The sequence below is a fragment of the Coptis chinensis genome, chromosome 7 (assembly GCF_015680905.1).
Source record: "Coptis chinensis isolate HL-2020 chromosome 7, ASM1568090v1, whole genome shotgun sequence".
Taxonomy (NCBI): Eukaryota; Viridiplantae; Streptophyta; class Magnoliopsida; order Ranunculales; family Ranunculaceae; genus Coptis; species Coptis chinensis.
In genome coordinates, this window is record NC_141462.1 from 28,393,945 (window position 1) to 28,538,123 (window position 144,179).

General features: G+C 39.2%; 2 protein-coding genes, 3 long non-coding RNA genes, 1 other non-coding gene and 1 pseudogene across 10 annotated transcripts; 4 read left to right on the plus strand and 3 right to left on the minus strand.

Moving 5' to 3' along the window:
* Nucleotides 1-17,114: 17,114 nt before the first annotated feature.
* On the minus strand, nt 17,115-17,516 carry LOC147486955 (uncharacterized). The gene has a single exon (XM_086573895.1). The coding sequence runs from the start codon at nt 17,514-17,516 to the stop codon at nt 17,115-17,117; it is 402 nt and encodes a 133-aa protein (XP_086430021.1).
* A 16,822-nt stretch (nt 17,517-34,338) lies between these two features.
* Nucleotides 34,339-34,412, plus strand: TRNAV-AAC (transfer RNA valine (anticodon AAC)). Its single transcript has one exon. It is a non-coding gene; the product is annotated as a tRNA-Val (tRNA).
* An 8,412-nt stretch (nt 34,413-42,824) lies between these two features.
* On the minus strand, nt 42,825-70,794 carry FK (Ergosterol biosynthesis ERG4/ERG24 family). The gene is made up of 13 exons (XM_086575116.1): nt 70,650-70,794; nt 70,463-70,580; nt 70,312-70,382; nt 70,193-70,249; nt 52,146-52,237; nt 51,055-51,102; nt 50,602-50,722; nt 50,464-50,510; nt 47,563-47,644; nt 45,803-45,879; nt 45,599-45,718; nt 44,365-44,439; nt 42,825-43,289 (listed from the first exon to the last, which is right to left on the minus strand). The coding sequence occupies exons 1-13, from the start codon at nt 70,695-70,697 to the stop codon at nt 43,136-43,138; spliced, it is 1,110 nt and encodes a 369-aa protein (XP_086431242.1). The 5' UTR covers nt 70,698-70,794; the 3' UTR covers nt 42,825-43,135.
* Nucleotides 67,744-69,386, plus strand: LOC147486958 (uncharacterized). The gene is made up of 2 exons (XR_015203230.1): nt 67,744-68,897; nt 69,297-69,386. It is a non-coding gene; the product is annotated as an uncharacterized LOC147486958 (long non-coding RNA).
* A 6,646-nt stretch (nt 70,795-77,440) lies between the features above and the next one.
* On the minus strand, nt 77,441-103,070 carry LOC147486959 (uncharacterized). Of its 2 annotated transcripts, XR_015202179.1 has the most exons (5): nt 102,868-103,070; nt 81,807-82,185; nt 81,642-81,716; nt 81,279-81,515; nt 77,441-77,793 (listed from the first exon to the last, which is right to left on the minus strand). It is a non-coding gene; the product is annotated as an uncharacterized LOC147486959 (long non-coding RNA). The 2 variants fall into 2 exon arrangements; XR_015202178.1 differs by lacking the exon at nt 102,868-103,070 and having other exon boundaries at nt 77,445-77,793; nt 81,807-82,313.
* Nucleotides 103,071-134,653: 31,583 nt separating this feature from the next.
* LOC147486960 (uncharacterized) lies at nt 134,654-138,500 on the plus strand. 4 transcript variants are annotated; one of them, XR_015202399.1, is made up of 3 exons: nt 134,654-134,851; nt 134,931-136,446; nt 136,531-138,500. It is a non-coding gene; the product is annotated as an uncharacterized LOC147486960 (long non-coding RNA). The 4 variants fall into 4 exon arrangements; XR_015202400.1 differs by having other exon boundaries at nt 134,931-135,374; nt 136,310-138,500; XR_015202401.1 differs by having other exon boundaries at nt 134,931-135,345; nt 136,310-138,500.
* A 4,763-nt stretch (nt 138,501-143,263) lies between these two features.
* LOC147486961 (uncharacterized) overlaps nt 143,264-144,179 on the plus strand; it is a 987-nt pseudogene continuing 71 nt past the window's right edge.

Here is a 144,179-nt window from a genome sequence, read left to right on the forward strand (position 1 = left end):
TACATGATTGTTTGAAATTTAATTTATGTACTGCAATTTACATTCACGCATAAGGCTGAACCCGAGCTTCATAACAACCATTAGAAAGTCATTCCCCAATGTAGATAAATTGGACGTTATTTGATTCTTGAAACCCTATAAAAAAAAATAAGTTAAAATCAATTAACTAGAGCCCAAAGTAGTCACGCTCCTCCAGAAAAGGACAAAAATATAGCCACGAAGATTTAGAGTAATCAGTTACCAGATTCCAGTGGACCAACTATCTTTCTCACTCCCCTCCCCCAGATTCATCGTGAGTGATATTCTTAGTATCTCACCACTTGGTGAAGTGACTGCCTACTCTTTTGAGACGTGTAGTAGAGCCATCCTAGTCTCGCGCCCAATTGTTCCCTTGAACAGGGCATAGTAAATTATAACCCAAGCAAATATTTTCAAAAATCCAAAAAAATGAATTTCTACTGTTTGTGCATCATCATTGATTGAACATTCATGTCCTATCAATATGCATCGCAACCATCATGGAATTACAATGCAAACCCAGAACCTTGTTCTTTTTGCGGTAGTCTTTTTCACTGGTTATCCCATTGTCCATCATATACCGAATTCGAGTCTACTATGAGAAATCTTTACGATTACAAACTTCAAGTTTCAAACTTTCCTAGTACCTCATACACTCAAGAGTTTTCTAGTCATGTCGACAATCCATGGAGTTCCACCACAAATAATCAACCACCATTCATATGTCCACCTGGTCAGTCAGAGTACGGTTTCACCCAAAATCCATTACCATTCACATCACTATCCATATCAAATTCATATCCCACTCTACCATCCATCACAGACCAACTCTACCAGGAAATGTCCAAGCAAACAATAATAACTTAGCAAATAGCAACTACCATATATTTTCTCCAATCCGATTCAAAAGATGCCACATATAAGACTAATCTTCTTCCCATCAGTCTAGAACCCAGCCGAAAAGAGAAACAAGGTGTTACTATAACTAAGCCCATTGCTAAAGCCCATCCTGATACTCATGACCAATCAAATCACCATCAACCTCCGCCTGACTATCGTGAGAATTCTAGCTATCATGACAATGACTATATGCCCGAAGTCACATTTTCTCTCACATGCCTTAATGTATCATCATCCATAAATGAGAAAACTCCGACAGAAGAAACTCAAGAGTATGTATTGGACTCGACACACTTGGAAAATGGCATTGAGAAAATTTATGAATATTTAGGTAGAGAGGGTAAAGAAAATGAAATGCTTGGAGAAGAGGGAATAAAATCTATGGTGGAAAGTGGATCCCTATTTAGTTTGGTCGTTAAAGACTTATCAATGGAACAAATTTGTCACATCCTTACTATTACAGATATGAACCACAATCTTGTGGAAACACCAAAACTAGATGAAAAATTCTCTAAGCCCTCGAGATCATATGAAGAACCACCACCCAACCATCCCCATCCCAAATTAACACCTTTTGAAATCCAACCTCCATTCATAAAAAATCAACCAATTTCTGAGGACTGCACCACAAAACCAATTCAAAGAAACCTCAAATTCGCACTTAAGCCAATTGCCTTTGAGATCATTCATAATATTCTAAACCTTCTCAGTAAATAGGCTTTGCCCAATATACAAACACAAGAGTCTATCATTTCAGTAGTTGAGAAACTTGATATGTCCTATTCCCCATCATTTGAGCCTCATGAAGGATATCTACTACCAACCTCTCACTCTTTTGGACAATTCAAATATGATGGGTTATTACATAAGTTCCATGATGGGTTACACAAACATCTTTTTATTATTCTGCATCGTACACTCCAAATGCATCATTTCATTATGTTTGGGGGTGTATGCTTTCATATGTTTTTCTATAAAGATCCCCAACTGTTTAGATTATTAGTATATAGTTAACAGCATATCATCCATCTTATGCATATTCTTGGGGAATCTGACTTAAAACAACCCCACATATAGTCTCGAATATCTGACTATAAAATATTCATGTTATGTTTTCTCAATGCATTCCATGGGAGTGCATCTTTAAGGTAACCGGACCCTTCTCTTGGAGAGTGTGGTTGTAAGTGCTAAAGCCTTAGTCCACGTATATCTCACATATTCTTTGTAAAATATTTTTTACTCGTCGTTTGAGTAAGTGTGAACCTGTGGAGCGAGTATACAATTTTTATTTTCTTTATTTTACATCTCTTTTTCAAAATGGTTGTTTTTCTTCGTTCTCATTATGAAAGGTTCCGATAAATCAATAGTTATGTGATTTTTCCAAAAAAAAATGAAACGGGCAATGGATTCCACATAGACCAACCCTTAGAAGTACACAATCTCCATTATTCTAAGGTCGGTTTGAGGATTAGTTATGTGTTACTAAGGGTTGCCCCTATTACCATGCATTTTCTGTCTCAGCTTAAACCATATAGATATCAATTGTCCCTTACTCAACAACATACCATCACTTCAACCAAAAGAAGTTTGTGCTTTCAATGTACCAAATGCACTATGGAGGCAACACCCAAATCCGTAAACCCAACCACCTCTAGGGTTCGTTCACCAATCACGTCAAACCACCAAATATATTCAGACAAGGACAATGTACCTACAACAATCAGAACAGAGCATTGGTTCCATCCCATTTTAACCAAAAATACCAAAATCCACTAAAGAGACCTAGTTCCACCATCCACTAGTGTCCAATCAGATAAATCCTTCCATTACATCTTGTGCAGTAAACCCGCCAACACATATAATTGAAGCCACAATCTGATTGGATTAGGTTCAATGAAGAGCCGATACGAAAATTGCCCAAGATCACCTATTATGGTTTGTTTTAAAAATTTAGAGTTAAGAATCACGGCTTTTGAGTATGAGTATCTTAAAACATCTCTCCATAATTTTCAAAACTAGAGGATATAAAAATTAAAATTATACATACACACACACACACACACACACACACACACACACATTTCATATAGATAGTTGTGTACATACTTACATTTCCTATCTTTTTATTTCTTAACTTCTAGTGTAATTTTGCATGCATGTTTCGTAGTTCATATTAGAATAATAATCCCTAGTACAATAAACCATGTATTTCTAGTTCTATATCAAACAACCCATGCCCCAAACTTATTTTGGGGTGGCGTATTTTCATCATGAAGAACATAATACAGGTGTATCGCCGTTTTTGCTTATGTTTCTATAGTAATCTATTTTCTTATCTCTTTATACTTTGAGAACAAAACATGGTTCTATTTGAGGGTGGTATAGTAACATTTTACAAAAACTAGGCATTTGTCTATAGTAGATATAATAATATATTTATTCCTTTCTAATTTTTTTTTGAAAAAGACCAAAAATAATTTTATGTTTAGTATTCAAAAATCTTGTTTCTTTTTTATATGATGAATAAAAAGTTTAGAAGTCTCATTATAGTAATAGAGTAAAGTCTCGTTCTTCGTACTTAGACTAATATATGTACAATAGTTTCTATATATTTTCATGAATGACATACAACAACATTTGTTTGTATATAACAGTGAGTTTCCGAAGCCAAGGTCAGAACAATTAAGTTCTATATCCTGTGAGAATCTAGCCAAAAGTCTCATCTAAATGATTACTGAGTGATGACACAAAGGATGTCTGGATGGAAAGACCACACGTCAACTTACTTGATCACCACGCCATATTCTATGAGAGAATTTAGGCCCTTTTTGGATCGATATAGCCAAATAAACGTTAAAACCCCAAAAAGATTGTTTTTCCTCTAGTTAACCCTCTTGAGCCTTCAACCCTTTTCTAAAAAGCCTTTTTATTCTTCACCAAAAATTCATAACCCGTTACAACACACAATAAAAAGTTTACCCATCTGACAAGTTAAAAACTGGATGGATATCAGAAAAAAGAAAGAGAATACCTTTTACAAAAACAGAATAGTTAGTTGCTTCTAAAAGAGAAGAAAATAAAGACTCATAAAAAACCAAAACTCCAAAAAAATCAAAGGAGTCAAAAATCAAAATCAAAGGGAGACAATATCATAAAAAAAACAAAAACAAACAAAAACAAAGTTAGAACTCCCAAAAATTCAAAATCATATGGAGTCATAACGCCAAAGGGCTAAAAAAATGTATCATAATTTGGAAGCAAAAGAACAAAACGAGGTTCTTCTCTGGTTACACGTATCTTGAAGACCCAGTTTCTCAACTTATCATATTTTGTTTTTCTTTATTTTTTCTTTCTAAACCATCACCCTAGCCCTGTAACTCATAATAATAGACCTCTAGCTCCATTAGGAATATGATGGTGTGATAGTAAGTGGCAAGTGTGCTCAATCAACCCCGATTTCTTTGGACGTCATTTGAGTATGGGAGGAATATAAGTGCCCGCTGCACTTGAGAAAATGAACCTTGAGTGAATCTATCAAAGAGTGTGATTGCAACACACCCCTGTGAGAACCCACCTTAAAGACGCTCTCCAAAATCTCGGAAATAACTCTGCTTTTGCATTTCATTGCTTATGTTTTGCATATTTATCCTTAGATGATTAAATTACTGTACATATGATATTCTAAGTTCAAAGGAGCTTGTCCGTATTCTCCGCTAATGAGATATATAAACTTCTGAGAATAAATAAGAAAACAAGACTGATTGTTACTTACTTCATAAGCTAATCACAAAGCAAGTCGATGCAAGCCTGACTTCTGTGAAACTAACATGATAAGCTTTGGAGTTGATGGATGACGAAATTGTAGAAATAGTGGAGCACTATAGGGAAGCCCCCACTATGCAAACACATTAGAAAGTTTCATCACTCACATATGGATTAGAATCACGGATCGCTCAACATGCTCAAATGGAATAATTAATATTAACACTCATAATTAACAAATAAGAATAGCGAATCTTGAGATGCGAGTATCTTAAAACCTCGTAGACACTTCAAATTCTTATGTTATGTTGGGTAAAAAACCATTACGTAGAGACTTATGTTATTAGTATTCCTTTTTTACTGATTTATGATTAAAAAGGGCATTTTTTCTCCTAAATTGTAGTGAGTAAAAAATTGACGTGGACACCTTTTAACGATAAATCAGGAAATAAAATAGGAATACTACTTAATTATCAATTTTTAGTTTTGGAAAGTCTTACTTTAGCCATCCTATTTTTCCGTAACTTGCAATAGTGTTTTGAAAACTTTGGAGACTGTTAGCAATATTTTGTTTTTCCTCCTAAATTGTAGTGAGTAAAACAAATGACGTGGACACTCTTAGAGAGCTCCAAAAGGAATTGCTATATATATTAAAAGAAAAATAAATAAATTGTAATTGTATTTTATATTCTTATAAAAGGCAACAGATACATACTTAAAAGGCAAAGGGATAAAAGGCTCTAAATGCTACTTGGGATGTGCCAGAGAAGAAGACTTGCAACATGTTATTTGGGAATGCAGTTTTTCAAGGCAACTTTGGGACTCGTTAGTTGAGATGTTTAACTTCAGTAAGGTGTTCTCTAACTTTAAAGAGACTCTGCTGATGAGCAAGAATCAAAGTTCGATCATCAAGCACTTATGGAATGCGGTAGTGGTGGCTGGCATGGTTACAATGTGGGTGCACAGAAATGGAATTATTTTCAAGGAAAAAAAAAATGTCCGGATGCAAAGCAGATATTAGGAAGCAAATTTATTACTCTTATGCTCTATCAAAAGGACACAGTTGGCACTCAGATATGGAAGTGCTTCAAAGATGGAATTTGGCGCCAAAGTTCCCAAAAGTACCTAGAATCAAAGACTGTAAATAGAATTCCTCAGATAACGACATCATAAAGGTAAACACCGATGGGGCCTCACATGGCAATCCAAGTCCAGCTGGATATGGATCAGTTTATCGGAATAGTAATAGTTAAGTGTTGTTGGCGGTTTGCAAGAACATAGAGACGGCGACAAGTTATGTGGCAAAGGTTATGAGAATTATAGAAAGTATAGAAGTGGCTATTGACAAGGGTTGGCACAAGATATGGATAGAGTTATACTCAAAGGCGGCAGTCGTCGCTTTTGGTACTTAGTGAGACCTCGTTGGGAGACTTGTAAACAGAAGTTGAGCTATGTGTTGATCTCAGGGCCCGAAATTAACTTCTCAGCTGATCAAACTGTAACACATAGCCTGACCCTCAACCTACAAGAACAGTTTCTTTATAGTTTCTTTATCCAGGTAAACCAATATGGATTTTCAAGTGGGAACTCCAGATATTGTGTACTTCAAATTTGATTAAGGTTAATTAGGAACCATTTCCTAATTAAGCCAACCTTTTGTAATTTTATTTTATGGTAATATAATTTGCTAACTTAGAATATATATATATATATATAGACACACACTAGATGATATATAGGTTGTGAAAAAGGCAGAACTTCAACCGCTACCAAAATACCTAAAGACGTCAATAACTCAAGGGTTAACTAGTATTACACCCCCCCAACACACACTAGATGAGTCAATTAGGATTTCTCTCTTACTAGATGGGGAAATTAGGGTCTCCCTTTTAAGTACACATAAAAAAAAGTCAACTTGGGTTGATCGTATTTTTTTTTTGTGCATTTGGGGGGAGAGACCTTAATTTCCCATCTAGTGGGAGGAGAAATCTTAATTGGCTCATCTAGTGGGGGTAATATTCGTTAATCTATAACTCAATATTCTGACCATATATGACAATTTGAAAACTTGTGAAATTTTATCAAATTGAAAACCTGAAATTTGCATTGAGCTCTGGGAGACTGGGACTATTCATACATTTAGCCTTTTCGGTAAAATTTTTGAGTTTTTGCACGATATTCATTCATCTATGATTGGCAGCGAGATGAATCGACCTCTACACTTTATGATGACAAAAAAAGGCCTGAAGGTACCGTCCCAAAGTACTGAATTGCAGGGACGGATCTATAAGTTGGCTGACCCGGGCTGTAGCCCCCCCTAACTTTGCTCAAAACCCAAAAGTACAGTAGTAACTGTTCATACAAAAAAAAAATAAAAAATAAAAAATAATAGTGAGAATTAGTGTTAGTAGCCCTCCTATTGTTGAATCCTGCATCCGCCCCTGAGTGAATTGGAATGTTACTTTACTACCACATGGCACATTAATTCTAAACATAAAAGAATGAAAGGTGGACGTTGTGTTTAACTATGAGGAAATGTGACATTGCATTGAATTGCGTGGTAACGTGGTATGTATATTTTCGCCAAGGCACTCTTTCACCAACTTTCAGCCACCGTTTTGGTGGACCCTATATATATTCATTTAAAATGTGAAATTTTGTAAATGATTGGTTAATTGGACCTACTATTTTGTACTCTCCTAGTTTTCTGCAGCCGAAGGCCACATCTCCTCACAACTGGGAATGTTTCTATATTGGAGACAGTTCCCAATTGAAAGGGGACATGAGCATAGGTTTTGACTAAAAGTCGAGTTAAGTTTTAAGGGGGTATTCGTTTTAGTACTCTAACCTCTCTGCTAGACTAATGTTTTTTGGGCGTTTGTTTTTCAACTACTTATAAGTTATAAATGATATACATTTTTTTTGGGTATATTTTGCTATTTATAAGTAAAAAAAGTATTAGAAAATTTAACTTATACAAACTTATAAATAGCAAAAAACAAACACCTCTAGAAATAAGGAAACTTTTACTATTATAAGTAGCCATGCAAACCAACTTTTGTTAACTTAAAATCATAGTGATTGCGTGTAACCAAACAAATTGAACAAATGAGCATTATGGGAAGAACTGGAGGCCCGAGCACTCGCTAGCGTAATTAGAGCAACTCCAATAGGGACATGCTATATGGGCACGCTAAAAAAGTGTCACATAAGATATTTAGCCATTTTAGCATGCAAGTCAAATTTGGGAGGCCAAAAGCTTAAAAATCATTCCAATGGGGGTTTTATATTTCGAAGTACTAAATCGATACGAACGGCACAATTTATGTCATTTGTCTATTAGTTAATTTAGTTTGTACGCGTAAGTGGAAATTTGTGGCACAAACGACCCAATTTATGCCATCCGTCACAATATAAATTGTGTCATATTAATTATGATAGCTCCTAGACAATGCCACAAATTTAACTGAGTTTATTATACTAGCTAAATTTAAAACCCTTCTAGCAGCCCCATTAGAATAGTCATTTGGTGCTAAAGGCCATATAACACCCCCATTGGATTTGCTCTTAGGGTGACCATTTACAAGAACTTGCTAAAATAGACACAATACACGCAAGCCTCTGTTATCGGTTTCAATTGGATTTCTAATATATCTGAAACATGATTTAGCTAAGGTTTACTACATAAAATTTTATGTATATTTTGGAGATGTTAGCTAGGAATTTCGTAATTGGTTGATTTTTTAGTAGGATGATCTCCATTGCCATCATAATTTTTCTTACCAAAAATGAATGCCTAATTTCACATGCACAAATTCGTTGAACACTTTTATATGCAACAAACTTGGAACGACAAGGACATAGAATTGAATTTCTTATCAGCAACTTCATTTTTCTTTCTTTCAAATTTAGTTTTCCCTATAATTTTTGTTTTTCTATGTCATTGATGATGCATGGAATTGGAGAGTGACTTCGTAAGTTCTAAATGCAGTAAATTTTATATGTGGGCAGAAGTTGTATGTGGGCATGTGGGTCAAATTAGAAATTGACATGTGTCAATAGTTCAATTCTTAGTCGTTTTTAACCAGGGTTAACAAAGGAAATCAGGTTTTATTGGTAACTAACTATTGTAAAATCCAGTAAGATTTAAATGCTACAATTTAGGAAACAAAAAAGTGAATCAATATATATATATATATATATATATATATATATATATATATATATATATATATATATATATATATATATATATATATATATAGGGATATATAGGCACATTCTTATAGAGGCACATTCTTATGCGCACATTATAGCCACATTATAAATTAATTCAAGCAAAATTATGGGCTTAAAAGTTGAATTAATGGTTGATTTTTTGTAGATATGATCTCTCCACCATGGAGAACATGCTCACAAAAATTTAGCTCATTCAAAGAAGTCTAACATTAGAACATGCTCACAAAACTTTTAGACCATTAGATGAAAATTTCAAAAATGAACACTAATTTTTACATGGTTAGACATATCCAAATATTATGATTTTTTGTGAGAATGATCTTTATGGTGGGGAGATCATCTCCACAAAAAACTAGGCCGTAATTCATTTGTATGTCGAAAATGTGGCTATAATGTGCGCATAATGAATGTGCCTATATCCCTATATATATATATATATATATATATACATGCCCGATCTTAGAAATACATACTTCTTTTAAAGTTAAAATAAGTACGTAAGTAAAACATCACATAGAAAATGAATTCAACTCTAATTTTTTGTGGGTTTTACCTACATACTATAAAGATCATCTCCACAAAATTTGAGCTCATTTGAAAACCTCTAACTTAGCTAAAAATTGTTGTTATCTTTAAAAAGAAATCTAACGGTCTAGAAAATAATATTTTTGCAATCATCTTTTGCCTAAGTTAGAGATTTCCAAATGAGTTGAAATTTTGTAAAGATGATGTTTATGGTGAGTCGTTAATATCCACAAAAAATTAGGTTTGAATTCATTTTCTAGATGAAATTTTACTTACATACTTATTTTAAATATGTACTTCTAAGATCGACCTGCATATATATATGCAGGTCCGGGATGGGGATGAGAAAATCAACATGAAATGGGAAGCCACATACAACGCGTCACTGCTATCGTCAAGCTTGGGGTTAAGTCATGAAACTTAGTCATTTTTATCAACATATATATATATATATATATATATATATATATATATATATATATATATATATATATATATATATATATATATAGAAAAAATTAGAAAATTGTTATTCTCGTGATGAAAGGCTTGAAAGCTTAGGGGTTATTTGTTTTTTGGGGTTAAGTTATAAGAGAGTCTTACATGTCTTATAAGCGGGTCTTATAAAGTGGGTTGTTTTTCATTTTAAGTTTCTCTTATAAGCACTTGTAAAAATAGAAAAAACAAACACACAACATCTTATAGATAGTTATTTGACAAATATAATCATGTTTTAATTTGCATCACATTTAACTTGAATAGATTAATTTGAAACAAGCGTATAATTTTATTTTTAGTTTCAAATCAATTTTGATAATTAGAATATCGATTTTAGAAAATTATCTTAATAGCAAGGTGCTGGCGGTGATGGTAGTGGCAGTGGTGGTAGTGGTGGTAGTGGTCTTAATAGTATGGTGATAGTGATGGTGGTGGTAGTGGAGGTGATGGTATTGGTCTTAATAACATGGTGATAGTGATGATGGTGGTAGTGGAGGTGATGATATTGGTCTTAATAGCACGTTGGTGGTAATGGTGGCTAGGGCAATGGAGTTATTTGGAGAAGAAAATAGTGAAAATGGAAGAAAAGAGAAATGGGGCTAGGGGTATATAGACGAGGGTGTTTGAGTTATTTTTCAAGTTATAAGACTTATAGAATTGAAGTAGATCCAACTTTGGTACTTATAAAATTTGAGCTTCTTATAAGACATTTATAGTAGAATGCCTCTTATAAGAGGCAAAAACAAAACAAAATAAATGTCCAAAATCACTAGTCCACATCTTATAAGAGGTTGAGGTTTTATAAGAGACAAAAACAAATGGCCCTTAGTTGAACATGGGGAAGATAGTGTATATCCCTACGGCCTATGTCAATTAGGGAGGTTGATTCGATTTTATCATGGAGTCGTGAACTATTTTATTGTAGATTGCAATGCATGGTTCCTCTCCGGCCTTTTATGTTGTATTGGTTGTGGAAGAGCGGCAGTAAATGAATGAAGAGCTAGCTTCCCACCATACAACTTGCGAGGTACTTGATTAACTTGACCAGTTTTCTTAATTGAGGTTTGCCTTTGCCTTCGTAAGATATGCATTCAAAGCCTCGTTAGGGGATGAATCAAATAGGATTAATTTAGCCTAGAGCTTCTCCTGGTTTTGTGTGGCAGTATTTCATTTCGTACATCATTTAGTCATTGTAAAGGTTATGTTTCGTCTAACCTTACAGGTGTAGGTAATTCGAAGGAGATAGGTTGGATGATTAGGATTGACCAAGTTTGTATGGACGAACTGCCTACGTATCAAGCTCTCTCTCTCTAGGGGGAACTTGAATTAGGTCAGACATAGTTTCTCATCCTCTTTATATAGGCAAGGAGCCCACGCCTCGTGCCTTCTTGCTTTAGGTCAGATCTAGGTCTTCAGGTCACTTATGAGCCATAATGGTGAGTTATGAAGAATCAATGAGCTACGGGCCTAAAGCTTCGGTCTTGATGGTTGTAATAAAGACATACTTGACCAGCCGTTATGGAGTGAGAGGAGCGAGCGCTATGGAGGTCTCTTCGGGGTGAGATCGTCTACTTAACTTGAGTCACTTTGAAGTGAGCTCACAGGTTGAGTACGTGAGATCAGTTGGTGGTGATACCGCTCTGGGTGCGAGTTGAATAAGTTACTTGCCTGAGTGGAGTCACTATGAAGGGAGCTCTAAAGACGAGGATACTAAGTTGGTTGGTAGTTCTGTATATATTGGACACGTGTATGATATTCATTGGATGTGAATATTACTCTCTCACACTGCCCCATCTCAGTAGGTCGCTCTTTGCGAAGGAGCGATCTGCTGAGAGAGAACGATATCACGTGTTAAACATATATGAGGATGCGAATGGTCTCATGCATAAATAGCCACCGACCTATCTCATCATATCATTGAAGCAGTGACCGGCGACATGACGTGAGTTTTAAGTGGCACGTGGAGGGCACGTGGTATGGCTGATTTGAAACGTTTTAGCTGAACCGCCTCATTTTGTGGGGAGACATGGCACGCTAGAGCTAATTGAAATGATTACGTTTCTTTGGGAAACGAACTAGTGGCTTGCATTATATGCCTGGAGAACTGGATGGTTGGTCACTTTGCACCCTACTGAAAAACGAGAGCATAAAGTTAGTTTCTCTTCTCTGCCATTTTTGCTTTGCGATTTTTTCTTTGTTGGTTTTTCTGTTGGTTTGTGAGGTCGTTGGTGGTTGTCATTTGTTGGTGTTAACTTGTGAAAGGAGAGGAAGTATGTCTGACTTCGATGATACTCGATCTGATGAGATTCGAGAGGTTTTGTTGAGTGAGGAAGTTGAAGAGGTTGATTCTGAGTCTGTGGTCGCAGTGGAGAGTAGTTCTGGATGTTATGAAGGTTCCTCTTCTAGTGGGAGAAATGTAGATAAGCGTACTTTGGAAAGTTTTGGTGAAAAGTTTTGGTGAATTGAGGGACGCTTGTGGTATAGATGTTAGTGACCTGGAGATACATGAAGTAGGGGATGACGCTGACGCGTTAAGTAATGCGTACATCCCACGGGGATATGGGGTGGTAGTTTGTGAGGGGCAATTGCAAGCTGGTATGAGAATACCATTCTCACCACTTGTTTGTAATTTTTTGAGCTTCTGTATGAAGTCGCCTTGCCAGTTCGTTGGCAACACTTGGCATTTGCTGAGGGTATTTGACCTGTTGAATGAGAGGTTGGGGTATCGTGTTGGGGTTGTTGATATTATTGAGCACTTCACTGTGAAGCGGTCTACAGCCCATAATTTTAGTTTGCCGATGCTGACGGGAAAGTCGAGCGTTCTGGACGGTGTGAGCAACGAACCTTGGGATAGAAGGCCGTTGTTGTTAATTGGAATTTACTGTGCTAGTGGGTTTGCAATTCATACTTGGGTTTGAAATTTTTCTGGTATGCTTTTGTGTCCTTTGTTGTATACTGAGCAGTACTTGTTTGTTTTGAACTGACCTTGGGACTGTTTGTTTTGTAGAGGTCGCTGTTGCCGGTCGTACTGAACGTGGTGTGATCGAGAGATTCGCTAAGCTTAGCCGAGCTAAGAAGCAAGAGACACTTCCTGAGGTAGCTGCTTTCTTTGTGGAAAGGGGAGGTCGTGGGATAAGGCTCAAGCAGAGGAGTCAAAAGAAAAGGGCTCGTGGTCAGGTCGATAGTGAATCTTATAGCGAGTTCATCATGCATAGGGTAGATAGTGGCGTTTTAACCAGAGAGCAAAGGAATAAGAGCCGGAGTGGGCCGCTGAGGCCTGTGGGAGGTGCTGGGTCTTCTGGGGGTGATCAGTGGGATGCCCAGGCTTAGTGGTGGGAAGGGTTACTATTCTGGTTCTGATCCTACTCCCCGGGAGCAAACTAGGAGGCAGGCGGCTGCTCTGGTGGATGTAGATAAACTGAGAGTTGTAGCTCGTGAACCTGGAAGTTTGTTAAAAAGAAAGGTTGTTGCTGATAACAATAGGGCGTCTAAGGTAGTTCGTCTCGAGGGCATAATTGGGGTGGAGTCTGGTCACCGTTCTGCCGAAAAGAAAGCTGGGCGTTCTGAGGGAGGTTCGAGCTCCCGGATGAGGTCGTTCCAGAGGGTCGATCTGAACCCGCTTTAGAAGGAGAAGGGTACTGCTGCTGTGACTATTATTCCTCCTGGAAGAAGAGATAAGTTTTCTGGTAAGGGTAATGCCAAGGATGGTCTTGGCAAGGGGAAGGGTGGCGCGCTTGAGACTGGTGTCACTTATGTTTTACTGGAGAAACCCAGTACGTGATGAGGTCAGACTGTAGCTTTTAGTCAGCTCCAATTGCGAGTAGCTTGTTGGATAGCATCATTCTCGATGAAGATCGGTGAAATTTGGATGCTATGGGCGACCTTGCTGCGAATGTGAGGGCCATGGATCTGGGATATTGCTTGGTATGTACTTGTATAACTTGGCCTTTTGATGTGTGTTGCGTAGGATGATTTATTGATTTGAGGACGTACTGCTATTTTGTAGGTACTGTCCGATTATCAAAAGTTGAAAGAGCTGGCCGTGATTGTTGATGCTGAAAAGGGCGAGCGAGAGAAGATGAAAGATGAACTAGAGAACGTGCATTCTGTTCAAGTCTTTCTCTAAACGAGTTATGACGAACTGAAGAAGCAGCACGATCAGATCGCTCTGGAGAAAATGGCCATGGCAACGGCGCTGGAGGAGGGAATGATGAGGTGGCAATGTACACTGGGTACATGGAGAAGGCAACAGCTGCAGCCAGGGTGGCGAAGGACACTTATGAAGCTCTGTTCGGAGAGCTAAACGAGCTGGCCAAGGACTACAACAATCTGGAACAGAAATACCTTGCTTTACAGGCGGAACCAGAATGTGGGGCTTGAGGTGCAGCAGTGTTAGACGCACCTGGAGATGCTAGTACTGTTCTTCATGTATGTGAAGGTCCTGCTCCTGTGAAAGAGGTTGCCTCAGATCCCGTCCTGGACAGTGCTGCTTTAGAGGATGCGCTAGAGCCCTAGCCACTGAGAACTTGCCAAATATTTCTTAAATCTTGTCAGCTGTGAGAGAATGTTTCCTTGTTTTACTTGTCTTATCTGTGATTGGTTATTCTGATACAATAGAACTGGTTTCATGGGCTTGCCTGGGCAGTTCACCTTTATTTATTGTTGTATGGCCTATGGCCCTATACATTAAGAGCTGATAACCTAGGATTGCCTGGGCAGTTCACCGTTATTATCTTTTTTATTTCGAAACGAACTAGTTTCTACCTTAGTGGCAGTTCAGAAATTATAGAGAACTGGTTTCCTGAGTTTGTTCAGGCAGTGCGCTCTTTAATATTTATGAAATGCATATTTATTTTCCATGCTCTTCTTCTTGATGCTTTGCATGTATTGTGCCTTATGTTGTTGCATGTGTATAGCATTGTGTGTTCCAACTGGTAATAAGTGTCCAGGCTATGCAGCCTTTGAGCTCGAGTGGTGATGTTGCTCTTTGTAGAGTGTTCTTCTCTAGGTCACGTCTTAACGTTGTAGGTTTCGCCTAGTGAGAAGTGGTGAAGCTATGTAGCCAGTCAACTCGAGAGAGCGTCCTGCTCGTAGAAAGTGTGCTGCATGTTGTCACATTATATTGAGAGAGGATTTTTGAAAGTGCTTGGCACGTGTGAGGAGGGGAAACTTTGTAACCAGGAATAGTAACTGCCTAGTGTAGTGGAATTTGAAAAGATGGCGGGTCGTGTGGCACGTTGGTTAGGGTTTCGGTGTATTTACGGTATGTCTTGGGAAGTGAAATGATTTACCTTTAAATACCTTTTGTGTGAGGTTGTAGGGGTAGTGTTCGTCACTTTCTTCAAGCTAGTTGCCAAAGTTCTTGCCAAAGCTCTCGTCGAAGCTCTTGCCCAAGTTCTCTATAGTTTCAGGTTTGCTCCGACTTCTTTTCATTTCTCTTCTTTGTGATATGTAGGCTTAGTACGCTTCTTTTTCAAAAAGACCAAGATTTGGATAAGACTATGGAGACCATGGATATAGCTTGCTATTTGGTAAGTTTTTACTGTTCTCTGGTCCTTTTTTCTTTTATTGGCGAGAGTAACACGTATGTTTTTATTGTAGTTTCTTACTGGGTATCATAAGTTGAAGCATACAGCCCGAGTTATGGAAACTGTGGAAAATGATGTGGGAAAGATGAAGCAGGACCTATTGAGCTTGCAGCTCGCTTCGAGAGGCTAAGAGGAAGGAACTGATTGAACGGAGGAAGCTGCATCAAGACCCTGTGTCCGAGAGGTCGTTGCTGGTCAGTTCAATGGTTGACGTGCAAGAAAGACTGGGAGCAGTAACTAAGTACACCAAGCAATGCAAGTTAGTTGCTCGTCATGCTCAGTAGGCATATGACAGAGTGTGCCAAGATTATGCGTTGCTGGAGGAGACGTACTTTGAATTGAAAGGAGAGCGTGAACGTGGGGCTTTAGGTACGAGTAACGCTCCGTCTACCATTACTGCTCCTGCTGATCGAGCTACCGTGCATGCTAAAGATAAGCATGTTACTCCCGATACTTGACCATCGCTTCCGCATTTCTTCTTCCTTGGTGTGATTTCTTTAAATGTTTCTCTAATTTTAGAGTTTGTGAGTGGTTGTAAAACAATAGAATTGGTTTCCTGGGACTGCCTGGGTAGTTCACTTCTTTAAATGGTTGGGGCTTGGCCCAGATATATTAAGAGCTGATAACCTGGGGAAACCTGGGCAGTTCACTTTATCTATTACTTTAGTTTTGAGATTGGGATGAACTGGTTTCCACATAAGTGGCAGTTCGGTAGCTTTAAGGAAATGGTTTCCTGAGTGTGTTTAGGAAGTTCGTATTTGCCTTTATGGAATGCATGTGTACTTTGAAGTGTGATCTTACTTTTGTCTGAATGCTTGTTGCATATACTTTTGTAGGAATTTGACCTGGAAATGTATATCCCATTGTCTAGGGAGACATAGGATACTATGAAGTGTTGTAGCTTAAATAAGCGTGTTGCTCGTAAAGGGTGTTTTGCACTTAGTTGATCCTAGAAGTATAGGTCTCCAACTACCGAGAAGCATTATGGTTGAGTAGCCTGTGGGCTATGTAGCCCTGAGCTCGAGTGAGCGTCTAATCATTCAGAACGTTTGAGCTTTGGAGAGCATTTGAGTTCGTTTAAATGCTTTGCTCTTAGAGAGAGCGTTCTGCACTTAGTTAACCCTAGAAATATAGGTCTCCAACTAGCGAGAAGTGTTAAGCCTGTGGGCAATGTAGCCCTGAGCTCAAGTGAGCGTTTAATCATTCAGAACGTTTGAGCTTTGGAGAGCATTTAAGTTCGTTTGAATGTTTTGCTCTTAGAGAGCGTTCTGCACTTAGTTGGCCCTAAAAATATAGGTCTCCAACTAGCTAGAAATGTGAAAGCTAAGTAGCATGTCAGCTATGTAGCCCTGAGCTCGAGTGAGCATTTTAATGAGGAGAGCGTTTTAGTTCGAGTGTGCGTTCTGCCCTTAGAGAGCGAGCTATACGTTGACTTGATAACATTAAGAGATTGTAATGTATTAATGCAAAAATAAAACTATGTGTAAAAATACTAAGAGTAAGAAATCATGGAAATTGAATTCTTTATTGATAAAATCTCTTTCATAAGAAGGTATTCCAAGGTCGTGGAAGTGCCTGTCCATCTTAGATTTTTATCCAATATGCTCTATTGCCAACGACTTGCTCCACTATATAAGGGTTTTCCCAAGTTGGTGCCAATTTCGAGTCATCTTTAGTCTTTTTCAAGACTAGGTCGCCAGGTTGGAAACTTCTAGGGTTAACCCACTTGTTGTATGTCTTCCTCAAGGTTTCCTGGTAGGATGCTACTCGAATGGCTGCTAGGTCGCGTTGTTCTTCAAGTAAATCGACCTCTTGAACGAGAATGGAATCGTTCTGACCAGATTTGACGATCTCTGATCGAGTCGTTGTAATTTTCAGCTCAGTAGGGATGACGACATCAGTACCGTAGCATAATGAGAATGGTGACTCGCCTGTACTAGAACGAGCTGTTGTTCTATGATCCCATAGAATGTTTTCTAGTTGCATTGGCCATTGGCTTTTGTTATTCTCGATCTTCTTTTTCAAGTTCTCCAGGATTGCTTTGTTACTAGCTTCCGCTTGACCATTGCTCTGGGCGTACTGGGGAGTGGAGAATACGTGAACGATCTTCCACTAAGCCAAGAATTCTTTAACTATTTTTTCTTTGAACTGAAAGCCGTTGTCCATCACCAATGTGTGGGGGAGGCCAATTCTGGTAATGATGTTGGTCCAAATGAAGTTCCTGACATTAGCCTCTTTGACGTGTGCTAAGGGAATCGCTTCCATCCATTTGGTGAAATAGTCAAATGGGGTCCTCCGGCCGATTTTCTAAAAAGTTTGTCGTTGACGAGGCAGTAGCGATTTGACTGATACTGAACCTGTCTGGCTTTTGTGCGATCTTCTGGTGATTTGCCAAGCTGGATGTAATCTATAAGAGGTTGCAACCATGTTTGACTCATCTGAGTTTCAGAGAGTGGGCACAGGTCGGTAACTTCTAGGATGCGCTCATTTTGGTAAGCAGGTCGGTCGACTACCTCGATAAGTAGTTTCCTTGGGTCATAGTTTGGTGTTTGGGTTACGAGATACGCCAAGCTGTCAGCGTGGCGATTCTCGTCCCGTAGGAAATGTTGTACGGTGACTCTTTTGAAAGATGGTAATAACTGATCTACAACTTGAAGGTACTTAAAAAGGTTACCTTCATTGGTGGTATACTCATGAGCGACCTGGCAAACGACCAGTTGTGAATCGCTAAAGACCTTGAGCTCCTGAACATCGAGCTTTAACGCCATACGGAGTCTCATGATCAGGGCTTCGTACTCCGCTTCATTGGTGGAGGTTGCAAAATCGATGCGAACTAACTTTACTAACATAGAGCCATCTAGTGATACTAGGACTATGCCGACTCCACTACCCCCTGGATTGCTAACTCCATCCACGAACATTGACCATACCGATGGGTTTAGTTGTTTAGAAGTTGATAAGAGCCCAAAACTGTAGTTTTAACCCCTTAATAATCATACTGTTAGACCAATTATGTGAATAATAAGTAAGAGTTAATACTGATTACGTGTTTTTATGCATTTCGGGCTTCAAAGTCCATTATGTGCGAAATGTGTCACTTTAGCGAGATAAAGGAGCAAAAGTCGTGAGAACTTCGAATTCCATATCTTTGGACTCGGACCACCGGAATTGGGCCTACCTTATGTCAAAACGACCGGCTCGGAAATAGCTTTGCAATGGTCCAAGCCTTGACCCAATCAGAGGAGCAGAAGTGGACGAAAATTCTGTTGAAGCCGAATCTAGCTGAAGAGGCCTTTTGGATTCGAAAAATTGGGTTTTGGGCGATTCTCGCCCAAAACATGGCTCCAAGCCCATGCACGATTTTTGGATCTGAAAGTATAAAAAACAAAAGCTTAGCTCTTTGTTAGGGGGATTGTGAATGGTAGATGGATGATGGTAGATAGTGAGACCTAGATTAGTTAGCCTCCATTAATTGTTTTAGATCTAGTTTTTTTTTTAATTCAATTAGTTTTATTTAATTAGTTTCAAATCCTTGTTTAGATTAAACCTTTGAATCCTTGTTCTTCATTTCATTAGATAAATAAATAGTTATTATTATTCAATTTCGTTTTTGTCATTTACAATTTATTAGATCTAATTTCAATTCTTGTTATCATTCAATTCTTAGTTATTAATTAGATTCCATTATTGTTTAATTAAGTAAATTTCAATGCTTTATATTATGTTTAGTTTTAATCTAAATGGAAATGATTGCGGAATGATTCAAGGCTAAACCTCCATTAGAGGGGGGGTTGAGAAACCTTGATGAAAGCTTGATTCCAATTATCGGAGATTGTCGTAATTTCCTTTCCACTCTAGAAACGTTTAGTTCACCATGAGAATGGGTTTAATCGTTCACATGCTAATTATTAATTGGTAGAAATGCCATGTGTAATTAGGGATTAGGAAGAACCGCATTGTTGTTGGCGTGAAGATTCAATTCGGATTACGACGACTCGTCGCTAGTGGATTAAGTTGAGTTAAGGTGGAATCAATCCCCCTCTAACTCCTTATAATCGAATCAACGTAGCATTCCCTTAGTTATCCTTATAGTCTACTAAGTTGCATCGTAGTCTAGTTGCTTTTTTCGTAAATCTCTTATTAGACTTTAAGAAGAATACTTACACGTGAGAACACAGCATGCGGAAGGACTAGGAGTGGAACGAATCACTCTACTCCACTATATCTCATAGGATTGAGAGTAGAATCTTTGATAAACATAGGCTCATAAGATAAGTTTTAGTTTACTTACGTTTTGAATTCATCGCTCATTTCGTAGGTAAACTACTCATTTTATGTTTTATCAGAAGTCGGGGCGTTCTCTTCTGGTTCCTAGTTCAAGTCGTCAATTGGGAAATCTGCTAAGAAATCAGCAACGAGCTGACCCTTCTGGGAGATTCTTGGAGTGAATTCAATGTGGTGTTCACTGAGTTCTTCTGCCCATACTGCCATGCGAGTCGTCTTGTTGGCTTTGAGAAGCATCTTCTTTAGTGGTAGGTCGGTGAGCACCTTGATTGGGTGTGCTTAGAAGTAAGGCCTGAACTTTCTTGCTAAATAAAGAAGTGCAAGTACTGTTTTTTCAATGTGCGAGTAGTTCTTCTCGGCTGGCAATAACATTTTACTAGTGAAGTGGATCGGTTTCTCTGCGTTTTGTTCCTCTTTAAAGAGAACTGAACTGATAGCAAAGTCAGAAATAGCTAGGTACAGCCCTATCGTTTCACCATCATTCAGTTTTGCCATCACAAGTGGTGTTGTGAGGTAGTCTTTGAGGGTGGAGAATGCCTGGTGGCATTGTTCGTTCCATGAGAACTGTTCGCCCTTATTGAGAATTTATAGGAAGGGTTGGCATTTGTCTGATGTTCTCGATATGAATCAGTTTAGAGCTACCACCATTCCTGACAGTTTCTGTATCTGCTTCTTTGTTTTTGGATCTGGCATATCCAAGGGTGCTCGAATCTGGTCTAGGTTCGCTTCTATCCCTCGTTGAGATACATGATACCCCAGAAATTTCCCGGAGGAGACCCCGAAGAGGCATTTCTCTGGGTTGAGCTTCATCTGAGTTCACCTGAGTCTGGAGAATGCTTGTTCGAGATAATCTAAGTGATCTACAGATTTCTTGCTTTTTACAACCATGTCGTCTATGTAGACTTCCATGGTGTCTCCTAACATGTCCTGGAACATTTCGATGACCAATCGTTGGTAAGTCGTTTCAGCATTCTTTAGGCCGAACGGGAGGATATTGTAACAGTAGATGCCCTGTTATGTTACAAACGATGTTTTCTCTTCGTCTTCTTCGGCTAGTGGGATCTAGTTGTAGCCATTATAGGCGTCCATGAATGACATGATTTCGTGGCCAGTTGTTTGGTTTACGAGTTGGTAGATTCTTGGTAAGGGGAAGCCGTCTTTAAGGGTTTCTCGGTTGACATTGGTAAAGTCGACACATAGGCGAACTGTGTTGTTCTTTTTTGGTACTGCTACTATGTTAGCAATCCATTCAAGGTATTCTACCTCTCTAATGAAGCCTACTTTTTTGAGATTGTCGATCTCGTCGTTTATTGCTTTTCTGAACTTAAGAGATAGCTTCCTAGGTCGTTGGCGAACTGACCTAGCATTAGGGTTAACATTTAACTTATGGCATGCAATATTAAGATCAATTCCAGGCACATCGATATACGACCAAGAAAAAACATCTTTATTTAATGATAAAAAACTTACAAGTTGTGCCTTGAGAGTATGATCAAGGTTAGCTCCTACATAAACGAACTTGGGGTCATCCTCAGTTCCTAGGTTGACCTTTTCCTTTACCTCGGTCTGAGTAGCCGCCTCAGTAGGGTTAGCGACCTCTAGGGTCTTGGTCTCTTGCAGTGTCTCTTTCGCTTGAAGGGGTGGGGCGACCTCTGGGGCCTGGACTTTTGGAGGGACATTTTTTACCGAACCCCCAGTGTTCTCTTTAGCGAGCTCACTGCAGGGGGTATCGGTCAAGGTCTTGACCTCAAAGATGAAGTCTTCTGCCAGCTTGGTTTTGGCGATCTCTTCTTTATTTTTGTATGAAGCCCCAGCAGGCTTGCTAACTGAGTGGATCTGATTACAGTTGTGAGCGTCGAGCTGGTTGCTTCGGAGCTCCATCAAATCTCTGGGGTCGGGGAAACGCAACACTTGATGAAGTTTTGATGGGACTGCTTGCATCTTGTGGGTCCAACGGCGTTCTAGTATAGTAGTGTAGGACGAGTTGACATCCAGCACGCTGAAGCGTGTGTGATGTTGACCTTGTCTTCATGTGATCCCACTGAGACAAGTAGAATGATGTCACCTATTGGGTTGGCTCGTGAGCCGTTAAAGCCATAGAGGGGGGTTATTAGATCGACCATAACTGATTTGGGCAAGTTCATCTCCTTCAGAGTACGATAGAATAGGATATCACACGAACTGCCTAGATCGATCAGGACGCATTTGACAGTCCAGTCGCTGATTTTGACGTGGACTACCAAGGCATCATTATGTGGGAGGCATACCTTGTTGAGGTTGACTTCAGTGAAGGTGATGTCTCCTGAGCTGCGGCCATTTGTACGTGGGATGGGGGTCGCTTGTGAGGTGAACTGGTAGACTTCGTGGAGGGCGCCCACTCGTCTCCTTTTCTCTCTGGAGGACGTGACCGAGTCGTCTTGGAAGGTAATCATGTTGATGGTTCTGTTGGTGTCTTTGTCAGAGGAGTGCTGGCAACGCTCGTGACGCGATCGCTAATTTGAACGTCCTCTTGCATGAGAACGAGCTCGGCTGCTTGGGCGTGGTGGAGTTCGGCTTCGCTCTCTGCGAGTCATGAGTTTGTGGCACAGGTCGCCATCGGGTATATCGGTATAATGTTTGAGATGTCCTGCCTCGATGAGGTCTTGAAGGTAGTACTTGAGCCCCCAGCATTCGTTGGTCTCATTGCACTTTGCTTTATGGAAAGCGCAGTACGGCTTCCCTGGTGTGTCCTCTGGCCGTTTTACCTCAGGTCGGTAATAGGTCGTGTTTTTTATTTTCTCCAGTATGTAACTTGGAGATCTTGTAAGCACAGCGAACTCTCTTTTGGTTTGGTTTTAGTTGATGGTCTGCTGACCTTGTTACCTGGGTCGCTTGTTGGAGGACAGGGCGTTATCTGAGATCGCAACGACCTCGCCTTTAGCCTTTCTTTTTTAATGCCTTCAGCAAGCTTGATGTACTTCTCCACGCGTGCGTATAGTTCGGCCAGTGTTTCAGGGTGCTCTTTCATGAGCGACCTGGACATATCAATGTTTTTCCTGATTGCATTTGAGAAGGCCACTATGGAGAACTACTCCTTGAGGATGCTCTCCATGGATATTAGCTCTGTCTTGAAACGTCCCAGGAATGTGCGAATTGGTTCGTCACTCTTCTAAGACAATTGGAAGAGTGAATTGAGGTCAACTGTCTTACGTCTGTTGTGGACGTATTAGCTAGCAAACTAGTCAGTGAGCTTTTTGAAGCTGTCGATTGAGTTTGGTCCTAGCGAGTAGAACCAATTGAGGGCTCCGTCTTTTAAGCTGGCTAGGAACAAGCGACATTGCAGGTGGTCGAACTCCTGCGCACTATAGAGTGCAAGGCTTTGAATGTAGCAAGCTACGTGCTAACCAGGGCACGTGCTGCCGTTGTACATTGAAAACCGAGGATGAATGAAATCTTGAGGGGAGGATTTATTGAGTACTTCGAGCGTGAAAGGTGATGCCTGGTACATCTTCATCATCTTGTGGACGACCTGAGTGGCATCCTTCTTCCCAGTGCTCTGTTCAATCCGCTGGGAGAGGCTGTTGATTTGCTGGTTGACTTCATTGATCCCGTCCTCAGCGGTAACCCTGTTCGGGTTCTGGGATTTGACCTGGGTTTTGAGAGCGGCATTCTCCTGTCGGAGTTGGGTGATGCTGTCGTTCATGGCTTCTATTTGGGTAGCCATAGCCTTCAGTTGATCTTGGAGGTTGTCCATGCTTCATAGGCTTGAAAATTGGCGATTCTAAGAAGATAGTTGGAAGAAATGTAAATTTTGAGTAGATGAATTTTCAAGAAATTCGATCCACAGACGGTGCCAATGTAAATGTTATGTTTCGTCTAACCTTACAGGTGTAAGTAATTTGGAGATGATAAATTGGATGATTAGGATTGACCGAGTTTGTATGGACGAACTACCTACGTATCAAGCTCTCTCTCTCTGGGGGAACTTGAATCACGTCAGACGTAGTTTCTCATCCTCTTTATATAGGCAAGGAGCCCGTGCCTCGTGCCTTCTTGCTTCAGGTCAGATCTAGGTCTTCATGCCACTTATGAGCCATGATAGCGAGTTATGAATAATCAATGAGCTGTGGGCTTGAAGCTTCAGTCTTGATGGTTGTAATAAAGACATACGTTATCAACTGTTATGGAGCGAGAGGAGCGAGCGCTATGGAGGTCGCTTCGGGGTGAGATCGTCTACTTTACTTGAGTCACTTTGAAGTGAGCTCACAGGTCGAGTACGTGAGATCGGTTGGTGGTGATACCGCTCTGGGTGCGAGTTGAATAAGTTACTTGCCTAAGTGGAGTCACTATGAAGTGAGCTCTGAGGACGAGGAAACTAAGTTGGTTGGTAGTTCTATATATGTTGGACACGTGTGTGATATTCATTGGATGTGAATATTACTCTCTTACACAGCCCCATCTCAATAAGTCACTTGTTGCGAATGAGCGATCTGCTGAGAGAAAATGATATCACGTGTTAAACATATATGAGGATGCGAATGGCCTCGCGCATAAATAGCCACCGACCTATCTCATCATATCGTTGAAGCAGTGACCGGCGACCTGACGTGAGTTTTAAGTGACACGTGGAGGGCGCATGGTAGGGCTGATTTGAAATGTTTTAGCTGAACCGCTTCGTTTTGTGGGGAAACGTGGCACGCTAGAGATAATTGAAATGATTACGTTTCTTTGGGTATGATTAGTTTCCTATTATAACTAATTTTCTTTGTTAACCATGGTTAGGAAGGAGTGAAGATTGTTGACAAGTGTTAATCTCTAATTTGACCCACATGCCCACGTATAACTTCTGCCCACATATAAAATTTACTCGTTCTAAAAGCACTAATTGAGAGATAAATTGAGCATGACATGCTTGGTGGACTCAAGTCAAAAGTGCTCAAAGACAGTTCACATTACTATTAAAGTTTAAGATATTAGACGAGTCAAAGAAAAGAGATTTACCACCAAAGATACCAACTTCTCAATGAGGTATATATTAATTCGGGTTTACTTCTTGGACAAAAATAAACTGAAATTGAGGAAAAAACAGAACAAGCCATACTCGTAAGTGAGGCAAATAGAAAAGACACCTACTTGTGCGTGTTGTTTGGTGTTGGTTCTTTCTGAAAAGTCTCTCTCTAGACGGCCAGATCGTCAAACAAACGAAACAAAAAAAAATTGTGGAAGAAAACAAAGAAGGTAGCTGCAAGCCTGCAATATTATTTAAGTCATAACTCATAACTCATAACAAACAAGTCATAAATAAAGACTTGGGAGAAACTGTCGTTCAAAATCTTAAATTCTCTGAAAATTTGCATCTTATCGGGTTAATCCCGAAATATTATTGGAATACTAGTGGGTCGAAATGTTTAGTATGTACGTACCCGTTTAGAATTCTGAAATTTTGAAATATGTTTGCAAAATGAACTTTCTTACTTCTAAGTAAGAACTATGGTGATCATGTTTGGTATGAGATTTGGCATTCTGGCAAACAGTTAATTAGGTTATGGGTATGAAAAATGAGGGTGTGCGTGCCGGGATACACGTACAACCTGAAATGGGGGTGTTCTAAGTTTCTAAAGACAAAAAAAATTACGAATATTATTGTGAAAGTGTATATTGGTTTAGGTAGGGGTGCCAATGGGTATCCGATTATCCAAACTGAACCGAAACTGAAATCGAATGTTTTGGTTCTGGGTATTAAAAAGTTAGACCCATTTAAAATGGGTCATTAAGAACTGAACTTATAAAGAATTAAAATGGATATATATATATATATATATATATATATATATATATATATATATATATATATATATATATATATATATATATATATATATATATATATATATATATATATAATTTAGTATGTATTATATTACATTTAAAATAATCAAACTCATACATTATAATATAAAATATGTATTTTACGTGTAAAAGTCTATTAAATATATATAACATAATAGTGAATGTGTGTTGTTAAATGTATATTTTATAACAATACGTAAAATAAGTGTATCATAGATGTTAATAATAATGTCAACATGTATATTATGAATTAATTAATACATTTTATATTTATTAACTTATGCACGTGTATATTTAAATTGGATACACATGTTTGATATATTGTGGTACACGCACTTATTATAAATTAATAAGTAGTGTTCATGTTAAAAATTAGTGATGAGATGTAATTGTAAGACGCATGTACTCACATGTTCGATTTAAAATGCAAGTTAATACACGTGTACAAATATATGTGTATGCACGTAAAATATATCAAAGTAACAAATATATGTGATTGTACGTGTACACGATCGAGTTAATACAAGGAAACAAATATATGTGTATGCATGTAAAAAAAAATCAAATTTTTGGGATTAGATATTTGATTATTTTAATTTATATATCAAAGCTTGAAATTATCACATGAATGGTAAATGTTTTAACGTGTATGATTGATATATGTTCATAGATTGATGTAAATATGATTGTTGATACATCACTAATTATACATAAAATATTATCATGTAGGTAAATAAAAAAAATAAAAATAAAAATAAAAACAAGTTTTAGTGTTTAAATGATTGAAATTATTTAATAATCATAATAAATAATAAAGACCTGAATTATAACCGAAACCGATAAAAACTCGTGGGTTTTGATGGTTTTGGGTTGGGTTCTATAATTTTCATACTAAAACCGTTGAAAACTGAAACCGATAAAACCGTAAATAGTAAAACCCAAACTCAAACCGCTAAAACCTGACCCAAAACCGACCCGTTGGCACCCCTAGATAGAGTTCACAACAGGGAGGCTCATAAATTTTTTAAAAAAAAATATGGGCGTTGAATTCTGGATGGTGTAAACTCTTTGGCTGCAGTTTAATATGAATATGGTGGGTCATTAGTGAAAACAAAAAGTGTATATGACTGAACACATTTGTGCTAGAATAACCAATTAATTAAGCGGTTAATTCCAGAATCGGACGTTGAATAGAAGATTAAGACATAGTAGCCCATTGAAAGTGGCAGAGAAGTTTTATTCCAACTGCGGACGTGACCCCCACAAAAAACAAACGGCTTGTTACGTTTATACTCTCTCTCTCTCTCTCTCTCTCTCTCTCTCTCTCTCATCTTTAAATGAAAAAAAGAACTAAAAACAACAATTTAGTTTTAGTCCTCTCACTCTAACACTTCTCTTCACAGATCTTCTAAAATTAATGTCATTCAAATGATATGTTGAGATTAGGAAAGTTGCTCTTGTGAGTTACGGAAAGTCTTATGGGCGTCTAGTTGTTACTAGTGACATTATCGATCATAATCAGGTATGCTTTCGATTGATTCGTTGTTTAAAGAGATGAGACTAATACCTAATGGGCAAATATTTGTAGGAGTATCCTTAGCATGAGCTGTCCTATTGATATTGATGAGGGGATATTACACACTAAATCAATGAACAAGGTCAACCATTTCTATGTGTTTGTCGTGAATTTGTTGAGTACATTTGATGAGGCCATGGAGTTCATCAAAAAGATGTCGTTTGACAATCAAAGTGTTGTACAAGTGAGATACAATGTCTTACTATGATCATATTTAGTTCAGTTAAACGTGTCATTTAACAACATCACATAATGTCGTACTATGATCATATTTAGTTTAGTTAAACATGTATTTTCAGGTTATTTAAATACAAATTATTCGAGAATGAAAGCCAACTTTTGGTGGAAAACTCATGTAGAGATGAGAATATTTAATGAGTATTGAATTATTGGAAATAGACCTGAAATAGTAGTGGCAATAGGGATGAAAACCTTATTAAGCGTGTATTTTCAGGTTATCCAAATATAAATTTAACAACACCACATAATGTCGTACAAGTGAGCTACAATGTCTTACTATGATCATATTTAATTCAGTTAAACGTGTCATTTAACAGCACCACATAATGTTGTACATGTAAGATACAATGTCTTATTATTATCATATTTAGTTCAGTTAAACGTATATTTTCAGGTTATCCAAATATGAATGAATGTTACAACACTACATAATGTCGTACATATGAGATACATTGTCTTCATATATAAATGTTGTAGAAAGGTATTAGAAATATTTCATACTATCATCAAGTGGACCACGTCTAGAAGTTAAATAAATTTTCTATGCCACATTTAACGGGCTACTCTGTCCTAATCTTTAATTCAACATCTAATTAAGGAAGTTACCTTTAATTAAGATTCGAAATGACTCTATTTTGGTATCAATATGGTTATGCCCCTTTGCTTAAGGTACGTATGATGACTGTAGCATTTATTTATGTGTCTAGATCGACAACTTAAAAATTGGACAAGAAATCCTTTTGGTTGGTTTAAATACTCATCCATTTTTCTTCTAACTTTAAAATTGATACGCTGAATAAACTAATGAGCATGTATCCATTGAAATTTACAAAGCCGCCACATAGTTAAGCATGGAAGTATGAATTTTGCTATGTATCAATTACTGCTTTTATTTGTTCTTCATCATGTCATCATTTGGTTATTCTCAATATCTTTTTCATGATTGTTTTGTTTGCTCAACGTCAATTAAAAGAATGGGGTTTTGATTGAAGCAAGCGATAGCAATTAAGAGGAGATTCTTCTATAAAGCAAGGGAAGATTTTTCCATGGATCAAAATATCGCTGATATATATGATATATCGCCTATATATATCGGTATTTTGGTACACCGATATCGATATTTCTGATATATATCCATCGAATATAGAATTCTTTTTTTCTTGATATATATTGGAATTTCCGATATAAAATTTTATATCACCGATATAATCGATATATATCGGTTGATTTTTTGACATTTTTTAATATAAATCCGATATTTCCAATATATTTTCGATATATCTGATATATCCGATATTTTAAATAGTTTGAACTGGTCACCAAAAAAATAGATATATCCAATATATATCAGTTTTTATATACACTGATATATTTATCGATATCGATATTTTGAGCCTTGGATTTTTCTAAAACGGCCGAGTACAGTACAGTGTACTAGTGACTCTTTCCATATTATCTGTGATCGATTTCCTGATAAGACAAAACGTACATACCAATGGGTATCCTAATTGTTAATTAGTACTTGATGTTCTCTTTCCTGCAAGAGCAATTGGTAAATCGATCCATTAAATCCAAGAAAAAGAATTCAGTGGGGAAATATTAATAGAGGACATTTCAAAGCGACAGTAAGGGTCAGGTACTTTTAAATTCTATGTATCTTCGCAAGAGACATGTCAGTGATACTGTACCAAGTTTTTCTTTTTTCTTTTGTTTTATTTTTTGTTTGGTTTAGTCAAGAATATATCTTATTTTTAGGAAGTGACTCTCAAAGACAAAAATATCGAAAAAGTAACTCTCAATGACACATTTTTATTTTTGTAACTCTCAAGAACCGGGTAGATGAAAATTCAAGTATACTCTTGACGCGAAATAAAAAACGGATCGGGTAGATGAAATATCAAGTATATCCCTGACGCGAAATAATTAACGGCCCGGTCCAGACGAAACCACCTGGTGTATTTAGTATGAAGTTCATAGTCCTTTGGGTATGAACATTCAATGTTCATAGTCCTTGGGTATGAACATTCGATGTTCATAGTCCTTGGTCTTTTGGGTATGAACATTCAATGTTCATAGTATTGTATAAGATACATTTATATATTTGGATATGAACAATCATTGTTCATACACCAGCAGAAGATATAAATACTCATTGTTCATAGTAAAATGACAGAAAGAGTAAAATTGAAAAATATTTATTTTAAATCCAGGTCATTTGTCCTTGAGGATTATTTTTACGAAATGGTATAACTGACATTTAAAAAAAGTAAAATGGTCGGGCCAACTTATTTTGTCCTTGAGGATTATTAAATTTGAAATCGTAGATTTGTGAGTTACTAATTGCTAGAATTTGTCCTTATGAGTTACTTATTAAAAACCGTGTTCTCTAGACTTCATTTTCTCCAAAATTAGGCGTTAAATCCAATTTCTTGTATTTTTATTTGATATGCAAAATAAATCATATAGGTAATAAAACAACAACAAGCCGCCACCACATGGTTTTCTAAAGTTTTGAGTATATATATATATATATATATATATATATATGAACTCCACTAAAACGAACTCCAAATGAACTCCACCACTTAACTCAATGAACTAGAAGCTGATTTTTGGTGGAGATGTTTTCCACATAATAGAGATCATCCTCACAAAAAATCAGCTCATTTGAAGATGTACAACCTCATCAAAAAATCATTTAGAAAGTTATGAAATTATCCAACGGTCCAGGATTTTTTAATTTCGATACAATTTTTTTGTGAGGTTAGACATATTCAATTGAAATGATTTTTGGTGGGGGTGTTCTCCATCATGAGATAATACACATCCACAAAAAATTAGTCCTTAGTTCATTTTGTAAGTTCATTTTTATGAGTGGAGTAACTTTAGAATCGCTATAAGGTGGAGTTCATATATATATATATATATAAGAGATTCTCTCAAATATTTGACATATATAAGTCAACCAATTCAATTATCTAGCTAGCGGAGGTATGATCCCCAACAATAAAATAGTTTGATAGTGACCTTTCCAACATAATAAGATAGTAGGCTCAAAATTTTATATTAGTATATATATATATATATATATATATATATATATACTAATATAAAATTTTGAGCCTACTATCTTATTATGTTGGAAAGGTCACTATCTATATATATATATATAATTTCAATTAAATACTTGAAAAAAGTGTTCTTCCCAATAATATGAGATTTGACACTTTATTCATAAATTCAAAAAATTCCTAAATGAAGTCTTTATCAATTGGACGAATGGCAACATCTTGTATGACAACTTAATTAATACTTTGTATATTTATCTCCAGTTGGTGACAACTCTAATGTGTTTGTCTTTTGTTCAAAAGTACACTTTTGTCTGTTAGTCATTTTTTCTAAAAAAATCTATATAAGACCCACAAATCAAAAGTTAATTTATAGACAAATATGTACTTTTGAACAAATTTGAAGCCCCATATTTTTTTAATACCCTATAGTCTATACTTTTGATCGAATAAGCATGTGAGATATTAGTGACTCGAGCAGTAATGACCTCTCCCCGTCAGTACGTCATTGGTTGATATTGTCTCCGCTTAGTCACTAAAATCTCAAAATCCGTCCTTAGTAATGTTACTCAAAAAGTTTCCACACGAATATGTTCTTAGATAAAAAAAAACAAAAAAACAAACTACAAATTAAACGTACTTGAGTCACTTTCAACATTGGTATAACATACGACTTTGGTGACACTTAATTAATATATTCTATACGCCCGAATGCCCGATCACTATTTATGCCAACCTTTTATTTGTTTATTTGTTTATCTAACAATTTTGGAGTAGCGCTCTCTTGTGTTCGACCCGTAAAAGTCAGAATACTCTAGAACTATGGAAAAGTATGGTCTATATGACTCCTGCGTAAAGCATGATGTAAAAGAGTTTTCTTTTCTCAAAGTCACCAAGGAGAATCACATCTATGTTCAGAAGTGAGGAAATGGTCAAAAAAATTGAAAAGAGCCTTTTCTTTAGTTCATATATATATCTTCTTCGGGGGACCACTTCCACCACACGTCTACGTTGAGGTAGTTTCTCGGAAATGGCGGTATGGCGACATACTTTCTAGCAATCAAGAATAAATTAACAACTATGTCTGTATGTGAAAATAAGAAGAGCCTAAAACTTTGATTGTTACAATCTGAATAAAATTACGACCGTTAGTATCTTGTCTTAAAAACTAGGCTGTGAGGATCACTAGCTAGTCTACATGAGAAATGTCATTTAAGACAGTACTAGTCTTATCTCTTGTTAAATGAGATGTCATATTTTAGCAAGTTAGCAACCAAACCCAGTTTCCTTCAATCTACTTTGATTTCAAATTGACAAAATGTGTTTTTCTTTTGGAATATTGTTTATATTAGATAAATAATTGAAAAAATAAGGATTAAATCCTGCTAGCTTAGGTTGGTAGAGTGTTAGTAATGTATCCTAAATTCCTAAGATGTTTACAATGTTAAATTGTCATTCTAAAATAGTCTTTTGCCCTTTCAAGTTTCAAACACAATTAGTCACCAAAGAAGCCAACAAAGATGTTGTCATGACAATTTTGTTTTTGAAGAGGATAACAAAAATCTATAGAGCTTAGTTTGACAACCCTCTCTAATGTAATCGAGTATTTGAACTCGTTGGTATCTGCATTCCTACTACAGTAGCTTTTTAAATTTGCCAAGTTTAATTTAAACTAGTATATATGATTGAAGTGTTTCAGTGCATGTGAGAGTAACACGTGGAGCCCAATAGCAACAAATGTCCAGACAGACGTACATCGTCAAACGTAACAAACCAATTGTATTACTGCATTTCCCTTTATATCCTTATATTACAATATTTGACAAAAAACCACTGAAATTTAACGATTTGTTTAAGGGTAATTTTGACTTAACCCCCCACAGATAAGTAGCGGTTTGACTAAATCCTCCATTTTTAAAATCATTTGAGTTTGCCCCCCATTCCGTCAATTTTGTGTGTAACAGACGTTGGTATTTTAGCTATTGACCATTTTACCCTTATGAAATATTGCCCCCCACATTAACACGTTAAACCTAGCTTTGCAAAAACCCCCCAACCGTTGCCATTATTTAATTCTTGCACTCTCTCTCTCTCTCCGTATTTTACATAATGGCCATTTTGCCCTTATTTGGAGGGTTTTCGCAAGCCTGGCCTTAATGACTTTTACTTCTACCTGAGCAGTTATTTAACTTTTACTTCTACTCGAATAAGCAACATCAGTAGGAAATATCCGATTTCCTTCATATTGGTTGGAAATAACTTTTCCATGCTTTTTTTTTTCTTGCAGACCATATCTCGTGCTCTTGCTACCAAGACGTGAACATTTAACAAGATCCCTTCTTGTTTGATTTATCTGAGTTACATAAAAAGTGCGGAAAGGTTGTTCTTATGTTTTGTAATTTCACGTTTATCCATTTTCCAAGAGTGTGGGTACAAGATTTGAATAAACTTGAGATCTTAGGTTCTAGAAGATATGGTAATGTTGTTTGAGGTGTTAAAGAACCATTTTTTACCCCCCCTCTTTCTATTTCATTTCAGCCTTTACTCTATGTTTCACATTTCACAAATAGGTGAAGTAACTTGGAGAATCCAAAGTTTGATTGTGCTCACACTGCATCATAAATGGGTGCTGTCAGTTCTATGTGAAATCCAATGCATTGAGAGGGTCCGGGTCTTGCTAATGTATTGGAGGGTAGTTCGAATGAAACATGGTTTCCGTTTTTCTTGAATAGATCTCGAAAGTGTTAGTCCCATCGATCTTAAGGTCGCTTCAATAACTTCGCCAACCTTATTATTACGTGTGGATATCAATAGAGAATTAGCAAAATGAAATTAAGGACTTCAATTTCTGGGAAAAAGATCGATTATTACTTTGGAAACATAATCAACTAGGGATATGAGCCAAAGTAAAGCGAAAAGTCGTTAAATTTTTTAATGTTCACAAATCAGGATTTATGGCAAACATCCCTCCCCTTGCCAAATTCGATCACCTCGGATATAAGAGAACTTCTTGCATGAAACTATGAAAGGCATCCCTTGCCAAATGGCCGAAATATGGGAGTGCGGATTGCGGAGAGTGTTCTCTTCTAGTTGGATCCTTGGCTTTAAGTAAATGGAGCTCCCACGCTCTTTTCGATTTCTATGTTTCTTTACCGGATAACATAGACCTCACCTTCATTTTTCCCGATGGGGATTGAGATTCCGTTGGGTTCTATACCTTACTTCCCTGAATTAGAGTGCATGACACCCTTAAGATTGAAGATGGACCTAGTATTGCGAGACTCTGTCTTTGGATCAATTCTAAGAATGGAAGTTCACTGTTAAGTCGACCCTACCAGAGAGAGAGAGAGAGAGAGAGAGAGAAGAGAGTTAAATAATAAGCAACGTTTAGGGGAGAGAGAGAGAAAGCTAGGTTTAACGTGTTAATGTGGGGGGCAATATTTCATAAGGGTAAAATGGTCAATAGTTAAAATACCAACGTCTGTTACACACAAAATTGACGGAATAGGGGGCAAACTCAAATGATTTTAAAAATGGGAGGTTTAGTCAAACCGCTACTCATCTGTGGGGGGTTAAGTCAAAATTACCCTTTGTTTAAATAGAAACAAAACCATCTTTAAAATATGACCAAAAGTTTAAGAGATACATAAAAAAAAAATATTAAGATTGTATTCTAGAAATGTAGATGAAGGGTGCTATTTTTAAAGTAGTAAAGATAGAAGTTGAAGGGAAGCCCATGCTCTAATAGTTCAATGCATGAGCAAGTCATTCAGATAGTTTAAGGAGTTTAACATGTGTAAATTGGTATGGTGGTTTCGTGGTGTAGTTGGTTATCACGTCAGTCTAACACACTGAAGGTCTCCGGTTCGAGCCCGGGCGAAGCCATTTTCGAAGTTCCAAATTTTTAAATACCTGAGCTGGAATGTTGGAAGTGTTTAAATTTTTTTCTGCACCCTTACCATCACATTTAAGATTACTAATTTGTTCTCTTTTTAATGATAAGAATAAATTGATCTCGACACTTGGCAGACAGAGCACAGAGGTATATCGGTATCTGAATGTCTCGACAAAAAATTGTGCACTGTGTAACAACACGATCTGGACGGCTGATCATTTGTTCTTGCGGTGTCCATTGCCATATCCATATCCATATCTATCAAACTTCTCATTGGATTAAGATGCAACATCTACAAACAGTTTATCACCTCATCACCAACTCGCCGAAGGTTTGCAGTGGAAACAAGGGCAAAAATAGAAGGACAATCCTTCTCTATGCAGTAAATATATGTGGACATTTGGTCCATAGGAAACAATGATAAATGTATTGCAAGGAAAACAGGCATGCTGCGAGAATACTTCATGAATGTCATCGCCATGCTTTGGTTCAATATAGGTGGTTCCCACTTCATAGTGTAACAGGGTTTACGGTTTTCTTTTTATTTCGTTTATTTCCTTAATACAATTTACACTTGAGCAAAAAAAAAACTTCAAATGAGATAAAAGGATCAAACTGATCATGAGGCGTAAGTTCCAGCTAGCTTGGTTGGTAAATCTTTTAGAATTTGGGTGATGATACCAAAGTTCTGGGATTCAAAATTTTAAACCCAGATTTTGTACCAGAAAACGGGGGGTCATTTTTGCTGCAATTTTCTCAATACTTAGTTTGCTTCGGGGCCAAATCAAAAACTGCCGCGTGGTCAATGATAACGGAGCAATTATATAGATTTCGTTTCTCTAGACAGTGAGGAAAAGACATTTAATTTTGTCAATTTTTCTAAAAATCAGGCCCACCGTAAAGGTGATTGTTTTGAAAAAAAATGAAATGTATGCATTTGTGCACTTCTCAATCATCAAATTTGTCCTGTTGGAGGATTAATTCCTCACGGAAATTTGCAAATTGCCCCAAATTAATTTGACTAAAACCTTTTTCGATAATAAAAACATAAAACTAGAAGCAAAATATTAGGGGTGTTCATGGGTCGGTTTTGGGTCGGTTCTTATCGGTTTCAATTCTGGGTCTATTTTTAGCGGTTCCTATCGAGTTCGGTTCTTTTAGATTTTTTTCTTATATTTTGAAAACCCGGACCCATATCTATTAATTAAGTCGGTTTCGGTTCCGATTCCGGTTTCGGTTTCTTATCGGGTTATATATTTTTATTGCTAAAATTATTTTTTTTAGTTATATAACCGATATAAAAGTTGGTTTACAGCGACTATAACACTTGTCATCGATATTTTTGTCCTCTCATAAAAAGTAATGGTCCTAAATTCAATAATAATATTTGAAAGTTATCTAAAAATTTTAAATACATTCTCATACATTATACGCATATGTATATTTTAAATCGAACATATGTATATTATACTATACGTAATGCGTCATATATAGATTAAATACTATATGTACCACAATTGTTAGTTAGCATTGCACGTATTCGTTATCTAATATATATACATGTAATATATCAAGCACGTACACGTTCATGCATTAATTAATATAGACAATACATTAGTTAATTCATAGTATACGACTATACGTGTAGATGTAGACACGTAAACATTATTATTAATATTTATAATACACATATTTAATGTAATATTATAAAAGATACATTTAATAACACACATTCACTATTATGCTAAATGTTATATATATTTAGTATAATTTTACACCTAACAAATATAGACTATATATAATAATAATATTTGGGTTTGTCTTTATTTAGTGTAATATAATACTAAATTCTATATATCAAAATCAAACTAATCGGTTCCGGTTTCGGTTCGGGTACCCATCGGTTTTTTACTATTCGGTTCTAACGGTTTCGGTTCTTTATCGGGTCGGTTCTTGAAGACCCACTTTAAATGGGTCTAACATTTTAGGACCCAAAACCGCTATAAATGGTTCCAGTTCCGGTTCAGGTAATTGGGTACCTATGCACACCCCTACAAAGTATAACCTAAATAATAATAATAATAATAAACAAATCTAAAATGTAAATAACTTACTTCTAATTGTTGACTACTTTTGAATATATTTTTGAAAGTCACTTAAATATATAATAATAAGTATTATATGCATCTCGTGTTTATCACAATTTTGATGTCATGACCTATCCTTTTTTTACCCATTGATCCTCACTTCCAGAGAGTGATGTTGCAGACAATGTTCTAAAAAATATTATGTAGTAGTTGAGCGATAGGAGAGCGTTTAGGCCTTCTAAGATGCGCCTAGACGGGCTAGGCGGTTTTTATTGTGTGTACACATTTTAGCAAATTAATATATGACACGTGATAATATTTTTTTATTGCTTGGATATGGTCTTACGTGTGGGTAGGAAATGCCAAAATACGCTCCAAGTCCTTACTAGCTCACTTCCTAAGTTTGGAAGTAAAATAAGAAAAAGAGATTCGGAATTGGTTGGAGTCAAAGGCAACAAAAAAAAAATGTTAAATTGGTCAAACCAAACCCAAAGATCCTAATCCAACTTACCACTCCTAGTTGAGAGTTAAAGAGACTAGTTCCATGCCTCCATTTTCAATTTCGGATATTTAATTATTATTAATATTTTATTATAGTATCACTTGGGGTTGTCAAATGGGTTTCGATAATCCGATAACCGACCCAAACTAAACCGATAAAAAACGGTTTGGATTTTGGTCATTTGGTTTGCCTTCCACCGAGCTGATATAAACCCGAACCGATAAAACGACATTTTAGTAATATTTATGATTAATTTTGTATATGTTTATCAATTGTGTGGCTAAAATTAATCGATTTAATTTTGTAGTTTTCAGTTCGGGTTGGTTCGGTTTTGATTTGTAATATATTTTATCGGTTCAGTTCAGTTTTGGGTTTCTAATTTTCTTATTGGTTCGGGTTCGGATTTTCCATAATCCGACCCAAACTGATCCATTAACAGCTCCTAATATCACTTATAATAGATGGATTTTGGGAAATAAAATGAAACAAAACGGTAAAAATTGAGTATACTGTCATTAGTGTGTGGATTTTAATTTTTAACCCTTCATAGCAAAACATTGTTATTCATCACACACATCTTAACCATATGTTTAAATTTTAATTAGTGAACTTATGTTGAGAATACAAATCCAAATTCAATGGTCTTAAAAAAAAATGTATTACTACGTTTTGGTTTTGGAAGTTTCTATTCACATTCCTCTTAATTAGTGAACTTGTGTTTTTATTAAAACAAAATGATTGAAAAAATATTTAGTCATAATTTGGAGGCAATTCGCAAATGCTCTAACTTGGGCCGAATTTGGGGCGTGAGAGGTGCACACCATTTCATTTTCTTCCGGAAGAATTTTCTATATCAAAAGTCAAAACAGTTGTTTTATGGTGGGCCCGATTGACAAAAAACTGATGAAGTAAAATTTGGCATTTAGTCACTATCACGAGGAAAACGGAGGAAAACTCTTGGTTCCGTTTTCTCATCCACATGGCAATTTTTCATTTGGCTGGAAGCAAACTAAGCGTAAGAAAATTGCAGCAAAAATGGGCTCCAGAAAACGGGCTCGTAAGACAAAATTGTGTTTTAATTTCGCTTTTAGTTTGGTCCGCAAATAATTAAGACTCCAGGACAAACCTAGTTGACCACTACTGAAAGACGATATTACCTTTATTTAAGTTTTTATCAGTTAAATTAAAATTAAAATGTTGTGGCTATTGGAAAAAACTCCCACGTGACTTTTCAAGTACACTCACATTTTATGTTAGGACTAACATGAAAATTTTAATTTATTTCATATTGTACACATGCATAGTGGTGTTTGCATGTGTGGTAGTAGTGTTTGCATGTTTGTTATTTTTTTTTTTGATTGACAAGCCTATTTTAAATGAGATCAGTAACTCTTTGATGCTGACGTGGTTCAACCCCCAGACCTCTGGTATCATCATCCAAAAGTTTTACCGACTTTGCTAGTCACTTGCGGTGTATGTTTGTTATGCACATGTATACACATATATAGTGTTTGCATATGTGTTATACACATTCATAATGATGTTTGCATGTGTGCTATACACATGCATATAATGGTGTGTGCATGTTGGTATGCACATACGTAGTGGTGTTTGCATGTGTGTTGTACGTATGCATAATGATGTCTGCATGTGTACAATACACATGCATAGTGGTATTTGCATATGCATTAGACTACTACTCCAAACTTAAAAATATCATCGGCGATAACAATATTGAAATCGAGATAAATCACACAATTGATTAACACAATATTCGAGGATTTGAAAAAGAAATTCAATTGTTTCTCGAACCAATGCCGAAATTGGCCCAATTATTTTTCAAATATTAATAATCTAGAATTGAAAAATGAGAAGAGTGTTTGTCATAAGAGAATAAGATGGTTTGTTATAGGGATGTCCAAATGGGTATCTGACCCGGCTCGAACTCGACTTTTCGGGTTTTGAATGGGTATCGGGTAACCCAAACTCGGACCAGTTTTCAGCGGGTCGGGTTCGAAGTCATGTATTTTATTGAGAAGTGTGACCAAACCCTATCCTAACCCTATATTTCGGATACCCATCGGGCTCGGATTTCGGATAGGATAAAGCTCAATATAAATGAAGAAAGAAGACAATAAGAAACTTTATTTGAAATATATATCTACATTTTATTCATTTTTCGGTTATCCACCAATCTTTCAAACAAAATAAAACTTCTAATGAACTTGGAAGTAATTATCACCTATACTCGAACATAATTATTTGATATGATTTAAAAATAGATGGACTCGGAATGAACTATAGACACATGATCACGTGTAATTATTGAAAAAATTGGAAATCCTGACATAAATTTTTCATAATCCAATATATTAAATAACTCATCATTGTAAACATGAATGAGATCATAATCCAAATATTTATCTAACTCGTTCTTTTATATGAGATTAGTAGTATGCAATTGAAATCGGATTTGGAGTTTGATTTCGGTTTCGGGTTTTTTAGCCCTTTTAACGGGTTTAGGGCTAAATTATCAGGTCGGTCCGGGTTTAGAGAGTGTGACCAAACCCTACCCTATGTATTTCGGTTCGGATTCGGATTTTGTCAGGTTCGAGTAGGGTTCGGTGCAGGTATTTTGTTCGGGTTTTGGGCGGATTTCAGACAAGATGGACATCCTTAGTTTCTTATAGCTTAAATCACTAATCACAACACACAAATCAACTAACTCAAATATGGAAACAACTAGATCTCAAAAAAAATTACAAATTTATAATTGGAGTTTTTTTTTTGCTAGATGGAGAAGAAGATAAATGTTTTCTCATATCTTAAATCACTAATCACAAGTTCACAACACACAAATCAACTAGCCCAAAGATGAAAACAATTAGATCTCAAAAGTATTTTACAAGTTTCTAGTTTGAGTTTTTTTGCTAGATGGAGAAGAAACTCATAATTGGTATTAATAAAAAATAATTTGCTGACGTCAGTCCGAAAATATCCTTATAGTGAAATTATTAGTTATAGATGCTTTTGTCCTAAACCTGTAATTATTGGTCAACCATGCCTAAAACTGAAATTATTGGTCAATTTATGTATTTGGGCCTAAATTTGGGATTTTGCACTCTCAAGTATGGAGTTACTGCTTTCTTTGGTAACAAGTTTGCTCACACATTTCCTCTTTTGCATATGCCAACTATATTAGAGGTCTGGGGTTCGAACCACGCCAACATCCGAGTTGCAAGTCACTGATCTCATTTAAAGAAAGATACGCAGCAGAATGAATAAAGAATCAGTTGGATTTGCACCTCCACGCCACCATACAAACTAACAATGTATTACAGAGTCGAATAATTACGAATACATTTTAATGGTCATGAGTTTATAAGCCAAAATTTTAAACTCAACTAATTGTTATTACTATATATGGTTTGGAAACTTTAACATTTCTATCCATCGCTCTGTTAAAGCTTCATGTCCAGATTTGCCGTAAGGCAAGGGGCAAGTATATCATTTAACCCAGTATAGGTGACCCATCATGTTCCTTTATTCTTCTTTTCAGTCTTGTTTGGCAAGGTAAGTTGGATGGAATCCCTGACTAAAGACTCAAAAGAACATCGAATATTAATTCACATGGTGCTAGCACTACACAATGTTTTAAGAACAGGCACACTGAGGCATCTCAATTCTCAACAACTAAGCCAAGGCAACACAAAGACTGTTCCAAAAACGAAACCATGGGTCACAAGTCACAACCTTGAAGATTATTAGTATAGGTTTTATCTTACCTACCTCAAGAAGGAAGAAAAGAAAATTCAACATTCATAGAAGAGAAAGAACAAAAGACCAAGTCGTTGAGTAAAAAAAGAACTACGAATACGACACCTTGATTACATAGCATTTAGTACGAAAAAGATGTGGCAGCAACTAGCAACCACTGATTATTTCTTGTTTAAAGATATAGTGAGCAACTGAGACGCTATTTTCTTGGTAGGCCCCCAAGGCTGCACAGTGAACTTACAAGTTACAAGTAACACCAATTTACTGTTTTTTGCATTCAACTTTCAGAGAAGAAGGGTCCCAGTAACAAGTATTGGCAGAGAAAGGAGACGAGGGACTGTGACCTGTCTCCTTTACAGTAATGGCCATAGGATTCTTCTGTTTCTCATGTATATCAGTATATGCTACAAAAGAAAGAATGGAGCCGGTCAGCTAGAGGGGAAAAAGGACCACAGGCTTTACTCGTTTGTCTTGCATATGGTCCTTCAGCATCTTGTTGTTCATACATGCAATCATACTTCACTACTCCAAGACACAAAACAACACAGGAAAGATAGCATGCCTCACTTCTTCCATATTTAACACCATATGATGCTTCATAGAAGTAATTGATTTATCTTAGACTATTATATCTGATCCGGATATTCACATCAATCTATCTAACAAAACAGAAGGGTGTGGGGTAGAAGGGCCCCATCGGGCGGCTACAAATTTTACTCACAAAATATAACACAGCGAATCAAAGTGATTTAGGGGTTTGTGTAGTTTTGTTAAACCAAATCAGTATCCATATGATTTATCTAAAAATCACTCAAAAGTCAATAATTGCGGCTGAGCTTATAAACACTGGGCTAGCCTATAAACTGTTGGGCTTCCAAATTTAATATGGTGGGCTGACCCAATTAATGCTATTGAGTTTATAGATAATAACCAATTAGATTGGTAGATAAAAAACAATAGTGTGGGGCCTGTAGGGCCTCCATCCAGTGGTTGTTATTGTTTTTTAGTAAGTTGTGATATGGCAGATCCAAGTGTTTGGAGAATTTGTGTAATTTTGTTAAGTGTAATCAATACCATGAGATCTGTCCAAAAGTCAACAATTACGGTTGGGCTTATAAATTGTTGAGCTAGCCCATAAACTGTTAGGCTTCCAATTGATTTGGACTTATAGATAATGAGTAATTGGGATGGCCTATAAATTGAGTTGTTTCGCTGGTCTTGCGCTGAATATTTTGCGCCTAAAATGCGTGTACGCTTTACGACGAAGGCGTGACGTCAAGGTCTCGCGGGCGTAGGCACGGGCATACTCTAGTATTTAATACCATGTCTGCCGCCTTAGACTTTTCATTAAACGATAAGGTATTGTTTGGGCGTGGTACAACTAGCGTCTCCCTTAACTACAGCATCCCTTTCCAACTTTCTAATCATTTTTCTTGTTGCCTTGACATCTTCAGTAATTGAAGGGTTTAGTCGGGGAACGTTTTTTATCACAATGGATAAACTAAATACCAAACCATCCTATACAAATTCATCTGCTATAATAGAAAGATAATTGGTTAATTGCATAGTTCTCCACACTTTTCTTTTGGTTGCAGAGATCCTATCACAAGCAAACTTGGGCAACGAAGAGAAGGAAGAAGGTTCTGAGTATGTGTCAGCCCCAAAACCAGAGGTTTAAGATGGAAGCACAATTTCCTCCATTACTTAATTTAAACGTGCAAATTACAGTCCTTCGAAGTACCTATCGTTCTCCTACAAATTTGGTTTCAATGCAAGAAGACATGCTGCCTTTTAATCAGCTTAACTCATCTATTCGAAAATGTTCCAAGAAGAGTGATCTAGTTCTCTACGGGTCTTTTATTAACCATCACCGATCAAAATAACGTACAGCATAGAGATGTAGTAGACTCAATGTTCTGAATTTCAACATAAGAACTAAGAGGCATACCTTGTGATAAAACCTGACTTAAGTATGTCACTTGCCAGAATTCACATGAAAGCGCATAAACAAAACCATACACGAATACACACACAACTTCGGAAACACAACTAAAAAGAAATGTTTGAACTTGGTGGATCGCATCCCTTTCCTTTAAATTACAGTCCTATCATGAATTTAAAGGAATGAAGGACTAATCATCATAATTCATGGCTTTCAGCACAAACCCAAAATAATAACAACCTACAACAACAGCAAACTAATACATGTAATGTAGAACAGTGTGACCAAAAATCTTATTGTACAATTACAATTATCTCATTGAATCATGGGTTTCTTCCTAAACTCTAATTCTACTTAGAGGATGACAGACATCGGTCATTTGATGAAGCCTCTTCTCGGGTATATCTAGTAAACATAAGGTAAAATTCTCCAGGGGACTATCTTGCAGTATTCCGCCCAGATTTCTTTGTACTTCTCCGCACATCGAGCTTCATCCCTTCTCTCCCTCCATATCAGAAGAATGAAAAGATACAGTGGATAGAAGTAAGGAACCGGAGAACTGCAAAATGGTTTGATATATTTAACATTAAGCATGTTACTGCGATGCTATATATGAACTAATAACGTGAAGTACTACAAGAACACAAATAGAATTCAAGCAGGAAAAAATCTTGCTAATATGATTTAGTCAGGAAAGAAGGGAAAAAAGATAACTTTATGGCAAGTTTAGGCTCAATAACAATACAAAACAATTTAATTCTAGTCTATTAATTTAAGCAATTTAATGGTTTCAGCAACTTAAAATGATGATGATGAATTGATGATGTATAGCAGTAATACTATTTGATTTATCTAATAAAATAATGTTGATGGGAATCAACTATTGTATTTCAGGATCTTATCTGTACTGTGGTCTGTGAGACAAGTTGCTACCAGGGAAAACAGCCAATCAGCAACTCTTATGGTTTTCCGAGAAGGTAACTAAGAGAACTTCCAATTGGCATTTTATTTGTTCTGTCAACACTTTCACACTGGCTAATAAATTTGAGCCTTTTGCAATTCCCATCCATTTAGCTCCAAGTTACTACCCCATGCCAGTGTGGATCGAAATACACGGGGATCTTTAGAATTTGCTTTCTTGAAAGAAGAATCACTCTACACATACTCTCACTGGTTGGAATCCTATACAAATCATATTAATTATTCCAACCGTAGATTAAGTTCTCCATGTCCGTAAGATCACCCTCACAAAAGACTATATTGATCAGAAACTTGTTACCCTAGGAAAAATCGAGCCAAAGTAACAGTAAAAATCCGTGAAATTTCCAATAGCTCAGGAGCTTCCGATTAGACTACTTTTTTTAATTGTTTTTTTAGATTATTTTCTTCATCACATGGGGAGCTTATTGTCCAGGGTGTATTTTATATGGGTCCCAGAAAAGGGAGCAAGAATATGGAGTAAACTTTGACAAAATCTTGAAGAATATCTAAAGATGAATAGAAAAGTTAAAGAAATCTAGGTTGTTTCTAGAGGCGCAACTAAAATTTTCTTCAAATAAATACAAAGGAAGACTACATTGGTGATCCAGATTGTTGAGTGACTACTTAGCAAGGGTTTAAACAGAAAGAAGTACCTGGCCCCGCATGGTAAACTAAAGGACAGTGCAACCAGCAAGTCCCCAAGGTAATTGCAGTGTTTTGCTACTCCCCTGTGACAAAATAATGATTTCAAAAGCGCTGTGTAACATACTAAAGATGTGACAGTGCAAAACATAACTACTCAGAAAGCACATTGGCAAATCAACAGAATGTTATAATTTATAAAGTGCAATATATGACAAACAAACACACACAGGAGAACATGATGTGTGATTTATTTGGATTTACTCTCAAAGATCCACGATCCCAAGTTAAAATTCAAATTTGGTGCAGGCTCCCTACCCTCCTTAACATAGACTATAGGAGTTAAAGATGCACCATTGTATCCAATTAACTCAGTGATCTGTCACCAGGCTGAGCAGATTGTCTAGAGAACTGATGGTTGTCTTTAACCAACTATTTTGATAACTGATGTAAGAACTCCTAGCAAGAAGAGACAAATGACGTGGGGAGTTTCTTAGTAAGGAGGATCAGATGGTGGTCTCTGACCACAAGTATTTATGTATACACTGACATTCTGCTCCAAGGTCATGTCATATCTATTATCTATATACTCGAACAACAAATCATTCCAAGTAACAGTTTAGCTATTTACTTTTACAAGTGCTTAACAAAATAATTGAAGAACAAAATAAAATAAAATAAATGATATAAAATTATTTGATTGGATAAACAATTCTGTGTGGCGTGAGTTGTTGTTCTGAGCCTTTCCTTTCCTTTTTCCCGAAAACTAATTATTTTATATATTCCACATCATCATCAATGACATTCAATGTCTTCTAAATAGCTATTATTGTACTTAACATTTTGTACTAATGACATTCAATTAATTACTTTATTATTTTACTAAAGCTTCTGTTATATTTCTGAAACATTTTGGAACATAACAAGTTAACAACACATATACTAATGTTCTGTATATTTTAACTCAATAGTTGTAATCTTTATATTCCTTCTGAATTCTTTATATAAACATTCAAGTATTAGGTGCAGTAGAAATAGTAAAACCTACTCTGAAAATAGTAACATTCATATACTAATATTTGTGTGATGTTCTATATAAATGAATTAAACATTTTAACCTTCACATATTTCACACTTCTTAAAATATATACTCATTAAAATGTAGTTTAAGAAGCAGGCAGCCAGGCACACTGGAAGTCTCAAGTAACTTATTTCTGGAAAATAGCGTAGTCACAAAGAAATTACCAATAACCGGAAGCAAGCAATTTTCCCCCAATAACTCTTGGCGGCGTACCCCAAATAGGTGCTTTAGGGTTCTTTTTAAATATATGCTTTTGCTTGTTAGCTCCTCTAAAGACTCGATACCTGGCTGATACATGGTTAGTGCTGTTTCAGGTGGGTAATCTTAATGAAAGTACTGAGATCATAAACTACTGATTATAACCTTACCCAATCAGAAACACTAAGCAATTTGCAATAGCAGCAGCTTTTGTAAGCTCCACTTTGTTACTCAATAGCCACCAACCCTACAAAATACATACATTGTCATTAACAACCTGAAAGATTTGACTGAAATAACAAAAGATATTGAACAAAATGTTAGAACATTTGAAAACTGCACAAGGAGACACCCCATAAGAACAAATTATTTCCACGGCGCCCAGGAACTGCGCATGCAGATACCTGGTATATGGAGTGATGAGAAACACCGTTCAGTGTAGGTGAACTCTGGCACAACTAGAATCATAAGTCGACAGGTGTGCAAGCCAAGGGCTGTTCAAATTGTGATCAATGGTTTCCTTTTATGAGTAACTTCATAAGTTAAGGATACCATGCAATTGCGAGTACATAGTCGTACGCAACAAGAATGCAGGGCTGTGTCTATGATATTATAAAGCCTTAAAAGGTAAGATGTCGTGGTGATCTTTATTTTATTAAAAAAAAAAGTGTTGGGAATTCATGTATTTGTGGTAAACTGCAGCACCTCCTACAGTTAAGGGTGGAATTTGAGCCGAGGGCTCGGAGCTCGGCTCGTTTAACTATATGAGCCGAGCTCGAGCTCAAATTAAAGCTTATGTAACAAATGAGCTTGAAGAAGCTCGGCTCGTTTAGCTCAAATAGCATATTTATAGTGTAAAATAACCGAGCGGCTCGGGCTCAGCTTGGGCTTGGCTCGTTTAAGATCAGCTCGAGCTCGCTCGTTTAAATATATGAGCCGAGCTCGAGCTCAATTTAAAGCTCGTGTAATTAGCGAGCCAAGCTTGAGCATGGTAAAGCTCGGCTTGTTTAGCTCGAATTCCACCCTTACCTAGAGTTCTACCTTGCAAGGACTAGGCATTTCCAATCTTTGGATAAATGACAGTTCATCAATCCTAACCACTCCATCTGAATAAAACAGTAACACCTCAAGCTGAAAATCCAAGTTCCTTAACCAAAATATAAAGAAATAAAAAGTGTTCACTATATTCAATCTACTGGGAATTCTAGTACAGCATCAAAATTTGCTTAGTTAAATTCAGATTCAGATGAGTGTTTGCTCCATAGGCATCACTTCAAAAGGTCAATGGACTCAGTCATTTTTCATATGCAAGCGGAGATATGAAGAGCCAAGAACTTGACAACAATTGTTCAGTTGGATCTTCATTCCTATAGTACTCAAAGTATAGCAGGGCTTCTGCTATTTTGGAGTCCCTCAAATCAAAGAAGTAAAGGAATTTGTAAAGGCAACTGAAAGCGCCATGGTAAAGTACTAAAGTAGCAGCTGGATGAACAGTTGGTTATATTACAGCAGAATTTTATGGAAGTGGTAAACACTTGATGAACATATAGAATTAAAGGGAAAAGACTAAATACTTACATTAATGGGGTGAAATCCTAGAGATTACATTGTGAAAGACTAGTAGATAACGACAAAAGGAGAATCTAAATTTATTATTTCAAAATACCAACTCTGTCATGCCTTTTGTATAGGCTACAATACCAAAGACCCAAAGACCCTAAAGGTATAATTCTTATCCTACCCATGGGCCCTATATTATTATAATTGGCCCCAATACATAAATCTGTCTATATTCTTTACAATTACCAAAAACAATATTGCAAAGCATAAGAAAGTGTCTTCCGACTTTCTGAGCATAACATTAGAGACAAAGAACCAGCAAAGAACACAAAATAACAGAGCCATTAGATTCAGAGTTGGATATACTTGCCTGGATACTAAAAGTAAATGGAATCCACACTAAGTCCCCAAATACCAACATGAAGCCCAACCTCTCAGCAATAATGTCCCATCTACAAAAAATAATAATAATAATAATATATAATTTTTTTTTTGGTGCTTTACCACAATTTGATCCCATGACCAAACTAGCTAAATAGTCAACCGCACTACCAACCAATCAATGGGGTTCTGGTAATAATAATATATAATAATAATAATAATCATAGTTGTCAAATCGTATATCGTATCATATATCGTTTTCCAATTTTTGCATATCATAATATCATATCGCGTATCGTATCGTGTATCGTAAGATATGGTTTTTTTTTCAATTAATTCTAAAAAATATGTATATATGAGTTATTTGAATATATATGTGCAATAATTTCATACTTTGCAGGAAAGGGTATTAAGGATTGAAGAGTGAAGAGTGAAGACTCATGGTTATAGTTTTATATGTGTTTGTGCATGTGTATGTAAGTTTTGTACAAAAATAGTCTTATCACACACAATACTACTAGTGTATGGTACAAAATGTCGTTATTTTCAACCACTAGGCCCAAATTAGTATTAGACATAAAGGGATAGGCTAGCTGTTAGATGAGTAAGCTAGTTGTTGCTTTATCATATCCTAAAACCTTAGATGGCTTTCTAAGGCTTAGAAAGGAGAAGAAAAAACTAAATAAATCTTAAAAACTCGTTTTCGGATAATTTTTTTTAATATTTCATGTGTTTGAAGCGTATTGCTCGATACGGAATGTATCATGTATCATATCATATTGCACGATACGCTCCCTGTATCGTGCGATACATAAAACTTTCGATACACTAGTGTGATACGTATCAATTTACTTTTGATACGATACGTATCGTACTTATCGTATTGTGTATCGTACGATATTGATAACTATGATAATAATAATAATAATATCACAAAAATATTTTTTAGGGCATATGGATATACGAATCGACATACTCGGAAAAGTAAAATGAATGACAAGAAACATGTGAGACGTTTGTAAGATATAAAGTGAGAGAAACAGATAAAAACATGATATGACTGGGATTGGGCAAGCATCAGACATGTAAATCAGTAAATGTAATCATCTCAATCGTCATGCTACCTCTGTAACTCTGATAAGGAAAACTCAAAGCATATGTTTTTTTTTTATTCTCATTTTACCAAGAATGTGTGGGCTGCAGTGAAGCAAGAGATAGGATTGGGTAATGTAGTGAAAAGCTCTAACAGTGAATGGTGCAACTTAATTAACCTGTGCAGAAAGAAACTCATCACAGCAGAGGTTTACAAGGTTTATCTGTGCCACAGTAGGATACATATGGAAGGAAAGAAATCAAAGAAAGTTCCAGAATAGTTCAAGCAATTGGCAACATACCTGCGAGGACCATACTCAGAGACATGAAAGTTTATCTGAGCATCAAGATTGATACTCTCAAGGACTCCACAGAGTGTAGAGCTTTAATGACTAAACTTGATATTCAAGTTAAATTCAAGACAGAATCTTATACGATAAACATCAACCTTAGAGGGGGAGGGGGAGAACTTATATCTAAGAGAAGGTCATAAAGGTAGAAGCAGACTATCAGTAGACCTACTTAGAAAACTGCACAAACTATTATGAGATCAAACCATTATACTGCACAAAAAAATTTATGGGAGAAACAATATAGTGACAAACAATCAAGACCAATTAAAAGGCTTTATAGTACAGAGTTCCAAGAAAACAATGGGATCAACAAATATGGTGAATCCTATAAGAGAACTAGCAAGCAACATATAAGTATCACAAGTGTTGTCACATGAAATGCTGTGCTTACGGTGCAAACGCTGCTATTTGAATGGGGCAACAAAGAGTGTGCCTTAACTTGTGTGGAGAGAGAGAGAGAGAGAGAGTATAATAATTCTGAAGAACAAAATTTAATATCACAAAAACAAAAATGAATATGACCGTTACAAAGTTTTAACTCATCAATAACAAACTTTACCACTAAAATTAAACCAAGGATCATCACAGAGCAGCAATGAAATCCACACGAGTTATTAGTCTTGATACTTTAATGAACAGTCATGCATAGGCAACATCATAAAGTCATATTATACTCATAACTAATGAAGTCATAGAAAACTGCCATGATAAGTTAACAATGTCTTCAACAATTCTCAAAAAGGCTATTAAAAATTAATAATAAAAGAAAGAGAAAAGAGACACAGAATATAATCCCCTTTCCCCTTCTCCTACCGACACTATAATCATCACCATCCTGAAGGAAACCCACGACTTTTTTACATCAATCAAACCCTCACAAACTATTTAACACAAAAAATACACAAACAGGTATGTTCCATGACGATAAGTATGGCGCAACATGATGAGCCCCTTACTCTGTGTGCCATACTTTTAAGGTGAAATGCAGTATTTTGCCCATGGTTATCGCAATGCTGAGTTTCACAAAAACAAAGATGACGAAATTTTATCATGACATTTATAGGCAGTAAGTCTCACAGAGACATATGGAGCTAACTAGGTCGAAATAGAGAGAACTTTTAAGTTTACATACTAACATCGCTAGAACATGTTAGCACAGATAACAACTTGCAATCCCTAACGGAAACAATTAGTCAGCACAAGAAGTACTTAGTGAGACCCCAGATAGTCAGATACAATATATTACTTTGCAGCAGGGGCCAGCTCTGAGTCTATAACCTTTAGACATTAACTGTGTAAGCAAGTTCTTATAACCCTAGATATTATGTGAACTGCATTGTGGTAAAGATTTAAATAAAACCTAGTTATTTAAAAACTTAAAAGGCTTAGAAATTCATTAGAAAACTCTAATCATGTCGCTCTAAAGAAATTTATATAGGACTTACGTGGAGGTCATGTATTCCTCGTAAAAAAAGTAGTCCAGAATGTACAGCTGAAACCAGAGAAGATGATAAATTAACTTCAAGACATCCAGTTCATACGTATCACAAAGTCAAGTATATTGTGTTATAATATTGAATTACCACACAAAAAATTTGGTAAAGGATCATCGAGAGGCCTATGCTTCCATCTTGGATGCTTTTTGCCAAAACGGATAAATTGATAAATAGCCATCCCATCATTCCAGCTCTAACAAAGATAAATCTACAGAAGGAAAACAGCAAATCAAATACAAAAATGATCATAATCATAATAAGACATTTCTATGCAGCAGCAAATCTAATAAGACATTTCATATTAGATTGATACTTTTAACGACGGAAGTCTCATATTTGAGTTTTATGTTTTTGAAAGTAGAAAGTCGTATTTTTAAGTGTATACCAGATATTTTTATGTCTTTCTTTGGTGTATGAATAGGAAACTAGTATTCATGTATAGTTAGAAACTTCAATAAATTGAGGAAAAATGGGAAATGAAATAAATAAATAAATGGGTACAAATAAAAAGATAAAAATAAATAAAAATAAAAAACATACTTTAGGTCAATTCCTATAAAATGGGGATTGAGCTGTATCCCGAACCACCTATAGAGATAATAGACACAAAGTTAGTATAGGCTCGTTATTCATTCTATTGAGTAAAGGAGCAGACAATAATAATACTTTTTTCATTCCACGAGACACTCAGGAAATGCACAATTACTGATCTACTAAGATATCAATTGACGTACTTCATCTTGAGCTATTGCAAGCTTACCACACTTATGTTATAATTTGTTTTCTATTCCACTATATAATGAGTTGTCTACTTCCTGCCAACAATAACGCTTGCATGGCCATTCCTTCAACCATGGTAGGAATATCCAAAATCCAAATAACTCAATGATAGTAAAGGCTACATTATGTCTGCTTAACAACTTAGCATACATTGGATATTTCTCTTTGTTTCAAAGAATGTCGGTGTATTTAATATTGCAAATTTCAAGAATGTTAACCATTATCCCTACTTTTGCACAGACCAAAAGCATCGAAAGATATTGCACAGTGGTGTTAAGGTTAAGCTTTAACAATGTCATGACTGAGGGAGTTACATTGACACGGGTACATGTATCCGCACCCGACATGATTCCAAAGTGTCAGACACAACGAAATACCAAAAACTGAGGTACATCACATAGAATTTGTGTGTGTCATGTCCGACACGGATCCAACACATTATTTTTAAAATATGGTGTATCCATGTAACACAACCCAGGGACAATAAAAAATCTGATTGGAATTCGATGATTGAAGAAAACCGCTTTATCCATGACTTTTAAAAAACAGCGATGTTCTTGAAGAAATTTGACAACTCTTTTTGATGAATGAACACTAGAATGACAAACAGATGTTCTTTCTTTTTCAACACTTTACCCCCTTTAGTTACCTATTTTCAGTTAAGCCAAAATGGTGAGGATATATGATAAAAGTTAGACGATGACCTGATCTAAGAAGCTTAATGTGATTTTTTTAAAACCTAGTTTAAATTAAAGGATATATTCGAGTATACCCCATCCTTTATGATAAAATTGAAGAGTAAACCAATATGAAATATTCTCCACAAGTCAGGATGTACTTATATAAAGTACCAATCATGAATTAAGCTGCCGGTGACGTATGGTATGAGTGAGGAACCCTGAGCACGAGACTGGCGACCAGTAACATAAAGTGCTAATGTAACCTGAAGAAAAGAGAGAGAAAGAAATATTAGATCATAACAATTTATACACAAATGTCACGAGTGCAATGGCTATATTCATTTGCAAATTAATCATCAAAGTTGATTACTCGATTAAGCTAAAAATTCAACGACACACTACGGCCTATGCAAATGCCTTCTTAAAAGACCAAATATTTTGGGGTAAAGCATATTATTCTATGAAGCACCGACACCAACACACAACACGGATACGCGGACACGACATCATTCAAAAAAGTAGGACACGGATACGTCATGGACACGTTAAGGAAAAATTATATATATATGGATACGTCATGAAATTTAACCCTCTCCACTAAGTTTAAATCAAAATATGAAAACTAGTTTTGAACATGTCTAACTCTAAAAGATTAAACAACAACATACACGTCCAAAAATGCAAGCTAATGCCAACGAAAGAAATAACAATTACAGAAGATTCATAACAAATATATATAAAAACTTAAAAAGGACTTGGCAATCATCAAAAGTGTGCAGTTGTGCATTGTGCCTCCTTATTTCAAGAGTGAAATAAAACCCCTACCAAGTCATTTCTTCTTTTAAGTATTTTAATCAGTTTTTTAAAACTTTGAGTAAACTGCAGAAGTGTCCCCCGTGTGTCCCTAGCGTGTCTATGGAGTGTCGGAAATTCTATAAATTAATTAATAAATCCGACACTCCAAATCGAGTATCCATGGGCGGGTCATCTGGGTCAGCAACAAACCCTGGCTCTCCTTTCCTGAAGTTTTTATTGGCCTAACATGGAGGATGATTTTGAACAGTTTGTAAAAACCTGTCTTCTTTGTCAGCAGGACAAAGTTGAGCGGCTTGTTGAAACTGTTACCTATTCCAGAGAATTCATGGGTCAGTTTATCTATGGACTTCATCACTGGATTACCAAAGGTGAAGGATTTGTGGACGACTATGGTGGTGGTCAACCGTTTTTCCAAATATGCTTCTTTTTCCCTCGCCCCACATGCATGTACTGCCGAGGTGGCCGCAGATCTATTCTTCAAGAATGTTGAAAAGTACTGGGGAATACCGGCTGCTGTGGTGAGTGATCGGGATGCTCGGTTCACAGGACGTTTTCGGACGTTTTTGTTTGAGTTAATAGGAACTAAACTCAACTTCTCTACGACTAACCATCCTCAAATCGATGGGCAGACAGAACGTGTGAATGGTCTCTTAGAAGAATATTTGAGACATTTGATTGCAGCCAATCAACACAATTGGGTTGATCTTTTGGATATTACCAAATTGTGTTATAACCTTAAACTTAGTTCTGCTACTGGAGCTAGCCTTTTCGAGTTGATGCAAACAAGAAGAGGTGAGTCCTTCTCCAAGTACAGGAAGGACGCTTTAGCTACATATTACTCCCAAAGGAAAGAAGAAAGATCCAATCTAATCTATTCTATTCTTTACTAGCTTCCCAAACCAGCTAGCTACTAGGAAAGAAGAGAGCAACTAGCAAGAGAGGGATAGATAGAAGGGCTTATAAGGCATTCTAGAGGGATATAAACCTACTACAGGTCTCTCGAGCCTCAAATTGCATTGAGATCTTGGAGTCAAATAAGAACTACAGGACGATTGAATGATATTAACATCACTAGGAGAAGCGTCCGGGTTGTAAGAGGCACTTGAAGACAGTACCTAGCGCCTCTTGTTGGGAGTAGGGGCTGCTTAAGGGAATAAAACCTTTTTAGCTCCTATAGCAAGATACACGTCTTTTTAGACTCCGAGGGGTGAGAATAGTTTCAGATCAGAAGATTGGAATGAAATACCTTAATAGATTAAGTGCAAACTTTATTTTATATATTTTATATGAGTAAGCCCCTTCCCCTTAGGAACAGAAGGATACACAAGGGGGTAATTTCTCACAATTATTCACGTTCAACTCCAAGATCCAGCAAGCCAACTTCAACCGAAACTGAGTTACATTCTCCCTCTCTTCCTAATGGAGGCATATACCATTCTTGTAACAGTGGATGGATAATCTAAAGTCTCGTAGTTTTTGTTTCTAAAAAGGTTGTGTCCTTTCCCTTATGGTCAAGCTGTTTCACTCCTTTCTACATATATCGAAATTTGAGTCTTTCACCCCTCCTTTATTGAATTAGCTATGGCTAATCTAGTAGAGTAGGGCTAATCTGAAGTTTCACTGTGGCGATTGGAAGAGGCACAACCTCAATTCAAGTCGAGCAGCAGCTTTTCTACACTCAAAGGGAACCCGGCATCCCATTAACTGAGACTTCCTATGCATATCTGTAGCCTTTCGTCATACCCAAAGGGTACTTAGTGCCTCCACCAACTACTAGGCTGTAATCTTCTTGTTTCTAAACTAAATCGAGGGTCTATGCGGCTCTCTGAATAATATGTCCACCGTAGTCTATTTGAAGCGTTCCTGCCCTTTCTTGTCTTGAATCAAACGGAATTGAATAACCCTGTGTAGTGGGTAGAAGATGCCTGTGTAGCCGATAGCATGGATGATTTAAATAGCATACCTGTGCAATGGATCTCGCTTATCTTTCATATGTGAAATGTTCGTGTAGTGAATTCACGGCTAGAGATAATACATTCTGAGTTGATCAAGGTAGCGTATATGGGTACTTGGGATTGAGTAGAGCATAAGTTCAATAACCGGGCTTGGAAAAGAGAATGAGAATCTCATTCAGCAAGAGGCTGGGTTTTTGGTCTTTCTACGTTTCAAGTGCCACTCCTTTGGTTAGTACTCCAAATTGGATTTCTTTCTTGTTGGTTCGAAGTAATGCTGCTTTTATTTAGCTATGACCTACATTCTTTGGTTAAAGTGCTCATGCAGCTTCTAAGGGATGCGTTCCCCTCCAAGTTGTTTCAAAGTAGCATCTGTGGATAAATGATGGTTAAGCCGCATCAGTGCGGTCGGGATCGCCCGGCACTTGTGAGGCAGAAGAATCCTTGAATAAGAAGATCAAACCATTCCTTAGCACAAGCGCTAAGCGATAATAATACCTTGTGGAAAGTATTTTTTTAGTACTTGTTAGCGTCCCTTCCCCCCTTTCTATGTACCCACCAGTCTACGAACCTGGCCTAATCTAATAGGCCTGGAAGGCCCTGAAAACACCGATGCAGCATGGCTTCATAGTGTAGGATGGCTCTTACCGGAACTTCTTCACTCAATTATCAAGATTAGAGAACAACGCCAGCCCCTGCCCCTTTCTCTAATAATAAGGCAAGCCGAGAAGCAGATCCCAGCTTAGAAAGCGAGGCTGGTATTGGTTCAGAAGCAGACCTTGGAACCCACGTCAGTACTTCCCAGCTTAAAAGCCCCTGGAGCCCCTTTGTGAATCCTTTGTTTGAACTGTGAACCCTACTGTATCGACTGACTCATCTCGATCAGGTGACCTGGTTGAGTCTGGTCTCGAAGCATCATAGTTCGAAAAGTAAAGTATCCCGTCAGGAGGTCTCATCAGGAGGTGGGCAGAGGCATCAATCTTGAGTCTCGCTTTCGTCCATGCTTTCACTCTCATGGATATCTGGCTTGAATCGCTCGTTTAGTGCCCTCGCTCATTGATATACGGCGTATAGAGGAGAGGTTTAGCTTGTTTACTTAGTTAGCTCGATATGTTCTTTATTATTCTAATAAAAATAGGAAGAAGAAGAAGAAGACAGATGAATCTCTTGATCTCGGAGAAGAATAATCTTTCTAACATCAACACTTGGACTTCAGTACATTAGGCATAGAAGGAAGGATTCTAAACCTGGTTTGAAAACAATCTGTTCTTGGTTCAGGACGAAGGGAAATGGTTGGTTCTAAACTAGAGAGAGATCATGAAGCCAGGACTGCCTGAAAGCATCATGCAGGTCATCTTGCCGAAAATATGTAGTTTATCATCCTGGTGCAGAAAAAAGAGGAAAGGATAGTCGTTTAAGACGAGCAACAAGCTCAATTGACAACTGATTTAGAACAATTGAATATGGGTACCGAACAGAAAGAAGATTCCGTTCCTGGTCTTGGCTGCTCAGTGTGACACTAATTCAGACGGATCAGGAGAACGAGAGAGATGTTGGTCTTGCAAGGCGCGGGTCTTGCCTAAAAAGAATATACTAAGACTTTCCTTAGAACAAGCGCTAAGCGATAATAATTCCTTATCTACTAGAACTTTAGGAAAGCTTGGAAGCTACTTGCAGTGAATGCTTTCTATGATATCCTTTTTCTGGCTACCAAACGTGCTAATTGGTCAAAAGAGCTTATTCTGAGTTTGAATTCCCCGAGCTCTGTAAGCTTTCTCGGTCTACCTGCTTTGTTCTAATTTCGTCTTCCTCTGTATTCGCCGGTGTCACAAAAAGCAAAAGCATATCATTGAGGCAACTAGTCTTGGTAAGGTTTACCACTGAATGAGAAAGGCCCCTAGGTGGATCTTTGTATTACCATTTCCAGATGTTTGATTTAAGGCATCTTTGCCAGCGTTCCAATGTCCCCCCTGTTTGATACGTGTACGAGGAACAACAAGACAGCGGGGAGTCTTTGTAACGAGGAAGAGCTGAGGGCCCTATTAGTAAGGGAGGTGGGATCGAATACATTTAGTAAAGCCAGTTATGGCTGAAACCCTACCCTGTATGGAACTTGTTCCTGTGTAGGTAGAGTCCTATATGACCGAGTCCTCTATTCCCGTGTAGGTAGAGTAGTCCAACCAGACAATTGAACTTGTCGAGGGAAGGGGTCAGCTACCATTCATTGCTCTTTCTATCGGTATGCTGAAACCACACATCTGAAAGGAAGGGTCCCTACTAAATGGGGCTGGTCTTCCTCTTCCTTTTCGATAGTTTAATGCACCCAAACGGTTCAATTTGCCTAACAACATATATATCACAAAGGCTGGTGAAGTCCTTTTCTAGTGTCTCACATCAGGGTGGACCCGGCCTTTAAACACGCTAAAACAGCTTCTGAGCAAGGATTGTCTCTACTGGAAAGCCCTACTAGTAAAGGACGAGTGCTTTAAATCGGCCTCAAAGCAAAGAAAACCGGCAGGCTATCGCTGTTGTGGAGTAGACCTCGGATTCAGTAGTTACTAGAAGTTCCTCTTTAGCTAGCTGGGACTGTTCTCGAAGGTGGCACAAAAACCTATCAGGATCGACGAGAAAAAGAAAACGATCAAGAAGATTATCTTTGTCCCGCTACCGCATCACCAAAGTCTTCCTTATAATTTTGTGGCAAAGGAAAGGCATGAATGAAGGACTCTTTCCTCAAGATCAATTTTTCTATCTATGTCAATGAGAGATCCTATTCTATGAAATTTCTCTCATCATCAACGAAATCTCTTTACTATAGCTCGAATCGAAAGTACTTTGACTCTGACGCAAACGAAAGTACACGCTAGCTCTCCTCTCTCGCACTGCCATGACAGGATCCACTGATGGAACAGAAATATCGTATAATAAAATCTATTTTTGTTCCATGAAATCCCACGAAATTGGATTCGAACCAATCCAGCAACTTTGATCATGGTAGCTGCGGTGAAGTAGGCACGCGTATCAACGTCTGAGCCCATTTTTTAAAATTGTTCTGTTAGGTTCTTAGTAGCAGTCGGGTGCATCTTTTTTATATTTTTCTTTCGTGCCCTGAAGGGCGGTACAAACAAATCAGGGATTCGCGAGCTAACTAATGATGGCACCCAGATTTTGTAGCTTAGATCGATGGGCCTTAGCTTATGGTCTAGGCCTCACATTCGACTCTGTCATCTCCATCTCTGTCTCCAACTTCCCTTCGAAAGTCAACACAACATAAAAACAAGTAAAACAAGATAAAGAATCCCCTTCATTCTATTAACTTCTTTATTGAATTGAATGTTTGGTGTCAGAGCTCGTGAAGGAAGAGTCACTCACCCGTAAACCATCATGACACAAGGGAACGGGAAGCGCAATAGCAACCCATAAGCTTTACTAATAGGGGCATTCCATTGATAACAATAGAAAGATCGATCCACGGAAGCCATTGAAACCAAGCTTGATAGGATAAAAGCACTCTAACACAAACAGGACCAGGTCAGACATCGCCCTACTAGATAGAAAAGGTTGGGGAGGGCATATGATTGATCTAAAGATTAAAGGGAGCTGGACCAAGCCATCCTGATCGTCCCATAACTTTGAAAGCCCACTAGCTAGCATTCGGAATCACAAGAATAGCGAACTGGAGCGAGCCTATATAATAGAATGTAATAAAATTGTAAAATACCCAACATCGATCATCAGAGGGATAGTAGCAGACGAGACAAGCTCCTGCGTCTACAACAGATCCTGCAGTTTCAGCTTCGACACCAGCGGCTACTTAAGCTGAAGCTCCTGTTCAAGGGAAGGGTTCCAAACCAGCCTTAGAACCAACCTTAGACCAGACCCAGAAGCAACCAGAAGAGAAAGCCCCCAACTCAACTCCCCGAGACAGCTATTGGCATCAGGGGGCAGCGATGACCAGGACCCCACCCCCGAAAAGCTAAAGGCTCTCGCTCGGAAACCACCCTCCCTATAAAGCCTTCCCCTCGTTTAAAGAAAGCCCTCTCTGTGAGCTAGACAGCGAGTCAGCATTCGCCCTCCTATTCAACGGGGCTATTAGAGAAGCAGCTTCGTTCCTTGCTCATTAGCTTTCGCTTCCTTGTGCCTTAGTGTAGTCTCGGTCCATAGTTTAAGACTCTGTTTCTTAGCCTAGTCTATATCCACCCACAGCTAACGTGACTCCGTACCTTAGCCTTTCCCTTTGTAGACGGCTAAGTGACTTTGTAACCTTAACGTACTTATTTTCGTACTTTCTCAGGTCTAACCTTCGCCACTTCAAACGGGCGCTTCACCCCTACCCCTATTTTGTTTGTTTGTTGAATTAGAAAAAACGGGACGGAGGGATGGAAAGACAAACAAAGGGATCAGGGGGCTTTATGATCGGAGAAAGGGAAGGGGCGTGGTTGGTATGTCACTGGGCCCTATGGAGTAAGGGGGCAGACCCGTAGGAAGGGGGGAAGACCCGCCGAATTCACATCAGAAATCGCCAACATGAACACAAATGAAATCTGGAATTGCGTATAGAAACAAAACGAACCACTTCTATTTTCGGAGCTGAGGTATATGAAGAATGGCTTTTTGGTCCCTTTCGTCCAATGGTTAGGACATCGTCTTTTCATGTCAAAGACACAGGTTCGATTCCTGTAAGGGATAGGTACTCATTCCCGGCCGGCGGTATCATTGCTGAGTGATCGCTCACTATCTAGCTGGAAAAGGTGGTCTGGAAGCTTCCTCTCTCCTAGCAAGCAAGACGAGATCACCACTTCTCTCAGTAATGGACTTCCTTAAATTCTTCCTTAGCCTTAGATGTCCTTTCATAGATTCTCGAACTTCCGACAGAAAGAATAGAATCTCCATACATGTGTTCTTTCTCTCCTCCCCTCAGCCACACATCTCTTTCGTGCACCCCCACCTTTTTAGCTTTTTGCCGTTTTTGTTAGGCATTGAACCCCACCTTAGGTGCTGAGTGGTGTCCTCCCCTCCCTAATACCTAATACATAGTTCCGTCTATGGAGCCTAAAGCTTAAACCATGTCAGTAAGCAGTAAGTTGGCCCAGTCTCTCGCCCAGCCTTAGGCTTCTTCAGTGGCCAAGTTGAAGCGTTCAACGGTTCTTCGGCCTACCACTTTTCTTTTTCAAGGTGGAGCTTGTTCAATTGAAGCTAATGCTATGCCGCCCTTCCCTTGTTCCAAAGAAAGCGGGGACTTTCTTTTAGCTACCGGCCCAAACAAAAGAGATTAGCCTCCTGATCGATCGATCGATTGATTGGATCAAAGTACGAAGGAAGGGGTTGATTGAAGTGTGAGATCAGACAGACCGAGCAACTAGCTACTGCAGGATCGGACGTCTATCTATCTCGACGGCGGAAGGAATGCCCTTCTTTCTTAAGGCTCGTTACCGCAGCGCTCCTTCAATGTAGTGTTTTTTTCAATAGTGTATCAGCTCTGACGAAAGAGATGCCGGGTCGGTCAATTGCATTAGGTAGGAGATGCAGGACCTGTCTTAACCGCAAGTGCATTCGCTATTCAATTCCATCCTCGATCCCACCTACCGTATCTATCTTCGGTCGGTATACTTTCTTCTCTATGTCGCCGTCTCATCAATGAGCGTAGATTGATAGAGATGGTTTTGTGCCGGTCAATCTGTATCCCATTCTTCTGGTATAGTTTTGTTGGATAAAAGATCGGCAGGTGATCAGTCCTTTCTCCTCTGCTGTGGTTCATGCATTCTTCCTTCCACTTATGTGAATCAAGTTCCAAGGCAGCAAGATACGGCTCAAAGAACAAGCTTCTTTTAGGTGTAGTGTAGTGAGCAGCCGGAACGGAATTAAAAAAAGCATACCCGGGGGCCGAAGAAGGAAGAAAACGGCTGTGCGTTAGCTTTCGCGCGTTGGGCGCTCATCCCTTGCTTCTTTCTTCATACCCTTACTTGTCTTGTGGATTCTCCTCCCGCTGCTCAACCAACTGACCTTACTGATAGCGAGTCAGGTTGATGCGAATCGGTCTCTTTGATGAAGACTTTACCCTCTCTCAAGTAGCAGCCGCAGCAGTCCAAACCCTAAATGAGTAGGTTAAGCCGGGGAAGAATATTAGTAGTTGGGAAAGTAAGCGGCTTGTTCCTGCGTTTGATCTCTTGTTTAAGATGAATAAAGTAGTCTGCCTGCTCTTGCTTGACTGAGTGGTTGGCCCCATGCACTATGCCTGCTGCCTGCTCATCGAAGTTCAGGGTATATATGGAGAGAAGAGCCGGGTGCTGCCATAATTCCAGAGTGAGTGGCTGAACGTGGTGATTGCTCTTGCCTTCCGAACTGTTGTTGAATATTTCTATCTGTCTTTTTAGAATAAGAAAGCTTGCTTATATTCATACTTTAAGCAATAGACCAATTATTTCAATTTGTAAGTAGGTGCTACCGGGTTCCTGCTAGAGTGGGGAATGCGTCTTTTCCTCAAACTCTAGAGAAGGTGTAAAATAAAAGCAGCCCTCCCCCGCTTCGTCAACAAGTGGGGAGCACTTTTGGCGGGGGATGTTTTGAGACATAGGAGGAATTGCATTGATAGGTGAGCAACCCTAACCCCCCATATCTTGGAATCAGATCGACCCGTAAAAGAAGAAAGAGTCTTCAGGTTCGCAACGAGGCCTCTTCCTGCCTATGCTGCCTTCCTATTAGGCTATGGTATGCCGGAAGAGAGGTGCTAATTTCTTGCTACTTCTGCACGTGGTACAACCAGATTGCCTTTATTGTTCACCTCAAGGGCGTAGATCACCCCTCCGAGAGTCAAAGTATCAAACTGGTTGGTGGAATGCGGGCATTCCGGGCAATGTATCTTTCCATCCAATAGAAAAAGCAGGCTCGCTCATCTGTTGGCTTTCTTTCTGGGGCATTTCTGTTTATAAGATCAGAGAGGGAATACCGGGAGGGTAACTACCTTAGCGGGTCACTCAAGTGGTTGGTTGGCTGCTCAATTCGGTCTTTCATGTGGAGCGGTGAACTCTGTCTTAGCGGGTGCTCTTGTCCAATCCTGAATCCTATGCTTGCTGAATGTAGTTCCGAAAGGCGGGTTCAAGGCCGGAAGTTGGCTCTACCGACCAATAGGCAGAGGTAGAACGTGCCTAAGGATGCAACTTAAGACAAGCGTACTTCTGGGCCGGAGTTGTTGGCTGACCCAGACTCCATTCCATCTCTATGCCTCAAATTCATGTTGAGGGAGAAGGAAATGCTTGCTTTGAACGACCGCTTCGTAAAGTAAGTTTCTGCAGTGGAAGTCTGCCTCTCGGATTGTAGTGGGGTTGGCTATTTGGTAGTCTTCTCTCCCCCCCCCCTTCCTTCTGTCAGTAAGAAGGTTGCGCCGAAGCCTCTTTGAAGGTCAGCTAGGACTGGTTGGACCAATAGCTTGCTTCTGTCTCAAATATCACTTGATTGAACTTACCGCCACTCACTCTGGAATTATGGAAGCACCCCCGGGGGATACAGGGAGGGACAGTGAAAGAACCTGTACGGGAAAAAACCTTTAGGAGGGAATGCTAAAGTGGGGGAGGTTTTCTCTTTGCAGGGGATGGGAAAGCAGCACCGCACCTTAAAGTGTAACCCTTTTGGGGAAAGAAAGAAGTATGGGAGACTCATTTGTAGGTGAGAAATCTTAATTCAGCATTGTTACTAGGGCATTTGACTCAACAGAAAGAGCAGCAGACGATCTTGCAAACGATGTTGAAGACTACTTCACCAGCTCAGCTATCCGGGAATTCAGGCAGCAAAGCAGCACCTGCGAAGTCAATTAGTGGGGAAGCAGAGCAGAAGATATGATATTAGTGAGTGAGGCACTTTGAGCTCTAGCTCGCCCCTTACCGAACGAAATACCAGACCGGATTGAATGGAGCCAAGCTAAGGCCCCGTCTCAAATAGGACAGTTCAAACAGTTACTTCAAGTAGTAACTAGGATGTTCCCAATGTGGTAACAGTTCAAGAGATCTAATCTCATTCATAGCTGCCTGCAAGTCGTAGAGTAGTCTAGTAGTAGGCACTTCTAGGCCCCTTCCCCTTTACCACACGCCGGGCACTCACTCTTTGACTAAGGCTTGATAAACAGGGGCTACGGCTTCTTGCAGCTCTTCTGTTTCGTTTCACCAATAGGATCGAAGAATATCGACCAAGAATGAGAGCTTCAATGCGCCTTTATTCATTAGATTAGAAAGGCTTGGTTGCAACGGGTAAGGGCTTACTCCCCTACTTATCAAATCCAGCCGCTTTGTTAGCTGGCTTCTTCAGGAACCCTTCCTGGCTTGGGAAGAAAGCAAGACGCACCCGCTTCGTCAACAAGTCAACTTCTAGGGGGGACCAGAGGGAGAGACTTTTTTGCAAGAGAGGAGGGGGTCCAGAAAGTGGAGATCAATAGGGACTACACTGACTTTGTTCAAAAGGTTAGTGAATTCATATGCGAAAGACTACACCACGGAAAGGCCAGTAGCAGTGAACAAGAAAATAGGCTCGCTCGCTCCGTTCTTCAAGCAAGTCAAGCATAGAAGAAAAGCAGTAGCGTCTCACTCAACTATAGCTGGATTTCATCTAGGCACGCACCCGCTTAGTTGAAACCTGCGTGGCACTCGACATGATTTAGAGGGAGAGCTGAAACCACTCTCCAGAAGGCGGCAGCTTATTCATTTCTTGGGAAGAAGCCCTAACCGGATAAGAGGGAATTCGCCTGTAGAGGAATCTTTTTTCCTTAGCACAAACGCTAAGCGATAATAATTCCTTCATTTTTCTATTTCTTATTTCAGATTTCAGTCTATCTATCGATAGAGGATAAAACACTTTTAAAACAAAAATGCAGGACTAATACCCGCCTTCTTGACAAAATAAGAATTTTGGTATTAGTCCTGCAACTTGAACAACTCATATACACTAAAACTGGCGTACACTAAGACCTAAGTCTTAGCCATTTGTGGATGGAACTTCAACAGCAGCTAGGTCTAGAGGGAAGTTGTGAGCATTACGTTCATGCATAACTTTCATACCAAGGTTAGTGCGGTTGATGATATCTGCCCAAGTGTTAATTACATGACCTTGACTATCACCTACAGATTGGTTGAAATTAAAACCATTTAGGTTGAAAGTCATGGTGCTGATACCTAAAGCAGTAAACCAAATACCTACTACAGGCCAAGCAGCTAAGAAGAAGTGTAAAGAACGAGAATTGATGAAACTAGCATATTGGAAGATAAATCGGCCAAAATAACCATGAGCAGCTACGATATTAAAAGTTTATTCCTCTTGACCGAATCTGTAACCTTCATTAGCAGATTCATTTTCTGTGATTTCCCTGATCAAACTAGAGGTTACCAAGGAACCATGCATAGCACTGAATACGGAGCCGCCGAATACACCAGCTATGCCTAACATGTGAAATGGGTGCATAAGGATGTTGTGCTCAGCCTGGAATACAATCATGAAATTGAAAGTACCAGAGATTCCTAGAGGCATTCCATCAGAGAAGCTTCCTTGACCAATTGGGTAGATCAAGAAAACAGCGGTAGCAGCTGCCACAGGAACTGAATATGCAACAGCAATCCAAGGGCGCATACCTAAACGGAAACTAAGTTCCCACTCACGACCCATGTAACAAGCTACACCAAGTAAGAAGTGTAGAACAATTAGTTCATAAGGACCGCCATTGTATAACCATTCATCAACGGACACTGCCTCCCATATTGGGTAAAAGTTCAACCCTATAGCTGCAGAAGTAGGAATAATAGCACCGGAAATGATATTGTTTCCATAAAGTAGAGACCCAGAAACGGGTTCACGAATACCATCAATATCTACTGGAGGAGCAGCAATGAAGGCAATAATAAATACAGAAGTTGCAGTCAATAAAGTAGGGATCATCAAAACACCGAACCAATGTAAAGACGGTTTTCAGTGCTGGTTACCCAGTTACAGAAGCGACCCTATAGGCTTTGGCTTTCGCGTCTCTCTAATATTGCAGTCATGGTAAAATCTTGGTTTATTCAATCATCCGTGAATTAAATGCCCTAGTGAGATCATCCTGTGCTCCCCCTTCACCAAAACTAGAAGGAACCTCAGAAATAGCTGCAATACGAGGTTTGCCACGTCCATTCTTTGGCCTTAGCTCTGGATGGAGCTTAAAGCATGTAGAACGGAAGTGACCTTCATCCTCTATATAATCACAATATGGTCGTTTACTTCCCTGTTTGCTGCCAGATGGAGCAGTAGAACGAGTGCCTCTGGACTGAGCTTGAGGACGGGATTTGGCAATAAATGCCATATGATCAGCCGACTGTGGTAAATCAGAACCCTTTGTGACATTGGAGGGCAATTTCATACGACGCTCATGCTTTTCAATCAGTGCATAAGTTTCACCAATAGTCGGAAGAGGTGAAGTGTTAAGAATCTGAGTACGAATTGCCTCATACTCAGATTGTAGGCCAATAAGAAACAGATGAACTTTCTGCTCTCCTTCCCTCTTCTGAATAGCAGAAGCAATATCAGAAGTCATCCCTGGAATGTCTGCCAGAGAGGTATAGATAGAGAGCTCTTCCCATCTCTTCTTCAAGTACCCATAATAAGCAGTAACAGACAAGAATCCCTGAGAAGCATGACCTAATTCCCTGTATAACTCATTGACTCAGACAGCATTATGAGAGGTAGCATACATCTCTGACAAAGCCGCCCACAAACCTTCAACAGTCTCATGAAAAGTGAATAACTCAAAGATCTCAGGTTCCATAGAGTTGAAAATCCAACCCAAAATGGTACAATTATCCATAAACCATTTGTTATAAGTAGCATCGGTTGTAGACGGACTAGGTACTTTGCCAGAGAGAAGCCAATCAATTTGACCTCTGGCTCCTAAGAACAGTCGGATAGAACAAGACCAAGATGAGAAGTTTCGGTCATTGAGGAGGATACTAGTCACTCGAGACGAGGCGGGACAATTCAAAAAAGTCTCATTCCCAGTAACCGAGTCTGACCTCGGATTACTCACATTAGGAGCATCGAGAACGGTTGGCGAATCTGACATATCAACAAAGGATCAGCAGCGGTGCATATATGCTAAGGTATAAGTGGGGTACCTATCTCCCTTCAAGCGAACAAAGAAGATGCCACTCAATTGAAGTCTCTGCCAGTATCGACACCTCAGGCTCTGGGGAGTGAGAAGGAAGAGCAGAATCAAGAAGAACAAGGTAAATCTCTATCGAAGAACTCTCATGAATATTTTCTCTCTGGCTATTTACTTTATAATTGCACTTCAGAGGTATAGCAGGGCACGTTTAGCTTATTAGGAAAAGCACCTCCATGAGGTCGCGGATTCAGGTCCCTACTACACAGCAGTTAGAAACACATAGAGCAACCATGAACACGCGGAATACTAACATGAAATTTTGACAAGAAAGAAGGGCATTCTCAGTATTTAGAAAGATAGAGCAAAACGCTGTTTGATAGAAAGTCGGATACATTTGATAGTATGAAACCTTTAACCGAATAGGGCAGCAAGCCAGCTTCCACTTGTGTCTCCTGGGCCGGTTGACCCTTTACCAAACCAAATATGACAAGTCCTAACTAAAAGGCAAGTGGGGTGTATCTATAGTCAGCTTTGCCGCTTCACAGCTCCACAATCCCGCTTCTTTTTTCTCTAAAAGAAGCTTCACAAAGTGCACTCTCAGTCCCCTTCGTACGACAGGGCCCCTGCCATTCTTCCCTCTATGGAACCAGGCCGAATCCCCAACTACGTTATAAAAGGGGTCTTGGCAATCTGCCCAATATTGTATAAAGCTGTTGCTACTTCGTCCCCTTCGTTGCCTGCTTCAATCAATCGTATTTCTGCTCGTGAAAACGGAAACGTACTTTATTAAGTAAGGCTGATGCCCGTGCCCTGCCGAAAGTGAAGGAGAGATTGTCGTACTTATGGGGATCCAAAGTTACTAGCCCGGTCTGGGAGTACTTAGAGTACTGAATAATGAGGTATCAGTTAGTATCTGTTGACTGGACTAGTCTCGCCCCACATTCAAATGAAAGCGGTAACCCTAATTCTGTTTATCTCCTTAACAGTAGAGCCACTCCTAGTTTCCCCGTCGGTTGAGCCACTCCCATTCCTCGCTTTCAGCGGACAGACCGATCAATGAGTACGTGTGACACCAACTTTTGCATCTGTATGCCCCTCCCTTCCAGTGCTTTCTAGTAAACTCTTCTCTGAAAGTACTTTCCTTTTTCTTCTCTTTTGTCAAGCAAGGAATAACCAGCCTGAGGGAAGTATTCGTTAAGCAAATCCGTAAGCAAATAGGGAAAGCAGTGAAATAGGGGCATAACGGGAATAGAAGCAGTCAATCGGTAGAAGGCAAGCAACTCTCGTAAGAGGTCTTCCCGGTCGAGATGTCTGAGGGAAACTGTATAGATATCAACAACTGTCGCAACGGTCCTGTAACTGTGGAAAAGGGTCCTGTGTTTCAATCACTTGAATCGGTTTATTAGTTATTATAGAGGATTATAACTGTAGCAAACGTTCGGCAGTACAGGGTAGGTGGGTGCAAAAGAAAGATAAGCTTGAGATGCTACAATAACTTCAGCCTGATCAATCCGCCTTTAGCATTGGTAAGTTCTCTTGTTAGTCTCTATCGCTAGAAGGCCTTTTCTTTTTAGTGAAAAGGAAACTTAAAAAGAGCTTATAAGGTAAGCCCTTGGTTTAGGAGAGTCGCTTTCCACAGTCTGCTATTCCTTTCCTCTAATTAAATATCCCCCTTTCCCTCTATATAGTACTTGCTCGGGACTCGCCTGCGCTAAGCCTCAAGGAGTAAATAGGAGCCTCGCTTTGGAGAATTCTTTTCTAATCTGTAGTTTCGTTTATGACTTGAGAAAGGTTGGTAACTCATTCCACTTCTGGAGGACGGTGCACTTGGGAGTGAGAAGAAAGGGTGTTCTTGTCTACTTCAAGCAGTTATTGAGTCAAACTCTGTGTGTAGCTTCTGTCAAAGTCAGGGCAAAAGCAAAGGCTTGAAGTCTATTAGTTAAGGGGGTTGGTAATTTCATACATGATGTTATTCGCTCATCCTTCTCCTCGTCAGGAAACCTTTCGCTAGTCTGGTGGTAGCTTCGGTGCCGTCCCGCCTCTCGATTCTCGGCAGGGTTTTCCCAACCTCAATCATTCCATATTTCTTTCTACAACAATCAACAGAACGAAAGGCTAGTTTCCTTTGCGCAGCGCTTCACTATGCTCCTTGCTGCACGCGCTAGGGACTGTAATAACCGTCTGCTCTCGGTGGTTTGACACGCCACTTAAGCTCGGCTAGGGTAGGTAAACTTGATGACTGAAAGCTTGAAATTCAACGTAAGCAAAGAAGAGGTCGAAGGCAAAGGACATAGGAAAAGTAAGCAAAACAAATGGCGAGACCAACCAAATGCAATAAAGTATAGTGCTCTGAACCAACGCTAGGCAAGCTTCCTCAAATATAGCCAAGGTCGGTACGTAAGAATAACAACAATCCTTTCAGGCTGAGGAATCCCATTATTTTCTTAAAAGGAAGGGCTATGGGTGAGGGATAGCTCGACAAGAGCCCAGAGTGCTCCTTGTTCAACAGTCCAATTTCCAAGGTCACGGAAGTTGAACGGGCAGACAGTTTCAATCACCATTCATTTGTCAAGAAACCTCGGACGTGAAGGTGCTTTTTTAAAGAACATGCCACTGCAGCAGCTGAATATTCCGCTTAATAAAAAAAGGAGACCTTTGTCTCTGGAATTCATTCCCCATCTAGTGCGGAGATTGTCCGAAGGTACGATTCCGATCCTCGATTCGACGAGTTTCATCTCTTCTTTCAAGGGTTGAGGACAAGAGAAGAGTAGGGGCAATCAAAGCCAATGCCACGGGGAAGGGTGGCACGAACCGATTCAACAACAGAGGAAATAACAGCCTATTCCAAGGAGGTGGGAAGGGCTTTCAGCCCAGACTAATTCTTCTAGGTTTCAATTCTTTTCCTCCAAAGAAGGGCTGGGTCTGTCTAGGATCACTCGACCTGGAAACAACCGTTTTTCTAAATAGAAATAGGTTCCTTATGCAAACTGAGATCTTTTTTCCAAAGGTGGTTGGTTCGGGGAGGGAATTCGACACGGATACGTCTGGTAGGGTGAAGTATCCGTGTCCGATACGTATCCGACATGGATACGCCCCGATACGCGTCCGATATGTGTCGGATACGCGATTTGGAGTATCCAATTTTATAATTAATTTTTTAATTTCCGATACGCGGGGGATACGCGGGAATAGTAATCTCACAAAAAAAATTTGGAACTTCAACAAAAAAAAAACAAGTGAAATAAAATCCAAGATAAGAAGAGATGCAAGAGAAGAAAGATGAAGTGATTTGGTGAAAAATGCTCAATTATATAATATTTATATATATATTATTCAAACGTATCCATGACGTATCCGTGTCCTATATTTTTGAAAAATGCCGTGTCCGCGTATCCGTGTCATGTCGTATGCGTGTCGCATATCCGTATCCGTGTTTCCTAGTCTGAAGCAGCAAATACCAAAGGAGAATCCGCCGAAAAAGGAATATTCCTTTGAAAGAAAGGGAACGAGTGGAGTATACGAAGCGAAAAAGGGAAGGTGGGAGGGTAAGTTGAGATAGGATCGTAAGAAAGGATAGACTCTCCGCTGATCCTTATTGGGTATAGATAGCTCGCCTAAGGAAGACTACCTTTGGAGCTAAATATTCCTTCTGAGGGAAGTGTTATTCAATTAACCATGGGGCTCTACCCTTCCTTACCGAATTCATTCTATGCGAAAGAGTCTCGCGCCAGGAGCGCTGCTGTAACCAGGAATGATATAACTATCTCTTAAACATTAATTAGAATGTTACCTTCAGAAAGCTATAGTTGGACCATAGACTAGTTTCAGTTGAAAAAATACCCATAACAAGAGAAAGGATAAAATCGCAATTTCATCTACTGACTGTGTCAAACAACTAACACGACAGTTTTCCAGAAAATGAAATTTTGAAGCAGCAATGCCTCTTGAGATAATATTTTCCCAATCAATCACAACATTCCTTCTGAAATTATTGCTACAGATTTGTTTTCCTAATACAGCTGTGCATGTTTGCTTGTAAAGTTTTTCAACGGAAACTTTAGCTAGAATATAGCGATGTTGAACTAAAACAGAATGTGTTGCTTGTAGATATTCCTACAATTGTACCACTAAAAAGTAACCGGAAAGAAATAAACACTTTTCCTGTATTTGTATCTTTTTGTAAGGGAATTTGTAGGTAGAAACAACTAACAACACCTAGAAATATCCCTATCAGCTAAGTACATTTTCACAATTTTTGCTAGTAATTAAAAACCATATTATTCACAACTAAAGACTAACATATTATTCAAATACAACGAAAATGAAATGAAACTTACAAGAAGACTGAATCCAAAAGTAGCAGATAACAACTCAAGTCCTCTATCTGCAACAACCTGCAGAAAAATAATAATAATAATCTCTATTCATAATACAAATAATAATAAAAAAATCATACCGTTGGGGATATAAACTTTGCCGCAACACCAATTCCTAAAATAGCAATCAAAAGAACAAGTGCTAACAAACCTAGTAAAAAAACAATCCACGTGTTAATATAACAACTTGAAACAACAAACAATGTGAAACTCAATGAAAAAAAAACAAACCGTTGCAACGGTAATAAAGACGAGTTCCATCAGGTAATATAGCACCGGGAATAACTTTGCCAGGTAGAATAGATCCAGATATTGCTAAGTAAGTGAAGAATGACAATAGTATAATTACCTAAACAGACAAATAACAAGTCATTAGATTCACGAATTTGTAATATAATAATACTATTATAAAACTTACTGAGTTTGAGGAAGGGATCAGAGCATGGAGAAAATAATCGATGTCCATTTTTTTTTGAAGACGCGAGTCAGTCAGTGTCACTTATTTATTGTCAGGTCAAGTCAAGTCAGTCAATGTGTCACTTATTTATTGTCAGGTCAAGTCAAGTCAGTCAGTGTCATTTATTTATAATCAGGTCAAGTCAAGTCAGTCAATGTGGCTACTAAGTCATGCGTTCCAGCTAATGAATTTCAAAGAAGAGTGATAAAGAGTGATCATTCTCTCTAAATTTTGGAGAGATCAAGGCAAATGGAGAAATTCCTTCTCGAGATCGAAGTTGTTGCATGGCCCACAACTGACAAACCACACCAAACCGTATGATCATGTCATTTAACGGCTGATATGAAGTGTGCACTAAATTTAGAGAGAATGATCTCTCCTTATCAAATGCCTTCAAAGAATCATTTCAAAATTGTACTTTAAAGTTTTTTTTTAGGTAAAGTGGGGGTGGTAGTTGTGAAAAAAAAACTTAGTGGTGATGGTAAGATATTAGTGGGGGTGCAACAGCGGTGGATCATTTTTTTATACTGAGTTCTAAAGAAATACAACTCGATACCAGTTGAGGTAGAAAAAGCGGAAAGAAAGATTAAAGAATAAGATAAACGGAATTCTAGAAAAAGATAGATAAATTAATTGAGAAAAAATAATATTTACTGGAAAGATATGGATTAGAAGATGGGAGGAGCTCAATGGACATATATAATTGACATCTAATTTCACTCAAGACACCAACCACAAGATGGAATAAAATCTAAGGACTAAAATAAAGTCACGTGGCAAGTCAAGAGAATGTCTCTCTTTCTTTTCTCGTAAGCTCAAGCCAAGCCGACCAACATCTTCTTCCTCTCTTTCACTTTATTTATTTTTGATAAACAGTCCATTCTCAGTGACAAATTGATCATTATAAAACCCAAGTAACAATCTTTTATTTTTATTGACCTTAAGGATCATGGAATTTCCTTGATACAATGAGCACGAAAAATGCACTTTTGTAATCAATTGATAAGGAAACATATTGGGAATAGGTTCAAATTAAGTGGAATAAATTTCAATTTTGAACCATTATTACTTCATAATTTATGCTACTTCATTAGATAAAGCTGTTAAACTTAGATGTTCTCATTGTGATGTTTTCTCTGCTTCAGAACATATCGAAAGAGAAATATGCCCCAATTTTAGCTCTCTTCATACACACATTTCCACCATTTTAGATACGTTTTGTTGTCGGTCTGCTAATTTCCCGCCTTCGCATTGGTCAAAATCATCGAAAACATAACATATCTAGTGGTGGGGGTGCCTCGTTGTTTTCGTCTTCGCCTGTGTTGGCATTGGTTCACCCCTCTAGTTACTTTGTTGGGGGCTTGATTATAGTTCAATAGATACTACTGTTTACTCTTTTAAAGTTATCAGGTGGGGAAGAAGACTTGAGTGTTGTCTGGCTTGGCTTGAGCTTAATAGAAAAGCAGTCAAAGACATTCTTTTGACTTGCCACGTTGGCTTAATCTTAGTCCTTCCATGTTATTCCATTTTGTGGTTGTTGTCTTGAGCTTTGTTAGCAATACTCCGAATAATTCATGTATAATTCATGAATCGAATTTTTGAAGGCCTAAATGTTTAATACTTCCAAACCTTTCAATAATTTCATAATAATTCTCGTTTTTTTCACTATAAACGTATAAAACACGAATTACCGAATTATTCAAAAATTCATTTAAAAAATACTTCATATAAAAAAAAAAACTTGTAAGAATGAGTAACATGAGGAAACATAAATAATAAACAAAAAATAGAGGGGAAAAGAGATATGGAATTGACCATGACTTAATTTTTTTTTATATCTATGAAATGCATTCTTTTTTCTTTTTGCAAATCAAATGATCGAGTAAACTAATATAAAAACATGAATGTGTTGTTTTTAATTCTCATTTTCTTATACAATTTACAAATCTACATTCTAAAATTGATGTAAATATAGAAGAGAGAGAAATATTAACAAATATATATATTATAAAATTATACTAGAATGAAATTAGTGGAACATTATAATAAGTAGAACATTTCACTCTAATTAAATATTTGTAATATATAGTTATAAGCTAGTAGAACATTTTACTCTAATTATAATATATAGTTATAAGTAAAATTATAAGTAGAACATTATAATATATAGTTAGAATAAAATTATAATAAGTTGAGTAAAATTAGTGGAACATTTTAATTATATTAACAAATATATATTATAATTTCTCTTTAAGTGTAATGAATTTTTGAAATCCAAATTTTTATTTCAAAATGTTTAATACTCGGTCGTATAAAACATATTACGTATTGCGAATTTTTGACCGAATATTTCTAACATGTAAACGAATGAAACTTGAATTATTTCCGTACCGAATAATTCCCTGTATACCGAATTGCTAACATGGGGTACAGATGGGTTTGATTGGGGAGAGGTGGTGCCACTCCTGCGACCACTACGACTACGATGTCTAGTTTATTGCTGGCACATAGAGTACTAACAAGAGCATCAAAGAAAACTTGTTTGAATCAACGCAATATAAGGTGTATTTATAGGAGCCACATTTTTCAATAGTACGTTTTTTTTTAATCAAGAAATGGTACTTATTAGCTTACAGCAGGGCATTCTCAGAACATGAAAACTACCTTAATGCAAGAAACATGTGGTGCCCCACAGAAGACTATTGTAACCCTTATTAGCAATTCGGCGTATAATTTGTGAATACGTATTTTTGGAGGACAAACGATTAATACGTCTGCATATTTGAAAGATTTGCTATAATTCGCATTTTTTTAGTCGAAAAGTAAAAAACTCGAATTAATGAAAAATTCGCTTGAAAAAAATGGCAAATTAAGATAAATCAATTTAAGGGATTTAGCATAAAAATTAGGGGTGACGGAATAGTCGGAGAAGATGTCGGATCCATATGTTACTGAAGAATCTGAATATGAAAATGCAGACGCTATGGTGGAACCAGAGCAAACTGAGGGGGGAGCTGAAGATCAAGATTCTGATGAGGACGTAGACATAGACGTAGACGTAGACTTAGATGTATAAGTAGAAGTTGACATTGATGAGGATGAGGATGAAGACGTAGATGTTGATGAAGTTAATTTCGTTTCTGTACCTCTGATTGGTCCATCCGGTACACCAAACTTGCAAACCTTGGAGGAGTTGCTAGCTCAAGAAACAACTAGTATCAATGGTCGATTACTGTGCAGTAATTGCAAACATTTTTCAACTATTGTTGTAGATTTAGATACTTCATTTCAAAAAAAATCATCCTTAATTTTACAAAACAAGGAAAGAATGCAGAAGAAAGCTCCTCACTGGTGGGTTGAACCATTTAAGCGCCAAGTGTACAAATTGCAATTTGAAACAAGTAGTCCCACATGTTCCGACATCCCCAATGGTTATAGACTGGATGTTTCTTTTATTGGACGAGGCCTTAGGTTGTTGTTCTACAGGAATGTTATACCACTTTTGCTATGTGTTTAGTTTGAATACCAAGCCCAAATTTTTGCAGAGTGCACACAGAAGTCTGGTTTATGCAATTGCGGTTCAGATTTGCATCATGCTTGATCCGACTGGTTTGTATATTTGAGGATCCTGAAAACAAGAAGATTATTGTGTCTGATGAGAAGATGAAGAAGATATTTGTAGGCAAAGAACGTGTTTCTTGTACATGAGGGTTTTATGCAGACTAACTTCAAAATTAGCTACAGTTCTTTGTTAGGGTGTGGACATCTTATTTGCACAAAGGTATTTTTGTTAGGTTGTACTTCTTCCTTATTTTTTTTTTATCAATAAAATTAGGACATATATATTGATAAAAGAAAAACAATTACAAAAAGAACGAGATATCCAAACTACAAAAAAAGAAAACAAAAACAAAAAGGTTGTACTTCTTGCTTATATCTTCTTAATATGAAGACCATATGAAATGCGAATCTGTTTGCTTGATTTTAAGCAAAAAAAAATTTAAGGGGAACAGTACAAACACCTAAATTTTGTTTATAAATTGATTGAAAGAGAAAGAATATCTATGTTTTTGTATGGATCAAAGATTGTTTATAAACTTTGGATCTTTTAGAGAATAGAAGATGTGATGAAACAAGAAGAAAATGGCTTCTTTGTTGCTTGCAGATTAGTAAGTTGCCTCCCAACATTGCAGATTAGAAGGTGAGAGAGAGGTGGCGGTGGAAATGGGGGTTCAAGATTTCAAGAACTAAACCAAAGTAATAAGGGTAAGGTTGGAATTTGGGTAAAGTTAACTACTGGGTGACGTGATAATGTGATATAGTGTTTCCTACGTTTCCAAGACAATAAGTAGTCAATAACTAATAGTTGATGGGCCAGACCATATACTTTACTAAAAGATAAAAACTATCTAAATTATTATTATTAATTTTTTGGTAAAGAAACTATCTAAATTATCAATATTACTAAAGCACATGTATTTTAATATGAGAGAATTACCGAATTTTTGAACACCGGATTTTTGTAAGAAAACGTTTAATACCCGTATTATTTAAACACCGAATATTTAACGAATTGCAAATATTTGACCGAATGATTGACTGTATTGTATTTTTGGGTCACCGAATAATTTGTATCGTATTTTTGTCATATCTCGAATTGCTACCAAGGATTATAACATGAGTGTATTTATAGGGTTATAGGCGCCACATTTTCAATAGTACTAGCATTTGTGAAAATGAAACAAAAAACTGAGTTAATTAATTAGTATTTACCCCAAGGTCTCCCTCCAAATACACTCAAAAAAAAATACGGTCAACCCAAATCGAATTTTTTTTTGTTGCTCACAACCTAGTATAATTACTTAATGGTTTCACAACCTAAATTAATGAAAAGAGAACCTTCGCTCAAACAAACCATCTTAATGCAGTGCCCCAACATTACTCCATACATTCTAATTAAGTTTGCAAACCAAAGAAAATAAAAAATGTTTGGTAGTTGGTACTACATGCCCTTGTTAGCAATTCAGAATACGAGAATTATTCGGTACCAGAATAATTTGAGTTTCATTTGTTTACATATGAGAAATATTCGGTCAAAAATTCGCAATAAAAATTCGTTACCTTGTTTGGTAGTATTTTTTATATGAGTATTAAACGTTTTAAAATAAAAATTCAGATTTCAAAAATTCGTTATACTTAAAGAGAAATTATAATATATATTTGTCAATATAATTAAAATGTTCCACTAATTTTACTCAACTTATTATAATTTTATTATAACTATATATTATAATGTTCTACTTATAATTTTACTTATTACTATATATTATAATTATAGTAAAATGTTATACTTATAATATTCTACTTATAACTATATATTACAAATATATAATTAGAGTAAAATGTTATATTTATTATAATGTTAGTTCCACTAATTTTATTCTAATATAATATATATTTGTCAATATTTCTCTCTCTTATATATTTACATCTCTTTTAGAATGTAGATTTATAAATTGTACGTATAGGAAAATAAGAATTAGAAGCAACACATTCATGTCTTTATGTTATTTTACTTGATCATTTGATTTGTAAAAAGAAAAAAGAATGTCTTTCATAGATATACAAAAGCTTTTAAGTCACGGTCAATCTCATATCTCTTTTCCCCTCTATTTTTTGTTTATTATTTATGTTTCTTCACGCTACTCATATTTACAAGATTTTTTTTTTTAATTTTTTTTATATGAAGTATTTTTTAAATGAATTTTTGAATAATTTGGCAATTTGTGTTTTATACTTTTATAGTGAAAAAAAAACGTGAATTATTCCGAATTATTGAAAGGTTTGGAAGTATTAAACGTTTAGGCCTTCAAAAATTCAATTCGTTAATTATACGCTAATTATTCGGAGTAAGGCTACACGCATAATTTTTTCTACTCCATTATTTATTTTTGAGATTAGATCCTCTCCGCCCGAGTGTAAAACTCGCCTTCCTACACCTCACAAAATAATTGTGACACTTGGACAATGCACTTAATACCGAAGTAAAAGGAAAAAAAACGGAGTTAATAAAAGCAAAAACAAATCGATCTTAATCCGAGTTCTCTCTCCTGAAACTTGCTATATTTTTTCTCTTTTGTTCGTCCTTCAAAATAAATCAAGCCATCAAGCCTTTAATCAGAGTAAAATATTGACCATGATGGTTAGTTGTTTTTAAGTTTAGGGGATCGGATCACCTATGTTGGATAACTTATCACTAGGTGAAAATAAGACTTTTTTGACGGGTAGACCCTGTCAAAAAACACTGTTATTGACTGACATCGCCCATCTCAAGGCCCGTCAAAAAATTCGTAGTCATTTTTTTTCTTGACGGTTAGTTATCGTCAATAACTTTAAATTTATTTGACGGGTGGTCAACATCAATAATAAATAGAATTGTTGACGGTCTATAACCGTCAAATTTGTCCGATTTTAATGGAATTTGGGATGCAAATTTGAAAATTATTGACGGTTTGCTACGTCAATTTTCTGTATACATAAATTTTCTTGACGGTCTATATCCGTTGTTTTTTTTAGCATTAATGTTTTTTTTAAAAGAAATTCTTATAATCTAAATTTCATATCTATTTTTCCTGCAAAAATTAAACTATCCAACTCAAATCAACATTCTACCAAAATACAATAGATTCTTTCATCAAAACACCAAAATATTGTAGCAAAATACATTACATTAGTTTTAGTATACTCCATATACAACCATATATCTTCATGTGTATGCAAAACCAACTAGGTTGCACAAAAAAGACGAAACTACTAAAATGCACACACAAAAATTCACCAACTCACATCAAATTGGCTCCACAAAAGGCATGGACCATGTGATTGTATCTCCAATTGAAATGTCGCCAAATGTTTCTTCCCCAACACATAACTCAGTTGTGTAATCAAAGATATCGCCAATTGTTATGATATACGAGTCGGCAGATGGTACATCATTAGACAGGGTTCCAAGTGCAACGGTTCTTTTCCTGAAGTTCTTTAAAAGGCATCGTGTGGATTGTTGAACATGTGACACTTCATCAAAAACACGTGATTGTCTTCTTACCTACAGTACAACATCACAATTATAAATGAATACAATATATACAAGTTCAACTCTCAATGAAAGCACAACAATATTTAAATTTAAATAATCAATTTAAATTGGCCTATTAGCTCAGTTGGTTAGAGCAATATCCATTCTCTCTCTACTGAACGGGTGCTTTGACCGGTCTTTGTTTATCGAGTATTGTTTCCCGGCAAATTGCCTCATAACCTCTTATAGAAGTACAAACCCATCTGACAAATATTAATTATTATAATTATTGAAAACAAGTATTAAGAAGATATTTTCTGCCGTTTCATGCAACATGTTAAATTGTCATCTCCTGTACATTGCTCAGGTAGACTTGGTGGATAAATTGTGTTTTGAGATATCAAGCAGTCCTGCACAAGAACTTCTGGTTTTAACACTTGGCACAGGTATCTAACTTATTTTATTTCAAATGATTTTTTTAGGTAGCAATCTAGTAGAAAGAAAGTATGGTCTTTAGGTGTTTGGCATATTTTTGAGTAATGAATTTTTTACAGGTAAAGACGCATGTGATATTACTGCTGCTGGCCCCAAACTACTTCAGAAGTTGCAGCAGTGCTATTCCAACTAACATTGCAATGGTTAAATATAGGATAAAAGTTTAACTAACTAATACTTAAACTGTTATCAGAAAGTAGAAACATTAGCAATTTTTAGCAGTTTACAAGCCTATTGTCGTCAGCATAGTAAATATCTTTGTAGCATAAGGAACAATGAAAACAGAGTTGGTTGAACTTCAGAAATAATGTCAGGAACTCACTTGGTATCAACGCTCTGTTTGAAACCAACTTCCAAGACTTGAACTTTCACGGAGTTTCCATGTATTTTAAGTGGTGTTTACGCGAGCTAACTTAAAGTTCTTAATTTCATCGGGGGTGTTCCCTCTGTCCAGCTTTTCTGTTTCTTTGCATAGGAATATTACGAGTAAAGTAGTACGTGAACCTTCTGACGTGAATCTGCTCAATCACGCTCACCATTACTCGTGAAGCGATTTAGCCACGGAGTATTTCAGATCTGCCACATGAATAATTTCAACCATTCTACTCTAGAAAGATGCAACTCTCAAATGGTGCACATTTCTGACGGCCTTTTTTAGCCTACTTCTCTTCTCTTAATGGTGCCTAAGTTTCTTCCGTGAACTTAAGAAAGCCTCTTGCTCATATTTTTTATACCCACAACTACCAAGATACTTCTTTTAAAAAACCTCTTGCTTAAGTCAACGTCAGAGTGTAATCTTAAACTTTCTTTAAAAAAAAAAAAAAAAAATCGTAACAGAAAAAAGAATTTCTCCAGTGTATTGGGCTGCTGTGTTCTGTCGTTCTATTGAAACCTAACAGTTACACAGGTAAAGACGCAGGTGTTGGATACGCACAAAGGGTTAGCCTATGTGCACAAGTGGAGGAGCAGTATCTATGCAAATATCTATAGAATAAGGCAACATCGAAAAAAATGGACAGATCTCAAATTCAATACTGTCCAACTCCATTATTCTCTATTTTTCCCTACCATTTAGTGATGCCATATCACATCATGGTCAGGGTATGGGTGTTATAGAGAAGCATAGGATATTCTAAAATTCGAAAAGTGGCTGTCTGTGCTGGTTGATAACAGTAAGGAGAAGCTTTTGAAGATGATGGATGAGAGGAACAAGAAGATGACGGAGAGGAAGGTTGTAGGGATTATTACTGCATGCAATTAAAAGTTTGATGACATAGACGACGAGGATGACAAAGCGAAGCTCAACCTTGAGTATTCTGGAATGAAGTGTAGGAGTGATGTTTTTGAAGTATCGAAGACAAAAGACCAGGTACATACGCGAAATGTTGGGAGACTCTTCAAAACTATTCAAGAAAAAGTTATGAGGCCTTTGTTATTGGTTTAGAGGGAACACAAAATGGCTTTTTGGCATGAGAGGGTGGATAGAGTAGTATAAGGCTATAAGCATCAACAACTTCTCAAAAACTTATCTTTCTCAATGAGCTTAAGTCAGGAATTTAAAATGGTCCTTGTAAACTGATTTTATATCAGGGGGACAAAGTTCTTGGACAGGGGACATGATGACTGCCATGACTGACAGATATTTCCTACGAAACTTATTATAACTTAAAAAAAAAAAAAAAATAGATAAGTTAATATTTCCAGAGGTGGGGTTGCACTTCTTTGGACTTCTTGAAGCTGATGAGGAATGTTGAGAATAATAGTTCTTAGGCTTAGTAGGAGATGTCCAAGGATCAATCCAAAGGGCCACAGACACTGATTAATTTCTAATGCAACTGAAATACTTATTGCCTCCCAGGAACACCCAGCAGGTGATATAGCCCATCATCCACCCGTCCATCTCACTTGAGATGTGTGTTGGGATCTACCACGCCATGGATCAAAATGGTTCTCATTGCTCATTGCATTCCTCGGGGGCTATCATGTTTGATTCATTGCACTTCCTAAGAACTTCTTTTCAGTAAAAATGGGACACTGAACTTCTTTCATTTCAGTAAAAATCGATAACGCCTCAATAAATCTCTTGTTCTCAACAAAAGTACTAAGAAGTGTACAATAACTAACAGTATCGGGAACAACACCAGCTTCTCTCATTTCATAAAGAAGCTGTGTCGCTTCACGAAAAAGTTTAGCTTTATCAAACACATAATCATAGAAGGCTGCCCAAGGAGACGACACAGAACAGAAACACAGGGAAGAATACTAATAAGAGCAACAAAGGGACAAAGACAAGTCTCCAACTAAGTCTGAGAGGGCAATTCACGGTGATATTTACTGTTTTTATACTAACAACGCTAGGTTTTCAAAAACTAGCAGTAGCAGTTCCAACTATGTGGAATCAGGTGTACGCACTACTGCCTACATTTCCAAAGGTATTGCACTCAATACCTTACATGATAAACGGGTCGCACAAGAATGGAGGATAGATGTCAGGCTTGAGAAAGCACCTAGTTGCAGGCCAGAGATATAAACATTGATAAGTTTGGATTCAAGATAGACCATTGATAAGTTTGTTCCAAAGAATTGGATCACAGCCATATCACTAATGATTTATGACTAATACCTCCACACAAAACAACTAGTACTAACTAAATTTGGAGCAGATATAATAGACTGAACAAGTTAAAGGAATTTGAAGGATGTTAAAACATGACTGAGCATAACTAATTCAGCAAGAACTACCACATAGCACAATGTATTATTCATGTGTGCACCCAACAAATAGTCTATTTCCATTTTCTAAACAATAAAACCTAGTCGATAGTCCAAACTCCAAACATATAATAGTATTATTTCTTCTTCCATACGAGACATAATTAATATAAACAATAGAAGAAAAAAATAGTAGTGTTGAGATCAGCTTTGCTGACTCTACTAAAATCGTGTAGGCTATATATCACGATATATATTACATGTATAAAATGTATAAAGAAATGTTGCACTAAGTCATCTTTAATTACCTATGGAGAAGTATTTTCGAACTCTGGTGCATAACCCTCTAACTTTTTCTCAAGAATTTTACGTGCCCTCGTCTCTTCATCAAGACGTTGCATCACTAGTTTGACGTTTTCATCTGTACTTTCACGTTTTCTCTTTTCTTCTTCAACAACTTTGATGTAAGGAGCGGATGCATGCACAACAGTCTTTGTAACAGTTCCTAGTCATCGAACGCGACTTTTTCCATCACGACCGATGACCTAACCATAAGACAAAATGATTACATTCAACAAATGACGACATTTAACACATACATCAACTGAAAAGTTTTAGAGTATACTAGGTAGATGCCTGCTCTAACATGACCATTATCTAAATATATATACCTTTGCCATAGGATCATTATCCAAATCTTTCTCTCCCAAGTAGGGGTCAAGGCTCACAAGCCGCTTAATTTCATCCTAGAAACAAAATTTAGTCATATACACACAATTTTTTCCACCATGAAATTAAGAGCTAAAATTAAAGAACAATAAAAGAATTCCAATTACCAGACTTGGTCTCAATTCAGGAAAAGGACATGATCCGTCCTTACTTGTATGTGTGGCCACAAACACATGCATTCTTGTGACCGTACCATATGGGTTTTCTTTAATCTAAAAAGAAAACAAACTCTTAAGCATATAACAATATTCGGTAAATCCAGAAGTTGTTAGCAACAATAGAAAATACCCTCTTTGATTCTAGCACATCCAAGTCTACCAGATGTGTGTGGCAACTTCATGTGCTCCCTAGATAATTTGCTATTTTCTCGCTTACTTTTCTCTTCATCAGTCGAGCAAATTTCTATAAAGCTTTCCCAATCTTCTTTTTTTGTACGCTTTGGTATGTTTTTGTACACACACACACACACACTCTAAATTCCTAGTTCTGCCCCTAACACAACCACCACGCGAATTGAATAACATTTTCGACAAGCCAACACCCTCACCATGTTGAACAAAACATAGTTTATAAAAACAATCGTTAAAATTGATGGACAACATCTTCACCAAGAAGTGCATCCAATTAAAGGATGAAAACTTCCATTACTCAGTAAAGCGAATAGTGAAAACTCACAATTTTAACAACAATAATTTACTCAATTTTTTTGATAAAGCACTAAAAAGTCACAATGTTATATAATATTAATTCACAGTAACAATAGCATATCAATAACAACGATAATGATGTTGTGTTGACCCCGTTTTGGGCTATGAAGATGACTTGTCTGCCGGCCCGAGGTAACATAAGAACCGGAGGGAGCGAAGCACCGTATCGAGGCCGCGGTTCTGCAAAAGTGGAAGAGCCGTACGACAGCATGTGATAGAACAACGCGGTCAGAGTCAAAGGGGAGGCAGCTTAACAAGAGAAGAACGGGAGGCATGAGAGTAGAGCCACGGAAACCTAAAAATACAGGTGTACCAAGATGGACCAAAGGATAAAGGGGGATCAACGGCTAGGAAGGAAGGGGGGTAGTATAAAGAGGAACAGTGGAGGAAGGAAAAGGGGAAAAAAAAAGAAAAGGGGAGGGAGGAGAGTATTAGGACATAGAACATTAGAGGTTGTAAGTGGTGTTCATACATTTGGCGCTGTCTGTGGGGACGAGGTAGGTCCACGATTCGGGAAGTTGCAAAGCATGGCTCCAGCTAAGAGAGGACGAGGTAGAGGAAGGCTGATGAGGGAAGAGGTCGTACAAAACAAGACAGCTAGTGTGGAAAACATAGAGGTGGGGGAAGAGGAAGTCGAAGATTCAGTGGCTGAGGCAACCATGTTACTTCAAGAGGAGATAGGCAGGCTTAGGGAAGAAAATGATGAGCTGAGGAGAGAAAGGGAAGACACCAGCGGGGCGGAAACAGCCGCTCCGGCAGGAAGTGAAATGGAGGTGCAAAGTGAGGGGGCTCGTACGGCGGTTGAGGCTAACCGGGGTGAAGGCATTACCATGGAAATGGTGAAAGAAATGATTGAAAGAGACCGAGAAACCAACCGCGCGGTGAAGCAGGAAAAACACGGCGCGACCAAAAAGGTGGTGGAGCACGCACGGAATCCCTCGGGCGACTTCGGTCTGGAATGCAGAGGTACCCAAGAGATTCACGCAGCCGCGGTTTGAAAGGTACGACGGGAAAGGAGACTCGGCTGACCATTTGCATCATTTTAGGCAGCAGATGTCGTTGTGGCAAGAGGCGAAGTATGACGGTCTCCGGTGCATGATGTTCCCTGCCAGCCTGAAGGGAGGAGCATCTGATTGGTATTATCGGTTGGCATCGTGGAGTATTAAGAGGTTCGAGGAGTTGGAACAAGCCTTTGTGAATCACTTCATCTATCAGAAGAAGAGAGTGGTCGACGTAGCGGACCTTTTTAACGTCAAGCAGAAGTCCGCCGAGACACTCAGGGACTTCCTGTGTAGGTTCAAGGAAGAAACACTGAGGGTGGAGAATTTGGATGAACGCACCGCGGTCATAGTGTTCCAGCACGGGTTAAAGCAGGGGGCACGAGTACATGAATCCGTGTCCAAGATTGAAGTTACCACCCTACATGCTTTATACTTGAAAGTGGAACGTTACATCAGGTATGAGGACATTCTGCGGAGGAACAGTAAGGAACACAAAAAGCCTGACAAGACAATACATGCCGTGGCCGTGGAGGACAGAAGAGACAAGGATAGAGCTGCGGCCAGGGACAGAGGAAATTACGGGAGGGAGATACCGAGAGCAGAGAGGGGCAAAGACCAGGCTCGACGGGAGTACAGGGAAAGAAAACCGTATCGCGAGATAGATTTGACACCACTGAACAAGTCATTGGAGGAGATCTTGCCTCTGATCAAGGGACATCGGCACTACGAAGAGCCACGGAGCTCGCCAAAGGAGATAGAAGGAAAGCCGTTTTGTGCATACCATCAGGTTAGGAATCATGCTACCAATGAATGTTTTGCTTTACAGTGGTTGGTAGAAAGAATGATTGGGAGAGGACAGTTGAAAGAACATGTCAAAGAAGCTCAACCAATCGAGAGGGTCCCAGCCGCAGCAAGAATCCTGGGCACGATAAATGTAATATTCAGCGGAGAAACGCTGGGGAGGAACGCTCACCGGGATAAGGTGAAGAGGACCGCCAGCTTCCAGTAGATAAACGAAGTTGCGAGCGGTCCGCGGCTAGTTCCCGAAAGTAGCAGAGGGAGTGACCGGGTAGAGTTTACACAGAAGGATTTGGAGTCAATGAGCTCGCCACACGAAGATGCCCTGGTGGTTACCGTAGCAATGGGAAATTACATGGTGAAGAGGGTGTTGATAGACTGCGGAAGTTCAGTGGATTTGCTATTTCAGGGTGCACTGGAAGAGATGGGAATAGAAAAGGAGCCGATGAAGCCTCCGCGGACTAATTTGTTTGGGTTCAACGGCAGCATGACATGCGCGTGCCGATGGGGAGATAATCTCGCGCCGGTGATATTGGGGGCGGTGACCATTTTCACCAAGTTTATGGTGGTGGATACTAACTCACAATACAACGCGATCCTGGGAAGAAAATGGATTCATGAGATGAGGGTAGTTCCTTCTACGTATTACCAGGTGATCCGGTTCCCAACGAATGGAGGATTGTACGAGATAAGGGGCGATCAGGTCGCGGCATAGAACCTACACCGGTGGGCGGCGGTCCGAATACGCACACCTGGAAAGGGAGCGCCGGAGGCAGGGGACGGTCCGGCATAGCAATTACAGATCGTGGCCGAAGAGAAGAGGCCGCCCATCAGGGGCAAGACGATGGACGGGGTTAAGGTTGTAAACATTGGAATAGCGGAGGAGGAGAAGTTCGTGAACATTGGAGCCAGTTTGGCAGAGGAGTGGAGAGAGAAACTGATTGCCTTGCTGGCTGCGAATAGTGATGTGTTTGCATGGTCGATCGAGGAGTTGGTAGGGTTAGATCCAAAGTTTACATGCCACAGATTGCACATGCAGGATGGATGGCCCACCGATCAAAACCGAAGTGTGTCGCCGCGGTATGCACAGGGAATTAGAGAGGAGGTACAGAAGTTGAGAAATACAGGTATCATCCGCGAATGCAAGTTCACTGAATGGTTGTCCAATGTGGTAGCCGTGCCTAAAAAGAACGGGAAAGTAAGAATGTGCGTGGATTTTACAGATGTCAACAAGGAATGCCCAAAGGATTGTTACCCCAGCCGCGGATAGACGAACTGGTGGACCGAACTGCGAAATATAAGTTCTTTTCATTTATGGACGCGTCAATGGGCTATAATCAGGTGGTGATGTATGGCCCTGACCAAGAAAAGACAGCGTTCATAGTGGAAGGGGGGATGTACTGCTACACCCGGATGCCTTTTGGTCTGAAGAACGCGGGGGCCACGTTTCAGAGAGTGGGAGAGAAGATGTTCGAGGATAAAATTAGGAAGAAGATGGAAATTTATATAGATGACATGGTAGAGAAAAGTATGACCGAAGAGGAACATTTGGAGGGGCTGAAAGAGACGTTCGCCATATTGCGAAGACATAAGCTGATGTTGAACCCAGAGAAATGCACGTTTGGGGTGACGTCTGGGAAATTCCTGGGGTATATAGTCACATACCGCGGCATAGAAGCAAACCCGGATCAGATTAGGGCGTTGATAGAGATGCCATCACCGTAGAATGTGAAGGAAGTTCAGAGGCTCGCTGGTAGGGTTACGACACTCAATAGGTTCATATCCAAGTCTTCGGACAAGTGTCGGCCCTTGTATCTATTGTTAAGGAGGACGAGCAACTTCCAATGGACCGAGGCATGTGAAAGGGCATTCCAAGAATTGAAAGGATATTTGGGCAAGGTTCCGATCTTGTCGCGGCCAGGGCAGGGAGAAAAGATGTACTTGTATTTGGGGGTTTCAGAGTGTGCGATTAGTTCAGTGCTGGTAAGGATATTGGGGAAGGCAGAGAGGCCGGTGTACTTCCAAAGCAAAACCATGATGGATGCCGAAACTAGGTACAGTAAGATCGAAAAGTATGCCCTGGCATTGGTCTTCTCAGCACTAAAGTTGAAACCATACTTCGACGCTCACTCGGTGGTGGTGGTGACTAATTTGCCACTCAAGCAGGCGTTGAAGGCCGAGAAATCAGGAAGAATGTTGAAGTGGGCCGTGCTGCTCAGCTCTTATGAGATCGAGTACCAAGCCAGAACCGTAGAAAAGGCTCAGGCAATGGCAGAATTCCTGGCAGAATTCCCGGCCGAGGACCCCACCTGGGGGGAAAAGATGGTGATGGAACAAGAGACAGACCAAAATCACGACCCCTTGGATCCGTGGGACATGCGAAATGGTTGGAGGGTATTTGCAGATGGATCAGCCACGGATACTAGAAACGGAATTGGGGTGGTGCTGGTCATGCCCGAGAACACTCGCCTGGAGTTGTCAATGAAACTGGGATTCGCGGCGTCGAACAACGAGTCTGAGTACGAGGCATTAATAGCGGGGATGGATCTGGCCAGGGATTTGGGTGTGCGGGAGCTCACAGTATATTCAGATTCGAATTTGGTAGTATGTCAAGTCAACGGGATTTGTGGTGGCGGTGCCCCCGGATGGCCAAATATCTAGAGGTGGTGCGAGAGAAGGGGCGAGAAAAGTTTGAGAAAATTAGCTTTGCCCATCTAGGGGGAGAGAATAGGCATGCCGACGCTTTTTTACGTGGCGCGGTGCTTCTCGGGGACGGAGGGAGGTCTATCGAAACCGGGTGCTAAGCATACCAAGCACCGCTGAGAGGGCTAAGGCGTGTGCGACCACCGAAAGCAAGAGCAGGGGTGGATGGAACCTATCAAGCGTTACTTGTCGGGGATAGATACCGGGGACAAGGATGAGAAAAGGAGAATGGAATAGAGGTCAAGAAGGTACATTCTGACAGAAGGGGAGTTGTATCGAAGGAACGTCAGCGGACCACTCCTGAGATGCCTGGGACCGCAGCAGGCGCAAGACGTGTTGGGAGAAGTTCACGAAGGAGGCTGTGGAAGCCACTCGGCAGGGAGGACAACGGCTCATCGGTTGCTATCTCAGGGGTACTTTTGGCCCCACATGAAGAGAGATGCGACGGAGTATGCCAAGAGATGTCGGAAGTGCCAAATCTTTGCGCCGCTGATACACTCACCTGCAGAACCGTTGCACAAGGTCTTCAGCCCTTGGCCATTCGCTATGTGGGCATTGGATATTGTCGGACCCCTGCCCATGGCCAGTGGCAAACGGAGGTTTATGCTAGCCGCGACTGACTATTTTACAAAATGGGTTGAGGGCGTGTCTTTGCAGCAGGTCAAGGAGGAACAGGTGAGAAAGTTTTTGTGGGAAAATATAATATGCCGGTTTGGGCTGCCCCACACTATTATCCCGGACAACGGGACTCAGTTCACAGGGGGAAAAGTGAAGGCCTTCCTCCAGGCCTATCGAGTGAAACAAGGTTTTTCAGCCCCGTACAATCCTGAAGGGAATGGTCAGGCGAAGTCTTCCAACAAGGTGATCATGGACAATTTAAAGAAAAAACTTGAAGAACGCAAGGGGTGTTGGGCAGAAGAGTTAAATCATGTAATCGTGGCGTGATCTTCACGCCGGAGACTTCTACAGGGGAATCTCCTTTCTCAATGGCCTACGGGGTAGAGGCGGTGATCCCAATAGAGATGGTGGCCCCGACGACCAGAACCAAGGCTGTAGAGGCAGGAGTTAACAAAATACTTCTGGCCGAGGAACTGAATCTCACAGAGGAGAGGAGAGACACTACGCGCATCCGTTTGGAAGAGTATCACCGCAGGTTGCAGAGACAGTATAACAAGCGGGTGAAGCTGCGAACATTCTGTGTGGGGGATCGGGTGCTTCGGAGAGTCCGGCCACCAAGAAGGAGACAGACGGAAAGTTGGGACCCAACTGGGAGGGACCCTGCACTGTGGTGGAGGCAGGGACGTCCGGAACCTACAGGCTGCAGACACCCCAAGGGGAGAGCATCAAGCGGTCGTGGAACATCCGGATGCTGAAAAAATTTCATGAGTAACTTGTACTATGAGCACTTTCAATTAAAGAAAATTGTATTTGCTTCATTCAAGCTTTGTAATGCTATTTTGAATTTGCTATTGTGGTAATGAAAGCGACAATCAATTTTTCCCATTTGATGAATGTGCATTCGTTCACGTGTGTTAGGCCAGAAGCAGCGGATAAGGGGTTTTACATCAATGATGGAATGCGTAGTGGACTTGGGGGCACGCTGAGTGGCTCGAGTTTACTCGACGGCTCTCAACATCTCCTTAATCAACTTGGGGGCAAGCCGAAAGTGGGTGGCGGGCATGCTCACTACCCCCAACATCTCCACGGCCAACTTGAGGGCTCATTTGAGTGGCGGGCTAACCTCGGGCGCCCTCAACCTCTCCTTAATCAACTTGGGGCGAGAGAGTGGCCCGAGGCGTGCTTTCAGCTACCCCCAACATCTCCACGGTCAACTTAAGGGACCGGCCGAAAGTGGCCCGGGCTTACTCGGCGGCCCTCAACATTTCCTGAATCAACTTGGGGGGTTAGCTGAGTGGCCCGGGCTTACTCGGCGGCCCTCAACATCTCCTCAATCAACTTGGGGGCGAGCTGAGTGGCCCGGGCATGCTCAGCTACCCCCAACATCTCCACGGTCAACTTGAGGGCTCGCCCGAGTGGCGGGCTTACTCGGCGCCCTCAACATCTCCTGAATCAACTTGGGGGCAAGCTGAGTGGCCCGGGCGTGCTCAGATACCCCCAACATCTCCACGGCCAACTTGAGGTCCTGCTGAGTGGCCCGAGCTTACTCGGCGGCCCTCAACATCTCCTCAATCAACTTGGGGGCAAGCTGAGTGGCTCGGGCATGCTCAGCTACCCCCAACATCTCCACGGCCTGCATTCTCAATGACCTCCTACGGCACCCAAGCAAAGGGGGCGGAGATAAACGCCGAGGTGAAACAAGGAAAAAAAAAAAAAAAAAAAAAAAAAAGAAAGAGAGGAGGGGTGGCAACACAATACGGAAGATGAACACTTAAATTACTGAGAGTTTGCATAAGGCATAAGCAACCGAAACAGGGACCCACTGCGGTCTGCTGGGAGTACCCAGAAATCCAAACCCAGGGGGTGAAACTAAAAAGTTGAAGTATCAAAATATCAGATACAGATAATGCAAATGGCTTGGCCAACAAACAAAAAGAAACTTTAGCGAACTTCATCATGCGGCGCCCGAGGCATCGGATGGATTTGCCGCCTTCTCGATCCGTCGCCAGATCCATCCACATCGATAGGGGAAGAAGACACCCTGGGAGGGGCCTGGCCTCCGCCTCAGAGCGAGGGATACGGGGAGCGGGATCGGTTGAAATCAAAGGAGGTGGGTCAGGAGAAGACGGCCCGTGGCAAGAAGAAGCTTCCACCGCCGCTCAGTTCCTGTGCTACCTTTTGGCAAAGAAGGACCTTCAAGTGTTTAGTGGCTCCCGATAAGCACCCAAAAGTGTATTATGAAACCCCATCGAGACATATAAATTTGGTTAATTATGTGTTTAATAATCATGAAATAAATATGTTTTCATACTTTTGCGGTATTTGCAAAGAAACATGGAAATATTGGTTAAACCTCGCAATAAAGCACGAGGAACGGCGATATATGAATTCTCCCAAATTCGCGTAAGCATCAAACTTCCAAAGCTCCTACCTCTCGAGCGGGGACTCGAATGCGACAAGAGAGCTTTCGACAATCGTATGATGAACTCTACGATAAGCGGGAAGTTGTAAAACCGCCCAAAAAATACCGGACCGCCATCGATCGCACATGGGCCCACTATCGCGGGACCACAAGATTGGATGAGTCATCAATCATGGAGCATGTCAAGACAAAAATAACAAATTATTGGTGCAAAGTTGACACCTTGCATGTAATAAATTAGATTAGGTGTTAATAGTGAAAAAAAGGCAAGGTGTCACTTTGTTTTAATGTGGTGGATAAAAATGAATTAATGTGGTTTGATGATTCACGTGGGAGGAAATGAGATTTCTCTCAAATGGAGAAGAAATTAGACAAGGGTGGGGGACACTCCATTTACTCCCTTGACTTATTTTCCTCACATGGCATTATTTTAGTTCCTTAGTGAAAAAAAAATTAAGAAGTTAGTTTTTAGTTTTTATTAGAAAGCTTGTAATAGTTTTAATGGAGGAAACACTTGTTTTCTTCTAGAAAATAAATAGAAGTGAGTTTGATTGTTTAGCTTTCCCCTCTCTCTGTCTCTCTCTTTTGTGTTTTTTTTAGTTTATAAATCCTTGTCCCAAGGATCATGAGCTAACTTCCCTTTTGGGGAGTTAATCCAACTCATGTGAGGGTAAATCAATTTTTGTTGGTTTGGTAGGTTGTTAGGAAGAACAACTAGCTCTACACCCTATCCCAAAATGATAGTTGGTATAGTGTCTAGTTAGGAATCAAAGCAATGAGCTTAGAGATAAGTCATTGCTTAGTTCCACTTGCTAGCATGTGTGAGCTCTTAAGTGAGCCATACATGCTAGGGATCAAATCTTTTCTTCCATTAGGGGCTTGTCTATGAGTCTAGGAAGGATCAAATAACCTTTTTCAAATCAACATCTAATGATAGTTTCACATGAGGAGGATTAACTCTCCACCTTTTCTTTCAAATCTCTATTTTGGTATTAAGTGCATGTTTTCAAACTTTAATGTCTTTCTTAATGTTTGTGTAGGAAGGAAATCCTAGCTTTAATATTATAACCTTACTCCTTAGTTCCCTTAATTGTAACATCCAATTTGTAGTTGTTCTAAACTTTAGGTTAGTTCGAATCCTTATTCAAACTCTACGAAACGAAGATCGTGAGTAAGGAACCTTGAGTGCTTTTGCATCAATTTAGAGAGTTCAAACCTCTAAGTAGTGTTAAACAAGCATATATCAAATGATGCACGCGGGCCAAACTCCACCAAACTCAACCCCCTTCCTCCAGCACCATCTCCACCACCTCCTCTTGCTATTTACACCCTCAAAATATCCTCTACACCGCTTATGGCAAAGACGGGCTTAATTACAGTTGAGAGGAATTTCGCGAAATCTCTACAATTCGGGATGTTTCACCCATTTTTCAATAAAGAAATTGCTAGTAGAGAGTGGGAATATCTATTGCACCAATTCCAGCTCATTATTCAAGAATTGGTGTTGAAATTTTACAACAATGGAGGTTTTCGGGTGACGTAATTTTGGATTACGGCGGATGGGTTGAACGCGTGAACTCACGCTGGAGTTGATTTCAATACCGCAGATTCCGATAAACTCGATAGCCCGACCTCATTATTATTGTCGAGTAACCCACCACGAGGGATTTGATGTTTGACACGCTTTCGGCGGGGAGTACAACATCGCTCGAGCTGCGCGGTACAACGCCATTGGAACTTCAAAGACGCCCGACGTGAACAAGACTTTCTTGCACTGGCGTGGATCCTACGAGGAGAGGAAGAACACTTTCTGTATGGTCCATTTCCGGGCCATATTCTTACGACCAGCGTCAAACAAGTCACTCCTCTTGTCAGACTTGTTACTCGGCTTTTATGCTTAACTTAGGGTTCCGGTTGCTACTCCTTTCATTGAAACAAGGTCTTTCGAGAATTTTGGAATTTTTGAGACTTGTGTTTTAGACCAACCGGGACCCAAGAGCTAGAGATGACATTGAGCATGATAACGCACCTCCTCCTCCTCCCTTCACCACCGACTGTTTTAATGAAGATACCATGCGCGAATCAAGATTCTATGGATGCCTTGAGGCACATGAATACTAGTATGCGCAGGATGTTTCTTCGCCAGGAAGAGATGCTTACTTCCCAGAATGACTTCCAGCAAGAAATGAGAAATCGCCAAGGCCGTTTCCAGAGAATGATGATGGCAAATCAGCAGCAATTCCAAGATCGGTTGTTACAGTCTATAGGCCACATTCCGCACTACCAAGACTGAAGTTCGCCGTGGGTGTCAAGACGAGAAACACGGGTTCTTCTTTTGCTAACCCGGAGGATTCCCAGTAGCTATTTATTTCCCTTGGTTTAGAAATGACTATGTCATTTATTTCCCTTATGCATTGCATTTTTATTTTTTTAGTGCTAAATTATTATATATCGGTTGATTTCTCATAATTTTGTATCTTCAGACGGTTTGAATGAGAAATTATTTATGTTATACGAATATAGTACTTTCAAAAATATGAGTTTGCTCCTTGATTCATTGGGCCTACTCTCAAAGCCCAACGGTCAGAACCCAACGGACTGATCCAAACGGTCAGATGCCCAACGGTCAGAAATCTACTTATAAATACAACTCTCCTTTTCCAATTTCACTCAACCCCTTTCTCTCATTTTTCACAAATTCTTCTTCACAAATCCTCAATTTCTTGAACATAATGAATCAAATAGAGCGATGGGAAAAGGAGCAACGCGAATGGGCTATCACACTAATCGTGATATCAGTGTTTATCATTATTCTCTTGTCACTCATGCATAACATGATCCGTAACATCTAGATCTATGTAATGATCTCTTTTCCGATTTTCATTTTATATATTAGTATGGTGTGTTAAATAATTCTCACACATTTGTATGCGGTTAATTATTAAATTGAGAAGTTCCAGATTAAATATTTGTGTATATTAGTTGTCTTTTCTTCTCTAAAAAAAATAAAAAAAATAAAATAAAATAAAATAAAAAAATAAAATAAAAAAAATAAAAAATAAAAAATAATAAAAATAATAAAAAAAATAATAATAAGTAAATAAATAAACAAACCATAACAAAGATAGGCCATCCAAAACTCACCAATATAATTAATGGATACACATGGTGTTCAGAGAAAATCGCGCACGCTACAAGGTACACATAACACTTGTCACACATGCAGCTCGATTATTCTATCCATATTCTATTACTGAGTTATGATCATCATTTCTGAAATTACGTGTAAGTCTAACTACCCTGTGAAACTTTCATCCATATTTTCTAACATTAAACCATCTCATTAATTGTATTTGGATATCTGACATGACAAAGACTTAATGTGGATCCCCTATGATGCCGTTTCATAATCACATGGGTCATTAACTACACTTGGACCCAGATTGGTCTAGCCTCATAGATTGGCTATAAATCTCTTCTTTTTTTAGCCATTCTTATTCATACAATTTTCACTATCCTTCCCTCAAGAATGGCTCAACCAAAGAAAAATAACGGCAGAGAAAGACTACCTGAAAACTTTCGAAGAGGGCCGGTTTTCTCCTTATTTTGATACCGAAATCATACGTCGCGGATGGACGCCCCTTCTAAATCATTCAGCAGCTGGTTATTCCCGAGAATTGGTTTTGATGTTCTACCAATTTAGCGGATATGAAGATGGAAAATTCTACTTCAATGCCTATGGACAACGATTGGAATTGAATAAGAAAATGATCTCCGACATACTTCAAATCCCAATAAAAACCCAGGAGTCCCTTGTTCAAGAGTCATCATTCGATTCCGCAAAAACTTTACTGTGAGCTACCGTATCTCATGGCGACGTTGAAAATACACATCACATGGTTCTTCAACGCTCTTTGAAACAGAATCAACGTGTTGTGCTCCACTGGTTGGGACATAATGTGGTAGGTACATCACACCAATCAGAAGTCACAAAGCCTCAACTTCACATACTTTGGATTTTGCAAACTCAAAGAGACGACTTTTGTCTGATCCAACACCTCTGGAACGTAATCACCAAGAAAACAAGAAGGTCAAAGACTCTACCCACTTTGGTAACGAGATTATGATGCGTTGGGGTTATCCAATAATTTCTCCAGACACCCCTTCAAAGAGCATATATAAAGGTACTTCAAACAGACTACTCCGTTGGTTTTGGACCCCCCGACTCGATAGATGAGCAAAACACCCCAAGCTCAAATTCTGACCATTTATTTGATGAAAATGCCATGCTGAATATTATTAATCCCATGGAAGGCATTAAACTTCTTCATCAGGGTTTGAGGGAACTACACGCTCGTCAGAATATCATCATCACAACTCTTCAAGATTTCCAAGATCGTCAAGCAACGCATGATGTTGAACAGGAGGAGATCTTGGAAAATCATTCTCAATCCTTGCAAATCACGCCTCCTAATGGAAAATCAAACGGTAATTCTCTACCAAGGGGACATTCAGATGATGCATTTCGGCCAACAAATAGTAGACTAAAAACAGGTTTGGTGCAAAATATGCATCTCCAAGATCAATATAAGAATCCATGATATTACTAAGTCAATAAGTATATAATCATCTATGTTATTACGTTTTTCCGTCTTACTATGTATTTTGTCTTATCTTTTTGTCTTCTTTTGTATGCAATGCTTAATAGGATTGTCATCATTTCCATTGTGACTAATATAATTTTAACATTTGCTACAGGAGGGTCTATTTTCTTACATATTCATTTTTCCATCCAGTTGCCGGTATCGTTACCCATTTCTTTACTTCATCCACCATGACATCTTCATCAAACATTGCATCTTCATCATCCATGGTACCTCCCAAACTCATTCTTGAGCAATCCTTTTAGTCTATGATGGATTCCAATGCCTATGGCCATCTCTTCCATAATTACATCACAAACATTGGGTGGTCTTCCCTAATTCTTCAACCTGACCAAACTTATTATCCAAGTTTGGCTGCATACTTTTATGCTAATATGGAAGACACACCAGCATTCAACCATGCGCATGGTTTCTACTTAGACGGGTTCACAATCCGAGTTGGTGACACACCTCATATCTTTTCTGAACAACAACTTGCCCTATCTTTGGACCTTCCATACCACCTAACCTGCCGTGATCTTCGAAGACATCTATCATAATTCTTACCGTTCCTTTCAGTGGCAAGCATTTCGCGACTCTTATGGTGATGGTCTTGAGATCAAACGAGAAGGAGATGGCCATGTGCTATGGCGCAACATCACCATTCCATTAGCAAGCATGACCATGAACATGGGGACTGCAATGTTATTTGTACTCCTAAACATTATGGGAGATTGGCATTTTTCTAACCGCCAATGAGGTCGCTTCGCGTTATTGAAAGTGCACTAGCTCAGGGTCATGCATTATTTAACATTTTAGGTCAGGTTATCTCCACCGAACAAGCTCGCGACTTTTCGTGATCAAGATATACTTTTACCACCACCGCTTGTCGAATCATGAAGACACATTTCCTACAGGTTTGTCGCCACTTTTCATGACGGGTCAAGGTGGATTCCATGTGCTCAAGAAACGTAATCATTCGCTCATTGAGGTTTTTTCAATGGAAGGCCCATTTCGATACCGAGGCATGTTTGATGTTACCCAAAGGATCTAAAAAGATGAAGACCAATTTGAGGGAACGGAGACAAAGAATGGGCAGAAATTTGGCGGACTATTTATCTATTGGCGCGATGCTAAGGAAATGCATTTCCTTAAAGAGGACGCCGGACATTCACGATCTATTTGGATGGTAAACTTGAGTTTGCCATTGTACATATATCTAGCTAAACCTTATGTTTGGTGTGCTATTGTTTTTCATGTTTCGTATGCCATGGTTCATTATTTCGTGCTATGTATCGTGGTGCTATGTTTAGTGTGCTATTGAACATTTTTTCTTGTTCTTTCGAATAATATATTATGATCTCCAACCCTCTGTTCCAAAGAATCGAGCCCTAATTTTGCTCACGGTTCTCGTGTACTTTCTCTCTTTAATTATTGATCCTTCGAGGACTAAGCATCATTCTCGTTTGGGGTGCTTTTAAACCTCAGAGCAAAAATTAGGCATCTTGTAGCCTATATATAGTTTTTATTTTCAGATTAATAATTGTACTTAGTGACAAAGTCTTGTTTCCTTTTCAATGATGAAAATTGTTTAGAAATCTCACATTAGTATCCGAATTAGGATTTGTTTTAAGAAACTTTAGATAATACGATGCAATAGTTTATACATCTTTTCATGAATATTCATGTATCGAGTATCATCGATTGTACATGGCAAGAAGTTTCTAGAACCAACGGTTAGTTACTTAAACTATAAATCCCGCGGGAGAATCTAACCAAAAACCTTGACATGAGTGATTTGTGTGTGATGACACGAGGAGTAGTTTTTCCGATTAGAGAAATCACGTGTCTACTTACTTGATCACCACCCCAACCCTAGGCTAGAATTTAGGCCTTCTTGGATCGACATAGCTAAAAATTCTTAATTTACAATTTTTTACCACCGGTCACTCCATCGAACCATTCATCAAACCTTTCACTTTCACCAAAAATTCCTTACCCATTTATTAAACCAAATAAAAGAACCTACCTAAGTGATGAGGATGAGAAATATGATGAAATGTGGAAAGAATAAAGAGAAAGACTTGTCCCAAATAAAAGTCAATTACTTGCTTCAGGAAAGAAAAATAGAATCATGTTTTTAAGCCATCTAAAAAAAATAAATAAATAAAAAAATAAATAAAGATATAATAATAAATCCATTAGAGGCTTAAGAACAAGGTTATAAAGCTCAGTTAGAAGAAGGAAAGAAAACAAGGATTTCTCTAGTGTAAATATATGAAGTCCCTATTCTCTCATACTCGTAAATTTTGATTATCCATTTCCATTTTCTTGTACACTATCCACATAAGCCCCACAATACCTAATAAAGACCTCTAGCTCAATTAGGAGTAGGTTGGTGTGATAATAAGTAGTAGACGTGATTGATCGACATCGGCTCCTCCGACCGTCATGAGATATGAGGGAAACGTGTGCCCACCGCACAATCGGAGTTAACAAAACGACGAGTGGAAAATTTTTGAGTGAATTTGTGTTTCAACACATACCGCCAGAACCCATTTAGGTACGCTCTCCAAGGGATCTAGAAACAACCCGCGCTAGTATATTTCAATGAAAAGTTCACGCATGAATAATCATATGTAGATGTTTTAATTATTGAATACATATTAACTTGAGTTTCAAAGAAATCAATCCTCGTTCCCCGCTAAGGAGATGTATGGATATCCGAGATTAATTTAGGAAACGAGTTTACATCACCGAAGTCGTTGTAGTATAAAATGAAGTTTTGTGAGTATCTTTTCGGAAAACTCTCATGAGGTTATAACTCGTCCACTAGGGAATTCCTAGTGGTTTAAGGCCTTGTTGTATATGGTCAATGCAACCGCATCTGCTGAAAACGAGAATTAGCTTAGACTACACATTTTTGGCCACTTATCTATTTTAATGTCTCTTCTTTGCTTCGAGGACAAGCAAAGTCTTTGTTGGGGGTAGTGTGATAAGCACCCAAAAGTGTATTATGAAACCCCATTGAGACATATAAATTTGGTTAATTATGTGTTTAATAATCATGAAATAAATATGTTTTCATACTTTTGTAGGTATTTGCAAGTAAACATGGAAATATTGGTTAAACCCGATAATAAAGCACGAGGAACGGCATATATGAATTCTCCAAATTCGCATACGTAAGCATCAAACTTCAAAAGCTCCTACCCTCGAACAGGGACTCCAAATGCGACAAGAGAGCTGCTCGGACAATCAAGGGTGATGAACTCTACGATAAGCGGGAAGTTATAAACCGCCCAAAATACCCGGACCGCCATCGATCGCATTACATGGGCCCACTATGGGGCCACAAGATTGGATGAGTCATCAATCATGGAGCATGTCAAGACAAAAATAACAAATTATTATTAAAGCAAAGTTGACACCTTGCATGTAATAAATTAGATTAGGTGTTAATAGTGAAAAAAGGCAAGGTGTCACTTTGTTTTAATGTGGTGGATAAAATGAATTAATGTGGTTTGATGATTCACGCGTGAGGAAATGAGATTTCTCTCAAATAGAGAAGAAATTAGACAAGGGTGGGGGACACTCCATTTACTCCCTTGACTTATTTTCCTCACATGGCATTATTTTAGTTCCTTAGTGGAAAAAAAATAAGAAGTTAGTTTTTAGTTTTTATTAGAAAGCTTGTAATAGTTTTAATGGAGGAAACACTTGTTTTCTTCTAGAAAATAAATAGAAGTGAGTTTGATTGTTTAGCTTTCCCTCTCTCTCTCTCTCTCTCTCTCTCTCTCTCTCTCTCTCTCTCTTTGTGTTTTTTTAGTTTATAAATCCTTGTCCCAAGGATCATGAGCTAACTTCTTTTTTGGGGAGTTAATCCAACTCATGTGAGGGTAAATCAATTTTTGTTGGTTTGGTAGGTTGTTAGGAAGAACAACTAGCTCTACACCCTATCCCAAAATGATAGTTGGTGTAGTGTCTAGTTAGGAATCAAAGCAATGAGCTTAGAGATAAGTTATTGCTTAGTTCTGACTTGCTAGCATGTGTGAGCTCTTAAGTGAGCCATACATGCTAGGGATCAAATCTTTTATTCCATTAGGGGCTTGTCTATGAGTCTAGGAAGGATCAAATAACCTTTTTCAAATCAACATCTAATGATAGTTTCACATGAGGAGGATTAACTCTCCACTTTTCTTTCAAATCTCTATTTTGGTATTAAGTGCATGTTTTCAAACTTTAATGTCTTTCTTAATGTTTGTGTAGGAAGGAAATCCTAGCTTTAATATTATAACCTTACTCCTTAGTTCCCTTTAATTGTAACATCCAATTTGTAGTTGTTCTAAACTTTAGGTTAGTTCGAATCCTTATTCAAACTCTACGAAACGAAGATCGTGAGTAAGGAACCTTGAGTGCTTTTGCATCAATTTAGAGAATTCAAACCTCTAAGTAGTGTTAAACAAGCATATATCGCTCTCCTTTCACATTTGCTCCAAGTCACTGGCGGCCCTGCTTTAGCCTTCCTCCGATTTTCAAAGACAGGACGCCGCCACGTAATCCTTATAGACTTCCTGAAATATTTGGAACTCCTTGTGGTGTTTGAGGGCAGCGAGACGAGCCTCATCCCGCTCCTTCTCAAGTTGGGCACATTTTGCTTTCCATCCATTAGGCCCGTGAATCTCGGCTTTCACTGAGTCAAATGCCTCCAGGGTATTGGTTAGGCCACGAATCACATAGCCCACGTCCAGGCTCAGCTGAAGATACAAGTCAGGTTAGAGAACAAGGAATAGGAAAGGAAGGAAAGAGATAGATGAGATGCATACCCGTTCCCAGCTTGTATAGATCGCTGCTCGGTGAGAAGCGAAGGAGCCAGAATCCCCGTACACCTGGTCCCTAGGGAGATGGGAGCTGAAGAAGAGGGACGCAGCCACTGCTGGGTTATCCAGAGCGGAGTCACGTGTGGTGACATCGCGGTCCTTGGCTTTGAATTCAGGATGCCAGAGCTCCGGGGGCCCGTTGGGCAGAGGACCAATCTGGATCACTTATTTACCAGAGCGGTGGGAGGATGGCCATGGCGATGAGGGCCTAGAGGACGGTGCGGGGGCAGTAGGAGCTGTAGTCTTGGCCTTCTTAGCAGGAGGGCCCTCGACGGCTGCATTGGCGGGCGCATCGCCATTGGAATTGCTGTCCCATAGCTTGAGTTTGGTTACGTCCATGTTGTCAGAAGTACCTGCAGGGGGAGCAAAATCGTCGTCCCAGTCAGCTCTGGAAGAGTAGGATCGGGGGGCAGTAGCAGAGGGAACTGTGGAAGAACCACTGGAGGGCTTACGGGTCTGAGAGGTTGCGGCCTTGCGGGCTAGTGCTTGACTGCGGGAGATCTTGGTGGTGTACCCAAAGGACCGATGAGCGGTGGGTTTCACCTTCCGTTTCTTGGGGGGAGACGGTTTGGGTTTCCTCTCTTTTGGTGGGGGCAAAAGGTATAGAGGGCCGCGGTATTTACCAATGTCTTTTAGGGATGGATCTCGGAGGAGTAGACTCCCTTTGTTGGGGTCGATGCCAAGGACGTCGCACTAGCTGTCCCCTAGGCTGCGGAGTCTGGTGAAAATCTCTGAGGTGACACTAGTGTAGATTTGGGAGTGGGAATCCGGGTTCCAACCTGAAAAGAGAAGATAGAGATATGTCAAGGGGATGATAGTAAAGGAAACCAACAAAGCATTTGACTCAACTCACCGCAGCGGATAAAATGGGAGTGCCTCAAAGACAGTTCAAGGGGAAGAGCGGCGGAGAGGTAGTTCCCAGACACGTAGAGGGGATAGTGATGCCAGGCCTTGTCGGAGGAGGTGACGCGGATAACGAAAGACTTCTTCTACGAATGCACGCAGAAGGATTGGTACCCCACGCTCCCGAGCTTGGTGCTTTTCTTGATAAAATAGTGGGAAATGACGTCTTGAAGGGAAATGCGAGGTGTATTCGTGGTATTGTAGTAGTTGGTAGTGTACATGATTCACCAGAAGTTGCCGATGCCTTGACACGGCGAAATGTTGAAATGGTTGCAGACTACAACATCTAGCAAGGATAAAGGGAAGCGGAGACCAGCCGCTATTTGCCCCACGGTTGCTACCGGGGACCCTGGCCATGACGACACTAGATGAGGGAAATGGGTGACCCCAGGCACATGTTCCAGGACTACATCCTCGGGGATGTCGTAGGCTTTACTTTACCGCCGCCGATTAGGGTCTGGCGGTAGTGGGATGGAGGAGGAGGCAAAGGCGAAAGGTCTACCTGAGGTGGATGGAACAGAAGCCCCAAGGGTTGACTCTGTGGAAATAGACTCTGGGTGATCCGCGGAGGGACCAGAAGATCCCGATTTCCGCCGCAGAGTCGAATGATCGGGAGGTCGGGGACACAGATCTAGTAGATCCGGCGGTGGAGGATTCGCCAGGGTCAGAGCCAGACATGACACCAGCGTAGGGTGAACCAGATAGACTGTGCGGCGGGCAAGAGAGATGGTGGAGCAGCGGAAAGAAAGGGATGGTCGCAAAGTGGGCGAGAACCAGAACAAAGAAAAATAAAGAGAGAAAGAAAATGACGACCCACCTACTTACACTACCAAGGAAAAGAAACAGAGAAGGAGGAGCGCAAACCTGAGTCGAGGAGACGTTCTGCGCGTGTAGCGAATGAGATATGCTAAGGAAGCCTCACCGGAGATGAAATGGCAGGTGTGAGGAATAGTTTGGAGACGCAAGAAAATGCGAGAAAACTGGAGAAGACAAGAGTTGAAGGGACAGTTTGAAGAGTGAGAAGTGAGGAGTCAAGGAGAAGAAGGAGTGCAAAATAAAGGCTTTGGGCCGGATTCGAGTAGTCAGGGGCAAAATGGTAAAAGGAGGGAGGCACATGTGAAAAGGAGGGCCATTGAGGAACAAACGCGTGGCATCGCGAGAAACGAGGAGGCAGGGCCAGATAGGCATGCGCCGCAGGACACGTGCCTAGGGACATGTGGCCAAGATCTGGTGGTCAGGGCAGCAGGCAGCGTGAAGGTCAGAAAGATTCGAGTGTTTGATGGGTGACAAGACAGCGTGATGGTCCGACAGCGAGGCAGTCTCGACCCACGAATCCGATTGGATCCGCGGACCGAGAGGGGGCATTTGTGTCGACCCCATTTTGGGCTATGAAGATGACTTGTCTGCCGGACCGAGGTAACATAAGAAACGGAGGGAGTGAAGCACCGTATCGGGGCCGCGGTTCTGCAAAAGTTGAAGAGCCGTACGACAGCATGTGACAGAACAACGCGGTCAGAGTCAAAGGGGAGGCATCTTAACAAGAGAAGAACGGGAGGCATGAGAGCGAAGCCGCGAAAACCTAAAAATATAGGTGTGCCAAGATGGACCAAAGGATAAAGGGGGATCAACGGCTAGGAAGGAAGGGGGGTAGTATAAAGAGGAACAGTGGAGGAAGGAAAAGGGAGGAAAAAAAAAGAAAAGGGAAGGGAGGAGAGTATTAGGACATAAAACATTAGAGGTTGTAAGTGGTGTTCATACAGATGTGTTACATTTCTTAAAACAAAGAAGTTTTTTTAAACAAAGAAAAAAAAACAAACCTTTATAAGATGCAAACTAACTAAAATTCCATCAAAACTAGCTGTAGTAGTGTATATGCAAAACAACCAATTTAAAAAGTTAGAGTTTTGACGCAACCCATTATAAGAATGGGAAAAAAACAAGGGTTATGATACCAATTTATACCTCTACAACATACAAGTACAATCTTCTACAAAAATAAACAACTACTAACTGCTACAAGATACAACAAGTACTGATTGCAATACTACAAAAATGATATTTCACTCTAAGCTCAAAGCTAGTAACAGATATACCCAACATATGTAACAGATGAATTAGCTCATGGAGTTATAGGTGCTATAAATAATTGAAATAACTACAAAGAAATTGTACCTAAGTTTAGACTTAGTCAAAAGAAGAGTAGGCAAAACTCCAGTCAAATTGTTTATCAATGGAATGATAGTTCTTTGAAATTAGTTTTTTTTTTAATCATTCATTTCTTACAAATTCAATAAATTGAACTAACTAAAACTCCTCAATCACTTAATAATTCACATCACAACAACAATGAAATATTCACAAAACAATTTTTTAATACACCCCATATCATAAACAAACCCTAAGCAACTCCAATAAATTTCATGAGAAAGATGCATCATCCCAATATACTAATTAAAGAAAAAATAACATCTTTTTTGAATATAAGAAACAAACCGGTGAAATTGAAGCTTGCTGATAACTACTCTATTTCTTTGAAGTTGCTGTAGAGATGAAATTGTTAGCTTTGGCGGAATTTGTTGTATATGACAGCGAGTTGCGGTTTTGACCAAATAAAAACCAAAAGAGAGAAAATTGGAAAAGAGCGAAAATTTTGGGGGGAAGATATTCGCACTTTGGGCTAGGTTTCGGGGAAAATGTTCTTGACATGCTTGGTCGGTCAAGCTTTTGTTTGACGGTTATGGACCATCAATTTCATAAAAAGCCCGTCAAATATATTCTTGACGATTAGTACCCGTCAATTCCTACCCGGGCCAGGAGTAAAAAAACCCATGTTTTCACCTAGTGTTATGATGATATTTGCTCTCACCATCATGTTTTCTCTAACTTAAGATTCATGAAATAGATCAAGCTCTAGTCAAACTCAATAATACATTTGATCAATAGTAAAGAAAAATACTAAGGTCCTAATCAATCATGTCGTAGACCCTCCGAGGCTCTCACTAAGCTTTCATTGATCTATGGTCTTCTACAGTCATTAAGAACAACGTACAGCTTAGAAACCCAAAATATGATCCATCATTAGGTCTTCCTTTGTTAGAAAAACCTGAATCCAATAGTGTTAAATTGCCCCGAGTTTTTTTTTAGATTCTGAAAAAGTTCATTGTTAACAACAATCAAATCATCCACCGAAAGTTAGATTAGCGCCTCAAGTTCAAGATTTAATAACAGATTGCTACAATGGACTCATTACCAACCAAGCATTGTAGATAAAAAAAAAAAACATTCAAGAAATTGGTAAGTTCATGAATCCTAATGTGGTATTAGTGTATTACAGGAATATAACTAATAGAAGCCTTTCTGATCAAACAACTTGCCTGAAGCTATTGTGAATGCTTATGCACATATCAACCATGTAATAGTTTGCCTACATTTCTTTTATAGCAAATATACTTTTTTTGAGATGTCATTATCAAACTTTTACATAGATTGTTAGATGTGTTAACTGTTTCACTGTAACATTTTTATGCAATTTTAGGATTTTAATATCATGGAATAGCAATTATGACGCAGACCTGGCCTGGATTATACTAACAATTGGAAATCCAGTTATGATTTGATCATTTAGTTTGTTTTTTTCATAGCGAGAGAATACACTAAGATTGCACTACTGCATTTCACCTTTGTTGTCATGGAGTGAGGGGATGAAGCTCTCATGTAGTAAGTCTTAGTTAATTAGCAATATTTAAGTTTGTATGTCATACTGTCGACCTTTACATGCAATGTCAAGAATTCTAAAGCAACGTTTATGTTTATATTACAGATTTTGTCTTTGTAAATCATTTGACATATAAATTTTTTTTCGAGCAAGTGTAAGTTGTAAACGAGAAGTAATATTAAGTGCACTTTCAAGGGATTATTGTTAAGATTTTTTAGACTTTGTCAATGGATTAACATTTCCAAGTTGTCATTTTCTTCTTACATGTTTATGTCTGTGACATGAAAGAGAAGTTTGCTTATGTAGCTCTTGACTATGAGCAGGAATGTCACACCCCGAATTTTGATAATTCAGATAATATAAATAATATGCGACTTCTCGATATTCGAGATGTGACAACAACCTCAAAACCCAATCTATTGCATAACCCTAATATATAACACATGTGGAAAATGTAAATAACAAATACTCCAAACAATAATCTCATTATTATGAAAATTTGCGATCAAATTTAAGTTACAAACTTCCTCACTTAACAATTCGGAAATAAATTAAAACATATGTCCCCAACAAATTCCACTACATCTCTGTGGAAAATGAAATGACATTTTATTAAAAATAAATACTAACATAAATCACGAGCAGCACGCCACCTTCTCGAACATCAGCTAACCCTGTCCAGACTGATCGACTATGTTCATATAAGAACACACCCGATTAGCAAACATGCAAATCGGGTCAGTATTATAAACAATGCTGGTATGAGTAGCCTTAGAAAAACCATTTAGATATACATAATACTTCATTCTTTATATGGTAGGTAGTTCCTCCACTGAGGTGCCTTAGCTTAAGGTAGTTAGTTCCTTCATAAAGGCACCTTAGCTTCTAACTAAGAGTAAATAAAACTTATGGTATCCTAGTACTTACCTGTATGCATGCTCTATCGTAGAGTGGGTCCTCTCTGCAAAAATAATTAGTTTAACACACTCTCCTGCAAAACAATTTGTAATAATCATATCATAAAATGAAACTTAACTTGTAAGTCTTAAAACAATAACCACACCGGAGGAAAGCATCATATCAGTAACATTTATCAAGTGTCCCTAACAACACGTCGTCTCTATGTCTTACCTAGTTTTTTTGGCTACCACAATTGCTTCTCAACGCCGAACATGTACATCCACATGCCTCCCCTCACGTAATGAATCACTCCGTGCATAGTTACCCTAATTGGGATATCGCATACCAGATAACCCTCACACGAACGCCATTATGTGGGTACTACCACTATTTGGCATAAAATATCGCGCTTCTCGTTCTAATTTTGCGAACGAGATAATCAAACCACTATTCGGCTACGATTGCCCTACACACGGGTCAATCAACATCTTATACGCCTCATCCAAGGGCCAATCATATTATGTACGCCCTACACAAAGGGCAAATCACACGAGTTGTGGTAGCTAGGTTCTAGAATTTTGTTACGTAATTTATTCAAATTTATGTCTATGTCTCTTAAAATTTCCAATCTCGACACGTGTCACAAAATTTTATAATATCAACGTCAAATTTTTCTTAGATAATGACAAACCAGATTATACAGGCTTCCATAACATTCTACCATGGGATTAGTCCATAAAAATTAATATAACAATGTAACACAATAAACAGTCAACATTCAACAGTCAACCGTCAAAGGGCCAAACCTAATAGTCACCAGTTCAGTATTCATCCAAACAGATCCTATCGCAAACCCATAGGTAAAACACTTCAACCCATGGTCTTAATCCAACTAACCACAACAAAGCCCAAAACCAAGGCCCAAGCCTTTATAACATGGCCCCTAAAAGTCTAAACAGATTTAAATGACTCAACTTGACCCACTTTAAATCATGTGAGCCCAGCCCAAACAAAAAATAGAATCGGCCCAAAGAAACAAAACTGATGTGGTCTGGCCTAAAAACAAAAAAGAAACTGGCCCAAAGAAAACAAAACAAATGTTTCGACCCAAGCCCAACCAACCAAACGACCAAACAAAAAAAAAAGACTTGGGTGCACTGGATCGCGATCTCAGACACCCTCTCCAGCGCACCACCACGTTCCAGCCACCACCACCTCTTCTCTTCCTCCCCTCTCATCCCAGCGGTTTTGATCCTGGTGAAAAGCCCTACCACTTTAATGCACACAAAACTTTAATACACAAACTTCGAAATCACTCCCCAACCATAGATCCGACCGCCATTAACGCCTCCTTCCAGTTTTCAACAACACTCAAACCCCCCATTACCACCAATCATCAATCCAACAACACAACCACAATATAACAATTAAAAAATAAGATACCAACACAACAATAGTATCACCGTTCAAAATAGTATACAGGACAGGACGATGGTTGGGGCTCGCGCCTCCATTAACAATCGCTTAATAGTTTCAACAGTCCTAAAATTTAACTAGGTTTAACAATAATGAAAAGAATAATAACAGAAGAGAATGAGCAGAAAAATGAGCGGAAACATTGTACTACAGTAAAAATATCTCTGTATAGACGTGAAATAGAAAACTAAACTACTCACCTCTCTCGTATCGCGAAAAGATATAGAAGAATTACACAAGAAAACCAATCCCAAGCTAGCTAGCTTGCACAATCCACTTGTCTCTCTCCATTCTTCTTTGTTTTTAGCTTGTGTGTGTTGTTTTTGTTTTTAAGAAAAAAAAAACCTTATTTTTCTGGAGACCATTCTATAGAATTTACCTACCATATATTTGGCTTAACTTTTTAGAAACTTCCGATTTTACTAAATATCTATATTCATAACTATGGAATATTATTTTCTATTAAAAGTAGTATATCTATTATGTTCCTTATATTAATATCTTGTTTCTCCTTTATTTGAAAACTTTCTGAATATTAAAGATAATCTATACACAACATTCAAAATTCAAAATACTAGTTTCCTATAGTAACACTTTTTTGAAATTACTATTTTGTCTTCCCTCATTTCTCTTTCTATCCAAAAAGTCAAACCCATATTTACTAGCATGTTGACTAGAAAATAAATATCAAATACAGAAATACTAAATATTGTTACGAAATAATGTAAAAATAAATAGGGGTCTTACAAGGAACTTGAAACTACAAAGAGTAGCTCCTCAATTGAAAAGAGTTAGGAGCTTCCTGATGTTCAAATAATCACATTGGAACTTATTATTTCAGGTGCCCTGAGGTACACTTCCAGCCCTCGCTAATTGGGATGGAAACTGCTGGAATTCACTATACCACCCTACAACTCAATCATGAAGTATTATGTTGATATTGTAGAGGTATATTTTAGTTACGACCTTACAATCTCAGAGAATATGGTTTGTATAAGATGTTTGACTAAACTCAGGTCGGTGTTCTAAGCTGCCTATGAATCTAGTTCTTTGATGAACTGGTCGGAATCAAGTCAAACGTAGTTCATTTTGTGTGATTGAGTTGGAGATGGAGAGAATGTGAGCCTCCTCTATTGAGAATAGAGAAGATGCCTCCTTTTATAGGCATAGATTCCCTTTTTGCGCTGTCTTGATGATTGATTTTACTCCTTCCATTACGAAGTAATGATCTGTCATTAATGATGTTGTTGACTAGCTTGCAGCGGTTATGTTTTCTAGGTCGTATGCACGACCTGTTTGTAGTCTGGACACGTGGTCTGCTAAGAGTGATTGAGAGTGGAGAGTACTGACATAGCCCCTTTTCTTTATATCACTGTTTGTAGAATAGTGGTGTAAAAAAAGATAATAAAGGAGACTGTGTGTCTTACTTGGTTAAAAATAGAGATTGCTGCGAATTGAATTTTCTGTGTTTGTAGGCTGGATGTCGTTTGTTGCTTAGAGCTTTGTTGGGAGTTGATGTAGTAGGTCCTACGTCGTAGTGCGCAGATTGTAGCTCGTAGTGCGTAGATCGTAAATCGTATGTCGTAGCTCGTAGATTGGATTTGATTGATAATTAGCTTTTGAGTGGTATTTACAATTGAATCAAGCTTAACCCTATCAGAGGCCTTAAGTTGATTTGTGGTCCTTTTGGGGGTACCGTGGATTAGATTTGACTGATAATTAGCCTTTGAGTGGTAATTACAGTTGAATCAAGCTTAACCCTAGCGTTGGTGTTAAGTTGATTTGTACACCTTTTGAGGGCGTTTTTGTTAATAGTTAGCCTTTTGGGGGCATCACTATGGTTGATAGCTAGCCTTTTGGGGGGCGTCGCTATGGTTGTTTCCCGTTGAGCGTCCTTGATTGCGATCTGACATCGTAGTGCGTGGTTCGAACTTGATCCTTAGCAGGGCGTCAAGTTGATTGGTTAATAGCTAGCTTTTGGGGGTGCTATTGTTGTCGTAGATGCCATTTGAGTTGGCTGATTAGTAAGCCTTTTGGGGGCGTTACAATGATCGTAGATGCCAATTTGGTTGGCTGATAGTAAGCCTTTTGGGGGCATTACTATGATTGATAGTTAGCCTTGAGCTGGCGTACTTATAGCTAGTTCGTAGTAGAAGCAGCCCTTTGTGGGTGTTAATATTGTTTAGCCCCAGTGTTGAAGCTTGGTTGACATGTTTAGATGACAATAACTTGTCCCAGTTCGGAGATAGCTATGGCTAGCCCCCAGCTTGATTGACTTGCAATAAACTACAAGGGAGTGAGCTTCCATTTTGTAATTTGAGCGACTCACTGGTTTATAGTATATGTGAACTGTCGAGGAGGGAACTGCGTGCTTTGAATTATTATATCTGATTCGGGAACACTTGGATGCTTCTCGGTTTGGAATTATTGATTTCTTGATTCGACAAATTATTGTTTCCCCTTAATTTGTTATTTTAATTGATGATGGATATGCTGGCAACTTTTTGTGTGTGGTATAACTTCATGGTGAGCGAGCTTTTTTAGATTGATTGACATCATTGACGTGAGCTTTGTGGTGTGGTCAGTCTGGGACGACCTGGAATATTGATGTTCGTTTAAGCCCTAGTGAACTGATGACAACCTGTGTACAAGCTGAACTAGCAGTGATTGTGTTCGAGTTGAACTGATAGTTGGAATATTGGTTGCTTCTTCCAGGTTATAGACCTGCTCTGACCTGACTTGAGGATGACTTGATCCGAAGCGACCGACCGAGGAAGATTAATTCGGGAATGAGGTCGACGAGGGTGAGCTGATCTAAGGATGACCTGACTTGAGGACGACCTGAGTTAAGGATAAGCTGATCTGAGGATAAGCTGATTTGAGGATGAGCTGACTTGAGGACGACTTGACTTGAGGACGACCTGAGCTCAGAATGACCTGAGCTGAGGATGAGCTGATATAAGGATAACCTGACTTGAGGACGACCTGACTTGAGAACAACCTGAGCTAAGGATGAGCTGATCTGAGGATGAGCTGACTTGATGACGACCTGAGCTAAGGATGAGTTGATATGAGGATGAGCTGACTTGAGGACGACCTGACTTGAGGATGCCTGGTCTGAGGATGAGCCGATCTTTAGCTAATTGGAGTAAGTTTCGATATGTTTTGGTATTTTGGCCATAACTTTGGTTATAGTTGTCAGAATCACGCGTGTGACCCCAATTCGGAAAGATCTCGGTGGTGTGCACGCTGTCACCATTATGGTGGCAATTTTCAAGGTAAAAATCCACTGTTTTCTCTTGCAAATTCATCTTTTTCTATTTTTGTCTGACCTGAGCTAATGATGCGCTAATTTGATGGACGACCTGGCTGAAGACGACCTGGTTGATGGAAGACATGACTGATGACGACCTGGCTGATGGACGACCTAGCAGAGGTCTTTGTATGAGATCTGGCTGAGGTTTTGATATAGCTCTGTGATGAGTTGTGCTGGTGTGCGCTTCTCCTCATTGATATAGTCCATAGATTAGCATGCTCTGAAATTTCTGTTTGAGATTAGTTGAACCAACACCTTAGTTGACCTGGTAAGGAGCAACCTGTAAGCTGGATTCCTGGATCTGTATTGTCACCGATTCACCGTAAAGGAACGTGTGACATGGTGGTAGTTGCTGCCCTCGGGTTGGTACTAGATCGACTGCAAGTGATCTGTAAGTATGAAGTATATCTTGCAACATAGAAGTGTGCACAGATTATCCGAACTGATCCAAAGATTAAAGATTAGTATAAATGAATGATAGTTGAATGTAGACTTATCTCTTAGAACACTGACTTTTCGCTTGCTGCCATTGATAGTTGAATGGAAGAATGCGCGCTGATTGTTCTTCCATGGTGGTTTTACCAAGTTTCGTGGGCTTGAGAAAATGGCGTGAATGCTTTTTCTCAAGAAAACGAACCGGCAGACGGCGCCAATGTAGAGATACATTTTAGTCACGACCTTACAATCTCAGAGAATAGGGTTTGTATAAGATGTTTGACTGAACTCAGGTCAGTGTTCTGAGCTACCTTACGTATCCAATTCTCTGATGAACTGGCCGGAATCAAGTCAGACGTAGTTCATTTTGCGTGATTGAGTTGGAGATGGAGAGAATGTGAGCCTCCTCTATTGAGAATGGAGAAAACGCCTCCTTTTATAGGTGTAGATGCCCCTTTTGCACTGTCTTGATGATTGCTTTTACTCTTTCTGTTACGAAGTAATGATCTGTCATTAATGATGATGTTGACTAACTTGTAGCGGTTACATTTCCTATGTCGTTTGGACGACCTGACCTTAGGTCGTATGCACGACCTGCTTGTAGTTTGGATACGTGGTCTGCCACAAGTGGTTAGGAGTGGAGGGTACTGACAGATATCAATATACTATGGTTTTCATACCATGGTTTATACCATGGCCTTCAACTTTACCCAGAGGACGAACTAGAACCTAATTTTTTTGTGGATATGTCCAACAAACCATGAAGATCACCCCCATAAAATTTCAGCTAATTTGATGATGTTTAACAATGTCAAAAGATGATTGCAAAGTAGAAAAATCTGGAACGTTAAAAATTTTTTTAAGTTGTCAATAATTTTAAAATAGGTTAAAGATTTCCAAATGAACATAATTTTTGTGGAAAATCTATCCATAGTTAGGAGATCATATCCACAAAATATTAGCTTTTAACTCATCTTATAAATAGGTGTGGTATAAACCATGGTATAAAAAACCATGGTAAATGGATCCCTCTCCTATATATATATAGAGAAACATTGTTCTTAGTAGTGGATCTACTATGTTCCGTGGCCTTGCAGACTGTATAAGCAATTCAAGGAGATCACTGCTCTTGCACCAAGTTGCATGAAGATTAAAGTGGTTGCACCTTTTAAGAGAACAATGTTTGGATTGGAGAATCTATTTTGGCACTCAGCACTTTCCAACAGGTAATTATTATTTTCTTTGTGTTAAATGTGCTCTTTCTTTTGACATCGTGTGCTATAGTTAGTGTATATTGTTATCTGTTGCTTTCTGTTTCTACTTACACGTTGGTATCTACTTACTGGACCATAAGATGCAAGTCAAATTTCTATGTCTGTCTTTCTTTTTTAATTCTTTTTTCTTAACCGCCAATACACATTCTAAGTAAATGAGCTAACATTATTGACATCTACACAATGAAATTTTGTTTATAATTAACTCTGCCAAAGGTTTTTTTTCATTTTTTTTCATTTATCGATCTTCTTCACTTACAACTCCATTGCTATAAGAAACAATGGTTTTCAATACTATGAATTAAGTTTTTTATTAGATTTGTATGAACAAATTCCATTGCATTAGGGGTAATCTCTTTTTTTCTCTAACCATTGATAAGTCATCAATTGTTTTAGTTGTAAAGTTTTAAGCTTTTTTTGTTTCATCTCAATCAGTTTCAAACATTTACTTTATTTTATGTTTGCAGTCAGTTGTTATATAGTGATTTTGATTTTGAAATGGTTAATTGTTTCTTTCAATATGGTGAGTACGTTTCTTTCAATATGGTTAATTGTTTCTTTCAAGTATTTGGTTGTGATTTCCAGGTTCATTATGGGAAGCTCTATAAGGTGACACTCGGTTATGAGTAACTTCAAAGAGTTGAATGCTAATTAAGCTATCAAGTTGAGCCAACTATCATAACTGTGCCTTTTAAAGGGAGTGGAGCTATTGGCCATATAAAAATTAAGATGTCTTTTTTAGGAAGTGGAGGTCTGGTCTACTACATCTCTACGATCACCAAGTGATAGCATGAGGCTTTGGCTCTCAGGTGGGACTGGTCAGTCGCAATGGTTGCAGGCCTAAATAGTGCAAGATTTCTTTATATGTTCTTAAGTTTGAACTTCATTTTTTTTTTGGTGTGGAATACATTATTATTTTGTAATATTGAAACTCTCCATTGGAGGGATTTGGAGGTACGCTACTTTTCTTTGGTGGCGCATTTATACAATGGGAACCAAGTGTTATTCTAAAAAAGTTATCACTCTTGAATTTTCATATTGTTACTATATTGTATAGGACGTATTCATGACACGTGGAGTTATATGTGGCAAGTGGGTCATATGCCGGGTAGCAAAGAAGAGACCTAGTGTAACGGATCGCGGTCCGCTGTAATACAATCGGAGAGCTGCCCTATGACGGCCAGAGAAGGAGTGGGAGCGACTAATCAAGCTCGCGGAACAGAGATACATCGCGGAACCTAGTAAGGCATAGGATTCCGCGAAGTGTCGGGGGGCCTAAATGAAGGTGGATTAAGGAAAGAGGCAGGAGGAGCACAAGAGCTTGTAACACGATGCCTAGGAGACGGTTGGACAAAGCGGGCGACGGGACAAAAAAAGATCATGGAAAGCGGTTAGAGAAGATGGAGCGGTTGGAGAAAGAGAGCGGTTAGGGGATATAAGAGGGGGAAAAAGAAACAGAGAGAGGAGAAAAAAAAGTAAGGGAGAGAGTCTGTGATTTCAGTGGTTGTAAAATCTGATCATACATTTTGGCGCCGTCTGTGGAGACCTTGTAGGAGAAAATGGCCACTATAGCAAAGAGAGGTGTAGGAAGACCTAAGAAAGGAGCAGTCAGAGAAGATGTTGAGGAAGTTGAGAGCGTTGGGTTGGAAGGGGTAGGAGTGGAAGAATTATCAGATGTGGCGGCTGACGCCACCAGACTTATGCAGGAAGAGGTAGTTAGGCTGAGAAATGAAAATGACGAGTTGAGGAAGGACAGGGAGACTACCCGGGGAAACAGAGTGGGGGATCCTAGGGGCGAGTGAAGTAGGGGAGAATGTGGAGTACCCGCCCACGGACGCCGAACCAACGGGCGGTATATCACTTTGGAGGTAGTTCAGGCCATGATCGAGAAAGATAGGAAGTGAACCGTGTGGCGAAAAAAGTGAATCGAGTCGCGGCTCGAAAAGAGGTAGCGAAGTCTCAAGAAAATCCAACTGGCAGATTCAATATGGAATTCGGCGCCTAAGAGGTTCTCCCGGCCAGATTTGAGCGGTGACGATGGGAAAGGAGACCCAACTGATCATTTGCACCATTTTCGGCAGCAAATGCCGTTATGGCAGGAGAGTAAGTATGATGGGCTCCGCTGTATGATGTTCCCGGCCAGCCTTAAGGGAGGCGCCTCGGACTGGTATTACAGGTTGGCTTCGCGGAGCATCAAAGTGTTTGAAGAATTGGCTGCGATTTATCGACCACTTCATTCACCGTAAGAGAAGGGTGGTCGACATCGCGGCTTTATTCAATATTAAACAAAAGTCCGCAGAGTCATTGAGGGAGTTCTTATGTAGGTTCAAGGAAGAGACGCTAAGAGTGGAAAATTTGGAGGAGCATACGGCGGTCATAGCTTTCCAGCACGGATTGAGATCAGGAACGAGGGTCCATGAGTCGGTTTCTAAAATCGAAATTACTACTTTGCACGCACTATACCCGAAAGTAGAAAAATACATACGATATGAGGATATAATGCAGAGAACTGCAAGAGAACAGAAGAAATCGGGAAAGGCAGTGCAAGAGGTTGAAAGAGAAGAGTGAAAGGGTAAAAGAAAGATAGAGGAGAAGGAGAGGAGATCTTACAAAGGGGAGAGCCGAGGTCCGGAGAGGACAGGAGACCGGGGTAGAAGGGACGTACGAGAAAGGAAGCCGTACCGTGAGTTAGAACAGACACCTCTTAGCATACCTTTAGAGGAAATCTTGCCTCTAATAAAGGGGAACCAATATTATGAGGGGCCGCGAAGTACACCAAGGGAGATAGAAGGGAAACCATTCTGCGAGTATCATCAAGTCAGAAACCATGCTACAATGAGTGTTATGCCTTGAAATGGTTAGTGGAAAGGATGATAGAAAAGGGGATGCTCAGAGAGTTTGTTGCAGAAGTTCACCAAGCTGAGAGAGTGCCAGGCCCGGCTAGAATCTTGGGTACCATCAATGTCATTTTCAGTGGAGAGACGCTGGGTAGGAATACACACAGGGATAAGATGAGAAGGGCAGCAAGTCTACGACAGGTGTGTGAGGTGGTGAGCATACCGCGGTTAGTAAGTGGGTGCGCTGGCGATCATAGGCGGAAGTATAATGTTCACCGGCGATTTAGAATCGGTAGTTTCGGCCAAGATGAGGATGCCTTGGTAATTACCATAGCGATGGGAAATTACCCGGTTCGGCGGGTGTTGATAGACCGGCGGTAGTTCAGTGGATTTGTTGTTCAAAGGGCCATGGAGGAGATGAACATCGATTTAAAACGGTTGAAGGCTCGCAAACCAATCTGTATGGTTTCAACGGTAGTATGACGAGCCCGTTGGGGAGTTAACGCCCTTTGACAGCAGGACAGCTGGATCGTATTCACTAGGTTCATGGTGGTGATTAATCGGGATCGCAATATAATGCGATTTTAGGGAGAAAATGGATTCATGAAATGAAGGCCATTCCATCAACATATTACCAAGTGATCCGCTTTCCCACGAAGGGGAACATATGAAATCAAGCGGGGGATCAAGTGGCCGCAGCAGGTATACAACAGTAATAGTAACCGCAAAGAGTTTGGTCCGCGGAATCGAAGGAGAGGGGGGTGTCTAATGAACAAGGAGTGGCGTAGCAATTACAGAAGCGGAGACAATCGGATCCGGCCGCCATTGGTCCAAAACGCGGATGCGGTTGAAGTAGTTAACCCGGGGATAGGAAACGAAGAGAAATTTACATCCGTAGGGAACAGACTTGCAAGGAGAATGGAAAAATAAACTCGTCATGCGGTTTAACGAAAATTCAGGCGTGTTTGCGTGGGGATAGAGGATATAACGGGTTTAGATCCAGAGTTTGCATGTCATCATCTGCACATGAATGAGGGTGCAAAGCCAGTTCGCCAAAAGATGAGAGGCATACGTCCGAAGTACGCGGACGCGATTCGTGAGGAGGTTATCCGACTGAAGGGGGCGGGGATAATAAGGGAGGTAGAATACACAGAATGGTTGTCCAATGTGGTCGCGGTTACTAAAAAGAATGGCAAAGTCAGAATGTGCGTGGACTTTACGGACGTGAACAAGGAGTGTCCGAAAGATTGTTACCCTATGCCGCGGGTGGATGAACTAGTGGATAGAACGGCCGGATTCAAGGTGTTCTCTTTCATGGACGCCTCCATGGGATATAATCAGATCGCCATGTACGGCCCGGATCAGGAAAAGACCACGTTCGTGGTAGAGGGGGGCACTTACTGTTACACCAGGATGCCCTTCGGGTTAAAAAATGCTGGGGCAACATTTCAACGAGTAGGAGAAAAAATGTTCCAAGGGAAGATTCGGAAGGGGATGGAGATATATATTGATGATATGGTGGAAAAGAGCATGTCAGAAGACGAACACTTGGAGGGTCTTCAGGAAACTTTTCGCATACTACGGAGGTACCAGCTGAAGCTTAACCCAGAGAAGTGCACATTTGGAGTAGCGTCTGGGAAGTTTTTGGGTTACATAGTAACACACCGTGGTATAGAAGCAAATCCAGAACAAATTAGATCATTGATAGAAATGCCGTCCCCGCAAAATGTGAAGGAGGTACAAAGTTTAGCGGGAAGAGTCGCGGCATTAAATCGGTTTATTTCTAAATCGTCGGACAAATGTCGACCGCTGTATCGACTGTTGAGGAAAACACAGGACTTCCAATGGACCGCGGAATGCGAGGGAGCCTTCCAGGAGTTGAAGAGTTATTTAGGTAAAGCACCACTTTTATCGCGGCCGGAACAGGGGGAAAAACTGTATTTGTATCTGGGGGTTTCAGAATACGCGGTGAGCTCGGTATTGGTGCGGATCGTTGAAAGGATAGAAAAACCCGTTTACTTTCAGAGTAAGACCATGCTGGATGCAGAAACCCGATACAGCAGAATCGAGAAATACGCTTTGCTAACGGGTATTCACAAAGACTAAAATTGAAGCCTTATTTGAAGCTCATTCCATGGTGGTGATAACGAACCGGCCTCTAAAAAGCGCTGAGGGCGGAGAAGTCGAAGAAGAATCTTTGAAGGGGGCAATAATACTTTCGGTTACTCTGAAATCTGATGCACCGATCGAACCGCGGAAAAGGCAAAGCCATGGCGGAGGTGTTAGTGGAATTCCCAGATGAGGATCCAACGTGGGGAGAAGAAATGGTCATGGATCGCGAAGGAGAGCTTAACCACGACCCATTGGATCCGTGGGATGCGCGGAATGGTTGGAGAGTTTTCGATGGACGGATCGGCTACTGACGGATCTGAGGAACGGAATTGGCGTCGTCCTGGTGACTCCTGAGAACAATAGGCTGGAATTGTCGATGAAATTGGGATTTGCGGCTTCCAACAATGAATCCGAAAGCACGGGCGGTGATAGCAGGTTGGGTATGGCCCGAAGATTTAGGAGGTTTAAATTGTCCGCTTACTCGATTCTAACCGGTGGTGTGTCAAGTGAATGGAGGATTCATGGCTCGCTGCCCAAGGATGGCGAGATACTTGGAAGTCTTGCAGAGAAAAGCACGTGAGTTCAAGAATATTAAGTTTGCTCATTTGAACCGCGGTGAAAATAGACATGCCGATGCATTGGCGTATGTCGCCGCAGTACTACCAGGGACAGAGGGAAGATCAATTGAAGTAAGGGTGTTGAGCAAACCTAGTACCACGGAAGAGGAAGAGGTCTACCTTGTAGCTGATATGGAGTCCAGTTGGATAACACCCATCAAAGCTTTCTTGATGGGAGTTGAGTTAGAAAACAAACAGGAAAGACGCAGAATGGAACAGGTGAGCCAGAGATACACTTTACTCGATGGGATCCAGATAGGAGAAGTTTTGGCGACCAATGTTAAAATGCATTGGGAGAGATTTAAAGAAGTTCGCTGAGGTGCATGAAGGAGACCGTGGGAAGTCATTCTGCGGGCACGCACACCATAATAACCGATTGATCTCACAGGGGTATTTTTGGCCACATATGAAAAGGGATGCAGTAGGATATGCAAAAGGGTGTGAAAAATGTCAGAAATTTGCACCGCTGATACATGCTCCAGCGGAACCATTGCACAGTGTTTTTAGTCCGTGGCCATTCGCCATGTGGGCGATGGATATAGTAGGGCCCCTGCCAACGGCAAGCGGCAAGAGGAGATTTATGTTGGCAGCAACCGATTATTTTACAAAGTGGGTGGAAGGAGTGGCACTGCAACAAGTCAAGGAAGAAAATGTGAACAAATTTCTGTGGGAAAATATTATTTGTAGGTTTGGATTGCCACATACAATCATCGCGGATAATGGAACCCAATTTACTGGGGGAAAGGTACGAAAGTTTCTTCAGGCGTTTAAGGTGAAGCAGGGGTTCTCCGCCCCATACAACCCAGAGGGGAATGGACAGGCAGAGGCTTCAAACAAAATCATAATGGATATTCTTAAGAAGAAGCTGGAGGAGCGGAAGGGAGCATGGGCTGACCAGTTGCATCATGTGCTATGGGCTTACCGCACGACTCCGCGGACATCTACAAATGAATCACCATTCACGATGGCGTATGGAGTAGAAGCCGTGATTCTCGTGGAAATGATAGAGAAATCAACAAGAACCAGCGCAGTGGAGTCAGGCAAAAATGAGGGGATTATGACCACGGAGTTGAACTTCATAGAGGAGAAAAGAGAATTGGCGCGCATTCGTCTGGAAGAATATCATCGGAAGCTACAGAGACAGTATGATAAAAAGATGAAGCCGCGAACTTTCAATGTTGGGGATCAGGTGCTGCGACGGGTTACGCCGGCCACCAGGAAGGAGAACGACGGCAAACTGGGACCTAACTGGGAGGGACCATATGTCGTGACGGAAAAGGGAACTTCTGGGACTTATAGGCTGCGGACTTCAGCAGGGGAAAAGATTCATAAACCGTGGAATGTAAGAATGTTGAAAATTTACCGTAGTGAAAGCCTTGTTTAGTTTACTAATGAGATGTGTGAGTTGGAGTGTAACACTGGTACACTATATTTTTATCCATGAATAAAAGAAGTCCTTCTACTGTATCGTTGGTATGGAAAGCAGATGGGAGTTTGATATCGTACTCCAAATCAAGTTGGGGGCAAACTGAGTTACCCCTCCAGGCTTCACAGCCGTCGGAGAAAGCGGGGGGGAGGAGCCCTTCGCGGACTACAAGTCCGAATCAACTTGGGGGCAAGCTGAGTTGCCCCAGCTTCACCGCCGGCCGGAAAAGGGGGAGGAGCCCTTCGCGGACTACATGTCCGAATCAACTTGGGGGCAAGCTGAGTTGCCCCTCCAGGCTTCACAGCCGTCGGAGAAAGCGGGGGGGAGGAGCCCTTCGCGGACTACATGTCCGAATCAACTTGGGGGCAAGCGGAGTTGCCCCTCCAGGCTTCACAGCCGTCGGAGAAAGCGGGGGGGAGGAGCCCTTCGCGGACTACATGTCCGAATCAACTTGGGGGCAAGCTGAGTTGTTGCCCTCCAGCTTCACACGGCCGCCGGAGAAAGCGGGGAGGAGCCCGCCGCTTCACGGACTACATGTCCGAATCAACTTGGGGGCAAGCCGAGGTTGCCCCTCCAGGGCTCCACAGCCGCCGGAGAAAGGGGGGGAGGAGCCCCCTTCGCCGGACTACATGTCCGAATCAACTTGGGGGCAAGCCGAAGTTGCCCTCTCCAGCTTCACAACCGGCCCGGAGAAAGCGGGGAGGAGCCCTTCGCTGGACTATAGGTCCGAATCAACTTGGGGGCAGCCGAAGTTGCCCCTCCAGCTTCACAGCCGTCGGTGAAAGCGGGGAAGGAGCCCCTTCGGACTACATGTCCGGATCAACTTGGGGGCAAGCCGAAGTTGCCCTCCAGCTTCACGTACCGTTTGAGAAAGGTAGGGAGGATCCTTCATGGATTACATGTCCGAATAACTTGGGGGGCAAGCGGAATTGCCCCTATAGGCTTCACAGCCGCCAGAGAAACAAGAGGGAAGAAACCCTTTGCGGACTATCGTCCAAATCAACGAGATTGTACGAATAAGGGTCCCATCAGGCGTCACCATTTAACACTTACACTCATATTGAGGCACTTATGGCAAATTTTGAGTACAACTCAATTGGGAATATAATAAATACAATGGTAAAGAGAAAAAAATCTAGACTGCAAAGTGATTAACATTGAAGACCTGCTGGCCATGCCCAGAAACCAGGTGAAATAGATGGTACATTCAAACGCTGTCAAAATGAGAAACGCAAAATCTCAAAAGTACAAGGAAGTATATTTCATGAACAAAACATCAAGAGGAATTCCTAGAAATTACTGAGGCCCTTCGCCCACATTCTGGGGAGCAAGCACTGATTCCACATCACCGGCAGAAGGAGCGGGAATATCCACGACCATGGGGGCAGGCTTCACGGAATTAACGGCTTCAGTTGCACATGGGACCGAGGAAGGAGCTGAAGTCGATGCAATGGTTGGAGGGCGCGCTGTTGAAGGATCGGCACTCTGAACAGGAAGTAGGCGTCCGGCCGCGGAAAGTTCCTCGAGCTGATGTTTAAGCTCGCGGCTAATCTTCTTCTCCGCAAGGCTACGAAAACGGTCTGCGGCATCCTGGACAGCTTTATCTACGGCGATCTGAGTGGCGACCTTAGCTGCCTCTTTCTGGCTCTCCAGTTTGGATGAAACACCTGAAACGTAGTCACGGTGCTGATCTTCGGACACTTGAAGCGCCTTTTGGGCCTTCACGGCCACAATACGAAGAGCATCGCGATCTTTTTCCAATGCAGCATGTTTGGCCTTCCAGCCGTCAGGTCCTTCAATCTCTTGCTTCAAGGTCTCCACAGATTCCAGCGTGTTGGTGAGACCACGGATCATATAACCAATATCCAAGCTCAGCTGAAAGGGGTAACGGGTTATCAAAGTGTCAAAAAGACTAAGAAGATGCAAGAAACAAAATAGTACCTTTTCCCAACCATGGTATATGGATGTTCTATGAGATGCAAAGCTGCCAGAATCACCGTATGCTTGATCTTTGGGCAGGTGAGAGCTGAAGAAAAGTGACGCAGCGACAGAGGGATTGTCCAGGGCCGAGTCGCGTATAGTGACTTCGCGATCTCTAGCCCTGAACTGAGGTCGCCATATATCAGGTACGCCAGGTGACACTGATCCAGATGGTTGGGAATTTATAGTGGGACGGCGTGCAAAAGCAGGAGGCCGCGGCAAAACAGCAGCAGCAACATTGGGATTGGGCGCTGCAGTCCTAGCCTTTTTAGCAGGAGGGCTCTTAGCAGTAACTTCAACGGGTTCATCCCCCTCGGAGTCACTATCCCACAATTTGAGATTAGCAGAGGCCATGGCAGCTTCTTGATCTGGGGAGGAAGGTTGATCTAAGTCGTCTTCCCAATCCGCTACAGCAGAGTAGGAAGAGGGGGCGGTATATGGAGCAGGGGGTTGTGCCTTGGATGCAGCGGCAAAACGTTGGGCTACGGCTCTGGAATGCGATATCTTGTTGGTATACTTAAAAGATTTGTAGGGCTTTCTCCTTGGGCAAGGAGAGGGTTTGGGGAGTCTCTCTTTGGGAGGGGCTGGGCGATAAAGTGGACCTTGATACGGACCAATATTTTTCAACGAAGGATCAAGGAGAAGAGGATGGCCCTTTTCTGGATCTATGCCGAGGACTTTACTCTGTTCACTTCCCAAGTCGCGGAGTTTTTGAAAAATAGCTGAGTAGACACCGTTATAAAGTTTGGATCGCGAATCTGGTCTCCAACCTGGGATACAAAAGAAAGACAAGTTAAAAAGAAAGTTAGGAACGAGCACGGCGAATAAAAAGTTTGACGTACCACTAGAAAGGAAACTGAGATGCCTTAGAGAAACGTCAGATGGAAGATCCGCGGACAGAAAACTACCGGACACATATAACGGATAATGATGCCACACTTTATCAGAGGTAGTCAGGTGGAGGATAAAGGATTTCTTCTGCGGACGGGTACAGAAAGACTGATATCCTACACTACCAAATTTGGTACTCTTCTTTATATAGTAGTGAGCTATTATATCGCAGAGTTGGATTTTGGGAGAATGGGTTTTGTTGTAATGATCCGGCATATAAGATCGCCAATAGTTACCAATGCCTTGACAGGGTGGGATGTTGAAATGGTTACATACCGACATCAAAGGAGAAGTTAGGGGAAATCGCAATCCGGCCGCTATCTGACCAACAGTTGCAATGAGACAGCCAGACCGCGGTGGGACTAGATGTGGGAAATGGGAGACGCCAGGCACGTGCTCAAGGATCACGTTGGCAGGGATACCATAAGCAGCTTTAACTGCGTCTAAGTTGGGCCTACAGCGGTAGGATGGGGGGAGAGGCAAAGTGGCTTTCCTTCCTGAGGTGGAAGGTTCCGCGGCAGGGCTATCAGAGCCCGAAGCCGCGGAGTCAGATATGTTCACGGTGTGACCGCTAGATCTGGGAGTGGAGGACTCCGATCCCTCAGGTCGGGTAGTTGAGGAACTCGCCGATTCGGACTCAGACATGACCAAATTAAACAACGAAGAAGCCCTAAACTGAAGAACAGTAGTGAAAATAGGCTATGGAGGAAGAGAAATCGGAACAATGACAAGAACTAAGGGGGGAAGACAAACCTGAGGAGCAAAGCGGCAATTAGCAACAAGAGGGAAGTTCGAATCTTGCCAAATCAAAGACCCACTGAAGATGAAGAGCAGGAAGAAACGGGGAAGAAACTGGAGGAGTAGGAAAATGAAAAGGTTAGAGATGAGTTTTGGGGTTTTGAAGGAAGAGAGAGGTTTGGGCGGGATATTGATCGACAAGGGCAAAAGAGTGATTTCATTTGGGAAAAGTACCAAAGAACAAGGGACACGTGGGGCCTTGAAGAATGGAAAAGCAGGCTCGAGGTGCGTGCGCCGAAATGACAGGCTCGATGCACGTGCGGATCGGACATCGAGATACAATAATAGCGCACGTGCCATGGGTGCACGTGCCACAGATGTAAAAGAAAGGGGAAGATTTTTCTCGGTCTCGTAGTTTATCCGCGGACTTAAAACGATATCGCGGAGCATCAAACGGGACCGAGAGGGGCATCTGTATAGGGCGTATTCATGACACGTGGGGTTGTAGGTGGCAAGTGGGTCGTATGCCGAATAGCGAGGAAGAAACCTAGTGTAACGGATCGTGTCCGCGGCAATACAATTGCCGAGAGCTACACTATGACGGCCGAGAAGGAGTGGGAGCGACGGATCAAGCCGCGGAACAGTGATATATCGCGGAACCTAGTAAGGCATAAGAGTCAGTGAAGTATCAGGGGCCTAAATGGATGTGGATTAAGGGAAAGGTTGGTGGAGCACAGTAGCCAGACATTATACTTAGAGAGACGGTTAGACAATGGGGGCAGACGTGGGACACGAAAAAGATCATGGAGTGCGGTTAAAGAAGATGGAGCGGTTGGAGAAAAGGACGGTTATGGGATATATATAGAGAGAAGAAGGAGAAGGGAAGGGAGGAGAAAAAGAAAAAAAACCAGAGAGAAGAGTAAGAGATAGAGAGAGATAATCTTATAGGTTGTAATAATTGAGTATACGTTTCACCCTAGAATAAATTCCTGGCTTCGCCACTGAATGTACTCGAGTAGTCTTACTAAAGAAGAAAGATATGACCTAATGGTTGAATTATCAAAGAAATGCGCATTACGCTTATCAGCGGAGTTGGATTATGCCATTGCGAATAGAGAAACTACCAATGGATCCACATTCCCAGATGTCCTTACCCCCAAGGTTGGTCCTGCATTTGATTCAGTCTATGCAGTTGAACTAGACATTGGTACACCACCACAACCATTCTTTCTAGAATTAGACACAGGCGGTAATCTTATTTGGCTTCAGTGCGCTGGATGTACCGAATGTTTTGGACTCAATAATGGCTGTAACTACGAGGATTTCAAATCTAATACGTATGAATATCTCTTGTGATCATCCCTTATGTAACCCCAGAGAATGTGACATGGATAGATGCAAGTCAAAAGCAAGTTACGGTGATGACTCTTTTACAAAAGGATTCCTTTCCAAGGACAATTTTCGATTTCATTCACTAGATAATATATTTCAGATCGTTAACGGGGTGTACTTTGGTTGTAGTTTGTAAAGCGGAGTGCACTGCGCAGGTTGAAATAATGGCCCCGCAAATCGTATAGCAGGGATCTTCGGCATGAGCTTGGACCCTAAATCATTCATATCACAGCTTGGTGCTCATAGTCAAGGACGCTTCTCCTACTGCTTAAAGAAATTGGAAACTCCGGGAAGAGTTTTTTCCCGCTAGGTTCTATAGTAGATACAACTCCCATGGTAAGAGGAAACTTCGACTTTCTTTACCATGTGAATGTGATTGATATTAGTGTGAATATTTTAGGCTTCTACTTCCTCCAAAAACTTTCCGGATAAGGAGTGATGGCGGAGGTGGAGCGATTCTTGACACAGGAAGCACAGCAAATTTCATTAACAGATATGTTTATAATCGTTTGGTAGAGCGACTTAAGCTGGTGTTTTACCCGTATAATTTGCAGCAATTGCAAACAGACATGTTGTGCTATGTCAGACCGCTGGGTTTCAACAATTTCCCATTGATCACATTTCATTTTAAAGGGGCTGACTTTGATCTTTGGCCTGAAATAGCATTTTTGATTTCGAATGACCACTTCTGTTTGCAAATGCTTCCAATTGATCAGGGTGCGCACCCTCAATTATTGGATCTTTTAGTCAAACTGATCGCTATTTTGTGCATGACATTGTACGACGAACAATCTTTGCAAGGGCGGGCTGCTCCCAGTAATTGTTTTCGTTGGTTATTCAAATTATCAGGGAAACGTTCAATCAAAGATTATATAAGGGAAAAAATATATTTCTCCTACTTTAATGTGAACATTTTATGCGTAAATAAAATATGAAAAGTGATAGGTAAGTGTGAAGCCTGATTGATAAGTCAATTAAAGCATCAACTCAATTCAAAGTGAATGAGTGACTACCGCCAAATTAAGCTTGTCAACAAATGAGACTCTTTGTAAATGTAAATCACAAAAAACATGGAGACAACAAGCCTTAAATTGTGGATTCAAAATAGTTTGCAACTATTTGCAACTATTGCAGAGGGGAATCAGAGGCCTATAAATGAGTGCTTTGATTCATTCTTTTATACACGATTCAGAGAGAAAGAATCAGTAGTCTTGAGTGATTTTGTGTTTTGGTTTCATTAAAGAAACCAAAACTTAGAGAGTGAGAGAGAGAGCTTTGTAAGGGATTATCATCTTTAATAAGAGAAATTGGTGTGCTCTTGAGGACGTAGGCAAATTTGCTGAACCTTGTAAATTCTTGTTGTTGCCATAATTTCGTTGCATTCATTTAAATTCTCTTGTAACGTTCTTGTTACATTGCTTCTAAGATCCTATTTATTTTCGGGGTTGTTTCGTTTACAGCCTAACAATTGGTATCGAGCGGTTAGTTTCTAATTAAGAAGAAATTAATTTCTTGCTTAGTTGGAGTGGGAGTAATGGTTGCGGATAAAGGAAAGTTAAAAATGGAGAAGTTCAATGGCTCGAACTTCAGGTACTGGAAGATGCAAATAGAGGACTACCTTTATCAAAAGGATCTCTATCTTCCACTTGGCGAAAAACCAACAGACATAGCACAAGATAAATGGAATGTGCTTGACAGAAAAGCACTCGGCACTATTCGACTATCACTCACAAAATCAGTTGCTTTCAATATTGCAACGGAGAAGATGACAGTGTCTCTCATGGCCACCCTATCAAAGATGTACGAGCAACCCTCAACAGCAAACAAGGTGCATCTTATTAAAAAGTTATTTACTTTAAAGATGCATGAAGGAGGATCTTTCGCAGAACATCTAAACGAGTTCAACACGGTGACTTCTCAACTTTCGTCAGTTGAAATAACGTTCAATGACGAGATTAGAGCCTTGTTGGTTCTAAGTCAAATGCCCGAGAGTTGGGCAGGTATGGTAACAGCTATTAGTAGCTCTGCCGAGAAGCTAAAGTTGGAATTCGATAATGTGGTAAGTTTGATTATGACAAAAGAAATTAGAAAACAAGCTACTGGGGAGTCTTCAGGTACTGCTTTAAATGTTGAAAGCAGAGGGAGAAGCTCACATGGTTCGGGTCACGGTGGATCCAAACCCAAGAGGGGCAAGTCAAAGTCAAGAAAACCGAAAGGTGCATGTTGGAATTGTGGCAAGAAAGGCCATTATGCTAATGAATGTCGATCTCCAAAGAGGGAAGCTGAGAAGGATCTCGGAGCAAATATTGTTGCTGAGGATGCCTTAATTTGCTCTATGGAGAGTAAAGTCGAGTCTTGGGTGATGGACTCTGGTGCTTCATTCCGCGCCACTATACACAAAGAGTTCTTTGAGAACTATGTACCTGGTGATCTTGGAAAGGTATATCTGGGAGATGACCAGCCATGCAGCATCGGAAAAGGTGATATACAGATCAAGCTAAATGGGTCTGTATGGAGATTGAAGGAAGTTAGGCACGTACCTGACTTAAGGAGAAATCTAATCTTAGTGGGGCAACTTGCAAATGAAGGTTATGTTATAACCTTTGCAAATGATGCCTGAAAGGTTTCTAGAGGTGCAAAGATAGTTGCACGTGGACAGAAATACGGTACTCTCTACTTAACCACAAATGCATGCAGTTCCATTACAGTGGCTCATAGCAAGGATGATCCAAACCTATGGCACAGAAGACTTGGGCACATGAGTGAGAAAGGATTAAAAATCCTACACTCAAAGGGAAAGCTACCTGGTGTACAATCTATTAAGATTGACATGTGTGAAAACTGCATCTTCGGGAAGCTATAAAGGGTTTTCAGAAAGTCGAAAAAAATCCGAAAAGCCAGAAGCTTGAGCTAGTTCATACTGCTGTTTGGGGGCCAGCTACTGTGGCCTCAATCGGTGGGAAGTCTTTCTTCGTCACCTTTATCGATGATTGCACAAGGAAAGTCTGGGTCTATTTCCTTAGACAAAAGTCAGAGGTCTTCGACGTGTTCAAAGACTGGAAAGCCATGGTGGAAAATCAAACAAGGCTGAAGCTAAAATGCTTGTGGTCCGATAATGGTGGAGAATATGGCAACAAAGAGTTCAAAGCATTTTGTTCTTCCAGTGGGATCAGGATGGAAAAGACTATTCCAGGAACACCTCCGCAGAATGGTGTTGCAGAAAGAGTGAACATAATTTTGACAAAGCATGCAAGGAGCATGCGTATTCACGCTGAATTGCCAAAGCAATTCTGGGCGAAGGCAATCAGTACAACAACTTACTTGGTTAATCATCGACCATCAGTTCCATTAGATTTCGGAATTCTAGAGGAAGCTTGGAGCGGAAAGGAGGTAAAGCTTTCACACTTGAAAGTTTTTGGTTGTATTTCCTATGTACATATCAGTGACAATGCTAGGGGCAAGTTGGACCCCAAGTCCTTGAAATGCACATTTATTGGATATGGCATCGACGAGTTTGGTTATCGCTTTTGGGACTACCAAAACCGAAAATCATAAGAAGTAGAGATGTGGTATTCAATGAGAAGATGATGTACAAAGACATGAATGATACACAACTCAGTGATACTGAGTATGTTGAGTTGGAAGACCTTGAAGCTAGTTGCGTTACAGAACAACAACCGGTTGTTGAGGTTTCTCGACTAGACACAGATGGTAGTGTTGAGGGTGCAACACCACAGAGTCCAACTCCTGCCCCTGAACCAAGAAAGTCATCTAGGCCACCTGTGTCGAGCTAGGGGTGTAAAATGGGCCGGGCCGGGCTAGCCCGGCCCTCAAATCATAAAGCCCATATGATTTGAGGGGTCGGACCTATTGACTTTATCTTATGAGGGTCGGGCCTGTGAGGGCCAACACTTGAATTATACAGCCTTTGCCTTCACCTCAGCCCCCTTTAGAAAACTGTGGGCCGGGTCTATGGGCCGGGTCTATGGGCCGGGCTGTACAACTTGTCAATTATTCAAAACTCTTGAATAGAACTTGTTTAGACTTCATTAACATATTTGGTTTTTATCAGATTTCATTAACTGATTAACATATTCATTACAAAAATTCTTGAAAACCTATCAAACTTCATTAACATATACAATAGAATATATGAATAGGATAGAGATATATCCATATAATACAGTTGTATCCTATAGAATATATTCACATATTCTAACAATATATTCATTACAAGAGAGAGAACCTCCATCAAGGACATGTTCATACTTCAAACAAATGAGTAGTAAAGTTTCATTTGGTTGAATTTATATCAACTACTATACTTGAAATTTACATTTCTACCCTATGTAATAATAAGTAAAACTTAAAACCCTAAGGGTATTATACGTAATTTTGTTTAGAAAATCTAAATATCAATGAGGGCCTTAATACGGGCTTTGTGAGGGCTTTAGAGGGTCGAGCTGAGGGCCGCCCTCATGTTTCCATATCTAGGCCCTTACCCTCCCCTCAAAACATGAGGGTCGGGCTGGCCCTACCCTTAAATTGCATGCGGGCTTAAATTTGAGGGCTTTTTTTGTCTATGGGCCGAGTCGGGTCGGGCGGGCCGAGGGCTTGAGGGCCGTTTTTACACCCCTATGTCGAGCACAAGGTATTCGTCATCTACTTATGTCCACTTCTTGTTGCTTACTGATGGTGGTGAACCCCAATGCTATGATGAAGCATTAGAGGTAGAGGATGCAAGCAAGTGGGAACTAGCTATGCAGGATGAGATGGAATCCCTCATCTCAAACCAGACTTGGGAGTTGACTGAACTACCCATGGGAAAGTGGGCTCTACACAACAAGTGGGTTTACAGAGTTAAGGAAGAACATGATGGAAGTAAGTGGTACAAGGCCAGATTGGTAGTCAAAGGCTTTCAACAGAAGGAAGGCATCGACTACACGGAAATTTTCTCCCCAGTTGTGAAGCTAACCACTATCAGAGTGGTGTTGAGTATTGTGGCTGCAGAAGACTTGTATCTTGAGCAGCTTGATATGAAGACTGCATTTCTCCATGGCAATTTGGAGGAAGAGATTTACATGCAGCAACCATAGGGTTACTCAATTCATGGCAAGGAGAAAATGGTTTGCAAGCTTAGAAAGAGCTTGTATGGACTAAAGCAAGCTCCCAGGCAGTGGTACAAAAAGTTCGACAGCATTATGCACGGTAATGGCTACAATTGGTGCAATGCGGATCACTATTGCTACTTCAAGAAGTTTGACACCAGCTATATTTTCCTTTTACTCTATGTGGATGACATGTTGGTGGCAGTGTCAAACATGAAAGAAATAATGAACTTGAAGAAGCAACTAGCAAATGAGTTTGCTATGAAGGATTTGGGAGCTGCCAAATAGATTCTTGGAATGAGAATCAACAGGGACAAAGCAAATGGAACACTAAAGCTATCTCAAGCAGAGTATGTTGAAAAGGTTCTAAAATGTTTCATCATGAGTGATGCTAAACCAGTTAGCACACCCTTGGCTAGTCATTTCAGGTTATCCAAGGAGCAGTCGCCAAAGACAGAGCAAGAAAAAGACTTTATGGCAAAGGTGTCATATGCGTCAGCAATCGGCAATCTAATGTTGCTATGGTATGTACCAGACCAGACATTGCCAATGCAGTGGGAGCAGTAAGCCGATTTATGAGCAATCCGGGAAAACATCATTGGGATGTAGTGAAGTGGATTCTCAGGTACTTAAGAGGTACCAACGATATGTCTTTATGTTTTGGTCAAGGTGATAGTTTACTATAGGGTTATGTAGACGCTGACTTAGTCGGTGAAATTGATCATCGTCGGAGCACTACTGGGTATGTGTTCACTATGGATTCCACCGCAGTAAGTTGGGTCGCTCAACTGCAGAAGATTGTAGTTCTATTGACAACAGAGGCTGAGTATGTCGCAATCACAAAAGCTACAAGGAGATGATTTGGTTGCAAGGTCTTTTAGAGGAACTGGGCAAGGAACAAGAGAATAGCACATCATATAGTGACAGTCAAAGTGCGATTCATCTTGTGAAAAACTCGGCGTTTCACTCAAGGACGAAGCACATAGACCGGAGGTACCATTTCATTCGTACACTTCTGGAAGATGGTACTCTAAAACTTGAGAAGATTCAGGGGAGTAAGAACCCAGTCGACATGTTAACCAAGATGGTCACAATTGACAAACTGAAATTGTGTTCAACTTCAGTAGGTCTTCAAGCTTGAAGATCGTGGAATGAGCGCACTAGGTTTCACAGGATTAAAGATGATTTGGTTTCAGTCTCCAAGTGGGAGATTGATAGGTAAGTGTGAAGCCTAATTGATAAGCAAATTAGAGCAGCAACTCAATTCAAAGTGAATGAGTGAGCACCGCCAAATTAAGCTTGTCAACAAAGGAGACTCCTTGTAAATGTAAATCACAAAAAGCATGGAGACAACAAGCCTTAAATTGTGGATTCAAAATAGTTTGCAACTATTTGCAACTATTGCAGAGGGGAATCAGAGGCCTATAAATGAGTGCTTTGATTCATTCTTTTATACACGATTCAAAGAGAAATAATCAGTAGTCTTGAGTGATTTTGTGTTTTGGTTCCATTAAGGAAACCAAAACTTAGAGAGTGAGAGATAGAGAGCTTTGTAAGGGCTTATCATCTTTAATAAGAGAAATTGGTGTGCTCTTGAGGACGTAGGCAAATTTGCCGAACCTCGTAAATTCTTGTTGTTGTCATAATTTCGTTGCATTCATTTAAATTCTATTGTAACGTTCTTGTTACATTGCTTCCAAGATCCTATTTATTTTCGGGATTGTTTCGTTTACACCCTAACAAAAAGCTTATCCGCATAGTTTTTAGTTCTTTGGTAGGTATTATTAGCTCGACGCTTGACTTTGAACACAAATCCAGACTACATACTTAATGTATTTCCCATGGTTTACCTTTCTACAGTATATAAAAACAGCAAGATCGCACATACATCCGTCCTTATTTCAAACATGTGTTCCAAATCCTAGTGTAGGTGATCAAAGCTATTTACTAAGCACAAAACGAGCATACCACTGTGGTCCTTAGCCCGATTTATCAGTTTAATCTCATGCAGCATTGCAGCTGCCAATGGCTCATTTACTTCCTTCTTCAGTCCTTCAAGCATAAAGAAAACACATCTTAGTGTCATAAGTCAAAACCTCCTATCCCAACATCTCTAACCTTGATTAACGAATACATACTCCGGATCGAGTATGTATAATTCAAATTTTATTTTGGAAGCTTCAAGCTTTTCCATATCTATGAGATCGGTGTTAAGTAGAGTATGTATCAAAGAAATCAAGGTGCTGAATGATTTGGAATTCCTTCTCTGAAGTAAAATATTTTTTCTAACTTTTCCCTGAAGGTTCTGATGTAAAATGTAAAATCTACTCCCACGAAACAGGGACCATAATGATCATATTATTATGGGAGTTAGGTATTAGTGCTGAACGAGTTAGGCTTCAATTTCCTCCAGCAACTTCTCGTATAAAGGTGGAATGATTCTTGACACAGGATCTTGAATAACTTATATCTTGAGAGACGCTAAAAAGCGTTTAGAAGAGCAGCTTAATTAAAGGAGGTTTTATTCTGCGTTATGATTTGCCAACAATCCAACATGGCAGGACGAAAAAAGGTTGTGTTATGGTGATCAAGGAAGCTTCAATACTAAGAATTTGCCATCAATGACAATTCATTTTGAAGGGCTGACTCATTTGAATAACTTTTGTTTGGAAATCTTTCAGAAGGGTGTCAGAGTTAATTGTTCTGCCACCTGCATGCACTTGTTCATTCAAATATTATGAGCCACCTGCATGAACTACTGGTTCATGAATTCATTCAAAGAGCTGATCTGTTATAAAAAGTTACCTCATATTGAAATCTCATCAAGCATTACTAAACTGTAATGTACCTAGATTGGCATATTGCAGAATCCTCCTTTCTGAAAACTCAGTTTGATAAACTTCACCAGGTTTAATAAAAATTCAAAAACAGAGAACTCTCCATCGTAAAATTCTAGCATTTGAGTGCTCAACCACGATCTTCTGTTAATGAATCTCAACTTCTCAGAAGCCTAACTCAGAATTCTGGTCTATTGATTGAAAGGGTAGTAATCGTTTTTTCCCCTTTTGCAATAGCTATTGCAGTAGCTACTACAGGGGAACTAAAGCAACAAAAATTAGTGCAGAGAATAAAATAATGTGCAGAAGCGCATAACACAATCAGTAGATGTAAGACATCAGCTGAATAAAAACTGAAGAACTCGATAATATAATGAAAAGGAGAAATAACAAATAACTTAATGTGTGTCACCATTTTCGAACTCTTTTAGGTTACATAGGTTTTATTGAATTCAAAGTAATATTTCTGATACTGGTAGTAGGCTATCATCCGCCAGATTGAACACACCTTTTTATCTTCTTTGCATCTGAAGAAGTAAATACAAATTTCTCTACACCTAGGAATATCAGATGCCACAACTGAGAATGACTCGTTCACGCCTACAAACAATACTTCCAGTTTCCACCCAATTTTTATCTCCAAAATGTTCGGTTGGAGCGGAAACGATAAAAGGATAAATCCTTGTAACCTTCAATAGGTTAGACGGAGTTCCCACCAGAGATACATGATCAGATAATTCGTATTTTTTGACATCTAAACTGAACTTGTTTGCATCACATTGATATGTATTATAAATAACTTCACACGACCATGTGCAAGTTTGGTTATTTATAAGTTCATTCCATAAAGCATACAACACTTACGGGTGCTCTCTTTGGAGGGGCATCCTTGGTTCACAACCAGACTTTTTCGAGGGCATTTTGTGTAAGGTGGGAAGAGGATACAAAACAAGATTTTGGTTGGATAAGTGGTGTGGGGAGTTCTTTTTGGAGGTAAAATTTCAAAATCTTTTTAGATATATTTCTTTTTAAGAATGGGTCGGTGGAACAACATTGGGTGCAAGAAGGAAATGAGAGGGTGTGGAACTGCCATCTTGGAGAAATTTCAGAAAGAGCGACATGAACTCACTCAATCAGCTTAAAGGCTTATTAGTGAATACATTTTTGGATGATGAACAAGAAATTCATGGAGATGGAACCGATAGCAATGGGACTTTTACAGTGAAATCGTACGACTTGAATCTTCATGGAACAAGTAGATTTGGTGTGAATCTTTATGTAAGGAACCACAACCCAAATATACTTATTCTTTACCAATCACCAACAACATTACAAACCTTTCTCTTAAATATATCAAGTATGAAAATGTCAATTCGAGTTTAGTGATCCAAGATTCACTATGTCCTTAAGACAGATTTCCCCCCTCACGGTGTTTCAAGGTTAGATGGTAAACTGTCTCCCAAGATAGTACGTATTTTTTCTTTCTATGGAAAACAATACTTCAATTCCACAGAATCACTGAACTCAACATTGTGTTTTTACTAAGAACAAAGAGGAGAAGAGACGTTGAAAGGGATGTCTCTTCATGCAAAAACGTCTTATATTTATAGGAGAGTGGTGCCTTTTCGAAACAACAAAGCAACTGTTTGAATAGTCACATTTTTCAAAATGATGCACCTTTTCGGCATAATGCAACGTTTCGAACCGTTGCACTATTTCATAAATGTTTTTCTCTTTATTGTTTAAAGTGAAACTGTTAAGCCTTATGGGCCCAAACAAACTGGGCCTTGTTAAGAAATTGATTGTTAAAAAAGAATATACACTACACACCACCTAGCAATGCCCATGCCCCATCCGATCCGGTCGACAGCAGCGGCACACGCGTGTTTCTTGTTGAACTTGACTGCGTTTCGTCTCCACAGAAAATGTGATACCCCTGGGTGAGGCTCGATGAGGGGTATGATAGAAAGGCGCCTAGCTCGGGTTTGGGTGATGGTTGCGCCATGGTGTGATCTCATTTCACTTAAGCGGCTGTCTAAGATCTTGGCTATAAGTAATTGATCCACCAAATCCTAACGTCGATGCCTTTTCAAGAACATTTGGCTAGGATTCCGTAGGTACTCTACAGTTAAGCGTGCTCAGGCGGGAGTAGTCCAAGGATGGGTGACCTCCTGAGAAGTTTCTGCTCAGAGTCCAAAAACCCCACACTGTTGGATGTCCGCAGTGGCTAAGTGGGGACAATATTGACGTGGTAGGATAAGGTGGGTCGTTACAACATGGTATTAGAGCCGAGGATAGTTTGATCTTAAGGTGGGATAAGGTGGGTCATTAGAACATGGTATTAGAGCCGATGATAGTTTGATCTTAAGGTGGTGGGATTGTGATACCGGATCGTTACAAAAAAAATTAGTGGAGGCTTAACCCGAAGAGGAGATCCAACGATGGAAAGACGTAAATTTTCAAAGATCTCTTTACTTTCAATTATTTTGGAATATCATACGCCAATGTTCATTTGGGAGGAAAACCATGTCCACGTTATGGTGTGATTGTTTATTCGAGAAAACCACTTTTCATTCAAACTTAAGCGAGAAAAAAGAACACGGGTGTCCAAGATCCCGTCCGGGTATTTATAAGTAATTGATCTACCAAATCTTAACACGTCGAGACCTTTTCCAGAACGTTTGGATGTATATTCCGTAGGAACTCCACAATTAAACATGTTATGTTTTGACAATAAAAACTAGAAAATGAATGAACGGGTAGGATAAGTGGATAGCGGATAAATTACAAAAATTATGGTATTTCGAATTTGGGGCTTAACCCAAGTAGCCACAATTAGGCCTTCTAAACTCAACAACTCTTTAGTGTTTTTTCCATATGGGACTAAGTGTTTTTTACACTCATTTCTCAACCATTTAATTTCAAGTGGGAGACAAACTACTAATTTATTGAGATTTATCAATAGATTACTACACCATAACAATCATTTTCTAACATACCAAATTTTTGGTTAGCAACGGATATATTCTCGACTACTTTTGTTACGGATATATCTGTTATTTATGGACGAAATCGTTAGTAAATATCGAGAATAAAAATTTATTAACTTTGCCCGGATTGTCTAACGTATTAATCCGTGAGTAAAGTTTCGAAACAGTAGAAAAATATCCAAAATAGGGTTGAAAAAAAAATAATAAAATAGAAAAATATAACACACCCATCAGCTTGCCTTTCTCTCTCTCTCACTTCGTATCGGCTCTCCCATTTTCATTCTTTATCTCATCTCTCTCCCAATGCAAACCCTAACTCTGTAAACAATGGTTATTCGTTCTCTCTTTCTCTCTCTCTCCCACTAACGCATTTTATTTTGTCCCTCTATCGCAATTAATTGGAAAACATAATCGTAATAGCACAGACGAACTGGTATGCGCACTTGTCGTTCTTCAATTTGATCCCAAGCCATCCTATTTCTATTAATTTCTTGTTTTGTTTTTTAATATAGGAATCGTTCAATTGGTAGAAGGCGTTCGCGCTCTGTTACTTGCTGGATTGAATCATTTTAGTGATTCAGAGATATAACTAATATACCTTTCGCCCTTAATATTATTTTTGTCATGTCTATTTTTTAGTGTGAGATGTCCTCATTTCCTCTGGGCTGTTCTCTAATTTCACCCATAATGGAATTGTATTAGTCGACATTTTCTTGTTATTCACTATTACACTATTTCTTCTGCTCTTAATGACGGAGTGATATAGATCATTCTCACAAGTCTACTGATCATGCAAACGTCAAAAGTGCTGGTAGTTGTAACTTCAAAAAGCCTTCACTACATAAGCTTGTTAGTCTGAACCATCAATGTGTGTTAAGCAGGTCTCTGAGTTAGAAAGATTTATCAAAGTCCTACGATGGGTACTTGGTAAGAATGTTATATCCCTGGTGGATGAGGTACGGTTGTATTTATTCAGTATCCTTTTCTCAGACTTGTTTATAATAAATTTGATAGTTAAGTGATAAAATAAAGAACTGATAGTTTTAATTGCATTAGGATGCAATCCTTCCTTCATATTTTTCTGTTTACATATCTAATTTGGAAACTTTAACTGGACATATTCTGTTAAATTATTCTCTCAAAGACTGAACCTAACATAAGGAAGGATATATAAATTTTCAGAGTCACTCTTCTGCACTAACCGATGAGGAAGCACGGGATACTCATTCTCATAAAACTGGGATCAGTGTTCTAAAAAACGCTAGGCGGTAGTCGGGCAGTGGGAAAGCGCCTAGTGCTTAGGCCTTTTAGGCAGTGCCTAGACGAGCTAGGCGCTAGGCGGTTTTTTTTCCCTAATATATATAGTAATACACACCGATACTACAAGAAATGAAGAAAATCATTTACCATAACTCAAAAAATAAACACAAACAAAGATACTTATTACAAAAATGCGTAATAGTTGAAGAATATCAACTTTATATAAAAACATACTCGTTGTTTATAGTAGCATATAATTTACATTAGATTTTAGTATTTTAAACTCATTCAAATCTTAAGCCTACATGGGCCTTTAATTTTCGACATTTAATCATTCAAAAAAAAAAAAAACTTGACTGGACCGCCTAGAGGCCACCTAGACCTGCCTAATCGGTCCGCCTAGACCCGCCTAGTCGGTCCACTGATTTTTTAAACGACTTGGGCCTAGGCACGGCCGCCTAGACCGATTTTTAGAACAATGACTGGGATTGAGAGAACAATACCATCATTTTATTCACAGAAAGAGGTTTGATTTTGGTACTTTAGTTTTTAGGTCTTATGTCGTCCATGCTTAATCTTGAAGACTCAAAACTGGTTTCTATTTCTCAAAATTTATATTGATTATCTGTAGACATAACATCCTACTAGTGATGGAGCACAGGCTGGGATGTATGAACCAGTTTTGAAGAAAAATATTGTGGGGTTGTATTGGATAGTTTGAACCAGTTTTTGTCAAGAAGTATCCAGATACTTCAAAGAAGAAATTTGGTAAGTTATTTTCATTATGTTATGTTTTTGTTTGTCATAAATTCCTTTCCTTTTTATCGTATTTGATCTGTCTACTTATTGAAGTATTTGGAGTGGAATTATGCTCGAGGAAACATTCTGATTTTCTCAAAAGTATCCCTTTTTGCTGGTAAGTCTATTTCGGATAAAAGAAACTCGGGTGTTAAACCTTTCTTTGGTTTAACAGAACGTTTGAAAATGTTTTTTTTAAAAAAAATATATTTCAGTGACATTGTCATTCTAATTGTATTCTATGTATACTTGAATGACTGCAAATGAGTGAACATTTATTAATAATCAATACATAATGAAAGGGCTCACAGGTAAATACTTTGACTAACAAGTTTTGGTGGTTGCGACCCGAAGGATAGTCCATGTGTACAATACATTCTCACTTTGGGTCATTCTATTAGAGTTGATTAGAAATATATGCGTATATAATACATAAAGAGGAATGGTAATAAACATCTGTTATTCTAAACCGCATTGCACGGGTTTCACTATATATTGATGCAAGTCACCTTGATAATTCACTTAACAATACTTGCAGGTTTCTGATCATGTGTGGTTAGCTTAGTTATCATATTCTATAAGGCGACAAACTCTAGAGAAAATTACTCTATAAATTCACATGTGACAATTCGTCCATTTTTGTTGGTTTACTAGTGTCTCCATTAAACGGGAAAATTAAAATGAAAATTTCTAGCTACGATATGCATATTGAACCAGTAATCTCACATCAATTTTTCTTAACATATGATCCTTCAACAATTCAATGCACATGTTGCAGGTAAGAATAACAAATCATCTTAGTTTAGCTTGTGCATGTTCTATGACCGAGAATGCGGAGTAATATTTTTGAACAAGGTAGACCATATCTTAGGATCTAGCTTGTTCTTTCATACAGTAGGAAAGGTGCAGGCCTACAGGAAAGGGTACTCAAAGTATGTTGAAATTGGTGCTGGAGGTATTCTAACCCTTCCCAAGGGTACTTAGTTTCAATTATGGTTTGCCATCATTCATTGGTAAGTAGTAAGTACTCAAGTTTGATTGCTTTTCTTCAATTTCATAGCTATCTGATTTTATCTTTGTGGATAGCGATTGGGTAGTGCTCTTTTTTACTTGGGTGATTATATCAGTAGGTCTATATATCATATGGTTTCAAATTTCAATTATCTTTTGTTTTATGTAGGCTTTCCGTAATTATTGTATATTTGAAGTCTTTCTTCTGTTCATACTACATAAGTCTAAGTTCATCTTCACAATTTTTAGTGGTTGTAGTAAACCTATAAAATGTTGCTTGAACTTCTTCCTTACATTGCTAGGTGGCCTTGTTGATTTCTAGAGAAGTTGCAATGCTTGCCGCCTTGGTGTAAAGATACTTCCAGAATCCTCTATGTACAATTCCCCTTTCCCCTTCTTCATCTAATTCCTCTTTTACATCCTTAAGGTAGCATTTGTTGTTTGAGGTCGGATTGTTTTTTGTGGAGACTCATGGGTAACTGCTACTGGGTTGGGTAGACCTACAACCTATAAAATCGGGTAATGTCTTTGTGATCTTTATTCTTTCTCATTTGCATTACGATGTTCATATAAGTTTTGGTGCAAGTTTACTGCACGTTCTTCGTTGTGTGCCTTATACAGATATTTAGGCGCCTAATGTCTTTGAATGATTCTTTTTTGTGAGCGTGATTGTGGGTGTTTTGCTGCTAGAATATATTATACTGAACCTTGTGCATGCCAAGGGTGCATTAACAAACCTAAATATGAAGATATAGCTCCTGGAACCCGACAACAAATTGAAACACGCAGTCCACATGCATTTGCTCCAGAAATTGTATGTCATGTGACGGCATCCCCAGCAAAAAGTGGAGTAAGGACTCTCTTTCTAGTGTCTCAAAAAGGGGGGTGTATTTACAAAAGGCCCACGTGTCTCGGTGAATTCAATTCTATGTAAGTTTGATTTGTAAATTGGGATTTGGATTTGGATTGGTGGCTCTCTTCTCATAATAATACTTAATTTATGATGTTTAATTGATTGGTGCTTTTGTTTGTTATTATGCATTTGTTGATCAAGTTTGTCAAATGTGATATCTCTGTAAAAGAATAATCGTATGTGATGTGCATGGTGGAGACAATTAGACCCATGGCTAGATGTGTAATGTGGAAACAATTTGACTCAGGAATATATATATATATATATATAGGGGTTTTAGGGACATATTTTATCTTGACATGTAAACAAACTCAAAATCGTTAGGGCATTTATAAGTTTCGGATTAGGCTAATATTTTGTAGATATGATCTCCTAACTATTCTAAACATTGTCACAAATAATCAAAAAAATAAAAAAATTCAAAACTTGCCAAATGTAGTTAACAATTTACAAAATTTGGCTAATTGTAGACCGTTCATTTTCATCAATTTTGATACTATATTTGACAAGTTGAGAATTTTTTATTTTTTATTTTTTATTTTTATTTTTATTTTTATTTTTGATTATTTGTTATAATGCTTAGAATAGTTACGAGATCATATCTACAAAATATTAGCTTATCCAAAACTTATAAATGTCTTAATGATTTTGAGTTTGTTGAGGTGTCAAGATAAAATGTCCTTATAACCCCTCCCTATATATCTCTATACTATATGATAGCTGGTCCTCCTCAACTCTCGAGTAGGCAAATTTAAATCTCCTTATTTACTTAATTTAGAAATACCTCCCTCACTAAATTTAGAATAAGTCTCATTTTTATTAATATAATTTGAATAAAGTCATTTTGTTTATTAATATAATTTGAATAAGGTACTTTTGTTTATTAATAATTTAGAAAACCTCTTTAATGCCACTTAAATTAAATAATTACCCCAATTTTCCACATTAAAATTAAAACAAACCCTATTTTATTATTGATAATTTAAAAGAACCTCTCTAATATCACTTAAATAACATAATTATCTCTCATTTTGTTTTTAAAAAATAAATAAATGAGTTCTCACCTATATAATTACAATTACCATTTACAATAAACCATGCTAACTATCAACCTAGAGGGACGGGTCAAGACTTAAAAAAACCGATGCGTATTAAGGTTTGCATACTTGTATATATATATATATGGGGAGGGATAGAACCACTCCCATTATAACCATTCCCAAAATGTACAAAACCATATCTCATCTTACAAGTTGAATTAAGGGCTGATATTTTGTAGATATGATCTCCCCACCATGAATAACATGTTCACCAAATTACGGCTCATTCAAATATGTCTAACCTAATCAAATGTTATTATGAAATCGGAAAATTCTAGACCGTTAGATAAATGTTCAAAATTGAACACTAGTTTTCGCAAAATTGGACATATCCAAATAGGATGAAATTTTGTAGGCATGTTATCTATTGTGAGAATATCATATCCACAAAAAATTAGGTCTTCATTCAATTTGTATCTCGATGGAGTGGCTCTATCCCTCTCCTATATATATTGTTTACTGGCTATAGCTTACTGACGGATATTTCCGTTACAAAAACCATTACTAATAGCAACTGACACATCTATTGCTAACGGATACAACCGTGACATATACAAAATTTAAGGTGCGCCAAATTTTACTAACACTTATATCCGTTAGAAATGATCAATTTAAATGGGTTATAAATCGTTGACTATCCGTTACAAAGAATTTTAGTAACAGATATATACGCTACTAAAATTAATTTTAGTAACAGTTATATCCGTTACTACAATTGGCCTAATTAAGTGAGTGTGACGCCCCAGAGTTAACGGATATAAGCGTTAGTAAAAATATAAGTAATGGATATATCCGTTTGTAAACACCCTTTTTGGTGTAGTATTGTGCAAATCCAAGTTCCATGTGTTCATAACACTTTGAACTTTCAATTGCATACCCATTTTTCTAACAGTTCATTACCCAAACTTTTCTTACAATATTATTTGGATGGTTAAGTTACCTTTGCGGATCAAGTTTTTCATATGGAGTGCAGTGTGGGAGTGGATCTTTATGTTGGATAATTTAAGGAACATAGGTATGGCCATTCAAAACAAGTGCGTCCTATGCAAATCTAGTGAAGAAAGTATCAACTACCCTTTTTTCCTATGTCATTTTACATCAATGCTATGGATGCGGCTCTTACATCATAAAATCGGGGAACTGGATTCAGTAATAAGGGATGGAAATTTTAGAGACATGTTTATCAATTGGCCTCTCTTCAACAGTGAAACACTTAAGGGTTCAAGACAATCATTAGAAAGTTGCTTCCATATGCGGTATGTTGGTTGGTTTGGGTGACAAGAAATAAGGCTATTTTCCAAAGCAAAAACATTTCTTTGGAGAAGGTAATTTATTTAGTCAAAGGAACAATATGGTTTTGGTTTGGTGCTTACGAAGAGAGACGAGACCATCATTATTTCTCTGAGTCGGTTTTCGATTGGGTGAATACGATCACTGAAACTTAGCGTTTGGGTAATGGCGAGGTTTCTTCATTTCGGTTCCATATAGTTGCGTGTTTTTTCATCTAAGGAATGATATGGGTGGGAGGGGAAAGTCTGATTGGCATCATTTGATTTCTTAGTCCGTGGCTTGATGCGTTGCTACCTTTTTGTGGCTTTGATTTATTAGGACCTCCCTTATTGCATTTCCCTCTTATAGGTGGAGTGTGGCGATCCTAATATCATGTTTTTGGCCTTAGTCAAGGGCTCCCACAGGTAAACATTTATGGGCAAGTATGGCCAGTCCTTCTGTCATGATTAGAAAGGAGTCAATCTCTACTACTAGTATAGCCTATAATGATCGTGGCCTCCTAAATTCATCCGGGACTTTTTTTGACGCATAATACTCTTGATGAATAATAAAATCAGATGTCTACCTATTTATTAATGAGGACTATTTTGTCTTTTTATGTGTTTATAAATTTTCAGTACCAATATTGTCCTTAAATAAAACAATTTCTTAACACCTTTAAATAGGGCCAATCAGTCTTTTCATGTGGGAGTATATTATAAAACCAAATCCACGCCATGCTCAATTGTACGAATTATATAAATGTCATTTATTAATTATTAGTAATAATTGGGTTATTTAATAAGAGTTTCATTTAATCAGATAATACAAACCGATTCATTTCCCTTCTCTCCCGTCTCTTCTCCCTTCTCTCCCATCTCTTCTGTTTCTCATAATTTTTTTTTGCTCATAATGAAACTACTACAACCAAAAAAAATTCGGTCTGCATCCCCACTTCTTCTACATCTATCTCTCCCAATTGATATAGCCAATTGAGTCACTTTGTTCTAATATTAATACCACAAGACCTGAACGCCAACAGAAAACATATTTTCTGTAAAGAGACAACATTTAGTTCGTTTGGCTGCTAAGACTGCATCTCTTGACATTAACGACATCTGCACAAAGGGGTCAGATACTTTCCTAGAAATGAACTCCTTTCTATTTGTCTGATTTCAGTTATTGATTGGATTGAAAATTTTCAGGTCTATCCCTAAAAAAATCTCTAGGGTTTGGTCCAGAAGAAAGAAGTCATCGAGGGCATTGAAACTCAACTGTAAGTCTTAATATTTTTGTCATCATCATTTAAACATTTGATATTTTCGAATTTTAGCATATTTCATATATCTAATTGCAATTTTACTCCAAATCCCTTATTACTGTAATCTTGGAATCTATTAATCTTCAATGATTGGAAAACAAGATAACTCTATAAAGGTGTTCATCATATTAGTTCTTTTATTCGAGGATTAATCCATCCATTTTACGTTAATCGAACAAGCGGTGCTACTCTGACTAATTGAACTAAAATACCCAGAAACACATACAAATTGGTCAATGCACTATCTAAGATTATGAAGGAAACAACAACATAAGATTGATATATGGTATAAAAAGCCAAGCTATCTCAACCTGTCACTTCTATATGCAAGATGACAATCTTCAAGTGAATGCTAAAATGCTAACTATAATCATCGTCATGCTAACTACAACCTAAAGGATGAAGTGGGCTACTCCAAAGAGAGGAGTTTGGATGGCCTCTAATGGTCTAATTAAGAGGACGATCTTAAGAGAGTTAGAGTTGATGGTACTGCTGAGCTTCATTCTTAACTAATCTTTAGTTTGAAGTTTGTCAAGCAGTTTTCGTGTTTAGTTGTAGAATTTAAGTAACTCTAACTATCTAAAATAATTCAATAGGATTGATAGGTTTGTTGGTATATCTTAGATCAAATTTTAAAAGGCTTATGATATGTAATCATAATATACCTTGGAGTACTCATAAATTGGATGAACTTTAGGGTTTAGGGTTGTCAAGCCACAAACATTTACTGGTATTTTGTTTATTAATTTGCAACTGTGAACACCTCCGGTTGATGTGCGTGAGGAGACTCAGGATACTAATGGGGGAAGAGGTGCATGAAAGTCATATGGGTGCCTCCAATTAATGGACAAGCTAAAACTATGTTTCCTCCTGAATATACTTCTTCTGATCCAATACCAAAGCATACTAATTCCTTTGGTTGTCTGAATAATAATATTATTCTATTTTCTGGTCTTGATGAGTCTGGAAATGAAAAGGGTCCAGCCCAAGCAGTTCTTGATGGCCATTTTGCTGCTGGATCATTAGAGTTAGGTGGAGGCAATGGGGCAGCAGGAGTAGTGGGGACAACTAATGTGGCAGTTTTGCTTACTGCCCTTCATCTCTAAGTTTGTGCATTTTGTCTAATTTTATTTTATTTCATTTTTGTGTTTGTTCATATGTTTCAATGAAAAACAAACTGGGGCTGGGGCAGGAATCATCCGCGATGGATTGGGTGCATATGGAGAGAGAATTCTTGGTTCGAGCTCTGAGTATGTGCAAAGCAATGTATGTATCTTGCTGATAAAATATTTCCAGAGTGCATTAGGAAATGGGATATACAACTGAGTTGTGAAATTTATGGGAAGTAAGATATACTAATTCTTCTTTTATCTTGTGATCAGGTAAGCAAGTACTTCTCTGATCCCCAGTACTACTTCCAAGTGAATGGACAATACGTGAGGAACAAGCTAAAAGTTATTCTTTTTCCTTTTTTACACCGAGTAAGCGCAAAGTGATTTGAAATTTCTCTAATGCTGTTTTTTTTTTTTTTAAATTTCTCTTGGGATTTTTGTTTTGTTCTTTTGTTAATCCGCTTTTGACTCTTCTATTCAGGGCCATTGGACAAGAATAACTAACCAATAGGTGGTAGACTCTCCTATAAAGCTCCAGCTTTTGACATAAATGCTCCTAACCTGTACATCCCCCTGATATCATTTGGTACCTATGTGGTCCTTGCTGACTTCACATTAGGCCTCATTAGAAAGTAAGACTGCATAATTAGGGCCATACAATGTTTTTTTCCCCTTACGAATACGTTTCCAATGTTCCTCATTTCCTTCATGTGATGCAAGTTTAGCCCAAAAGCTTTGAGCCTTCAGTTCACAAAGGGACAACTTTGATGGTTTCTGCAGGTACTGCTACTAAAGGTATCATTGTATTCATTGGGGAGTTGGGAAGCACCGTTGTTGGACATTGTCGCATATGCTGGATATGCTTTTACTGGGATGTGTGTTCCTTTTATAGGAAGGATCATGTGGAGTTACTCGTACTACTTTCTCATACCGTTTATGTGCATGCATGGGGGTTTTCTTGGTGAAGACCGTGAAGA

Bases quoted from the DNA above. Each gene is read 5' to 3' on its own strand.
- FK (XM_086575116.1), bottom strand. From the start codon at position 70,697: ATGGACATCGATTATTTTCTCCATGCTCTGATCCCTTCCTCAAACTCA. The intron at 44,440-45,598 runs GTAATTTCTTTG...ATTTTGTCACAG, and splicing joins TTGCTTGCTTCCGGTTATTG to GGGAGTAGCAAAACACTGCA. The intron at 43,290-44,364 runs GTACTTCTTTCT...ACCATTTTGCAG, and splicing joins AGTTTACCATGCGGGGCCAG to TTCTCCGGTTCCTTACTTCT.
- LOC147486955 (XM_086573895.1), bottom strand. From the start codon at position 17,516: ATGCAACTAGAAAACATTCTATGGGATCATAGAACAACAGCTCGTTCT.